At 47.4% G+C, this 144179-nt stretch overlaps 1 protein-coding gene across 1 annotated transcript; it reads right to left on the reverse strand.

Annotated features, from left to right (window-relative positions):
- Nucleotides 1-48281: 48281 nt before the first annotated feature.
- SEC13 (SEC13 homolog, nuclear pore and COPII component) lies at nucleotides 48282-111693 on the reverse strand. The gene is made up of 10 exons (XM_086939234.1): nucleotides 111558-111693; nucleotides 76732-76776; nucleotides 74541-74656; nucleotides 73590-73741; nucleotides 72539-72672; nucleotides 71008-71141; nucleotides 59828-59948; nucleotides 59040-59186; nucleotides 50128-50858; nucleotides 48282-49895 (listed from the first exon to the last, which is right to left on the reverse strand). The coding sequence occupies exons 1-9, from the start codon at nucleotides 111558-111560 to the stop codon at nucleotides 50748-50750; spliced, it is 963 nt and encodes a 320-aa protein (XP_086795360.1). The 5' UTR covers nucleotides 111561-111693; the 3' UTR covers nucleotides 48282-49895; nucleotides 50128-50747.
- Nucleotides 111694-144179: the final 32486 nt, after the last annotated feature.

Here is a 144179-nt window from a genome sequence, read left to right on the forward strand (position 1 = left end):
TGCTTTTAGCAGTGCAAAGAAGGACAAATAAAATAATAATGACTTGACATTATCATCTTTTTATTTGTTCCTTCTGCTTGGTAGCTTTGCGGGCGGCCAGGCTGTGCTGATCTTAGAGTAGGGGGAAGGAGTAGAGGGCACTCGGTAAGGTGTGCAATGACTGTTTGGCTGGTCCCAAACAGTCATGCGCACTTTGCATGTTCTCCACCCAGGCTGCATTACAGCCTGGGTGGAGAAAATGCACAGGCCAGTCCCTGGCTGAGTGCTGAACTGCAGCGCTCAGACCAATCACAACACTGCATTGCAGCGTTGTGATTGGCTATGGGAAGCTTGGGAGTCTGGGAGCTTCCTGCTTGCACAAAAGCCATTAAGAGGATGGAGGAGATTTTTTTTGCAAGGTCGATGCAAATCGTTGATAAATTTGGCACTAGATATTGCAAAACGTTGATAAATTTGGCACTAGATATTTAGCCATAAGACAACGGTGCACGGCTCGAACAAGGGTTCTTTGGAAGTTGGAAGAGGGCAGGACCCGTTTCTCCTCCAGCTTACAATGGTTTACCCTGCATCCTATAGGGCGAGGACAGAGCAGCAGGTAAACTTGCAGGAAATAATTCTGCATACATTTTCCAGCTTGGCTGAGTTCGATTATAGTCAAAATTACCTGGATAAGCAATGGAAACTACCTTGAAATGTGGAAAAGACTTTACTTGGTGAAAGGAAAAATAAACTAGAAAACTCTACAGCTTTTGCACACGGCTAAAATTGAAAATTTTATAAAACTTAGCTGGAATTAAAAAAACATCTTTGCATACCCCAGACCTGCCAACCTTGGAAATCTTTATACCATGTAAGGGGGTGAGTGTGATGGGATGGGGCTTTAGGCCTTTTACTGCCCATCCAGGCATGCAAGGGCCTTGAGGGAGGGGGGAGGGGGCGCCCAGACGCCAAACCATGATACCATCCCCAAAAACTATTAATGGAACCTCTGAAGCTACCACCAGTGTCCCGAGGAGACTGTAGAGCCTGATAAACATTGGCAGGTGCTCAGGGTGGAAACACACTACATGCAGAGGTTTCAGCTCATATTGTGTTCCACCATATATTGACTCTTCACCAGGAGACCGTGTGAAGGGAGCTGATAGCGTGACACACGCTAGCCGTGTTATTTAGCAGGTTTGATAGCCCTACTGTTAATATAATGCACCCACATCCACCCAAGCAGCACTAGGCAAGCCTGGTTATTGCCTAGACTCTAGACTAGAGCAATACCAACTGCGAGGGCATCTGCGCACCTTCTCATGTTGTCGTCTACTGAGCTCGGAGTGGGGGTTGGATGGAGAGAGTGCAAACTCACATCCGTACCTAAGACTACCTGCACTCTTACCTCTCGTGGCCTCTCTGCAGGCAGTACTCACAGGGGCTGCAACAAACGCAAATGTCAGCAGGGAGAAGGCTTAGCATCAGAGGTTGGGGGTGAGGAGGGGGCAGCTTTAGATGAGTGTAGGGTCGCAGGAAAAGATGCAAGGAAGAGATTAAAAGGTGGCGGGCACAAGTGGGGAATGGTGAAGGAAATTTACAGGAAAAGTGAGGGAGAACTTCTAACATGAAGGAGAATTTCAGGAGAGGTCACAGGGCACAAGAAGAACCATAGAGAAGAGAGGAGCAGAAGTGAAGGAAAGAATACATTTTCAGAAGTAGTAGGAAGAGCTGCTGGAAAGAGAGAGACCTACAATTAGAGAGGTGAGATGAGGTTGATAACTGTGTAGCTGTCCGGAGAAGGGAGAGCTGCAGGATGAGAGGTGAAAGAGAGAACCGTGGGGCATATTATCAAGCCTGTGCGCTAAAATTATCGCCGCTTTATCGGCCGAAAACGGCCGATAAAGCGGCGACAATGGGCTTGATAATATGCTCTATGGAATTCCAATCGAAGCACATGTTAGATGTGAAGACATCTAACATGGGCTTCGATTGGAATTCCACAGAGCATATTATCAAGCCCATTATCGCCGCTTTATCGGCCGTTTTCGGCCGATAAAGCGGCGATAATTTTAGCGCACAGGCTTGATAATATGCCCCCGTGTGCGCAGGATGGGAGGTGGAGTAAGTTTCAGGAATGCGAGGTTACCTCCACCCTCCATCATCTCCAACAGGGTCTCAGTGGCAATCCAAGATGGCTTCCACTGAGCTCTTATCCACAAAGTGCAGAGTTCGAACACAAACAGGCATATGGAGCATCCATGCACTATCCAGCAAACAGTTTGTAGCAAAGGACTCGGGCACATGAGATGAGGTTCGACTTTAGACAGTGGCCCCAGTAATCCACCTGCCCATGTACACAGAACAGGAAACCGACACAGGGCAACAAGTGAAAGGCACAGCAGAAAGTTGCATTTAACCCATGGTAGAAGTGCACACTCGCAACAGCATCCTAGGGACTTTCCCACCCCGACAGACAGTCTCTCTGTTCCTCATCCTCCTGGCGCCGCTTCTCGTTTTGGGCTTGTTGCGTCTTCTCGGTTCAGTGGTTTGCATTCTCCGGCTTCTCGCTGCTCACATCTTGCATTTCATTTCTATAGTGTACCCTCTGCTGAATGTACCTTATAAATTCAATAAATAGACGTTTGCACGGACCACTCCTCTGTATTCACCCACGAGATGCTGCTTACACTGTGCAATGTCCTGCACTTGCCAGAACTCCCCTATTTTTGCTATTCGTGAAGTTTGCAGCTTCCCTACTTTACTTTCCTTTTTGTCCGTGCGAAATGTTGTTTCACAGTTGTAATTGTCTGCTAACTACTAGATATTTTCTCCCTAAACCAAGAGAGTGGCCATAAATGAAGCTACCCGCCACTTTGAACCATATGACCAATGACCATGGAAGAGCATGGCCAGCTGCCAAATACTCCTAAGAAAACTCCCCTTCTCCCTTCCACCCATCCTTCCATCAAACAAAATCCAGCCGTCCTTTCCACTTCATACACCCATCCATGCTTTCCTCTCAAATCCACCCATTAATTCATTTCTTCAATCACCTTTTCACCTATCCACAACTCAATTATCCCCTCTTCACCTTTCCATTCACCTACCCGTTTTTCTATCAATCATTTTCTTTTCTATCTAGTCTTTCACCTACTGTCCATCTATTCACTCATTTGTCCTCTCGCCCTTTCCTCCTTCGTGTCATCTATCGACCCTCCCATCCACCCTTTCACTGTTCCATCCATTCACCCATCATTTCTTCCTTCCATTCTCTCATCAACTCATCCATTCACCCAAAACCCTACCGTACACTCTTCATCATTCAAACCATCTTTCCACCCTTGCATCCATCCTTTTGTTCCGCACTCTTCCAGTCATCTTTTCATTCATCTATCGATTCATACATCCTTTCATTCGTCCTTTCATCTTTCCAACCATTCTTTCACTCTTCCTCGTTTTCCTCTTTTCATCCACCCCCCTTCCTCCTGTCCCTAATTTAACTCTCCCTTCAACACTTCCTTCTTTGCACCTTTCCTTTCTTTCACTCCCCTTTCCACCCCTATTACCTTGTTTCCTTCCTTCCATACTTGTATCCTTCCTTTTTCCCTTCCTCCTTTCACCATATTTAGCTATTTTTATTTATTTTCTTTCCTCTCTGCTTTTTCTTTCTTTGTTCCGCAAACCTGAAGACAGAGGAAGCCAACAAAGAACGACAAAACATTTTAGAGCCTTACTCGGGTACTAAATTGGGCTGAGTGTCACACCCACCACCTCTAGCTGCTTGAGTGGAGGGTTCAGGGCGCCTAAACAATCTCAGCCAGTATGGAAAATGTATGCAGACTTCTCTGTAAGGCTACTTTGTGTAGAGTTTCTCTTTGCACAAAAATGTGCGCAAGTTTTATTGGTTTTTTTTGCACGTTTGTCATACTTCTCATGCAATTTTCGAACATACTAAAATAAAATATCAACTTCGTTAAGTTGCCAAATTACGATTGGATTTCATAAATTATGCGAGTTATAAAAAAAACTGCACCCCCTAGTGGTAAATAACATCACTGCATGTAAAATTAAACATATTTCTATTTTGAGAATCCGGGAAAATGCTGTCATAGATGGAGCTTTTCAGGCCTGTAGCTGAAGGCTTCACCCACGGGGTGGGAACACGATTTGTGAACCAGGCCTCCGGTGTCTCGCTAGGAAAGTGCGCCATCCGCTGACAGAACTGTTTCCTATTCTGATTTCTTCCTGTTTCTGTCAGCTAAGTAAATATTACAGAGGTGACGTCTGGATTTTAAAGTATGTTATGTTACAGTGAAGCTGGGCCAGACCCGGTCCCCCCAACGAGAAAGATTCTGGGGGTTATTTACTGAGGGATGCGCGGACGCGCAAGTACCGCGGCGCCGGTTTGCGCGGCTCCCTCAGGCTTCAGTACCGGGAAGTTAATCGGTGCAGTGCTTTGCGACGCTTTGCACCATGCGAGCGCACGAGCACATTCGTAGTATAAATAACCCCTCAGAGGCTCAGACAGTGTTTCTCTTCAGTTCACCCAATGAAAATCTACCAAGTACGCTTGGATGAATAAAGATCGGTCCTTCTTACCTTAAGGCGGCGGCTGGGTGGGTCTTGGTGTGAGCTGCAGGCGCTATTTATGAGTGTTCAAGGTGGCGTCACCTGGTAGAGTCCGAGCGTCAGCGTTTAAAGGCTCCTGTCTCCTTGGATACTCGGGCACTGAGGCTGGCACCAGGGTTCGGGGCACAAGGGCAGGGCAGACATCACCTGGACCAGGTGTGCTGGGAGCGGAGATGCCTCTCTGCCAATAACGCAGCTAGTGTAGAGTGTCTAAAGGGAGGGGGCGCACTTTCCAGTCCTCCATTGCCTGGTTGTCTCTGGGAATGGTATTCATTTACCTGATAATGAAGGTCAGAGGTCACGCATCCAGATGTGCGGCGTGTCTCTGCCTCCTTGGGCACTATAAGGGTTTGTTTGCTGCGTGCATTCGTTGTGCTGCAGCTGAGTGGGCCAGGCGGGTCGGTGGAGGCACGGCGTGGTGCGTCGGTTCCCCGTGCCCTCCGGGGCACTGCTGTGTGAGGGCAGCAGGTGCGCAGGACAAGCTGCCAGCTTGTCTTCTTTCTGTTCATTAACCATCAAGCAAGGTGTAAAACACCGACATTGGGTTGCAGCCTTGCGTTGTGTGTGTGTGTGGGGGGGGGGGGGATAGATTGATACTTTGCTAGTCTAAGAAGCCAAAGACATGGGTGCAATTTACAAGCCTCTTGTGCCACTTTTGCGTCATTTTTAACATTGGGGTAAATGACGCAAAAGTGGTGCAAGGGGCTTGTAAATCTGCCCCATAGTGTTTAATGGAGACACTGCTGGCTGGGGCGTAGGAGACCAGTGATATGTAGTATGAGTGAAACTCTTCGGGTATATGTGGCCGAACATATGGGGTATAAGTGAGACCCTTCTGGGGTGTATGAGGCCAGTGATATGTAGTACGAGACCCTCATGGTATGTATTGGGTATAAGTGAGACCCTTCTGGAGTATATGAGGCCAGTGATATGTAGTATGAGACCCTCCTGGTATATGTGGCCAAGGATATGGGATATAATGGATACCCTGCTAGAGTGTAGGAGGCCATTTATATGTAGTATGAGTGAGACCATGCTGGACTATGAGGCCAAAGATATGGGTTATAAGTGAGACCCTGCTGGAACATATGGGGCCAGTGATATGTAGTATGAGTGGGGCCCTGATGGTATGTATGGGGTATAAGGAGACCCTGCTGAAGTGTAGGAGGCCAGTGATATGTAGTATGAGACCCTCCTGTTATGTGTGGCCAAAGATATATGGATTATAAGTGAGACCCTGTTGGAGGGCATGAGGTCAGTGATGTGTAATGAGACCCTGCTAAAGTGTATAACGCCATCGATATGCAGTATGAGTGGAGCCCTGCTGAAGTGAGACCCTGCTGGTACATGAGGCCAAGGATATGGTGTATACGTGAGACCCTTGTAAAGAGTGACACCACTGATGTGCAGTATGTGAGAAGTCCTGCTGATGTGAGGGCTCCGATACGTAGTATGAGTGAGACCCTGCTGGTTTATAAGGCATAAGATATGTGTTATGAGTGAGACCCTATTGAAGTATGTAGAGCCATTGATATGTGGCATAAGAGAAGCGCTGCTGTAGTGAGGAAAGTGACATGTAGTGCGAGTAAACTATGAAATCAAATTTGGCATATACATACAATTATTGGAAATTAAGGGACAGACATTGTGATGTTACAGCAGAAACAAGCAGAAGTGATTGTAGGGCCCAGGGGAGCAACAGAATGTGCCAACAATTTTCATTGCTGGCAACTTGTACTTACCATATTCTTCGAAGTTACTGTTAGATTTAGTGTTATAAGACTAATTATGAACGGTAGTATCAATCGCAAGGATACATATCAAAAACAATTGAGAAGGTCCTACTCCAAGATGGCGCCACTGTTGATTTATTGAAGTAAAATGCGCAAATACTCCAACGTGTGCCATCCTGGCGCTGACAGAATGGTGTCACAGGGGGTCAGGAAGAAAAAAAGTGAGTTTTGAGAAGCCTAAAGAATGGGAGAAGATACTTTTCTGCACAAATGGGCAAATGAACAGCATTCCTAGCTTGAGGGGCGACCACCGGGAAAGAGCGACCGCCTATATGTACTTTCCTGAATTTGGGAAAATTAGCAAGGTGCTGGAGCTAAGACAGTGCCCAGGGGTGTAAAAAGAGAAAATAAATTCCATGAAACAGTCTGAGGCGGGCTGTATAATGCCTTGTGACAGAAACCAAGGACCTTGAATAGACAATGTGTGCGTATGGGAAGCCAATGGACGGCAGAAAGAGGAGCAGTGACTCTAGTTTTCCCACTTAGTCGTAGGATTACTGGTTCGCCAAAGACATCTTCGGGACATTTAGAAAGTTGACCTAGGAATGCATTCTGCCCGTTGCTTGCCATTGGCTTTGTGGTTTGTAACTCATGTTTTCTTCCTTTCCATTTGTCGGCTTTGTGTGTTTTATGCTGTCCAGCTTGAGTTTGTACCTTCCCTTGCTAAAACCTTATTTACAGTATTCTTTTGAGTGCCCTCTCTCTGTAAACAGGTCTGTAAATCTTGTTCTTATCTCATCAAATTTGCTGTGCATTCAAAGACCGCGATAAACTGTCAGGCGCTGTCTTCCAAGGGTGCTTGTTTACTTTTCTTTCTCTGACTTCAAAGTGAGTGGCTTTATGAGACAACCTTGCTGGATACTGGGGGTAGGAAAGGGTTGTTTTCTAGCACATGACAACATTTAAATGAGCTGTGCAAGTATTTCAGAATATATCAGAATTAGGAACACAAATGAAGCACATTTTTTTAAGTATGTTGGAAACAAATACTTTAATGTGAGCAAAACAAATCATTACACTTGGTGATGCAATTTCTACACATTTTTGTCTGTGCACTGTATAATTTTATTAATAAAACTGTGCAAACGTAATGGTCATTTCAACTGAAAATCTCTTGTCTGTAATGGCAGTGTGCTCCCACACCATGAATACTCTACCCCACTCTACTCCACTCTATGCCACAGCACTCTTTGCCAATACACTCTACGCCAATGCACTTTGCTACTGTAACATTCAACTCTATGCCCCTGCACTCCATGCTGATCCACTTTACACCACTCTAATCTACTCTGCATCACTGCAGTCTATGCCACTGTACTCTACACCACTCTAATCTATGCCATTACACCCAATTCCACTCTACAGCACTCCACTCTATTCTAAAACAATCTACTCTACTTACCTCCACCTTATGCCACTGAACGCCACGCCACGGTACTCTACTCTTAGGCACTGCACACCAATGCACTCCACACAACTGCACTCTACTCTGCATCACTGCACTCTGTGCCACTGCCTCTATGCTACTTAACCCAACACTACTGCACTCTGACACTCTACTTTGCAACACAGCACTCTCTGCCACTGAACTGTACTCCACTCTACCCTGCATTATTCCCCTCTATGCCACTGCACTGTATAGCTCTATACTCTTCTCTGCACCACTCTATCCTCCTCTCCTCTGCACCACTTTATGCAACTGCAGTCTATGCCACTCGACTCTACCCTTTTATTTATTTATTTTATTTAAAGAGTTTTATATAGCGCTGGGTAGACCCGGAGGTATCAGAGCGCTTTACATGAGAATCAACAATATAACTGAAAATCAACAATGTAACAAAAAAAGTTCAACAATGACACAATAAATCCCCAAACAACAGGCAATACAATTAGGAGAGGAGAGAAAGGAGAGAGAAAAGTAGTGGAGGGGGCAGGGGAGGTGAGAAAGGGAGGATAAGGGAAGAGACAACACGGAGAGACAAAAAGAGGTCTGTCTAAAGACCGACTGGGTAGGTGATGACTAAGGAGGGAATCCACGGCCCATATCCCCTATAGCTAAACCAGGTAGCTCCATCAGGCATCAGACAAAAAAGTTCAGTCTCAATACATTGAGAGAGGGGAGAAGTAGAGACATAAATAGAGGGAGGATGCGGGAGGAGACAGGAGGGACGAAAAGAAGTGCAACAATGTGGTTTAACAGTATAACAGAAAAAGATCAACAATTACACATTACATCAAACAATCAGCAGTACATTAGGAGAGGAGGGAGAGGAGAGAAAAAAGAAGTGGGGGTTAGGGAGGTGAGAAAGTGAGGATAAGGGAAGAGACAACCGTAGAGACGAGAGGAAGTCTGTCTAAAGACCGACTGGGTAGGTGACGACCAAGTAGGGAATCCACGGTCCATCTCCCCTATAGCTAAACCAGGTAGCTCCATATGGCATCAGACAAAGTAGTTCGGTCTCAAGTGTTGAGGGAAGAGGTTCGCAGAAAAACAGGATGGGAGGGAGATACGGCATAAAGACGAACGAAAGTCTGCCCGAACACCCGCTGGGTAGGTGACTGTGGAGGGGGAAGTCCCAAAACCCATCTCCTCTATAGCTATCAGGTAGCCTCAACAGACTTTGGCCAAATAGCTAGGTCTCAATGGGAAACATTTAAATAACATGGAGGGCAAAATAAATGGAGCGTAGAGGGGAGGGAACAGGGAAGGTGAGAAAGGGAGGAAAGGGGAAGAGACAACAAGGAGAGATGTGCCACTGCCCCCTGCATCACTCAACTTTAGGCCTCTCCACACTGCACCACTATACTCTATGCCACTTCACTCTATTATACTCTACGCCATGATACTCTACTATGCACCACTCTAATCTATGCCACTGCATTCTACTGTGCTGCATTGTACGCCGCTGAATTAAATGCGCCTGCACTCTACGCCAATATACTCTGCAATACTCTATGCCAATTTACTCTACACCAATCCACTTTGCTCTATGCCAGTTTAGTGTATGCCACTCTACAGAACTCCACACTATGCCACTCCAATACACGGCACTCTCTGCCACTTCACTCTACAACACTCAACTCTACTCTTCGCCATTCCACTCTACCCCACTTCACACCACCCTCCTCTATGCCACTAACATTTAGCCATGCTGGTGTTCAACATGGCTAAAACACATTGGCAAAGTCAAGTGTTCTTGCATAGACAAGACCTATTAGCTTTGCCAGTGCTTATTAATTCTTTAGTCTCTGCTGCATTGCTAAAACCATCATCAAAGCCAATAGCTTCTAAAGCGAGATCCTCTTGATGTAAATTACTTTTTTAGTTAGCTGACTTGTTGTGTTCAGTCTGTACTAGGCAGTTGTTCCAAGAATTCACTGCTGTAGTTACGTGTAAGACACCAGCACTAATGACAGTGCACCACATGGTAGCGCTGTCTGTTTTATTTTGAGATGAGTAGAACAGTTTTTATTAAATTAATACACATTAAAAATGACAATTTAGACTATTCCACATCATTCTTATAACTTTGGGTGACCTGGAATAGTCTGAATTATCACACTTGTAGTAGTACAATGGTTAGTAGTTGTGTTGGTATTGTCATTGGCATCGCTGGCAGAGGCAATAAGTGGTGCAAGTTGCGGTGGCCTCATAAGAAGGGCACTGACACTTTTTTACAAGTTAAGCACTGTTCCAGACTAACCAACAGTGGCTATAATTTCTGTAAAAGTCATGACATATCAGAGCATTCTGTAAGAAGGCGGTAAGTAGGTTATGACAAATTCTGCATTTAATTGGCAAAAAGGGGACCAGCACAGACCACATACTTGCTGTCTTAGTGTATGAAAAAGGTCACTTTATTGAAAACAGGTGCACATCACAAATTTCACCCTGGGCCTTAGCCTTACAAAACTAAACCTCAGTGTACAACAAATCACCTACAGCATTATCCCCTCCCCTAACAATCCCCCTTACACCTTTTAACCTGCAACTTTGTAAATCCTATCCTTTAAATAAACTGTTGACCTTACTCCCTTAGCACTTTAACCTACATCTATTAACATCTAAGTAGCCTAAACCCTAACTTTTAATTTCTTACTTCCTCCTGATGTAACTTCATTGCCACCCCCATTGCCCTGATTCGCCTATGTTCACAATAATCATCTTAATCTAGCAAAATGACAATTTAAACTGGCAGCCACCACTCAGAAAGGCACTGACTTTCTGACCCTCCCCCAGTAATCTCTGTTCCCCCGCCTCACATTGAGTCCCTTCTCCAGCATCTCTTTCACTTGCATCTGGTAGAGCTCCATCCCGTAGTGAGGAAAGTGAACATCGTCCCCTCTAAAAAATTCCAGGGTGTCGTATTTCAATTCTGAGTGCTCTACCTGGCCAAATCCCTTGTCCCTACAGAAAAAAAGCATATCTCGATTAATCTTGCACCAGGCCTTATCAATGGCTGTGGGCCTGTCCCCCTCTTCCATTGCCTCTTTGGGATAAAGACTGTCCATATGACGAAAATGTCCGCCCACCGTCTCCCAAACTTCAAGAGATCCCCTTCAACAAAGCCAGTTCCTCACTCTCCACCATGTTCTTTTCCCCCAAGTGGAGCAGCAAAATATCCGGACATGTGTGCATTCTCAAGAACATACTCAAACAGTGCAATAGTTCGTTCCACAGCATACCACCTTTTCCATGCCATGTAACTTTAAACGGCCAATGATCAAGCCCAAGATTGGCACCCTTTACCTTTCTGGACTTTATACCGCTCCTCCCATTTAACAAAAGAATGTCCTACTATCCAAATGAATATCTCAACTGACTACGGAGCAGCCATTGCACCTGAAATATGAGATACAAAGAAAACGTGCACTATTAACATCCCCCCTGTCTCAACCTCCCATATCAACAAAAGTAATCTGACAACCACCGACCCAGTTGCATGATCCTGCCGCTACCTCATCACTGCTCTGCCACTTCCGTAGCCACTCCGATCCTGAAAGAATGGGTCTCATAATCCCATGGTAGTTCCCCAAATGCTGTCAATGCTTTTCTCACAACCCAAAAGATCTGAAAAGGCATCACCCGTGCCATTCACGTGCTGAAATAAGTTTTGTGACCCACCTCACTGGACATGGGCCCTGAACTAGGAATGGCTGCAACACTAATGTCTTCCCTCTGGCCGTTTTTATCTGCTTAGAATGGCGAATGCACAGCTCTAAGCTGTCCTCCATACCATCAACATCCCCTCAGACTAACCCTGTAACCCCCACCTCGCCCCAACATTTCAGACTCCCTTATAGCCTCAAAAAACATCCATGGCATTACTATTGAGAACAAAATAGTTTCTTCCCTGCTGCTGCATATGGCTGGTAGGACGCCCACCACTTTGCTGAAAAGTTGCCTTGACAAGGACTTCCGCATTAGGGATTGATAAACCCATTCTCTCGCCAACCCCTCAAGTATGCTCTTCCCCAGGTCCCAGGCCAATGGAGCATAGCCCCACAGGAGCTTGCCCATAAACGCAATCCCTGCCAGCTTCCCTGTGATCCTGATTCTAGATAAATCCTTCTCAATCAACGGTAGCATATAATGCACCATGTCCTCTTCCCTGTTCCAAATCTCCAACCTCCGACTCGCCCTGCTGACTGGAAACTCCTGCCAAGTCTGCGCATATGACTTCCTGGTAGATTCTGTCAGAGACCCTACCACCAACTAAAGCATCCTTTCTCACCTATGCTCCACTTTTCTGCTGGCATCGGTGTCTTGACTTTGTCTGCTTCCTTGTTGAGCCCATTGAACCTCATCCACTGTGAACGATAGAGAGCATTTGCAATATCAATGTCCACCCATTGCATGTGTCTAGCCCTGAAAACCACATCATGTCTCAAGCAACCCATCACAAAAACTCTCCACAGTTTGAGCACCTGCTAGGCCCTTGCAGACTGTTTATTGACCACATGCACCACAGCCATATTGTCAATTCGAAACAATATCTTCCTGTGCGTCTGGTCCTTACCCCAGAGCACCACAGCCACTACCAGGGGAACAATTCCAGAAAAGCGATGCTCCTGCCCTACTGATTCCATTCCACCGGCCACTCTTCTGCACACCACCTGTCCTGCCAGTACAAGATGAAAGCCAGACCTCCCATGCAATCGGAGAGTATCTGTACATCCCAGTCACAGTACTGCGGGGCCACAACCGAGATGCCTTTGAAATCAACCAAAAACGTGTGCCACATATGTAGATCCTCTTTCACACATGCCGACAATCTGATGCGGTGATGTGGCAGTGATAGCCCCACTAGTTACAAGCCTAGCCACCTTCAAATATACCTCCATTTCCTCACTACCCTACACGCACAGTTGAGATGGCTGAGCAGAACTTTCACCTCCCTGACAGTTACCTTTTATTTTTCTAGCATGAAGTCTAGCAATAGCTGCATATAGATGTTTTTGTCCACCGGTAGGCACACTTCCATGGATACTGAATCTAGCTCAATGCCCAGAAATGAAAGCCCTGTGTGGGGTCCTACTGTTTTTTCCAGTGCCTGCTGTACCTCAGTGTCCCCCATGAGCTCTTGAAAACTTGCCAACTGTTGCTGACAGTCCACAGAACAGGGTTGACCCACAAAAAATAAATTGTCCAGGTAGTGTGTCACTGTGGCCCACCCCATCTGCCACTTGAAAACCCACTGTAAAAAGGAACTGAAGCGCTCGAAAAGCGCGCAGGATATGTAGCACCCCATGGGGAGAGCCTTGTCCACATACCAGGGCCCTGTGAAACTGTATCACCAGCAACTGGAAATCCTCCGGGTGCACAGGCAACAGCCTAAAACCTGATTTTATATCGCACTTAGCCAACAGGGTCCCATGACTGATGATCCAACAATGCCATTGCCACATCTACTGAGGAGTAAGATACCAATGATACCTCCTCCGATATGGAATCATTGACCAAGCTCCCTTCCGGCCATGGCAAGTGTTCAACTAAGTCGATTGGACCCTTGTGCTTTTTTGGCACCATACCAATGGTTCAAACTATCAACTCATGCATTGGTATTGCGCCAAAGAAGAACAAGGGTCCATTTGGGTTAGTATAACACTTGCCATGTCCGGAAGGAAGCTTCGTCAATGCTCGAAGTGAGGCCTGCCAGCAGGCCTTAGGGTAATCAGGCAGCAGGGAACTGAGGAGGGCGTGGGTCCCTTGTGGACATGGACAAGGGCTCATAGGTCAATTAAGGTGGAGTGCTTGGTTACGGTTGGCCCAATTTTTCAAAAGAGATGACACAGAATTGTTGAGTGCAGATTTTCAGGAGGGTTTCAGGCTGTGTTACGAGGGTCCAAGGTCACATCGGTGGGTGTAGAATTTGAAGTCAGCGCAGTTACATAAACAGGTGGTGCGGGTTCCATGATAAACGCATGCAAAACTCCTCATCGTATTGCACCCAAGCCTGTCCCCTGTATGTGATCTGAGCCCTCCTGATCGTGTACATATATTTCAATATGGACACCCACCGCTCTGGGCACTTTTCAAAGTATACGCTCATGAAAATTAAGAATGCCGCTGTCCAGTTCTCTATGGTTGCTGGCACCTTGGGCACTTGGACAGCTCATACCCTTCCTTCCTGGGACCCTCTCGCTCACTGTTCCCTGTGAAGAAGCTTCAACATCTCCACAAACTCCCCCTTCCAAATGTTCTCCTTAGTACCCAGTATTAAATGAGCACCCAGGGATTTCATCACCCACATAAAAGGGAGCTTCTAAATCTTAAATTCTTTACTCCCCCTGCCACCCGTCCTGGGCTTCCTTCTCATACTGTGCTCCGTTATCTTCAACTTTCTCCTACGGCATAACCAGTGTGGCTTGGGCCTCTTGATCTGACGCCCGCCAGTGTTGCCCCCCTTGCTACAATCCCTTTTTGTACTCACCCACAGTGATTGCTGCTGCTGACAGCTGTGCCTTTGTCCCCACCAAGCATCTTTTACGTGCAAACATTTCCTCAGTCGGACATCCCTTCTGTTCCTGTTATTCCCTGCCTCCCCCCAATGGAAGCCTTCTTCTTGTCCTCCACCCATTCCCCCCTCCTTCACTAGCACCCTTACCTGGCATTAAGGTTTGCCTCCACACCAGATATAGCCACCTAACTAGCTGCAAGGGTTCCACATCCACCTTCACCATGTGCTGGGTCTCCCAATTTGCACAACACTCCTGTAACACACTATGTACAACATTAGTTGAACCCCCTCCGTCCACATGCAAAGCTTTGCCACATCGGCATTCCTCTGCCCCTTAGGGCTCATCCTCCACCATTTTACCTTCTTCAAGGCTCCTCTCATCATAATCCAACTAATAATGAGGGTCAACACCCTCCCACAAGCCAGTGGGTAACCTGACCTTCGCATCCATCTGCATTGAGTCCAAGGCAGTAGGCCCCTTCGCATCAACTGAAGGGCGCCAAGGGGCCATGATATGCCCTTCTAGCTGCCCCCATGCCAGCTGTGGTCCCGCATGGTCGCCCTCCCTCCCAGGGGCCGCAATGACCCTTCCGGGTTGCTAGACTACCGAGGCCACACCAGATCTTCTTATGGAAGTGTTGTCGGCATCCGGCTAGCCATGTTAGACCCTGCCATCTCTTCCTGTTGGGCGATGGAGCCGCATAAAGCTCTCCCAAGTCTGCAAGCCCTCTGTCATGACGAGCCTTTAAAATAACGGTTAGGTCCTGGGTGCAAGGGTTAATGTCCCTGCCTAACTGTTCCATGCCCTGATCTGGGACCCAGAGCTGCCGCCCCCGCCGCCCTCACCCCTGATCTTGTGACGCTACCATCTCCTCGTCATCAGCCTGACGCTCTGCTGCTGAAATCATCCCCCGCCGTGCCACTCTGTTCTCTTGCCCCCCACATGAGTACACCTTGGCAGATACCCTGACCTTCCATCCCTGCCGTTCCATTACCTCACCCCATTGCTCCTTCCTCCCCCTCCTTATTCCATTCCAACATGGCCACCAACAAAGCTGTGGTGGGGCCTACTACCCGACCTCCATCTTCGACCTCAAACTGTCCCCCATCCTCACCCTTCCCTCCTGCTTGGGATCCGCTTCTCCACCTCCTCCCACCTCTGACCAGTGGGACAGTATACCCCATGGGGCCCTGTCTAGCCACCCCACTGCTGCCAACGACACTGAGGGAAACTGCTCCTCAAACCTGGCTCTGGCCTCTCCTCTAACCTCTCGCACTCCCTCTCCACATCGACACTTGTGGCCCCTGACTCCCCCCACCCCCCCAGTGAATCTCCGACCCCCCCCCCCACAAGCAGGGCCGGACTGGCCATAGCAGGCACCGGGCAATCCCCCGGTGCGCCGCATGGGTGGGGGCTGTTTTTGGGCCCCTGGGGGCCGTTTTTGTTACAGGGCCGTTTTTGCAGCAAAATCGACCCTGTACCAAAATCGCCCGAAAACGGCCCCGGCAAAGAGCTCGGCGGCACCTCCAACCCCCACCCCGAGTGGGGAGAGGTGGCCGGCCGAGCACTTTGCCAGAGCCGGTTGTGGTTCCCAGTCCGGCCCTGCCCCCAAGGCCCCCTTTGTCTCCCCCAACCTCCCCATAGCCGACTGACTATTTGCCCTCTCCCACCACCCCTCCCTTGCTTACCTCTGCCTCCTCCAGATCCCCAAAACCTCACATCCTTCGCTATCCCATGATACTTGTGCCTGGGACCTCAAGGCCCGCCCCCTTGAATATTGCCTGCTTCCACTGCTTTGCCCTCCTCTCCCTGCCCCGCGCCGTTCTCCCTGATTGTACCGGTCATGTGAGGACACCACCTCCTGTGCAGCCTCCTCCACATGCTCGTGCTGGGTGCTGGCTGCTGCCTGCCGATTGCAGGCCCCTCCCCTCTGCGGGACTGTAAATTCAAGCGTTGGCTTCTGAGCGGCGCCTCCCTGCCTGAAGGCTACCGCCTCAGCACCAAAACTCATCACTGACAGAAGGCATCTGACAGACAAAGACAAGACTCTGCGATGAAACTTGCTGACATTACTGCAAACCCACTGAGACTGCTACCCGCGGCCCATCACAGCGCTGACCGTGTTCAACTTCAACTGTGACAAAGTGTCACACATCAATAAGAAAACCAAAACAGCGACTAAGACACTCAAAATGAATGTGGAGTAATGAGGCTACTGCCTCAGTATCCAAAAACTCATCACTGTCAGAAGGCATCTGACGGACGAAGTATGACTCTGTCCGAGCCACGCGTCAAACCAGGGGCGGCTCTCCTTGTCCTCGAGCAGCTCCAACGGCACACCATATTTTGCAGCTCAACAGAGCACACGAGGACAGCCGCCGCGACTCCTTCTGCTGCACGCCTTGTCGGGCCTGCTGCTACGCGTTTCATCACAAGATCCATGCATCCTGCCTCCACCAGCAGGTGCATGGCCTCTCTCAGGCACCCATCCGCCAACTTGTTTTCCTCTTTCGAAGAATAGTAGATTTTTGGTAACTAAACACTGGCCATTGTGTCACTTTCCCCGAAATTGTGGCCGGTGCTAGGAAATGGTTGGTTATATCAAGGGTCACCAGTCCAACCTAACCAGCTCAAAAACCGGCCAAAATGCAGCTCAGTTATCCCTTCTGCCAAAAATCCCAGGGCACCCCTCCTAAGGTCGGCTGCCACCCAAAGCCCATTGCCAGAGAATGGGTCTTACTTCTAGAAATGAAGACATTTCTCGAGGCAGACAACAAACGACATTTTTCTGCTGGTTAAGCAAATAGGCTAAGCCTGCCACCACGTGGCCAAGTGGTGAATAGCGGTTCCATTTCTTGAAGCAACAGACTCGTATTGACTATCCGCTAAACCCCCTTCATAATAGTAATATTGGGTACATTTATACTATAGGTTTGGCGCACGTCTATCGTTTTCTTGGGTTGAATCAGAAAAATACAAAGTTTCAATAAGAAAACAACCAGCAAGTAATTCACTACTGTTACAACTAGCACAAACACCCTTTCACAGAAATTATGATCTACAAAAATAGTATGGCCTGGTTTTATGTGAAATGCTGCCGGCCAGACAAATGAAACCAAGGGCATAAGGAATGGCACAAGGTAGCCCCACACGTCAGATCTGCAACTACCTTAAAATTACATAGGGCCCGATTCACATAACTAACTTAAGACAAAATCCTAAACGTACTACTTTTGGTATTCACAGAAGTTAGGAATTTGTCTTAAGACAGACTTAAGACACAATCCTAACTTCTGTGAATACCAAAAGTAGTACGTTTAAGATTTTGTCTTAAATTAGTTCTGTGAATCGGGCCCATAGTGTCTGTGCCTTACCGTTTGCCAGTTGTCATCACATTGACATTCCACTGCCTGAAACTGTACCTCGTGTACGAATCTCATATATGCCCCCATTGGCCGCCATTACAGAGTAACCTTAAACTGTTTATTCTCTGCAGCCAATGGCGTAATCGCCGCAGGACTCTTACTAAATCCAGCACTGCACAGTTGCTTTACTGTCAGCAGTACGCAGCGCTGCATTGTGTGACTGTTTAAAAAACTGGGCTCGTGTATTCTGTTCAAGATGCCATGTGTGTGCCTTGATAAACACGTCACACAAGGCACCACCACTCACTGGCCTTTGTGCTGGGATACAAGGGTTTACCATTTCAGTATACACATTTTAGAAGAAATTGTGTTACTCAATGTTCTCCTGGTGCACACCCAAATTTTTCAGTTGTGTGTCCTGGTTTCTCATAACCAGACAGACAGTCGTTTACATTTCAGCTTCTTTCAAACTGTGTGTGTACCTGATGTTATCCTCTTTTACTTGAGTCACAGAAAATACTGGAAAAAGTAATAAGTACTTTATTTTTAAAAACATATGTTGGAGTAACATTTGAAAACAGATTTACAAAGTAGACTTGAAACCAACTGCAAAAATATCTCTGATGGAGAAATTTCTCCCTACAATATCAATATGCATCTAAAACCCACCTGATCCCAAGTATGCGAACACGGCCCGATTCACAGAATGAACTTAAGACTCAATCCTAAACTTACTTCTATTTTGGTATTCACAGAATGCACTTACTACTTTTGGCATTCACAGAATGAACTTACTACTTTTGGTATTCACAGAAGTTTGGATTTTGTCTTAAGTTTGTCTTAAGTCTGTCTTAAGTTTGTCTTAAGACAAACTTAAGAGAAAATCCTAACTTCTGAGAATACCAAAAGTAGTAAGTGCATTCTGTGAATACCAAACTAGTAGTAAGTTTAGGATTGAGTCTTAAGTTCATTCTGTGAATCAGGCCCACTGAGTTTGAATGATAAATGCACCGTGCATCACAAAAGGTGAAAAGTGAGTTTGATTTGGGTGTATTAAAGAGGTTGACATTTCTTGCAAGGAGATAGTCATGTATGGTCAATGGTTTGCAAGTCTATATTCTCGAGTCTGTTTTTGTAATCTATGTTGTCACATGGGACCCACGTTGCTCCACACATAAAATAACAAGTGTAGAGTAAGTATTGCTCCCGGATGAGATTGAAATCCTCTGTGCAGAAGTCTGCTTCTTAAGCAAGAAAAACTAATGCCAAGGGGAAAAATTAGCTGTTCTGTGTCCATTTGTTTGGGGATGCGCGCTCCGTCATGAGCATAGAACGGGTTAGGTAAAAAACACTAACATTTTATTCAATTGTGCCATTGGCCACACTTGAAAACAATACTGTCCTCAAAGACCCCATATAAAGTACTCCACTACTCTTTGATCTATTTTTGGAAGCGTGTGAATTTCAGGATCAAACCCAGGATTTTTTTTTAACGTGGTTCTAATATCATAGGGTTGATGTTGACGGGCAATTCTTTTTATAGGAATGGTGTTGGGGGACCTTTGCTCCCCAGAAATATTTCAAATAATTCGTGAATTAAGGTGTTTTTGTAAGCTATTATACCAATGAGAGGCAGCCACTGTCTCCCTAATGCGCATCCTAGTCTAATAATGAACACACTGCATGTAGTTATTTTTCCTGTTGAACTGGTGCATAATCCTCACCTCTACAATACCAAAACAGTACAGTTTCCTTTCCAAGTTTCTGAACAAACAGTACAAATCTTTTCCCTTTCCAATACTGGGTATGCCATTGCATGCTCCTTTTAATTACTGAATAAAGCCCACCCCTTTCTAAAAACTCTCCCCAAATATGCCCCTGTATTTTATTTCTGGCTATCACCTTGATTTTACGATTATAATTTGTGGTTGTCTGTGACTGTGTTAAATATGTGGTTGGTGCTATATGGTTGTAGATATTGTCTCAATCTCCCAGAAAATTTGGGTTACTGTGCGTGCAAAAAAGGTTAAATAGATTAGGGCCACATGGTTACAATCAATTGGAAGAGGTACGATCAATCCCTCTTACTGGACAGACCAAACAGTTGCTGTGATTTACAACAGGGGGTATGTCTACAGTAACCTTAGGTTTGTCTCCTTCTAGCAAACATGTCATGAAATCCTAAAGTGCTATCTATTTGATTGCTGAGAATATACATGAAAAGTGTATGAAGATTTAGAACATTGGAATGTTGGGAGCTCCATTGACAACAATGGAGTAGCTCTGGGCTTATAATGGCTGGGATACCCCCGGAGCTCCAACATTCCAATGTTTCTTTGTTCACAGCTCTGGCTGTGAACAAAGGCTTCAGGGAGCCTGAAGGGTTTTCAATCCCCTCACACTCCCTGAAGGCTTCGTTTTATTTGTTAGAACATTCTGCCACTAGAAGGCAGAATGTTCTAATAGCCTTATAGCCCTTAGTAGCAGGGCTATACCAGCTATTAAAGTTCCGCTGCCTTGTTAAAGTCCCTCGCCTTCGGCTCGGGCCTTTAATAGCCAGTATAGCACGCTACGGCGGGCTATAAGGCTATATTAGAACATTGGAAAGTTGGGAGCTCCATTGAAGACAATGGAGTGATCTGGGCTTCTAATGGCAGGTAATACCCGGAGCTCCAACATTCCAATGTTTGTTCACAGCTTTTGCTGTGAACAAAGACCTCGTGGAGCCCGAGGGGATTTAAACGCCCTCAGGCTTACAGAGGCCTTCATTTTATTGGTTATAATATTCTGCTCTCTAGTGGCAAAATGTTCTAGCAGCCTTATAGCCTATGTAACTTGGCTGTACCGGCCATTAAAGGCCCATGTCCCCTGCTAAAGTCCCAAGCCAAAACGCTTGAGCAAGCCTTTAATGGCCGGTTTGACCCACTATATATAGCATACTAGCGGCCCGTCCCGACGTTGTCCGGGTAAAAAAAGGCTAGGCAGCAATGGTTTTAGTATCATTGTACATTCGTCCCACATGATAAGAGACACATTTTGAAGCAGTGTCCCCAAAGGTCCGTTTTTCCGAATAGAGCATATTGAATCCCTTTCAAGGGAAACTGTTAGAAGCAGTTCAAAGGTAGAATGTGCTGTTTTCCCAGCTGTTAGCAAAGTGGCAGCTATTCCAGATGAAGCAACAGCTAGAGCCAAATTCCCAGAAGATCGAACTTTGGCAAGTATGAGGTTGATTAGGTAAGTCTTTCCTGTGCCACCGGGGGCGTCTATGAACAATAGTTTGCCTTGCTTCTTTTCAACACTATCAACTATGGTGTTGTAGGCGAGTTGTTGATCGGGAACTAAGTTAGGCAAGTGTTGAGCAAGGTAGTTATTTAGCTCTGGAATATTGTGTGCGGTAGCGATATTGTGGTATCCAGTTAGGTTAGTTCGGACCGCTAGCGGCAGGCTGAAATCTTGTAAGGACTTCTCGCTTAATAGATACAGTGAGGCTTCAATTTCTATAAGTCCTTGGTTTATGATTTCATTGTTGATAGCAGCCCGTGCCGACGTTGTCCGGGTATGAATTGCTGCCAGCCAGTAGTATATTGTTTTTTAGGATTTCGTTTTGATAGCATTTCTTATCTGTGACAGGCCTGTGAAACGCTCTGATGCACAGTGCACTGCTGATGCACTTAAGAGTGCGCGTTCAGTAGTGTGTGAACTCGAGTTTCCCTACTTTATATTTCTTTGCAATATTATATAGCGCAAACTCGACAACATGGCATGAGCACAATTTACATTACAGAAGAACACATTCATTTGTGGTAGGCACGGGGAGACAAAACGATTTGCCTGGAATCACAGGATGTTGAGCTGATGCCGAGATTCGAACCTAGCTCGCCAGCTCTAAAGTTTGCAATTCTAGAACTTGTGGCGGGAGGTGTGTCTAAAAGTGTATGTTGGTGCTGGCCATCAATGAGAGAGACCTGTGCATTTTTCAAATGGGTGGTGAAAAAATATGAGTATGTTGCTGGAGATGTGGGCCGTCGTGCCACCAATGTACTTACCGGGGGAGGGAAAACACCGATTATTCAGCAACTTTCTTTCCGCATACCATCACTCCGCATACTTTCATTACGAAAGTACCATGACTCCGCAATGCCATTATAACGCATGGCATTACATTTTATATGCTTTTACTACGCATACATTTACAACGAAATTCGTTGTAAATGCATGAATGGTAAAAGCATGTTTTTTTAAAATGTTTGGATAAGGTAAGTATGGATATAGGGGTATATGTTTTGGGGTACTGAGGTATATGTTATGGGGTGTTTGGGTATTTTAAGGGTTCAGATATAGTTTTGGGTTATGGGGTACAGGGGTAGTTTTAGGGTTTAGGGATAGGTATGGGTTTTGGGTTACAGGGGTATTTTTAGGTTTCATGGCTAGGTTTGGGTTTTGGGGTATAGGGGTATTTTTAGGGTTCAGGGTTAGGTTTGAGTGTTGGGGTACAGGGGTATTTAAAGGGTTCAGGGAAAGGTTTGGGTTTTGGGGTATAGGGGTATTTTTAGGGTTCAGGGCTAGGTTTGGGTTTTGGGGTACAGGGGTATTTTAAGGGTTCAGATATAGTTTTGGGTTTTGGGATATAGGGGTATTTTTAGGGTTCAGGGGTAGGTTTGGGTTTTGGGGTACAGGGGTATTTTAAGGGTTCAGGGCTAGGTTTGGGTTTTGGGGTACAGGGGTATTTTTAAGGTTCAGGGCTAGGTTTTGGTTTTGGGGTACAGAGGTCTTTTAGGGTTCAGGGGTAGGTTTGGGTTTTGGGGTACAGGGGTATTTTTAGGGTTCAGGGGTAGGTTTGAGTTTTGGGGTACAGGGGTATTTTAAGGGTTCAGGGCTAGGTTTGTGTTTTGGGGTACAGGGGTATTTTAGGGTTTAGGGGTAGGTTTGGGTTTTGGGGTACAGTGGTATTTTTAGGGTTCAGGACTAGGTTTGATTTTTGGGGTACAGGGGTAGGTTTGGGGGTACAGGAGTATTTTTAGGATTCACGGCTAGGTTTTGGGGTACAGGGGTATTTTAAGGGTTCAGATATAGGTTTGGGTATAGGGGTATTTTTAGGATTCAGGGGTAGGTTTGGGTTTTGGGGTACAGGGGTATTTTAAGGGTTCAGGGCTAGGTTTGGGTTTTGGGGTACAGGGGTATTTTTAGGGTTCAGGGCTAGGTTTGGGTTTTGGGGTACAGAGGTATTTTAGGGTTCAGGGGTAGGTTTGGGTTTTGGGGTACAGGGTTATTTTTAGAGTTCAGGGTTAGGTTTGGGTTTTGGGGTACAGGGGTATTTTTAGGGTTCAGGGGTAGGTTTGGGTTTTGGGGTACAGGTTTATTTTAAGGGTTCAGGGCTAGGTTTGTGTTTTGGGGTACAGGGGTATTTTAGGGTTATGGGGTAGGTTTGGGTTTTGGGGTACAGTGGTATTTTTAGGGTTCAGGGCTAGGTTTGGGTTTTGGGGTACAGGGGTATTTTTAGGGTTCAGGGGTAGGTTTGGGTTTTGGGGTATAGGGGTATTTTAAGGGTTCAGATATAGTTTTGGATTAAGGGATAGGTTTGGGTTTTGGGGTACAGAGGTATTTTAGGGTTCAGGTGTAGGTTTTGGGGTACAGGGGTATTTTTAGGGTTCGGGGCTAGGTTTGGGTTTTGGGGTACAGGGGTATTTTTAGGGTTCAGGGGTAGGTTTGGGTTTTGGGGTACAGGGGTATTTTAAGGGTTCAGGGCTAGGTTTGTGTTTTGGGGTAGAAGGGTATTTTAGGGTTCAGGTGTAGGTTTGGGTTTTGGGGTACAGTGGTATTTTTAGGGTTCAGGGCTAGGTTTGGGTTTTGGGGTACAGGGGTATTTTTAGGGTTCAGTGGTAGGTTTGGGTTTTGAGGTACAGGGGTATTTATAGGGTTCAGGGCTAGGTTTGGGTTTTGGGCTACAGGGGTATTTTTTAGGGTTTAGGGATAGGTTTGGGTTTTGGGGTACAGGGTATATTTATAGGGTTAAGATGGGTTAGTGTTTAAGGGTGTTGGGGTATTTTAAGGAGTACGGGTGGGTTATGATTATGGGGTGCAGGAGTATTTAAAGGGAGCAGGGTGGGATTAGCACACGATAAAAGACATGGCATGAAGGGCGGAACGTACCACACGCCCCCAGCGTTTGTCACGCCCCCAGCACACGCCCACAGCACAACGCAGACACACCCACAAGGGACTACTTTGCTGGCACAGTTCTTTTACCTTTTAAATGTATATGGTGGGCGTCTGCATAGCCTATGTCCTTCTGCTGCAACTGCCCTTTCCAACGATGTATTGGGTGTTGTGATTGGTGCAGTACTTTTTGAGTTTACCCGCCTCAAAGGTTTAGGCTGTCTCTTTATATTATTAGTATGGATTATCTTTATTGGCCCATGCTACTGCTTCAGTGGAAGCATCTTGGATACCTAACTTGGCCTATTGAGTATCACCTTGTTGAAAATAGTGTGTCCTGATGGTGGCCATGGTTGCAGATTTATCATGGGCTGACCGATGTCAAATAGCAGGGCTATTTGACTGCATCTACAAAAGAATAGAAATAATCGAGAAATGTATCTGAGACCACATGACTCCTGTGTATTACGGACCATGATTCCCATTGATTCGGGTTGGATTGTATTTACATATTGCAAATATTGTTGATGATGGAAACATTGTATAAGAAATGATAATGGAATAGCACTCTTCTCACCTATTAAGAATAATATAGGTTTAGCAAACAAACGCTTCTGTCTTATCTTGGTTGAATAGATTTTGTATGTGGAGTTTCATGGGTAGTAGGATCGCAAACAATTGAGCGTTTTTTGATGGGGTTACTGACAATACTGATAATATACTAGTGTCATTGTCTTCTTTGAGATAGTACTTAGCAGGCTTAAGGAAATAAGCAGTCAAGAACGCACAACTGTGCAATGATTGGAATTTTTTTTGGGTGGTCACATTTGTGCTATGCTTCTTTTTCCTTCACCGAGTCAGAGCTGGCCCTATTCCCCAACATTTTCACTGAGATATTTAAGCTGTCAACTAAATAGGATTTTAAATCCCTTGCACTGTGCCATTGGGCAAATGCATTGAAATGCCTTACAGATGAAAATCACGAATTTTCAGAAAACAGCCCAGCTGTAACAATATCACGGTTAACCGGCCATTAGACACCATTCACACAGAGTATGCTGTGCTTTTTTGTTAGCCTAGGTAGTGTCATTAGACAGCATACATTGTGCCCAGTGCGAACGATTAATCCTCGTCCTGCCGTTAATATATTAGCCTTTGGAAACTAATTTTTTTTTTTCCGGCATGGCTATAATGCTGCTAGGATTAGGATTTGAAAAGTGGATTTGGGTAACATCAAATGTCCTTTCAACTCAAAGAGCTGGGTCTAGTAACTCAGATGCATGCCAACAACAACCCAGGGGATCATTTTGTGCTTTAAAAAAAAAACATTGTTGGATGATGAATTCTAATTCCTTGAGGCAAGAAAGACGTGTTGCAGCACTTGCAAAACCTGGTGTCAAGTTCTGGTTCGACAAACGACTCCGGCTGATGCGGAGTAATGATTAAAAGGAAGTGTATTTTATGCTAGCATTCGTGTCGGTAATCAAACCCACATTGTTCATCAGCGATTATAGGAAAAGTGTTATTTTCTAAATCTACCAATAGTTGCAACATCTAAGTGCATATTCAACTAAAGACCCTATTTGTAGAATGAGTGTTCTCAAATTTCCTAGAACATTTTTTTATTGAATGACCAAATCACATTATTTGGAACCAGGAAAGCTGGTTCTAATCGGAGTTTCCCCCTTCGGTTAAAATTGTAGGATCAATGGAAAACATATTTATCTCCTTGTTCCTCATCTGCTTGCATGCCACGATTGATAGAGTTTAGAATGAGACTGGCTCCAGTATGGACAACTACTTATGTATAGAACAATGCCACACAAAGGATGCTTCACTGCACTGGAGGGAAAACAAGGTGCACCTGCCATGATAAAACTGTCCTTTGTTAACAGAGTATAAGATAATGCATAAACTAAAGCAGGTAACAGCTGAGCAGGGGATCTATACACCGTAAGTATACAACCGAGGTATGCTTAACGGTTGAAATATTTCCAAAACACTGTCAATCAAATTTTCTTAACTAAAGTAGTCTTTTGAAAAGTGGATCATTTTATTCCACCCGGAAGTGCAAATATGTGATTCAGATCAGGGTGAGGTCCCATACAAGGTTCTGCATCCAAGCTCCTGCCTCAGTCCTATGTATTAAGTGATAGTTCACAGCAATCTCGTGGGCTTATGCACAGAGGCCTGTAAAAGTATGTGCAAGGTTAATACCCTTATGCATAGTCGTACATGCCTTTGTGATTTGGTCCCAAAATATAAAATTAGATGGAAATGTTCATATACATTTAGTACAAATAGAAGGCACTGCTCCCTGTCTGCACCATTACTAATAGGGAGTTGGACATTTAACATTTCAAGTGTGAATATAGAGGGCATCTGAAAGGGCCTATTAGGAAGGGAGGTATTTACCGTGCCTGGTAAATACAGACAGCCGGGTGCAGCATTTACAGAGTGAGCGAAAAATTCGTTAAATTTCAAGTTTGCCTCGTAAAAATGTGGAATTACCTGTATAATTTGGTGTTTCCTGCACGAATTCTGCTTGTATCCGACTTTACTGTATTGTTTCACCTGTTATATTTCAGCAGCTTTAACCTACTGAAATTCACCAGGGAGAAACAGCAGGAACAATAATTCCGAAACACCGGTGTACAGAGTGGGTGCTGCAATTTTGCTTTCTACACTTCGAGCTACGAAAGGCGCACACGCCTAGAAGGACTGCATCTACCGTGATGCTCTTCGGTCACACCCGCTGGTGAAGTCAGTAGTGAGCGACCCATTGACTATATACTTATATATGGTTCCCTTGAACCATTTGAGCTGACTAGCTCGGATACCGCTCCTACTTGCCTTGAGTGGTACCATACCTGTGAATACTTTGGCAGCCTGCCCAGCAAACCCTGAAGAAACCTACACTCTGCTGATGAGGAACAATAATTCCGAAACACCGGTGTACAGAGTTGGTGCTGCAATTTTGCTTTCTACACTTCCAGAGCTACGAAACGCGCACACGCCTAGAAGGACTCTGCATCTACCGTGATGCTCTTGGGTCACATCCGCTGGTGAGGTCAGTAGTGAGCGACCCATTGAATATATACTTATATATGGTTCCCTTGAACCATTTGAGCCGACGAGCTCGGATACCGCTCCTACGTGCCTTGAGTGGTACCATACCTGTGAATACTTTGGCAGCCTGCCCAGCAAACCCTGAAGAAACCTACACTCTGCTGATGAGGAACAATAATTCCGAAACACCGGTGTACAGAGTTGGTGCTGCAATTTTGCTTTCTACACTTCCAGAGCTACGAAAGGCGCACACGCCTAGAAGGACTGCATCTACCGTGATGCTTTTGGGTCACACCCGCTGGTGAGGTCAGTAGTGAGCGACCCATTGACTATATACTTATATATGGTACCCTTGAACCATTTGAGCTGACGAGCTCGGATACCGCTCCTACGTGCCTTGAGTGGTACCATACTTTGGCAGCCTGCCCAGCAAACCCTGAAGAAACCTACACTCTGCTGATGAGGAACAATAATTCCGAAACACCGGTGTACAGAGTGGGTGCTGCAATTTTGCTTTCTACACTTCCAGAGCTACGAAAGGCGCACACGCCTAGAAGGACTGCATCTACTGTGATGCTCTTGGGTCACACCCGCTGGTGAGGTCAGTAGTGAACGACCCGTTGACTATATATTTATATATGGTTCCCTTGAACCATTTAAGCTGACTAGCTCGGATACTGCTCCTACGTGCCTTGAGTGGTACCATACCTGTGAATACTTTGGCAGCCTGCCAGCAAACGCTGAAGAAACCTACACTCTGCTGATGAGGAACAATAATTCCGAAACACCGGTGTAGAGTTGGTGCTGCAATTTTGCTTTTTACACTTCCAGAGCTACGAAAGGCACACACGCCTAGAAGGACTGCATCTACCATGATGCTCTTGGGTCACACCCGCTGGCGAGGTCAGTAGTTAGCGACCCATTGACTATATAGAAACAGCAGGTGATGCAGTGCTTACCGCACAACTCAGAACCCTGAGCAAAGAAGGGTTTGCGCTGTGATCTGAATGTAATGCCCCCCTCAGAGCTGGGGCCTAAGGGCCTAATTTACAAGCAGTGATGCATCGCTGTGTCAAAATTACTTGCCCTTGCAGCAAAAATCCTTACAACACCATAGATGTGATGTATTTACAAGAAGGGGCTCCATGGCGCAAGGACTTACAGATGCGTCAGAAATACTGACAGATCTGTGGGAAGGATGCTGCAAGATATCATGCCCAAAATTGGTGCAGTGCTGTAGTTGGACATAAGAATGACTCAATGCGTAAAAAAAAAAAAAACCAGAGGCAAAGAGTCAGTGATCAGAATTGACTGATGCAAGTAGCCGACTGTATGGGGACCAATGTGAAAAGGTGAAAAACTCGCTTTTGACTATTACATTGGTCTTGTGTGTCTTGCATACAAGTGGGCATAGTGTACTTCTGTGTACCACTATCCCTACGTATATGTGACATATTGAGCGAGACTACGTGTGTGGATACAAGTCATTAATGTTGAATAATGTGACATTTACTATGTTCCCTACCTTATGTGTGCACTTGCTTGTTGAGGGGACGTGATTTCCTTGCATTTTACATTGTTGGAAGTAACTTCAGCGGATCAGATTCCTATGCCACAGCCAATGTGTCAATCCCACGCCTGGGTTTTAGAGACGTAGGATTATTGATGCTTTTCAAGTGCAGTGGCCAGCTTCCAGACGATGCATCACTTTTCCAAAAAATCATAAATACCACTACGTCCGTTTTACAGGGGATTTTACGTGGGAACACCTCCCTTACATATTAATTTTAATGTGGCGCAGCTGATTCAGACAAAGGTAAAAACCGATGCAGGCTGACGGCAAGTGACGCATCTACCAAGATATGTCACCTTGTACATATGGAGCAAAAAAAGCACTACTGGTGCGTCAAAACAAAATGACGCAACAGCGGCACAAGCTCCTTGTAAATATTCCCCTAAGTGTTCAATCGTCAGCACTGAAGAACACACAGGCAGTTTGGTCTCCTCACTCTCACAGTGAACTTTAATTCAGAAGAAATACCGTTGTAATAATTTACCACTCCACTGCGTGATGAGGTTGAAAATAAAATCATTGGAATAGATTAGTTTGTTCTTTTGAGCAGCTAATTCAGCAGTATTTATTTACAACTGCCTATAACTAGTTATCCCATCTGTAAAAATGAGATGGTGCCACTACAAATAAAAGTGAGACTTATCGTGTGATTCAGAAGAAGCGTGGCAAAAACTATTGTGTCCTTCTTTGAGGAGTATGGTGACCTTGCATAGCCTACGTTTCAAGTAGTGGTATCTGTTAGGCTTCTGATACTTTTAATATCACCTTATTTCCTATAACTGAAGTTACTGCCAGGTGTTTTCAAAATACAGTAGCACTTTGTTCTTTAATAAAATTGGGAGATATTTTAGTGCCAGCAGCATTTTGCATTTACCAATTGTGGTAAAATCCCCACCCCTTCCAGAGTGAGGCCTCTAGTCTGTTCTTGTTTCTAATGATGCAGCAGTGTAAGAGAAGGTTGATTTTAGACCCAGAAGAGGGGGTGGGGCACTTCTGCCACCTGCTTTGTGCTACCCTCTCTTGGACTTGAGCACCTTACTTGGAGCATACGGTTCAACATAACCCATTTTGTGAGGCTTTTCCCTTTCTCTACAGTGGCGACGAGGTGCCAACAATAGTGGGCCCGATTCACAGAACTAACTTAAGACAAAATCCTAAACTTACTACTTTTGGTATTCACCTAAGTTAGGATTTTGTCTTAAGTTTGTCTTAAGACAGACTTAAGACAGGATTTTGTCTTAAGTCTATCTTAAGTCTGTCTTAAGACAAACTTAAGACAAAATCCTAACTTCTGTGCATACCAAAAGTAGTAAGTTTAGGATTTTGTCTTAAGTTAGTTCTGTGAATCAGCCCCAGTGTATTTATATTTATACTTCGACCAGTTATCTGTGTTGAGAAACTTCCCCACCATGTGTCAGATTGTGCCCTGGAAAGTGTTTGGCCTTTGCACTTGACTTGCTGCTGTACTTCTGCATTTTAGCCAAGGAAGTCTGGTTCAGCTTTTGCATGGGGTGAAAAGGGATGAGTTTGCGGTTTCATTTCAAACTTGTATACGACCCTGAATAAGCGGATGGGTGTGTATGTGTTATCAGTCACTGCTGTGTAGATGTTTGCTCTCCTGCACATATGGAGCCCAGTTACCTACCACAGAAGCATCAACAAAGGCCTGACCAAGTCATAGCAACAGTGACTGGTGGCTCGTTGCCAGGTAACCTCTACCAGCAGCATGCTGGGATGCAGGTTGCGGAGGTGCTGTGGGTTTACATTGCCAGATCGGTTTTTGGCGATCGACTAGTGCGCAACAGGATAATGTCCATTATTGTCAAGACTAATTGTTGGGAACCATTGCCATCTTTTATTTAGCGGACTTGGCATTATAGCGATAATGGTGCCGAGAAGAGCTGGGTGAGGACATCGTGGAAGTTCCTTCTTTAGACATTATTAGCATGGTCTACTAATGAAGATCAATCAAAGAGGCTTGCCAAAACCTCAGTACAACTCCATTAGGGAGTGTTGGTTTGGCCTATGTAAAAGGCTAGTGCTCGCTCGCATGTTCGCAGGTGGTGCATGCACCAGTCCAGACTGGATCTTAATGTAGTCTTGTTTTAATAATCTACATTAGGTCATGCACAGCGTACTGTCCCATACAATATTCCTGCAAAGTCCATGGCTCCTTCCTCTACACTGGTGAATTTGAAGAGCGTATTTGTGCTATAAAATGTGAAATTTATGCAGCAAAAAAAAACTAGTGTCAAGAAAAGTTTACATATTTAATGGCACCTACGTCAACAATTGCCCTCACGTGTCTGAATGGAAGATGATGCAGTGTATTGAGACTGGTGGAAAGCTATGTTGAAAGATCAATGCAAGTCACTGAAGAATTATGTATTTAAACTTAATACTTGAACCAGTTATCAAGGGAACCATTGGGAAATTAGGTTACCAATCTGAGAAAGTGTGTTGTGGCTGCAGCTATTGAGATCGTGATGAAATTAATCATAGACCAGCCAGGGGGGTCACAAAGATAGTCAATAGTAGGATCCCACTGACTTATCGTTGTGCAAGGAGAAGAGGTGAACGGCTACAGGTGTGGCTGTAAGAGGCATGCGGTCAGTTCAATATTCTTCCAAGTGATCTCTCGAAAGTGCAATGACCACACGAGAATGCAAAGCCTTGGCTAGAATAGATAAAAACTTGAACAATTCAAGAAATTAGGACATTGGTTCAGGTGATGTTTTTTTCTACAATCAATATGTTTGACCATTTCACAAGGTGACGGTGTAAAGATAAGAAACCATCATACTTGCAGATTCCAAATCAGCTTATTGTATTGTATTCTACTAGTACTTCTAAAGCACTAGTAAATGTTGCACTTTCTGGTGGGTCAGAGTACTTCATAACCCTGGTGAGGGTATGAAATGCTCCGATCTATATCAAAGCTCTTTGAGGTGCATGACTGAAAGGGGGGTCATTTGGCCAATGTTGGACGTTTTGGGCAGGTGGCTTTAAATTCGGCTTTTTCAGCAAGTTTACCCCCAGACTTTTTGCTTCATGACCTCCTGTTTTTGACCTAGTTTGCGTTGGTTTTAGAACTCTGGGCACTTTATCACTGCTATTCAGTGCTAAAGTGCATATGCTTTCCATGTAAATTGTGTTACGATTGGTTTACCATGATTTGGATATTTGGTCTACTAGAAAGTTACTAAGACAGTGCACTGTGTGCACCTAGGGCCTGTGAATCAAATGCTTCTAGTAGGCTTGCAAAATAGGATTGACAACATTCTTTGCAGATCAAACACAACTAGTTAATTCTGAAAATACAGGTCTCAAGAAAAAATCGAAGTTCTGCCCCCCAACTAGCAAGGTACCTAAAGAGGTCCTAACCGTTGAAAAAACAATGCTGTCTGCGATTTCTTTCGAAGAAAAGAAAAAATCTAGCTTCATCAAACAAAATCTTTCAAAGGGACAAAAAGACGCTCTTCAGTCACTTGCAAACAACAAAAACATAATAATTAAACAAGCGGATAAGGGCAGCTCCATTGTCATCGGGGGAGTCAACGCCTATATAATGGAGATTAACAAACAACTATCTGATAATGGATGCTACAGAAAAATAGATAAGGATCCCACTCAGGACCTACAGAGAGAACTATTTTCGATTATTGATCACGCTACCGAACAAGGATTTTTAGGTAAAAAAGAAACGGAGTATCTTAAGAACAAACATCTACGCATACCCCTCTTCTACGCGCTACCTAAGATACATAAAGACGACAAACAACCACCGGGGAGACCTACTGTCTCTGGATGTGAATCACTTTTTGAGCCTGTTTCAAAATTCATAGATTTTTTCCTGAAGTGAGATCCTTCATACAAGACACCACGGACTTCATTAATAAATTGTGTGATCTACCTTTTCAAGAAAACAATGACTATCTAGTGAGTATGGACATCACATCGCTTTATACCCAGATCCCCCAGGAGGAAGGTTTGGAGGTACTCAGATTTTTCCTAAACACGAAAATAAGACCAATGAGGGTTCCAACAGAATTTATCCTTGACTTGGCAAAACTTGCCCTTAAAAAGAATTTTTTTAAATTCCAGGAAGATTTCTACTTCCAGACACGCGGATTGGCGATGGGTTGCCCTTTTGCCCCGGAGCTGGCAGTCCTTTTTATGAGTAAATTTGAAGATAAATTCATCTATGAAAACAATCCCTTTGCCCCATGTATCGGAGGATGGCTCAGATACATAGATGACGTCTTTTTCATCTGGTCAGGAACAGAGGCACAGTTGGTGGCATTCCACCAATGGCTCAATAATAGGACTGAAAACATCAAATTCAGCATACAGTATTCAAAACATCGACTATCCTTCTTAGATGTGGAAATATACTGTACAGATGGAGTCTTGGTTACTACTCTATTCAGAAAAGAAACAGACAGAAACAAAGCATTACACTTCTCAAGTTACCACCCGAGAAGCCTAAAAGAAAATCTTCCACTGGGCCAATTTCTGCGGATATGCAGGAATTGCACATTCAAGGACGAATACATGTTCCACGCCAATGCTCTAAGAGAAAGGTTACTATCTAGAGGATATCCATCTAAACTATTGAAACGCGCTTTAAAAAGAGCGTGGTGGACACCAAGGGAGACTCTTTTGACGAAAAAAATCAAGAGTGATCAAAACAGAATAGTGTATGTATCTACATTCTGTCCAACTTCCAACTGGCTCAAAAGAGAAATTCAGAAAAATTGGCATCTAGTCAAAGACCTGGACGAACGCTTGGCAGAAACCCCACTCTTTGCTTTCAAAAAAAGACACGTGCGTGGCAAATCACATTGTTAGAGCGGCAATGCCCAAACACAAACCCCAATCACTGAGGGATTACATGAATCTTCCACCTATTACAGGACACCACCAATGTGGGACTTGTATATCATGTGCATCAACGATTGAAGGAGATTTGTTTCGACATAATGGGATCAGCTGGAGACACTCAAAGTTCACGAATTGCAAAACCAAATTTGTGATCTATGGAATTTTGTGTCCATGCAATAGGCCAGGGGTACTCATAGTACGGCCCGCGGGTCAGTGGCGGCCCAGCAAGCCTTCCCTGGCGGCCCGCGGACCTTCCAGACATCGTACCCGAGCTTTTTTTTTTTTTTTTTTAGAGAGTGTCTGCAAACAGAGCGCGGCTCAGACTCTGCTGCTCTGTGGGGGCCGGGCGATTCTCACTATAGTCAGGGTGGAGCTGCAGGGGCGCTGAGAGGTGAACAAAACCTCATTAACATGCCAATGGTCGTTTAAAAAGCTGTCAAGTGCTTTTGGGTGCGGCTGTGTTTGGAGATTGTGCCCGGTAAAGAAATGTTCTCAAATCGCTGCACTTCTTCGCAGGAGGGCAGCAGCACTTTGAAGCTGAACAGCATAGGAGACACGCCGTTTCCAAGACTGTTTTTAGGACTAAATGAAGCGAGGCTTTTTCATTTGCATCTGCTTGGATAGTTGGTGTTTACTTTGCAAGCGCCGGAACGCCTCAGCGACTTGCTTATTGATTTGATGCACCTTATTCCGTGTCAACGCGCAGGTTTTGGAGTCTCTCTGGGGTCACTGAGCGAACGGGTGGCAGTGGTGCCCGCCAGTCATGGCAGCAAATGGTGATGGCTCACAGAGGTTCCCGCCTCGAGGGGCACAGGGGGCGGCGGTCCGTGGCACAGGCTGATGCTTACAGCACAGGTACAGAGACTCCTGTATCGCACGCTGTGATCACCAGGGGCGCTGCCTAGAACCTCATCGGCTCTACCCTGTTCTGGGAGCACCAGGGACAGAGCAGACGCTCTTTAGAGGTCCAGCCCTTCATCGCTGGTGCACAGTGGCAGAGGTGACGTGGTCCAACAATGTCTGGGAACACCAGGGGCGTTGCGGAGTGTCCTGTGGTGCCCGCCTCTGCGTGCTCCAGGGACAGAGCCGAGGCTCTTGCAGCGCCCTGCCCTCTTCGTGAGTTTCACTGGTTTTAGGGACGCAGCGCCCGGTTTTGGGCAGCCGTGGCTCTCAAAGAGTCCTTCAGCTCAGGGGTACGGCCCGGTAGGGAACACAGGTGGTGGACGAGCCATAAGGCCTCCAGACACGATGCCGAGCCTCTCCGAGCGTCCTGGTGTCTGCACCAGAGGTCTGCACCAGAGGTCTGGGGGTAGCGACATAGGGTCGGGCAGTGCCTGGGGTTTGGGACGCTAGAGCGCGAGAGAGGGAGAGCGAGGGAGGGTGGGAGAGCGAAGGAGAGCGAGAGGGAGCGAGGGAGGGAGGGAGAGCAAGCAAGGGAGGGAGAGCGAGGGAGGGAGGGAGAGCAATGAGCGAGGGAGAGCAAAAGGGAGGGAGGGAGAGCGAGGGAGGGAGAGCAAGTGAGGGAGCGAGAGGGAGCGAGGGAGGGAGAGGGAGCACGAGGGAGGGAGAGCAAGGGAGGGAGAGCGAGGGAGAGCAAGTGAGGGAGCAAAGGAGAGCGAGAGGGAGCGAGGGAGAGGGAGCGCGAGGGAGGGAGAGCAAGCGAGGGAAAGCAAGTGAGGGAGCAAAGGAGAGCGAGAGGGAGCGAGAGAGGGAGCGAGGGAGAGCGAGGAGCGAGAGAGCGAGGGAGAGCGAGGGAGGGAGGGAAAGCGAGAGAGGGAGCGAGAGAGGGAGCGAGGGAGAGCGAGGGAGAGCGAGGAGCGAGGGAGAGGGAGGGAGGGAAAGCGAGGGAGGGAGAGCGAAGGAGGGAGAGTGAGGGAGGGAGAGAGAGAGAGCGAGGGAGACAGAGCAAGGGAGACAGAAGGAGGGAGACAGAAGGAGGGAGAGGGAGACCTCAGAGAGAGGGAGACCTCAGAGTGGGGGGGCGGGAAAGAGAGAGAGGGAGACCTCAGAGGGAAGGAGACAGAGGGAAGGAGACAGAGGGAAGGAGACCTCAGAGCGAGGGAGAGGGAAGGAGAGAGAGGGAGACCTCAAAGAGGGAGAGCTCAGAGTGAGGGGGAGAGAAGGAGAGGAGAGAGAGGGAGAACTCAGAGTGAGGGAGAGGGAAGGAGAGAGAGGGAGACCTCAGAATGAGGGAGACCTCAACGTGAGGGAGAGGGAAGGAGAGAGAGGGAGGCAGAGGGAAGGAGAGAGAGGGAGGCAGAGGGAATGAGGGAGAGGGAAGGAGAGAGAGGGAGACAGAGGGAAGGAGGGAGAGGGAAGGAGAGAGAGGGAGACAGAGGGAAGGAGAGAGAGGGAGACAGAGGGAAGGAGAGAGAGGGATAGGGGAGAAAAGGAAATAGAGTGAGGGAGAGGGAAACAGAGAGGCAGACGGGGAGAGAGAGAGAGAGTGAGACAGTCAGGGTGAGTGAGACAGATGAAGAGAGGGAGGGAGACAGTCAGAGTGAATGAGACAGAGGGAGAGAGGGAGTGAGAGAGTCAGAGTGAGTGAGTCAGAGGGAGACAGAGGGAGAGAGGGAGGGAGGGAGAGAGAGGGAGGGAGGGAGAGGGAGGGAGGGAGGGAGAGCGAGAGAGAGTTGTGTGTATGCTGGGTCTGGTGGCTCAGTGGACGAAGGCGTCCACTGCAGGGACCTGTGATCAACCTCATGGTCACAGGTTTTCTTTCCTCTAGCCACGCCCCCTTCCCCACTGACCCCGCCCCCACCGGTGCGGCCCTCGGACACAAACCACACTGTAAATTTGGCCCCCCGAGAGAAAGTTTGTGAGTACCCATGCAATAGGCTATACATCGGAAAAACTAGCCAAGAAATCAGACAAAGAATAAACCAACACAGATGCCGGATAAAAAGAACTGTTCTAACTGCACCTTTGGTACAACATTGGATTGACCATACACATGCGGAAACAGATTTGAAATGGACAGTTATCTCCAAGGTGGAACCCGATCCAAGAGGAGGTGACCTGGAGGCCAAATTATCATCACGAGAAGCGACCCTGATTTTAAAATTCCAATTCATCAGTCACAGGACTGAATGAAATGTCTGAATTATATCACTTGTAAATTCACAGTTGCCGAATTGTTTCTTACACGCTGAACTGGACATATACACATTAGACAGATTACACCACAGATCCCACCGCTTAGACAAAAGATTGCGGGGAGTTTTCATACACATGTTTTCCTGCTTAGTCAAATCTGACAGTACCGGCATTTTTTTCCCTCCACGAGCTTCACCTAAAACAAGAACCATGCTAGATTTCTCCTTCATGGACAATTTTTGCGTATAACACCAACCCCACGCATGAGGGACTACATTTCCCGACATTAAGCGGGCGCCAACTACGTCACAATGTAAAGAGCTGACACTGACGTACTCCGACAAGCGACGGCTGATCGGAAGACGCCACGCAGCGGAGAGGAGACCCGGTCTGAGTAAGGTATGCACAAGCGCATGCAGAACCCCGTTCTAAACCTGTTTAATTGGCGAATAAGATACGTTACTTGTCCAACAGGGACATTGACATACATCCACCTCTGTTTTTACATACAGATTCCGGGCGCGAATTCACATTCGACATATACTGATTGTCATCCATCAAGCTCACGATACCCAGACCTGCGACCAAGGTAAACACCCAAACGAGCAAGTCAACCTTCATGCTCGTGTTGATTACCAAGTCCTTTTTGGTCCCAACAGCCATCTGGTACAGCATTGTGTAGGACTTCGCTATCTATAATGCATGGGACGTTGGATTTAAATATTTCCCCGCTCTTTCCTTGAAGAGGATAAGGTAACATTATTCAGCTAGTGCTGGTCTTTTCTGAAGTTGAAGGTTGTCTCTAGGAGTCTTTGATAGTAAGGATTGCTATTTATTATTTTTCCGCAGGACTCATCCCCTAAAGGTCCTGAGGAGATCCCCGGAGTTAAGGGGCATAGAAACGCGTCGACCCTTTCTTGTTGATCAGGCCAATCAAACGAGTAGACCGCTTGCGATGGTCTATAAATGGTCAAAAAAGGTTGATGGCCTGTGATTGTATTTGTATTTGAGCTTATATAGCGCACAGCTACCCGCAGTGGGTTTCCCGGCGCTTGCTTAGAGAACCCGTCCTGGTATTCCCCTGTGAGATAACCCCGGCAGGGTATCCACAAGGTGAAAGCCAGGCATCCCGCCGCGAAGGGCCGTTGTGGAGATTAAGCAAGCTATTGCCCAGAGTCGCAGAGTGTGAACCCGTGAGTCGAGAAGGCACCGGAGCGAGAATTATCGAGTCCGTGGAATTTTTAGCCCAAGACCCGCCGAGGCGGGGAATTGAACCCTGGTCCAGGGCCGATCTCAGCTTCCGGGTCTGCCGCCTCTAACCCCTGAGCCACACTTCTCCACTGATTTTGATTGATATGTCTTTTCAAAAACTGTTGAAATAATCCCACCAATACCCCACCCCTCAAATCAATAATAGATTCTTTTTATTATAGGTGAGGGATTAAAAAAGGCTCTCGTCCTTCCTTGCTTTTCTTTTTCCCGTATTTCATTTCACTTGTTTGTGTGACACAGTGTGAAAGGATTCCAGTGTGATTGTTGGTTTTTGATTGATTGATTTTTGATTCTATTACAGGACCGGAGGCTTCAGATTATGCTTCTCAAACTTTACTGCATCAACACAGCAGCCAATGAAAATATATTATTTTCTCAAGTAAACAATAAAATTACTACATTTCCCATGAACACCATGGTTATAGGCACGCCCCCACAGTCCATAAGAACCCCTTGCGTGCACATCACTTCCTCTTTCTTTGCTGCTCAAGCCAGAGTTAAGTGCACCTCCCCTTGGGTCCCCTCACTCTGTTTGTGCTTGGGTTCTTCCCTGTGGGGCTATTCTTGTTGACTGCTGTCCTATTTATGGGCTTTTGCTTGCTGGGGCGAGTCGCTCCGTATACTGTCTATACTGTTTGAATTTTGGCTTAAATATCTCTTTATTGCATGCGCGCTAGTGACGAGGTCAGCGAGCGCTGCAGCACTTAGCTCCGTTTTGTTGTTGTTTGTTTCTTACGAACCACTTTCCTCCGATCGGGTTCTGCCCGCTTGAGCTCGCGCTTCGAGGGCGCTAAATTTCACGGTCTTTGGCCGGCGGGGGGCCCGCCGCGTAATCACTGAGCCCGGTACCGGCAGCCTGTGAGGCGCGCAGAGGCTTCCCTTGTCGGCCCTGACGCACGCGCCGGGTGGCTCTCGGTCGACGCGCGCGCCCCAAAACGCTGCCAAATTGGGCTTGTTTTTAGTAGGTTTTTGGCAGCGTTTGGGCGGCGCGCCTCGATCCGTCTCCTCGGCTTACACGGAACGCATTTTCGCGCGTTCTGCATGCCGGCGGACCCCCTGTGTGAGCGCCTGCCTAATTGATCGGCTGGCTGTATAAACCATTGGCCCAGAGTGTGCACACGCTCCAGGGACTTGAGGGGCCAGGATCTTTGATCCTTCTGACTACAGCGTTGCTGAGGGGGTTTGGGAAACGTTGCCAGTTACTTGTGTGTGTGCTTGGGCTGACCCCCCCCCCATTACCCCCATTCACCCAGTGCTTTGTTCTGGACTGCTCTGCAGTGTGTGTGCCTTCACAATGGAAGGTTGGGTGCGCTATCCTGATGAGGAGTACAATGATGGGGAGGAACTTATGGATGGACAGCCGGAGGCTGTACTTGAGGACAAGATTGTCGATGCTTTGGATGCCTCGGTCCAAGCTTCAGTAAATAAGGCAATGGAGACGAAAGTCCCTCAGACGGTGCAGCAGGCACTTGCGGAGGCACTACGACCCATTAGAAAACAACTGAAGGGTTTTGCGAAACGACACGGTTATGAAGATAAAAAGAAGAAGCAGGCAGCCACTTCTTCAGCGGCGGACTCAGCTGACATCATTCAATGGCCGCACGCTCAATCATTGGCCTCTTTGCCGCCAAGAGAGTCATATAGTTCGCAGTATGTGGGTGGCAAGGCCAAGGCTAAACGTCCTATCCCCGTGGACACTGACACTTCCGCTACTAACACGGACACGGGGACCGATACTGATACATCGGAGGAATTCCCTCCTCACCCGAAAAAGGCCAAAGTGGATCCTAAGCCGGCTGAGGACAGGATCAAGACATTCGATTTTGACCCTACGGAGATAGTCCATCCCCGATCTTCGGATTGGATCCCGCCGGCGGCGGTCTGTGAGTACTTGCACGAAAATCTCCGGAAGGGCTTCAGTAGAGAAGTTCGGACCCGCTTGCGGTCGGAATGCCCACGCCCTGAACTTCCAGACGGCGTGGCAGACACTCCCGAAATCGACGCAAGTATGCTTACTTTCTTGCGGAAATTCTCCAAGGACCCCAAAAGGGGACTAGACAGGGCTTGGCGGGGCTGCCAGGACAAGATGCTGGACGTCGTGGGGCCCCTGGCAAAAATCTTGGAGATGGCCCTGAAGGCTAAGGAGGGTCAAGGGACAGTGAACCCGGATATCCTGGCGGGCTGGGCTCAGCGCGCCATTTGTCTTCTTGGCAACGCCAACTGCGCGATCTCCTCGGAGAGACGCAAATCACTATTGCTCCGGATGGACAGCAATTTGACGGAGCTGGCTGATGCGGAGCCGGGACCTCTGGCAGGAGGTTTCCTCTTTGGAGACAGGTTTGTCAAAGACGTCTCAAAGTACGTCGGTACTTTTACCGCACTGGACAAGGCCCAGAGTGGGATAAAGAGAGCCCTTACACAGGGGGTTTTCACCAGGGCCGGACGAGGCGGGGGTCGCTCGTCAGGCCGAGGATACCAACAAGGATCCCAACGCGGTGACTTTGGCCGCGGACGTGGAGAGTGGGACTCCACCCGTGGCGGCACCTTCTATCCGTCCAAGAGGAAGTTCAACCGCGGACGTTTCCAGTCGGGAAACAATAGAGCCAACTTCAAATCATACCAGAATACCGGTGAGTGCCTCAGATGTTTCCCTTCTTCCATTGGGGGGGGCGCACGCAGCATTGCATGGCGCAGTGGCGAACTTTGACGCAGGATGCGTGGGTGCTACAGACGGTTCAGGGCTTTCGCCTAGAGTTCTATTCCAGCCCAGCGCAGGCGTTTCCCCCTCCACCTCTCCATTTTTCCCTACAAGAGCGCAGTTTTATAAGCGAGCAGGTGGAAGATTTACTGAAGAAAGGGGCGATATCTCGTTGCAGACAGGGTCCCCGTACTTTCCTCAGCAACGTAAGAGAGTTCAACCAATATTTGACGTACAACCATTTCAAGATGGAGGGTATTCACCTCCTGGCAGACTTGCTGCAAGAAAGGGATTGGTTCGTACGCCTAGACCTAAAGGATGCATATCTATCTATACCGATTTTTCCACCTCATCGCAGGTTTCTACAATTCATGTGGGAGAACCAGTGTTACGAGTACTCGGCTCTTCCCTTCGGTCTTTCCTCGGCTCCATGGTGCTTTACAAAGGTGATGAAGCCAGTGGTAGCGTACCTCAGGGAACGAGGTGTGAGACTAATTATTTATCTCGACGACATCTTGATCATGGCGCAGGACCAGATCACTCTTTCACGACATCTGAACAGGACTACAGCCTTGCTGCAAAGTTTAGGGTTTGTGATCAATCTGAAGAAATCTGTGATGTCTCCGACACAGATGGTAGACTTCTTGGGATTCATGATCGATTCCCAGACCTCGCAACTACGTCTACCTCAGGCCAAGTTGCGGGACTTGAAACAGGAAATAAGGAAGTTGCTAGACAGACAAGTGGTGACCCTCAGGACGCTGGCCAGAGTTGTGGGTATACTGGCATCGTCCATCCAGGCCATATTTCCGGGGCCGTTGCATTACAGGGCACTACAACGCCTCAAGATCCAACATCTACAAAGAGGCCTTTCTTATACCGATTCGGTCCCTCTGTCGGAAGAAGTTCGGACAGAACTACAGTGGTGGCTCAGTCACGTAGATGCATGGAACGGCAGGGCGATCTTTGGATCCCAACCGGAGGTAATAATCGAGTCCGACGCCAGCCGGTGGGGCTGGGGCGCGCGCTGTGGAGAGGTTTCTACAGGCGGCAGATGGTCGGCTCAAGAGCTCGAAATGCACATCAACTGTTTGGAACTGCTGGCGGGGTCGTTCGCGATTCGCACGTTATCCCCGAAGCGGACATCTTGCTGCATCCTCCTCCGCCTGGACAATGTGTCGGCGGTGAGGTATATCAACAAGTTGGGCGGCACGAGGTCATCTATGCTTGTTCAGATAGCCAAAGATTTTTGGCACTATTGTCTGCAGAATCAAATATCAGTGATAGCGGAGTATATCCCGGGCCAAGCCAATCAGGTGGCGGACTGGAATTCCAGGCACTTGAGGGATTACAGCGATTGGAAGCTGTGCCCTCGTGTCTTCCATTGGCTACAGGAAATCTGGGGTCCGTTTCAGACGGACCTGTTTGCCTCCAGACTGACTTTTCAGATTCCCCGGTTCTTCAGCTGGAGGCCGGACCCATTGGCAGCGGCGACGGACGCTTTTCTTCAGGACTGGTCTCGGGGGACCCACTATGCCTTTCCCCCGTTCTTATTGATCCCCAGGGTGATGACGCAAGTGATCAGACAGGAGGCGGAAATTGTCATGGTGACGCCGTGGTGGTCGTCACAAGCGTGGTTTCCCAAGCTCCTTCAGTGGAGCTGCGACAGTCCGAGGATGCTCCCGGACTCGAGTTGGTTATTGCAGGGCCCTCAACAGGAACAACACCCGTTACTGGTAGAGGGCAGGATGTCGCTGATGGCATGGAGGCTTTCCGGCAACAGTGGCACTTGCCAGGCATTTCGGGACAGGCTGCCGAGCTCATCAAGCAGGCATGGGCACCTTCCACCAGGAAGCGTTATTCCTCGGCCTGGAAAGGCTGGGTGGATTGGTGCATGGGACGACACCTGGATCCCGTGGGGGCAGAGTTGTCCCACGTTTTGAATTTTCTTACCGAAAAGGCGGGAGTCGGCCTGGCGTACAGGTCGGTGAACAACTTCCGTTCCGCGATTTCTGCGGGCCATAGTCAGATTGATGGCAAACCGGTGGGTATGCATCCACTGGTATGCAAACTCCTAAAGGGAGTCAGGGTAGCCAACCCGCCCAAACCCAAGTATACTGGGTTATGGGATGTGTCATTGGTTCTGGATTTATTCAACAAATGGCCGGTCAATAATCTTCTCTCTAGGAAGCAATTGTCGGCAAAGCTAGCTATGTTGCTGTGCTTATCATCTTGCAGGCGGACTTCTGATGTGAGAGCGCTCGACGTTACAGGTAGAGTGTTTTCCCCGGAAGGGGTTTCTTTTCATATTACAGGTCGCACAAAAACTTTATCTAGACATATTTCATACAATGCTTTTCCTGCAAATGAAAAATTGTGTGTGGTTCAATGCTTAAAATGCTACGAGGAATGTACTAAGGCCTTGCGGCCGCAGGGTTGTAATCAGTTATTGATTGGTGTTAAAAAACCCTTTAAACCGGTGGTAGCAGCCACTATAGCGAGATGGCTTTGTGATGTGATGAAAGAAGCTGGTGTAGATACGCAACTTTTTGGTGCTCATTCTGTGAGAGGCGCTATGGCGTCCAAATCATATGGTTTAGGTTCCAGTATTCAAGATATCATGCGTTGTGCAGATTGGTCGTCTGAATCGACATTTAAAACCTTTTATTATAAGCCGGTGGGTGATATTACTTCTGTTGTGTTTACTCAGCGTTGAACCAAGCATAATCTGAAGCCTCCGGTCCTGTAATAGAATCAAAAATTTGCTAGCATTCGCGACAAGAATTTTCAATTCTATTAAGGACACGGAGGCGAGGATTATCCCACCCGGCGTAATGTATTGTATATCGAACGCTTACCCACCCAATTATTTCAGTGATTACGGTGGTGTTATTTCCTTTATTTCAGGAGCTGAGAAAAAGTCGGATTGACTGACGACTGACGTCGAGATGACAACCTGAAGTTCTTCTTCCACGTTGGAGGATTTGTTTGGTTCATGTTATGGACTGTTTTGTTTGGTTCACGTTATGGACTTATCGCCTCAAAGAAAGAGGAAGTGATGTGCACGCAAGGGGTTCTTATGGACTGTGGGGGCGTGCCTATAACCATGGTGTTCATGGGAAATGTAGTAATTTTATTGTTTACTTGAGAAAATAATATATTTTCATTGGCTGCTGTGTTGATGCAGTAAAGTTTGAGAAGCATAATCCTCGCCTCCGTGTCCTTAATAGAATTGAAAATTCTTGTCGCGAATGCTAGCAAATTTTTGATTGTTTTCACTGATTGCTGGATGACTGACGAGTTTGTATGATTGAAATATTGATGTTCAGGCACTATTAACTCGCCGCACCTACAATTCTTTGTGTTTCTTCATTCTATTCATAAAAGAATTTTAATTCCTGTTCTCTCCCTGTATGTATTCGAATATTGACAATTCTGTCATAAAATATAAATAATAATTTTCCATTGCAAAAAACAAAAATTAAAATTGATTTAATCTGACATCTGTTTGTCCTTTGTATATGCCAACAGTTTAATATTGTTGCATTTAAAAGATAGGTGTACTGATTTAGCAGTATTGGCACTTTGTTTTGTTTGTATCTAGTAGGCTTGCAACACTGGTTGCGCCACCCGCACAAGCCACTGCAGTGGCTCTGCACAGATTTTACTGCCATGTCGACCTGGAAAGTGTACCCACTTGCCAGGCCCAAACGTCCCTTTTCTCACATCATCAACACCAGATCGTCTGCCTGCACTGCGACCTGTGGGCCCTGCACACTGCATTGCCTCGTCTGGCACTGCAGTCTTGGGTCTACCAACGACACTATTGCGGCAACAAAGACGCCTCTGTTTGCACCGGGAACGGTCAGCACCGCAACGAGCATAGCCCTGCTTCGCACCACAGCCCCGGTCTCACTGCCGCTGCTAGACGACTGGCACCGGGCCGCTGCCTGCACACGACATGAGTGCACATCATGTAGCATCGCCAAGTTTCTCACTGCAGCCCCGACGCCAGCACTTCAAACTCACTGAGTTTAACATACAACACGTGCGACATCAAGCGCATGACGATTCCTGCACCCACTTCTGGAACGGGCGCCGCTTCCCCTGAGCTCACCCCAAGGTCAGAGGCCCTGCGTCTCCAAAGGTACTATTTTATGGGTCCCCCCCCGACACCATAGCTGGCCTGCGACCACATGACTGGCTGAAACTGTTGGGAGTTGTTTGTTCACGACACAGTGATAGTCCCGGAGAAAAACTATTGACTTCAAGGAACTGTATATAAAGTCTATATTTGCTTTATTGTTATTTGGATCACTGTATAATGAATCTTTATCATTTTGGGTCTTGCTTTATGCAGATAAATATTGGATATTTTTCTAAAACTAGTCTGGTGCCCTTTTGTAGTGTTTTCACTGTATTACTGGCCCCCGCAGACCCCTGCCCTCCCCACATATACCACAGAGCCACCACCATCTCACCAGTTTTACAACACTCCATCAATACCACCTTTGAGACTGGCTCCTTCCCAGACCACTGGAAACGCGCAGAAGTCCGGCCCAAAGCCCTCTGCAGACCCGACAGTCCTCAAGAACTTTTGGCGCATATCTTTTCTCCCGTTTTCAGCAAAAGTCACTGAGAAGACAGTCAAGACAGAACTGACTAAATTCATCGAAGACCACGCCATCCTCTACCCGGATTCCGAAGCAACCACAGCACCGAGACCGCCCTACTCGCAGCCACAGACTACATTTGCACACTCCTTGACCAATGCCCTGTGCAGCCCTATTATTACTGAACCTGTCAGGAGCTTTCAACGCTGTCTCCCACCGCACACTTGCAGCCAGACTACACAACGCCGGCATACAAGGCACCGCCCTCGACTGGATCAGATCATTCCTCACCGGCAGGAGCCAAAGGATCAGACTGCCACCCTTCCTCACCGAACCTATGGAAATCAACTGCGGAGTCCCACAGGGATCATCACTGAGCACAACCCTCTTCAACATCTACATGGCTCCCCTCACCGCCATCGTCCAACAGCACGGCCTCAGCATAGTCTCCTACGCTGACGACACCCAGCTCATCCTCTCCCTCACCAAGGACCCCACCACCACCAAACTCAACTTCCAGGAAGGAATGCAGGCCATCGCAGCCAGGATGAGCAATAGCTGCCTAAAACCCAACTCTGAGAAGACAGAAATGATCGTCCTCTGAACCACACCCTCGGCATAGAACAACACCTGGTAGCCCACCGCCCTCGGCAACCCACAGACCACACCAAGAACCTCGGCTCCTCCCTTTCCATGAATCGACAGGTCAACGCTATCATCTCTAGCTGTTTCAACACCATCCGCAAGACCATCAGATGGATCCCCCGCGAGGCAATGAAAGAAAGTCACCCACGCACTCATCACTAGCAGGCTGGACTACAGAAACGCCCTCTACACCGGCATCAACAAGTCCCTACTCCGCAAGCTCTAGACAATACAGAACACCGAAGCGAGACTTGTCCACTGGATCCCACAACACGAACACATCAGCCAACACCTACGCAAGCGCCACTGGCTCCCCGTCAAGAAGAGAGTGACCTTCAAGATACTCACCTACGCCTACAAATGCCTACACAACACAGGACCCCAATACCTCATCAACAATGACCCTCCACGTACCCAAACGAAACCTCCGCTCCACCAACCTCCTCCTCGCCAAAACCCTGCGCATCTGCAGAGCCAGAGCAGGGGGAAGATCCTTCTCCTACATCGTGGCCAAGACCTGGAACGAGCTCCTCACCGACATCAGATGTGCCACCTCCCTGAGCACCTTCAGGAAGGCTCTGAAGGCCTGGCTCTTTGAATAAAACAGAACTGCTGACCCCCCCCCCCCCCCCCCTCCCCCCCCATGCACGCCTTGAAACCCTCACGGATGAGTAGTTCGCTTATAATTCCATTGATCGATTACTGTTAGTTATATGCAAATACTTTACACATTGCCTCTAGGATAAGCCTGACTGCTCGTGCCGAGCTTCCAAGGGGGTGAGCAGAGGTTATTTCATATGTGTAATCCCATTATCCAGACTAGAGTGGTGGATTTTGCCTGGCATAGGTGCATACCCTAGCCAACCAGAAAACCCATTTCTAACAGGTGGGTTATGTTTGAGTTATGGAGTGGAAGCACAATGCACCTAATGATGCATCCCAAAGGGAGTGTAGATGAGTGTTCAAGCAGAAACTGTTGCACATGCAAGTGCTCATCAGTTTTTTGGGTGGGCAGTCAAATACAAAAAATGTTGTGGATGTGCATCAGTTGAGTGTACTAGGATATATGGAGTCCACGTAGTAGCATTAAAGACCCAACCCATTGGAAGCATTGTATAGATACTACAAAAGTGCTATATAGAGTCCACTCCGGAGCGCCTGAGAGTCCACCCGTCGTCCATTCACGAGCGACCGAGGGCCAGTCCTCTGGAGGCACAGTTAAACCACTAAAGGAGTGCTTTATGGGATACACTCAGAAGTGACAAAGGGCCAGTTTACTGATGGCATTGTTAAACCACCAAGGAAGCCTTATGTGGAATCCTACATGTAGTCATAAGATGTTCGACCCATTGATGTGATGCAATAACACAGAACTATATACAATTCACCCAGGGGTGACAGGACCTCATTTGAGCTATTGTTGAACCACCAAGAAAGTGCTACGTGAGCCAGGAGTGAAATGGACAGCCCTCATGATGTGTTGTTAAGGAAGCAGGTATTATATGGAATCAACATATGCATATGAAGCAACCAAGAAAGAGTGGGGTGAGGACATAAAACCGAAATTTGGGACCAAGGTTCTTAGTAAGCAACAGCCCCAAACAGGTAAGATGCCATTGGAAGACTCCCTTTACCTCTCTCCCCGCACAGGCTGGGCACCCTGAGATTGAAGTTTATGAAGAGTGAAGACATGAAGAGGATACACAACAAACAATGGTGGAAGTGGAAGGAGGAAGAGGAACAAGTAGTAATGGTCAGATCACATATAGATTAGAGATTGCTGGGGGAATTTAAACAGCGCCAAGCCTTCTGTTAAACATAAATATAAACAGCAAAAAAATACACCAACGTTAAAAATACAGTCCATGGAGGGCCTTTAAGTAAAAAACAAAAGCTTGTATGGAGCTCATAAGATACAGTGTCCAAATTTCTTCAAGTGGTTTTATATGAGGCCAATATTAATCCTGATGGGTATGAACTCAAAAAATAAAACGTTTCGAGTCAGAGACTAAATTCAATAAACAATGTTGCAAAAAGGGAATATTCTTAGTAGATCGAGCCCAAAAGCAAGGTTTAACGGTTAGATTAGACTTAAATCATCCTAAACAGCTATTATGCACTGTTAAAACAGGAGGCGAGAGTCAATATCCAAAGATGTTCCTAGAAGAGTTGGAAATGTTAGTGGAATAAGATTGGCCTCAAGATGAATGCCATCCCTCGGGTATATAAGGTGCAAGGGTCTAGTGCTGCCAAGATCAAGTTCAAGAAAGAGTTGGAATGACTGAACGGATAGGATCATCGAGTGAACACTCTTAAGAGCGGTTAACTGCAGTAGTTATTGTCAGATAAACCCAATGACACCTTTAGGACATGTATGGATGTAAGGGACTTGAATACTGGCTTGTGAGTGGACCGTCATGACACCCAGTATTCGGGGGGATGCGTGCTGGGTTCAGCAAACGTGTTCACCACCATGGATGAATCTTATCAGATTGCATAGTTTTAATAGGGACAATTAAAACATTTCACACAATGAGCAACATATGGATTTAGACAGATGCCTTCTGCATTTTCATCATCAGCAGCGGTCTTTCAAAGGGCAATGCACCAGCTGTTCAGTGGCAGCCAGAATGTTACTAGCAAAACAATATATTGATGTATGATGCAAGTGTGGAGAAGCATGATCAACTGTTGCATGCTGCACTCAATATTACAGAAAAGCATGTTGACGAAAAGTTTGACTAAAAGAAGGGACAAGCGACACAGGAGTGGCGATTATGTGTGGTATCATAACCAAGTGTTTTCTAAGTCGCTTTTGGTAGAGGCTACAAGCATGGTTTCCACTTCTAACAACAAAGGGCGACATTCCTTCCTGGGGGTGGCACAGTATTATGCAAACTGTATTTCTGAGTTTGCGGCTAAGCCAATGTAAGTTCAGATTTGTTAAAAAGTTTGCTTTAGACAATGAACATGCAAAGAACATTGAGGGTATTACATGTGAAGACGCCAGAGCTTCAAGGATGAAATCATATGGTACATGAGACCGGTCCTTAACTGTAACAGTTGGCATTAGTTATGTCCTAAAGTCATACCAAAGCAACAAGCAGCTCTGTACATGTAATAAATGTGGGGTCAAACTAAAATATTCAGTAATTGGAAGAAGAAGAAAATTTTTTGAATGTTGTGGGTTGGGATTTAGTGTAGGTAACAAACCAGATTCCCTACTTCACATGGTTAAAAAAATAAAGCTCTGCGAATTTGTTTACTACCAGGGGTTGGGAAAAGCCGCAACAAGATCTGCTAAAGGGCAGTATACACAATAAAAATGTTCTATCAGGATGGAATATGCTCCAGGCAGAGACTATAAGCAGAGGCCGCTTTACACAGTTGTTGTTTAAGGGTGAAGGAGTGGAAATGCCATGGTTTTAAAGGTTGTGGAAGGAGCCATCCCCAAGAATGAGAAGGATGGTGGTAAGAAGAATTATATTGTAATGGTACTGGTAATGCAAAAGATTGTCAAAGGCCGACCTAGCAAGAATAATATTGATAATGATTTGTTGATTTACCCTAATGTGGCAGAGGATTTGATAGACTATGACTGAGATCTGGGTGTTGATTCTTGGTGGTCTATTAGAAAGCAACAGAACACGTTTCATTATTCGCTCATGGAAACGGATGGTCTGAATAAGGGCAAAGAAAAGAACGGTGGATGGTGTTTTGGTGGCCATGACTCAATCTGCCAGGGGAGCACAGGGGGCCCAATTGTGTAGTGTGTGTCCCACCAGTGACAGGTCCCAAAGAATGGCAACTTACAGTGTTTAGTCCATTGAGATGCCTGACAGATTGTGAGAAGGGGAGAGAAAGAATGAGAGGAACAGGATGAAAGTATGGCAAGGTGTGTATGAGGTAAGATCAGAGAAATTTGGAAAATTAAAATGCAGGCTGGCTTGGATGTCATACTATGCACTACACTCGCCACTAAATGTTTGTTTTTATGGAAGAGGATGAGATCATGGAATTATTGCTGTAGTGTTAGAAAGAGGGAGGTTCTGATGAGTTTCCCAGTTTCTGGCAAGATAATATTGTTATTGACAGTGCATGGAGTAACCTGTTCTACTAAAACTAGTTTCTGTGATGTCTTCACTTAGCAATACTTATCTAGATTGTCTGCCTCAGCTTTGTTAGGAAGGAATATTTGTGTGCTTAAAATAGACATTTAAGCGCAAAGAGCAAGATCAGACCAGACCTATTCAGTAAATTGAAAACTAAATGGTGGTGTCAATGATAAAGGAACTAGAGCTTAGCTGTACCAGTAAACATATTTGTACAGAACTGTAGGTGTCACCTCTGCGTGATGATGGCTTTCTGTGTTGTACATCATATGGCTAACCTATGGTTTTACATCAATGCTGGGAGTATGTATGAAGACGTTGGTTGAACAGGAGAGTAAAGGGACTCTGGCTCACTTCTTGACCAAACATCACTTTAGGTTTCCTATCACTTAACAATTCAGACTGATACGCTATGACTGCCCTGATCTATGGAAATACAGTCTTAAACCCTGTGAAGTCATAAAAGGTCCCATCAATCCAGCCCTTGTTCCAAATGCTCAAAACCATGCTGCATAATTAATCTTTTTATTTAAATTTGAGTGCTCTCTCCATTTTGTTTTTAGATTTTAAACAAAAGGGCTAGAGGCACAGGACATAACGTAGATGTTAAAATCAACAGCTCTTGGCAATGGTTTTTGGGGAAGTGTTCTTTGTGGTTCAGTTTCTGAATCCAGCCAGATTGGTCAGACGCCAACATATGCAGAGGATCACGATAACGCAGGTGGGTATAATGAACCGCCTGGGTAGTTTCGACATCTTTGCATGTTTTTTGCCGTTTAATCAGTCCTGCTGCTGTACTGCAGTAAAAGGACCAGCAGCATAACAGGCACAAGTTCTCAGGTAGGGAGAGCGAATCCAACGCTGCATCCTGAACAGCAGCAGCCGGATAGTCTACTGGTCACTGCTCATTCTGCTGTCCTTCTGTAACTGTAGACACAGCTCCTTGGCCCTTGTTGACATCACTGATGCACACCCATTGTCCATCCACGGATTCCTTCCACAGAGTCACCTGGAATAAAAACCGAAAGTTTGAGGCAGACATAAAATAGCGTATAGTGCCCCCAAGTATCAGAACATATAGACAACAAGAGCAAAAGAACTACATGTCATCAGTGCGAATAGGTGGTCTCTGAACGATCTGATCAGGACCAGAAGGCACCATGCATGGAATATTCTACTCTCTTTACCTGCAGCCCCTAAAGAACAGCCAAACACTTCTCATTGGATATTGTGGACTACATACTGTGAAATGGACTCCTTTGAATGGTGGCTTCTGCATAGCGGATCAGAGGCCCCAGGAACCGGACTACAAATTGACACAACTCCACAGAAGCACAGATGAGAATGGTAAACTGCTGAAGTGGTATTCGGACAAAATAGAGGAAATATATTGCGTGGACAAAATAGCACATCAAGATTATCGGGGGACAAAAATATCAGGACGGTAAGTTTCTGTGGGAAAGGGCAGTTTATATACACACACACACACCATAAACAATTATATATATATATATATATATATATATACACATACATATATACATACACACATGTTTCCTAGTTGTGGCTTTGTTAGCAGCTGGTGCGGCTCAGAAGCGAATACCACGTACGCCTCTTTAAAATATTCAAAAGCTCCTCTCTGAATTAAGGTGCAGCCCACGTTCAAAAAGAAAATCTTGTTATAATAACATGCAGTACTTGTAAAGATAACCGGCGTTAAAAAGTGTAGGAGCGCGTTTCGGCTGTCAGACAAGCCTTTTTCGACCTAAAATACACCATATTACTTCAGAATTTAAAGGCTCCCCACAGGTGATGCTAATAACATTAAAATGGAAGTTACTGGAGACTGTTGTAGTACCTTAGCCTATGATGGTTGTACACGTGTAATACTATACTGCGCAATTGTATGCCTTTGAAATACCTGCCGATGTTTGACTCATTGTGCTGTAAAAGCAATTAAATTTTTTTTTTTTAAATGGAAGTTACTACAGTTTCTTCATACTGGCAACATTTAAAGGCACATTTCAGTCTGTTTGCATACACCAGTGGTAAATCAAAAACTCAGAGCATGGCGCTGTAGTATGTTCATGACAATCAGCGCGTTCAAAGGGATCACGGCAGCAAAACGACACTACTTGTTTTTTTAATTCCAATTCAAGCCGTTCTATTTCAGAGAAAGGAGGAGAGCGCTGCAGCTGCCATAAGATTGAACAAACATTGCTGAAAATCATGCTGCGAAGTGCGGGCCGGTAATGGACATGTGACATTTTGAAGTAAACTTATCTGGTAATGTGAAATTAAAAATTCGATAAAAATGTTTTTTTAATGTTATTAGCATCACCTGTAGGAAATCTTTGAATTCAGAACTAATATGGTGTATTTTAAGGTCGAAAAAGGCTGCTCTGAGAGCCGAAACGCGTTCCTGCATTTTTTTAACACCTGTTATCTTTACAAGTACTGCATGTTATTAAAAAAAGATTTTCCTTTTGAACAGGAGTGCGAGCTTCGTCTTAATTCAGAGGAGCTTTTGAATATATACACACACACACATATATATATATATATATATATATATATATATATATATATATATATATATACACACACACACACACATATATACATATACACACACACACATCCAACTACCCACCCTCCCTAAAGGTATGTAGATGTGGACTTAAGAATAGTAAATCTATACATACCTATTTGCTCTTACATTCTCAATATAGTGGACACAATATGTTGTCCACACGATATTTATCATTGCTAATCTACCAGACATCCGCTGGAGTACATCACGTGAGGCAAGTCTAATAGGGTATGCTTGTCAACAGGAAGGAGGAATGTAGGAATTAGGACCGCTCCTCACCACTAAAACAACAATACCAGCCCCTCCTATGTACGTTCAAGCAGATCATAGTGAACGCAGGGACCTTCCTGAACCAAAGCTTTGAAGTAAATCGGCTCTTTTAAGAAAAATGTCACTACAATCACGGTGTGGGTTAACAGAACAGACCACTGCTAGTGGCTAAACTCTGGCATAGAGCTCAATTGATTTTAAAGCTCAGTATCTATTTGTTTATATTTTTACATATTGAAAATAAAGTCCCAGGACCTACGATTTGATAAATTGGTGGGTGAATGATGGAGGTGTGTTGTCTAACTGTGTACTCAATTTAGGTAGAGCAAGTCCTTCAACATTCCATTCAGACTGTGCAACAGAAAGGCCTGCTTTGGCGTTCCACGTCGTGTACGTTGTGTTACTGTACAGGTCAATCTCTTGTACAAAGTACAAAGCCCATAGCTACCGTAAGGCATCCCAGCGCTCCTAACATCAGCTGACGGAGTAGACACAGATGCTTATGCAGATTTTTGGAACAGGCAAGTTTTAAGAAATTTTCGGAAGGTCAGGTGATTAGATTCCGGACGTAGATGGAAAGGCAGGACATTCCAAAGCTTAGCGGCGTCATAATTAGAGAAGGAATGCCCACCAATTTGTGCTTTTTAAATTTTTGGGACTGATGCAAGAAGGAGGTTGGTTGAGCTGAGGTTTCTGTTACGGCAATACAGTGAAACAATATTTTGAATAATTGTTGGTCCTTTGCCCCGAAAGGACTTGTGAGCGATGCATAAGGCATTACATGGGATTCTCTCGGATACAGGCAAGCAATGGAGCGCCCTCACTGCAGGTTTGGCGGATTGCCAATACGGGGTCTGCAGTAGAAATGAAAAAGTGCCCATCCTTGCAGACTTTTTTTACTTTAACTTTATTCGTGTGCAGTATTAACATAGGCCACAAATAAAGAGTTTCTCATAGATCAGACGACACTTCATGGAGAACAGAAATCAGAAAACGTCACAGACTACAAGGGAAATGGGTGAAAGGTAAATTGTGGGAAAAGTGCCCATGCCACACCTTGTAGCACAAAGCCACTCCGATGATCCACCTTTGAGCTTTGCAGCCAGCAGTGCAGTGCGGACTTTGGAATCGGAGGACACTGATTTCACGTCTGAACACACACAAGTCCCTAATCGAACTCATATTGAAAGTGCACCAAGACCAGAAAGCAGCTGAGCCTTCTTCCTCAAACCATGCAAAGTCTGAACACATCCGAACGGCAATGGGCACTTGGCCCTGAGCGCTTTCATAGAAAGTCGCGTGTACAGGGCAACACACTTCTTGCCTGCATTTGTCACCACTGTAATTGTTGTGCTTAAAAAAATCTAAGAAGTGTAGAAAGAAACCTCAAATGTGAGAGAATTCCCAAATCAAAGTACAGTGACACGCAAGCCCGTGTCTTCAGTCTTCCATTGAATGATGGTCGTACTGTATTCCGACAGTTACCCCTTCAAAATCGTGAGATACACTTTGTGAATACCACAAGCACATATATTTGCGAGTGCTCCCAAACTTTCAGGGAATTTGCAACCTAGAAGACCGAAATTTACTTGCATGAAAAAGATGGGAGTAAATCTTTATGTAACTGTAAAACCACGTTTTGGGCACTGCAAAAGTGTCTTGATACTTGTAAAAAAAACTTCTGTGCGTGTAGGATGTATAGAAAATAGATTTTTCAGTCGGGCCATACAGGGTTGTGGTAGAGTAGCAATATGTAAAAAACAGGCATTAATGTAAAGTGTGTGAAACTGCTGGATATTGCTCTCAATTTATAGGCAGACTGCAGTTTGAATGTTAAAGACAGGTATGTTTTGATCTTCGCATGCCAACTCACTCAACCACGCAACCCTTACCGACCCGTTTTCCAGCCCCTACCCGCATCCACCGCCTAAGATTTTTCATTGAGGGGGTTATCATTCTATCCCCCCCAATCCCATCTCACTACTTTCTTTGCTTTTATATTACCTGATGTTGCCGGTTACGTTCTTGCCCTTCCACCCATTTTTTCTTAATGTGCCTGACAACCCCTTACAAACATTTTCCCCTCCTTTTGTGTACTTATTTTCTTTTTACCATTGGCCTCCTGAAGTGGTTATCTTTTTAGATGCCCTTCCATTTTTGTTCTTGCATTTCTTTTCCAGGTCATGGTCAACATAAAAAATAAGACTACAACAACATTAAACATAACTTTTGTATTTGTAAAGCGCACGTTCACCTGTGGGCACCTTTGCGGTGAGTAACAGATGTTTATTGCTACCCAACTCAATGGTATTCATTTTATCGACCACAGAAGGATAAAAAGGCCAGCCGGGATTTAACGTGTGACATGAGGTCAAACACAGGCCCCTTACAGTGGATGCATTAGTCTGCTAAGCCACCAGATCCAGCATCATTTATTGTTATTCTTCCAAATACTTTGCAAATTGTAAGGAGTTTTAAGTTTGATTATAAAGGATCGGAGATTCACAGCCAGGTCGGGTATACTTTTTCAAAACTTCTTTGGATTTTATGGTAAAGAAATTTCCTCAATCTGACATTGCCCCAAAATGGAATTCAGTCAGCCCACTTTTGGTAGGCTGGTGTTTTGTTATGATGATTGAATCCCACCTATAGGGGGCTAAGCGACACGAGCCGCTAGAAGTCACACTAAAAACATGAGTAAATAAAAAAACTAGACCTGTTAAACTATGAAACTATACTTGTTTTTCTACAGAATACATGTGACAAAGGCTTTGTCATTGTGTCAATCTCTAGCATAATTCTGTCTTTTCAATTTAGGTAGAAAAGGCGGATCTGCTTTCATGGTTACCCCCGCTTTTTGCTGGTGTCTGTTTGTTTGACTAGTCTGACTGGGATACTGCCAATTATGACCCGCAGTCACTGTGCTTCCTCCATAAATTTGACATGGTAAGAACTTCTGTACCTCTACAATTGGTTAGTGGTGTACCTCTACAAGCCATAGTATATTGTACTGAGGTACCCAGGGCATAGGTACACCAGGGATCTCCCAAGGGCTGCTGCATGCATTATGTCATTCATAAGAGACCACTCAAACTGTGACTACAGCCCTGCTATTGCACTCTTTGTAATCTGGTCCTACCACCACTTACAATATAGATTTCCTTATATCTGTGTCACTACACTTAAAACCTATATGTCCCCCCTAAGGCAGGCCTTTCAATCCTGGAGGCAGGGTGCTGGGATATAAGTGTGCCCCTGCATTAGCAGGACACCCCATACAAACCCTGAAGTAGATTCTCCAGGCTTTGTAAGTGCGGCCAGCCATTTTAATACATATAGTAGCTATCCGTCATTACGCAACGGCTAACTATATAGTGGCTGTACTGAACCTGGGCATGTTTGGAATTAAACATGTTAGAATTATACACCAACACGTTACAGGTGTTGGAGGTATGATTCCATGCACTGGGGGGCTTCTTCGGGAAGCCCCTTGTACTCCCGGTAACAGCCTTCCAGAGTCTGCCTGCAAGCTAGTGCTGCTGCCAACCCCCATACCAGATTCTGCCCTCCTGCTGCGGAGCTTGAGCAGGGGAAGGCAGAACAATAGGTTTCCTGTCACAGGAAGGTGAGACCACCTCCTACACATGACTTATTGTATTGGGCTGGGGTGGGGGTGCTTGCCAGCACCCTCAGACTGCTTTGAAGGGCATATTTGGTGCCCTCCTTGCATACTCCAGTTGAAACCAGTTCTGGGATCCCTTGGCTCTTGCTCTGGTGCGAAACTGGACAAAGAACAAGAGACTATCCTCCCCTCTATCCAGCCCCTCCTCTGGGAGGGACCCCTGAGTAATCCTAACACCTTTCTTAGGGTATAAAAGGCTTACCTGTGGGTGGGTGCTCAGATTCATCGCGAGACAAGACTTGAGCCTTAAACCACATCACTCTTCGACCGCCTGGACACTTAGACTTCGCCTAGAACCGAGACTCCAGAAAAGAAGACTCCTGCTGCTCCTGGTCTCGCTGTTCTGCATGTCGTCTGGGTCTGTGCTTCCATGATCAACAGACCTGTGGGCATCAAGGACACCCAAAGTAATCTCCCTTAGAGTGAAGAAGTTACTGCCATGCATCTGCAGGTACGCAAAGAAGCTAAATCGGTCTGCTGCTCCAGACGTCCCACAGGCTTCGAAAGGCTCAGCAATGCAAGTGGTGGTTCTGCAACTCCCTCGAGGCCTGAGCTGTTTTCTCTGCAATTTTGAGGTCAGAATCTCTAGTCTGCACCGCTTGGACCGAACCCCTGTGCACCGCATCGACTTGCCGTTGCCAAGGCTTGTTGGCTCTGCACTCCAGAGATCTACGGGCTACAAGAAGTTCCAGCATCCCGTCCTGCCAAGTACAGCGTCTTCACTGCGCCATGGGCCTTCCTTCTTGGTGAGCTGCTCGAGGTCCACCTGTGACTTCTGTGCTTTCGGCCTTTGGGTCCTCGTGAGGATCTTCACTCGCTTCAGAGGGCTCCCCTGATTTCTTGGGGCCTACTCCAACTCCCATGCTTGTGGCTTGTCCCTTGGACCTTGCTGGTCCATATGCTGCTCCTTCTTTGCTTTCCGTACCGGTTGCAGCTACCAAGGCTTGTTGGTGCACCCGCCAGACACAGACCCCTTGATTCTTGAATTCCGATGAGACAGCTTGTGCACAGCTTCTGGTCTTCCTCAGAGTTGTCTGGTCCTCACAGCTGCAGCGACAAGGTAACCGTCAACTCCTTTGAACCGTCTGTCATCATGAGCATTGATCTTCCCTACCTTACGGTCACCTGAGTGGCATAGACACTGCCCCTTCTGCTTACAGGTTCTCCTCTTCAAGAATCCACCCTTTGATTCCACCGGACTCTTCAATAGTAGCATCTTTCCTGAACTCCTCTAATTGTGGTCTGCGGCGGTTTCAGACATCACTTTGCACCTATGCACCCGGCTTCCCTAGAATAGGTATCCTAGGGGTGGGGTGACTCTCCAACCCTCTGTCCTCCACAGAGTTATTTGAGGGTCCACTGGGACAGGTCCTTCTTCTTTAAAACAGCAACTGCGACTTCCCCGTTGGCTTCCATTGGACATGCAGCCGTGTTTCCACTCTGCACACAGCCTCTGTGGGGTTCCTGAGTTCTTACCATGGGTGCTTCCTCCGAGTCTCCTGGTCCAAGTCCCAACTTTGGTCGCAGTTGCCTTCCACTTTCCTAATATAGGGTGTCGTCTCCCCTGGACACCACTGTATTTTGTGCTTACTTTCCTGTTACAGTTGAAGTGTTCGTGTTTACATCTCCGGGTAGGAGGTATACTAATGCGTTTGTGAGTGTAATAAATAGAACTATTTTGATATATAAACTTGTGCGGTTCTTTTTCATTTAACCTACACTACATGATTAGATCTGGTAAAATAAGCTGCTTATTGCTCCTTCAAGATAAGCTGATGGCTGCTCTCCACAGCTACCACTTAAGAGAGCTTTCTGAGGTTGTCTAAGACCAGTAAAATCACCATAAGGGTTGTCTGGATTAGTGCAAGGAGCTTCACTTAAATAAGTGTGCACCATATACTAAGCCAGCCTCCTACAGTTTATTAAAGTTCACCACAGTGAGCAACACGGAGCACACCCACGCCAATATAAAGGGAGCACAACTTAATTGGCTGATACAGGCTTCTATGGTGGGCCAAAAGGCGGGACGTCCTAATAAAGAAAACGCCTCCTAGACGATACAGAAGATATAAACTGCCAGAAGCTCTTGCCCCCCTCCTTCCTCACTGGTCCCACAGACTTGGCTCTCCATGAATTCAAGTTTCAGCATGACTGTGAGCACAGCACTTGCAAAACCATTTCATGGATAGTGGCTGGTAAAGGGATGAAGCCTCCTTGGACCCGGTCTCTCCATCTGCTTTGCCACACTCCTCTTGCCCTCTTGTTTGGGACGGTAGGGGCAATGGCAGCTGTCCCATCCTTTGGGTCACTGAATATGAAGGACAGCGATACCCAAGGGACCTCAGTGTCTGGCCACATCACTCTCCTGGAAAACTTCATATAGCACCAGGAGAAGCAAAAGAGATGAAATAACAGTGGATGTGGCTAGACTTGCTGCATTGCAGTGCTGACAACATCAAGCATTGCCCAGTGCTACTCCACTGCCTTAAATGAGCTCAACATGCTAGAATGGTTTCCCGACAGTAATAATGTTGGTTCCAAGAACGTACAAAATCTAACTGATCAACAAGCCTGCTGGCACAGCAGCTCGATCACATCATACTTCAGCCAGCTCTAGCCTTCTTTGCACAGACAGTTGCACCCACCTTATTATCTCCGCCAGACACAGCCAGGATGTTGGCTGTAATGGACCAGCTCACATGCCACACCACATCATTGAACTTGTGTAGCAAACGAGGAGTCCAGGAGTTACCAGCTGCATCGTCACACGTCCAGATGAACACTCTGCCATCCTGGAGAAGAAAGGAGCACAAGGTATCACAAGAGGTACACTAGGAAAGGTAGCAAATACAGGGGCTGTGCCTCAGCAGCAATTAGTGTCGCTTTAACTGAACTGTCCAATGTAAACCAAATGTAGCAGCATTTCATCGTGGATTTCCAGCAGTATCCTGTAATACTAGGGAACTACATTACTTATCCCAGTAAGTTATCACCTTGTATCGCTTCCATTGGTTCAGTGGAATGGTCTAAGTGAGATATCCACTAAGCAGACACAAACTTTTAGCAGGGACAAATGATTGAGTGGACAGCTTTTTTAGGCACCACATCTTTGAGACAAACTCATGTTGTATCTCTAGCAGCGCACAGCTACTGAAGCAGCTAAGATTACTTAGGGATACCAATCACTCCGCATCTTTACGAGAGTTACTGAGACTCACAACCAATGCTTCCTTACGATTAGCTTAATTCTTCCTCAGATGATCAAACAAGGAATGAAATTGCTCACTGCCTCCCTCCTAAGACTGAAAAGTAGGAAAGCTAGGAAGACAACAATGTGGCAGTGAGAACAATATAAAGATGGTTGAATTGTGATGGTAAATATAATTCACAAGCATACATAAAAGCCCACTCTCTGGGCATTCTTAAGCCTCACCTGTGAGCAGCTGGCAATAGCACTAGTGGGCAGGCCAATCGAAGGTGCCCAGGCCACATCCCGAACCCAGTCACTGTGTGCCTCTAGCTTCTGATCTTCTTTCCATTGCCCATCTTCCTCTCTGAAATAAAATAAAAGGGTGATCAAATCCATCATGAAGAGGAGAGGCATCCAACAGAAATTTCAACATTAAGAAAAATCAATGGCACTTTAAGATTCTTCCACATAGAAGAACAAGTTACTTACCTTCGGTAACGCTTTTTCTGGTAGATACTATATCTGCCTGTGGATTCCTCAGCTTGTGAATATCCCCCTTGCGTCAGCAACATTCGGAAATTCTTTTTTTCGTAGCCTCGCGCCGACGTGGATAGGACGTCACAGAGACACGGCTCCGCTCGCGACTCCGCTGACGTCACCGACGCCTATAACAGGCCCACGCCGGCGTGATGACATCAGTTCCGCCTTTTTTCCGTGCCATCGAGGCACACGGACGGACCAATGACAGTAGATATATACAAAGCATACACAGTATACAATAGTCAAGGCAAAACACACAGTGTAAAGCAAATGCAGGAAGCAAATGAAACATTTCCTTGACATCAAAACAAATATACATTACAGTACAAAAACTCTGGCATAGAAGAGTGGACAACGGGGAGGCGGGTGGGTCAGTGAGGAATCCACAGGCAGATATAGTATCTACCAGAAAAAGCGTTACCGAAGGTAAGTAACTTGTTCTTCTGATAGATACATCTGCCGTGTGGATTCCTCACCTTGTGAATAGAGTCCCACAGCAGTCCCCACTCCCGGAGGAGGGTGTCCACTCTTCTAAACCAGGAAATCCTGAAGGACAGAGCGCGCAAAGCGGCCGTCCCTCCTGACTTCCGTATCCAAGCAGTAATGCTTCGCGAAAGTATGGAGGGAAGACCAGGTTGCCGCCCTACAAATGTCCTCCACAGGAACACCTCTAGCCAAAGCAGAGGTAGATGACTCAGCTCTAGTGGAATGAGCTCTAATACCCTCCGGAGGCTCCTTACCGGCCAAAGAGTAGCAGATCTTTATGCACAGAACGATCCATCTTGATAAAGTCCTTTTATGGACCGCTCTTCCCTTCTTGCAGCCAGCAAAGCCAATGAAGAGTTGATCGTCCAAGCGACAGTCTCTAGTTCTGTCCAAATAAAAAGACACCGCCCTCTTAGGGTCCAGACGGTGCAACCTCTCCTCCTCTTTGGAAGGGTGTGGGGGAGGATAAAAGGTAGGGAGGGTAATGGATTGACCAAGGTGGAAAGGAGTCACCACCTTAGGAAGAAAAGCAGCCCTGGTCCTTAGAACCATCCCATCAGCATGTATGGTCAGGAACGGGGGCTTGGAACTAAGAGCTTGAAGCTCACTCACCCTCCTTGCCGAGGTAATTGCAACTAGGAAAACTGCCTTAAAGGTTAAAAGCCTCATAGGACATTTATGAAGAGGCTCAAAAGGAGAGCCCATCAGAAAAGACAGAACAAGATTCAAGTCCCACTGAGGTACAATAAAAGGGGTAGGAGGAAACTTATTTACAAGACCCTTCAAAAATCTCAAGACAACAGGTGACTTAAAAAGAGAGGGCTGATCAGGCAAACAAATAAAAGCTGACAGTGCCGAAAGATAGCCCTTAACTGTGGCAACTGCCAGCCCCTGTTGAGCCAAAGAGAGAGCAAACCGGAGCACATCTGATAAATGGGCTCTCAACGGGTCAATATCATTCTCACCACACCAAACAACAAACCTAGACCATCTATAAGAATAGACAGTCTTAGTGGAGTCACGTCTAGCAGACAAAATGACATCCACTACATCAGGTGTGAGAGAATAGGAAATCAGGTTGCCCCGTTCAATCTCCAGGCATGAAGGTGCAATGTCTGGAGGTGGGGGTGTAGAACCTGCCCCTCCATCTGAGAGAGGAGGTCTGCCCTGAGAGGGAGACGGAGCGGCGGGTGAGAGGAGAGGTGGAGTAGATCTGTATACCACACCCTTCTTGGCCAATCCGGGGCGACCAATATAACTTGGGCCCGGTCTTAGCGAATTTTCCTCAGAACCCGAGGAATCAAGGGTATGGGAGGAAACGCGTAAAGGAGTTGACTTCCCCAACTCAACTGAAACGCATCCCCCAAGGCTCCTTGCATCGGATACTGGAGACTGCAGAATAACGGGCAGTGGGCATTCTCGCGAGTGGCAAACAGGTCCACCCGAGGGGTCCCCCACGTCCGAAAGACGTGACGAACCACCTCTGGATGAAGCCTCCACTCGTGGTCGGCAGAGAACTGACGGCTGAGACTGTCCGCACGTACGTTCAGAACTCCGGCCAGATGATTTGCCATCAGGCAAATCTGGTGGTCCTGAACCCAGGACCAGAGACGCAGAGCCTCTCTGCAGAGACACTGCGACCCCACTCCTCCCTGCTTGTTGATGTACCACATCGCGGTCGTGTTGTCAGTCAGGACTTGGATCGACCGACCGCGAAGGGAAGGGAGGAAGGCCTTGAGCGCCAAACGTATCGCCCGCAACTCTAGAAGGTTGATGTGAAGCAACCTTTCCTCTGGAGACCAAAGACCCTTGACCTCCAGATCCCCCAGATGAGCACCCCACCCTAGAGTGGATGCATCCGAAATCACTGTGGCCACCGATGGAGGTAGATGGAAAGGCTTCCCCTGCGACAGGTTGCCTTCCACGCTCCACCAAGACAGATCCGCTGCAGTTTCTCTGGAGATCTTCACCGACTCCCCGAGATCTCCGTTGTGCTGATACCACTGCCTGCGGAGACACCACTGGAGTGCCCTCATGTGCCAGCGTGCATGGTTGACCAGGAGAATGCAAGAAGCCATCAGACCGAGCAGGCGAAGAACCTTCAGGACTGGAACGACCGCTCCAGGGTAAAACAAAGGAATCATTTCCTGTATGTCGCGAATCCTTTGAGGAGGAGGGAATGCGCGACAAACAGTAGTGTCCAGTACAGCACCTATGAACAGGTTGCGCTGAGAGGGCACCAGGTGAGACTTGGGTACATTTATCGAAAAACCCAACCTGAACAACAACTGAGTTGTCTCCTGCAGATGATGGAGCACCTTCTCCGACGACTCCGCTTTGATCAGCCAGTCGTCTAGATACGGAAACACAGGTATCCCCGATCTCCTGAGATGTGCTGCCACCACCGCCATCACCTTGGTGAAGACTCGAGGCGCAGTAGTAAGACCAAACGGAAGGACCGCAAACTGGTAGTGCTGCGACCCAACCGTGAAACGGAGATACTTCCTGTGCGACTTCAGGATTGGGATGTGGAAATACGCATCCTGCAAGTCGAGCGACACCATCCAGTCTCCTTCCATCAACGCTTGAAGAACCTGAACAAGGGTGAGCATCTTCAATTTCTCCTGCTTCAGATAGAGATTCAAGATCCTGAGGTCCAGGATAGGACGAAGCCTGCCATCCTTCTTGGGGATCAGGAAATACCGGGAGTAGCATCCCTGACCCCTTTCCTGCTCTGGGACCACCTCTATCGCACCCTTTCGTAACAGAGTTAGAACTTCCTCCTGCAGAAGAGACAGATGTTCCTGGGTGCAAAAACCTTGACAAGGAGGGTAAACAGGGGGGAATTCCCGAAAGGGAAGGGCATACCCATTTTCTACAAGATTGAGAACCCAAAGATCTGACGTAACCGATTCCCAATCCTGTAGAAAATGGGTAAGCCGACCCCCAACCGGACCCACATGATCCTGAATAGCGGATCTAGGGCTGCTTTTCTGCGGCAGGGGGGTTGGAAGAGGTGGAGGAAGAGGAGGGCTGACGTCCACGAGGACGCGCTCTTTGCTTTCCCCTGTACGATCTGTACATAGAATTTTGCTGCTGCTGCTGCTGCTGCTGCTGCTGCTGCTGCTGCTGCTGCTGTTGGCCTTGCCGGAAATTCAGAAAGGAGCGACCAAAGCCCCTGAACCTTCTGCCGGAAGAAGCGCCCCTGATCTGGAGGCCCAAGGACTTCGCTGTTGCCCTGCAATCCTTGAACCGCTCAAGAGCAGCATCCGCCTTTTTACCAAAGAGACCTGAGCCATCAAAAGGGAGATCAAGCAGAGTCGCCTGAACATCAGCCGAAAAGTCCGATGACTTCAACCAGGCAGATCTCCTTGTCGCAACAGCAGTGCCCATAATTCGAGCCACAGAGTCAGCAGTGTCCAGACCACTTTGAATTACCTGGCGGGCAGCCGCCTGAGTGTCATTAATCACCTCCTCAAAATCCTTTCGGTTTGCGTCAGGAATTTTAGGGGCCAGGATACGTAAGGAGTCCATCAGAGCATGAACATACCTCCCCATTAGGCATGTGGCATTAGTTGACTTTAAGGCCATACTAGCCGATGAAAAGGTCTTTTTTGCCACCTGGTCCTGTTTTTTTGCCTCCTTCTCACAAGGAACCTGCGGAAAGGCACTAAGACTCTTCTTTGAACAGGCAGCCTGAATGACCAGGCTCTCCGGCGAAGGATGTGAAGAGAGAAAAGCCGGGTCCTCAGGGGCAGCCCTGTACCTCCTTGCAACACTCTTTGATACCGCAGGAGCAGACAAAGGTTTCTTCCAAACTTCCATAATAGGATCAGTCAAGGCATCATTGAATGGAAGTAAAGGCTCAACCACCGAATCTGGAGAATGCAAGACTTCTGTGAGGAGGTTAGACTTGAACTCCACTGTAGGCAGAGTCAATTGAAGGAGCTCAGCAGCTTTTCTCATAACCAGATGGTAAGGCTGGATATCCTTAGATGGAGCACCTGAGCCTGAGGGCAACTCCCACTCTGGAGAGAAATCAAGGGTCCCAGAATCCGCCAATTCCTCAAAACAGCTCTCCTCTAGCTCACCTTCTTCAACGTCAGACTGAGAGCCCATATAACTCTGCTCCTCCAGAAGGCGTTGTGCCTCTCTTCTGGATCTCTCCTTAACACGCCTCGCAGCCGGATCCACCAGCGGCTTCGACGAATTCGGGGCCGGCGCCGGTACAGAAACCGACGGCACAGAAGAATGCCCCCGAGGATGATCAGGAGCAGGCGACGCCGGAATCGGCGTCGACGACTTCGGCGGAGCCGGGAAATGCCAATGCGGCGTCGGAGCCGGCATGTAGGGCATAAACGGAGCCGGAGGATAGGAGTGAGGAACTCCCAGGCTGAATGCCAATGGACCCGTGGGACCCGAAGGCGCACCAGAGGGGTACCATGCCCTTGAGAAGACACCATACATTGCGTTAAGAAACGCAGAAGGGTCCTGGCCTGGAGCAGGAAAGGGCAGCTGAAAACCATCAGGCCGGTCCTGAAGAGGGATCGGATTCGGCTCTTCGACAGGCGCGGAATCCACATCGTCCCGGGCCTCTTCCTCTTCACGGGCCGGGGACGGCGCCGGAGACGGATTCGAAGCCGGAGAGGGTACCGGAGCCGGAGACGGAGATCGCCCACGCGACTCAGAAGGCGAGGCCCCACCTTCATGCTCGGAGACTTCGAGGGTAACCACCTTCGAACGTACCTTCTTCGGTGACCTCGACCCCGAGCCCGACTCCTTACCGGACCGACGCCGGGACTCATGTCTCCTCTTCTTGTGCCTTTTCTTCGACTTCGAAACATGATCCGCCGACTTCGAAGATGACCTCTCTCGAGAAGCAGATCTCGACCTCGCCCTGGACTTCGACCTCGCCCTTCGAGAACGAGACCTCGACGACTTCTCCTTTCCAGCTTTCACCTTCGCAACCAGAAGTTTGGCTTCTCTCTCCCTCAGGGCCTTCGGATTCATCTTCCGACATGAAGAACAATCCTCCACATCATGGTCGGAACTTAAGCACCAGATGCAGTCTTCATGGGGGTCGGTAATGGACATCATTTTACCGCACTCCCTGCAGGGCTTGAAGCCGGTCTTCTTAGATGACATTATCGAAGAAACAGGATACAGAGAAGCAGAAATAACCACCAAAATGGCAACAATGTACCAGTAGGCTACAGAGATTCCCGATAACCGTTAGCGTCGACGACGCGGAAAAAAGGGAACTGATGTCATCACGCCGGCGTGGGCCTGTTATAGGCGTCGGTGACGTCAGCGGAGTCGCGAGCGGAGCCGTGTCTCTGTGACGTCCTATCCACGTCGGCGCGAGGCTACGAAAAAAAGAATTTCCGAATGTTGCTGACGCAAGGGGGATATTCACAAGGTGAGGAATCCACACGGCAGATGTATCTATCAGAATGATATTGTACTCAAAACAGAAGAAAATTCTAGAAAGAAACCACTGCAAACACTTCAGCAGCTCTTACAATCCATATTTATCATGCTGCTTATATGAGGATCAACAAGTTCTGCACCATCCACTTGGGAGTATGGGGAAGATGTAAACATCACCTGCACGAACACTTTTAAAAAGGGCTTGCCGGGGACAGAAATGTACCACACATATGCTGGCACAGGTGCTTATTATCCTGACTCAAACTGTTTTACTACCCTCCAACCCATTTGCAATGAATCAGAGCAGACTATCTTTAAACTGTGGCTGTATAGATATAAATTTAATTTACAGATGCAAGTACCAGTCAGAGCAATAGTATGACATTTATTTTATTTGACAAGAGTGCATCTATTTGCAGTTCACAGTATAACATGTAGTTGTGGTAGGGAAATAAATCATACAGATGGCTGAAGCATGTGTAATTAGATGATGATCTCCGAGAGATAATCAGTAAAACAATAGGTTTTATGTTATCCAATGTTTGCAAATGTAGATTTCATGCATAAATATATTAAACAAAGTGTATTGTATTTATATGTACATTTTCAAACCTTCACAAATGCAAACACTTCTAAGCGCTGTTTCTGTAACCATGCATAACCTAATCACTTTGAGCTCTCCCTACAAAGAAACCATTCCACAATAAAAAATAAATGTTTTAATGTATTGGTGTTACTCTGTCCCCTATGTTGCCATGAGCTATAAAGGGCACACCCATGTCGACAAACAAGACCAGATATGAGAAGTTAACTTCAAGAAGGCCAAAGGCAAGCCCGTCTACGCCCGTCCGCGACTGGACCGCACCTGGAACCCTGGATCTCGACGATGCCAACGCACAAGACGTAGCTACGACACCGCCTCCCTCCGCACACTCAACACCGGCCGGAACCCCGACTGCCACCTGGCCACCCCGAAACGCACCCACGGACCCTTTACCTGCCAAGAGTGCAAATTCACCTGCATCCGTCCCGGGCCAGCTCCCACCAAGCCAACCACCAGCAAGAATCACCTCAAGTGCATCCGTCCCGGACCAGCTCCCACCAAGCCAACCACCAGCAAGAATCACCTCAAGTGCATCCTGCTCAACACCCGCTCCGTCCACAGGCACGCAGTCGAACTCTGGAACCTCCTAGACACAATAGCACCGGACGTCGCCTTCCTCGCGGAAACCTTGATGAACGCCTCCTCAGCCCCAGATATCACCATAGCCATCCCGGGCGGACCGCGCCAACCAAACCGGAGGAGGCATTGCCATCGTACACAGAAACACCATCCGCATCACGACCAACTCGGATGACACCATCACAGCCGCCGAACACCTGCACGTCCAGATACACACCGACCCCAAGCCTACCCTCAGAGGCACCCTAATCTACAGACCCCCGGGACCACGCACTCAATTCAGCGAAGCCATTGCAGAATTCGTAAGCCTGCACGCCCTCACCTCCCCAGACTACATCCTCCAAGGAGACCTCAACTTCCACCTGGAGAACAACAATGACAGCAAAACTACCACCCTGCTGGACAACCTCGCCAACCTCGGACTCCAACAACTAGTGAACACCCCCACCCACTACGCCGGACACACACTTGACCCCGTGCTCTCCTCCAGCAAGCACATCTCCTTCAGCCACTCAACCGGCCTCCACTAGACAGACCACAGCTGCGTCCACTTCACCTTCAAGAAAACCACGACCCACCACCACCCGCAACAGGCCCTCCACAGAACCTGGAGCAAGATCACCGCCGACCAACTCACCACCTCCCTCAGCCAGAACCTGCCCACCACCACGACGAACCCCAACGAAGCAGCAAAACAACCTCGCACAATGGATCACCAACTGCGCCGACGAACTTGCACCACTGAAGAAACCACTCAGTAGACCCCACAGCAAGAAAACCTCGTGGTTCACGGACGACCTCATCAACTCAAAGAAAACCTGCCGCTCCCTGGAGAAAACCTGGCGCCAGAACCAGACAACAGAGAACATGACAGCCCTCAAGAACGCCACCCGGAAGCACCACCAATTGATCCGCACCACCAAGAGAACTACTTACAAACAGCGCCTGGACAACAACACCCACAACAGCAAGGAACTCTTCAGCATCGTTGAAGAGCTCTCCAACCCCAGCAACAACGACATCACACCATCCCAAGACCTCTGCGACTCCCTCGTCTCGTTCTTTCACCGCAAGATCGGCGACATACACAACAGCTTCAACGCACAGATCAACCACCCAACCAGCGGACCCAACTGCCACCCTCTGCACCTGGAACCAGGTCAACACCGAAGACACCGCCCGCACCATGAGCACCATCCACTCCGGCTCCCCCACCGACCCATGCCCACACCACATCTTTAACAAAGCCGTCTCCATCATTGCACCTCAACTCCGCGATGTCAAACAGCTCCCTCGCATCAGCCACCTTACTGATAGCTGGAAGCACACCAAACTCAGCGCCCTCCTGAAAAACCCACCGCGGACCCCACGGACCTCAAGAACTTTCGACTCATCTCGCTCCTCCGGTGTCCTGCCAAAGTCATCGAGAAGACGATCAACAATCATCTCTCCCCCTTCCTCGAGACAAACTGATCCCTCGACCCATCACAGTCCGGTTTCCGAGCCAACCACAGCACTGAGACCGCCCTCATCGCAGCTACCGACGACATCAGGTCTATGCTCGACAACGGAGAAACCACCGCACTCATCCTCCTGGACCTCTCAGCAGCCTTCGACACGGTATGCCACCGCACCCTGATACAACGCCTCAGCAACACCGGTATTCAAGGCGCACCCCTAAAATGGATCATCTTGTTCCTCGCCGGTAGAACCCAGAGAGTCCGCCTCCCCTCGTTCCGATCCGCGGCCAAGGAAGTCATTTGCGGCGTCCCACATGGATCATCACTCAGCCTCACCCTCTTCAACGTCTACATGAGCCCCCTCGCGGCCATCGCACGCAAACACAGCCTCAACATCATCTCCTACGCCGACGACACACAGCTGATCCTCTTCCTCACCAATGACCCCGCCAGAGCCAGCCTCCAGGAAGGAATGAAGGACGTCGCGAACGGATGAAGCTCAGCCGGCTGAAGCTGAACTCAGACAAGACGGAAGTCCTCATCCTGGGACCCTCCCCCTCGGCGTGGAACGACTCCTGGTGGCCACCTGCCCTGGGCATTGCCCCCAAACCCACAGACCACGCACGCAACCTGGGATTCATCCTGGACTCCTCGCTCACGATGACCAAGCAAGTCAACGCCGTCTCATCGTCCTGTTTCAACACCCTGCGCATGCTCCGAAAAATCTTCCGATGGACCCCCACCACAACCAGGAAAACAGTCACCCAGGCCCTCGTCACCAGCCGCCTAGACTACGGAAACACCCTCTACGCCGGAACCGCAGCCAAGCTCCAAAAAAAGACTACAGCGCATTCAGAACGCCTTGGCAAGACTCATCCTGGACATCCCCCGCCACAGCCACATCTCTGCCCACCTGAAGAATCTGCACTGGCTCCCTGTCAACAAGAGAATCACATTCCGACTCCTCACCCACGCACACAAGGCTCTCCACGACGAAGGCCCCATGTACCTCAACAACCACCTCGCATTCTACACGCCAACCCGCCAGCTCCGCTCCGCCAGCCTCGCCATTGCCACCGTCCCTCGCATCCGCAAAGCCACCGCCGGAGGAAGATCCTTCTCCTACCTGGCAGCCAAGACATGGAACTCCCTCCCAACCCACCTCCGGCGGACACAGAACCATCTCGCCTTCAGAAAGCAACTCAAGACCTGGCTATTCGAGCAGTAGCGACCCCTCCACCCCCAGCACCTTGAGACCCTTACGGGTGAGTAGCGCGCTTTACAAATTCCTTGATTGATTGATTGATTGTTACTTGTGGGAGATCTAAGGGAAAACAGATATTTATTCAAAAAGGCAGACCCTTGAGATAATAGTAATATCCTCTTGAAATTATGTTTGAAGTAGGGTAAGAGGCTTGCACAGGACCAGGGCTCAAATCAACAGCCAAAACCATACTCTAAATGTGGGTACAGGCATACGTCCATGGAAGACTAAAGTCACAACAGCATTTTGAGGAATTTGTTTATAGCTAACCATTACTTTGGCCAGTGATAATGAGGGGTAATCTAGTATTCTCTTCAGTCAGGACCATAGTGTTTGATTAACTACAGAGAAGAACTTGTTATTAATATGTAAAGTTAGAACACTAAGATATACTGCTTGGAACACAGTTCACCTGATAAAACAAGTATTGCATATTTGATTTTCAAGCATCAGGAATGCAGATCATAGAAGCCTTTAACTTTTAGGTATTAAAACAGTGAGATAAAAAAATGATTTTTTTTTTTAAAAATGGGTGTGGCAAAAGGACAGAAACAACAACCTGAATTCTGGGTATTTGGAAAAGAGAACTCCGTGACAAGGAATGTGACCTGGACACCCTCAGAAGACTGCGAAGTGAAACAGTAGTCAGCTTCCCTTCTATTCGTTTTTAATTTCTGACTAACAAATACGTGTTTACTTTAACCAACACAAGCCACCTTTCACTTATTTGGAGAGTAGAATGAATTAAACCCATCATGGCAAACCTCTGATGGTACAATTTACAGATGTTTTATGTCAAGGCTTAAATTGGTGGCACTAACAATCTAAGGAGTGCACATTTTCATGGGATATGGACATGGACAAACATGTGAACTGGTATTAAGAGAGATTAATCCAACATTCGCTGAGTTTGTAAAGCTCATTGATTGTCCCTTTAGGAGCAAAGGAAATATTCTATAAATAAAGTCGACGGATTGACAATACTGTATATTTTCTACCACCCTGTTCAAACCTGTAACAGACCCTTACTACTGAGAAAGATAATAGCGATAAGACTTACTTCCAGATTTTAACTAGGTTATCACAACCGCCAGATGCAAATCTCTTGATGTAATTTGGTTTCTGACCAGACGGCTGATCTACGAGGCTACCGGGGACAACGGCAGGTGCCCAGCTGACAGCATTGCATCCGATCTGCGTGGGAAAAGAAAGCAAACTAAAAATATGTCATACTATGCACTTCAACGCTAGTCTACATAGAAAACACGTATTGGTTCCAGTCCTTTTGGCTTTTCAATGCTTGTTTTGGCTCTTGAGGGAACTGCTAGGCCCACGGCAAGATCGTTAATAATAGAGAAAAATAAACAAAGAAATGGAAATTGCCATAGTAGTCCTGGCGCTGGAGGTAACTACTTGGTGTGCTCTTTGTGAACCAGCAGAATGCCGTCACTCATGGTGAAGTTAGCCAACCGCTGAAGTGTGTTGACGCATTGCTGTATACTGTACAGGGTGACATAAAAATCTAAATGACACAATAACTGACAAATGAAATAGGGCTGGCTAAAAGTCCTTATTAGTAAGTATATTACATATGTAATTTTACTAAACATTACACATTCCGAAAGCAAACAAATTTCTTATTGCAGAAAGTTAATGTTTATTTTATCTTCATTTAGGGTACCAAATGAGGCAGAAATGCTGCTCACAATACTTCCTACTCCTATAGAAACACTCTAATTGTCAGTGTGAGAGTTAGTACAATTTGCAGCATGCATTTTATCAACTTCTGCATTAGAGTCCAAATGTGAGAAAGCACTGGGGTTTGCAATTTATTTTCTCCGAAGGAAAAAGCTGAGAAGGAAGAAGGTGAGAACGTTTTTTTTATTTTTTAAGATTAGGAATATGTGAAAGATGGATACGCAGCCCGCCCCCTTCTCTTGCATTTAAACTGTACTTCTTTGAGCTTTATGAAGCCAATACAGCACGCTTTCTACTAAGTACAGCTTTCACAATTCTAACCCTTGGTACAGTCCCACAAGAGGATTGGCCATGAATTCTCACTATTGGAACTAATATCCTTCCAGCTATGAACCATTGGGCACACTGTTCAGAGAACCACCAATGCTTGCAAATAAGGATCATTGACGAACAGTCCCCATTTGGAGACTGAACCCCACAATGTTTATGTTTGTGACAAAGTTCTTCAAACAACATTACTATATTTCCTAAGCTTTTGTAAAGCGTCAAGAGGACACTGTCAAAAAACAGCTTTTTTTTCGCTCCAGCACTGGCCAACATATCTATTCCCTATTCCCAGTTCTATCTAGGATACGTTGGCCAGTGCTGGACCTGTAATGGCTGGAAATAGGATGGGAAGGCCCAGCCCTTATGTGGCAAATCTGCCCCATCCACATTCTTCCATAGCATCCATCTCTCCTTCAGCAATGGAGTAATCTGCTATTTCTGCACAGGTGCACACACCGTGACCACCAAGCTCAATGTCCAGTTCAGTCTATCCAGCTCATCACTGTAGATCGGAACACCACAATGTATGGTAGTCAAGGATAAAAGGCCAGGAATATCAATCCTACCGTATGTGCATTGCTTATCTTTTTCACTTCCCATGGCCCATCGCCTGTGTAGGTGAGCATGGAGATTGCACCGTCTGAGCTGCCACAGGCCAGCATCAATCCGTAGTCATGCGGGGCCCAGCACACAGAGTTTACTGTTGATAGAAGAATGGGTTAAGCTTCATAGTACCATGAACAACACTTGCAACCAATTTATGTCAATACCAACTCACACAAGCAGTATTCTTCTGCAGACGCTTGGCTTGCACAAAGCATGTAGTGTGTAAATTTACTTCAACAATGAAATCACGAATATAGCAATAGCCAAATACACAGCACACTTCAGATAACACTGGTGATCCCCCAAAGTCAAAATACAATTCGGATGTATTACATATTTACCCAGTAATGCAGGCAACTGTCTCCCTTACAAGAATAGCCAGCAAAAAGTCCACTCATGTAAGACACAAAGCAGCAACAATAAAGTTGTACCAGTGTAAGAAAGCACCTTTAACAAGTTATCCAAAACTTCCATTAGCCTCAAGTAGCTTTTGGTTCTGTTCCAGTTTACAAATGTATCAAAAGCCAAACACATGACCAGATATCGTCACGTGCTTTTCCTCCATTCCCGAACGTTTTGTCTCCTGATGAAGTTGGTCTGTGTCACATCGGACATTTCAGAAAACTCTATATATTATTGGAATGGGCCTAATCATCCAACAGCTCTCTTGTTAACTATGGCAAAATAAAATATGTCTGTGGCAGACCTTAGCCCATTTAAAGCTTTAGATCAAAGCGAAAACAATTGGAGAAATAAATATTAATACATATTAGGAGATGTGCATGAGCTTGTAATGCGTAATGACGAAAACACATAATAGTTATTTCTCTTGATCAATTTTACCCTAATAATTGAGTAGTAATGGCAAGGCCCTCGAGAGTACCAGACAGAATGGAGTATTTTTGCATCATAAGATAGCGCCTCTGACAGATGTCGCATTCTGTAGAACAGATTATTCCGAGATTTGTTTACCAGTTGGTTAGGGCGTCCTAACCATTAGTAATGTCATACCTGAAGAGTCGTGCCCAGTGTACTCGTAGCTCTTTTCCCAGGTACCATTCTCTTCTTTCCACACTATCACCTTCCGGTCGTAGGAGCAGGAGGCCAGCATATTTCCATACATGGGGTGAGCCCAGGCGACCTGCCATACTGGCCCCTCGTGACTGAAGAAGGCATAAATAAATTTTTACTTCACACATTCTAATATATTACACAAGCAAAACGAACACTAATTGATCAATAGAATTATTCCTCCATTTGGCATAAATAAATTGAATGGCATCTACTTTTAGATGTGACTAACAGTATAGTCCAGCTTCAACACTAGACAAATTCCAAACTACCATGGATGGTTTTAGAAGTTTCCTGTATTTAGCTGGTAAGTGATGGGTTTTCTGAATCCAGTTACAGAATGTCTACTTATAGGGGGAGTTCAAATCTTTTACTGTGACATGGAAATGTGAAGGGAATTAAGAGACATGGAAAATAAATAACCGCAGTTAGTCAAAAATAGTTTTTTTTTTCTTGGCAGGAGGAGCATGCATGGAACCAACAACAGAAGTGGGAAATCAGTCGCTCAATACCAGAGCCAGACATCTTAGGAGCCGAGGCCCGAAAGACAAAACATGTACATGAAACATGATGATAAATGAGGGTTCTGACATTGATGAAGGCCACAGAGGTAGCATTAGATGCGAAAACTCAACAAATTAATAAACAGGGGAACTGAAAACAAGTAGGTGAGAGTAGTGTATGTGAGCAGGATGATGAAGATTTGACGGTGTGACTTCAATTTCACAGAAAACTTCAACTAGATCCCACGCCCTGTCTTCTTTTAATAAAAAAAGTTACCTTATTAAATTAGGGTCTCTAGAAATATAGTAACTGCAAATTTTCTGCTGTTCGGTTTTGGGAAGGAGGAGGAACAAGTGCAGTTATGTATTTGGCAAAGCAGTTACTCACCCACGGAGATCAGCGATGAGGATCTGTCCTCCATTTTTAACATCAAAGATCTTCACAGAGCGGTCAGAGGAGCATGTGGCCAGCCGCGTGCCATAATAATCCATCTGGGCATCATGCTGTGAAGACAGAACAAAGTCAAACAACACTAAATTTGCCAGGGCATAAGTAGGACATCATCTTCTAAAATTTGAGGTCACTATCATGTCACTCGAAGCATGTTTTGCTATGCAGTAACAATCAGACACCCGCTCATCAATACACTTCTGGACTTGTGAAGACACTGTTAGGAAGGTCTGCCACTCTGAAGGACTGCTGCCTGTTGGGTTGCTACCCTGCTGCCTGAGTCAGAGGGATTTGCACCTGCACTTGGCCCAGGACTCCCACAGTGACTCCGAAGGATAGTCTGCTGGCCTCCTGTTCAGAGCCACAGGGACATAACAGGCTCAAAACCATCTGAACCAGCACCTAGATCCAGTTGGAGCAAGCCCCTGACCGTCAAGTGGTGGCCTGCAGATCCTGGACCTTTGGTTTGGTCAAAGAAAGGCTGAACTGAAGTTTTTCGGCTCTTCACAACTAGGCCCAAAAACCATGTCACACGCACAGCCCACCGACCAGACTCTTTGTACCACAGCATCAACCACTCGTGAAGCATGTCACAGCAATGCTCCGGCCAGCCCACTAACGACAACAGGATCTTAGTGCTACAACTATACGTGATGCCAGGCTTGCTCTTAGCATACATCGACCACCATCAGTGACAATTCTCTAATCATCAAGGCACCCTACACCGCGAACTGGACAGAGAAGGAAACTTTTAAGTGGACTATCCTGGTCCATGTAGTCGACTTGATCGGTGTTGATAGTGAAGTAGTGTGGCTCACTGGTTAGAGGCGGCAGACCCGAGAGCAGAGGACGGCCCGGGACCAGGGTTCGATTCCCGGCGCGGCAGGTTTCTGGACCAGGGTCAGCGGACTCGATAATTCTCTCGCCTCGGTGCCCACTCTGATCAGCGATCACACTCGGCAACTCTGGGCATTAGCTTGCCTCATCTTCACTAACGGCCCCACCAGACCGCCGGGGATGCCTGGTCTCACCCTGGAGATACCCATTAAGGGACCATCTCTCAGGGAAGCCAGGAAGGGTTTCGCAGCGGTCGAAGCGCCTTGGGACCCTACGGGTAAGTAGTGCGCTATATAAATGCCTATACATACATACATACATACATGTTGGCCTGAACTTGTGACTTTTCCCAGTCTCGCATGACCAGATAGCCGCGAGTGGTGCTTTGTGCTTTTTGGTGTTATGTTTACTTAAATTGTTTTTTTAATGCATATCTCCATTTCTTCTGGTTGGGTTTTTTTTTGTCTTGCTTTATTTATTAACCATTGCTCTATTTTTCTGAATTGGTGTGGTATTTTTCTTGTGTTGGGTTATCACTTTATTACAGTTTGAAGTGCTGCATAAATACTTTACACACTGCCTCTAAGTTAAGCCTGACTGCTCTGTGCCAAGCTACCGGAGGGTTGAGCATGGGTTAATTTGGAGTTTGCTTGTGCTGCACTCTAACAAGGATTGTGGTTGCTGCTCGAATAGTTTCACCGCCACCCCCCAGCCAGTAACCCAATTTCTCATAATAGTGTTCTGCCTCAATGAACACAACAACACTTAGCGCGGAGCACTCATTATTTTTAAAGTAATCTTCTTTACATGGCTAATTGCCAGTGGGAGTCACCATTTTAGTTTGAAACAGGGGCCTCAAATAAGCCCAGACATTAAATTTTCCATTCACATGTTAAGAAATATTAAGTATATACAGACTTAAATAGTGTTCTTTGTCATTTATATGAAGCATTTCATGGTCACGATATTAGTAGAATAATAGGAGGACTTTAATAATAACACCTACTACGTGTTTCCATTCTGTGATGATTATAGAGTCACAATTGGCATTGGCTTGATTTGCTAGAGAATGACCAGCTGGCAACTTAAGAAAGCAATTTATGTTTCAAATAAAATGTTTTGACAAACTCACCGTCCCTTTTAGTGTGAAACACTGGTGCTACAGTATACTTGCGTTGTGCATATGTTCATAAGTTCAACAGAAACATACAATGCCAGACATAAAATGTCCATACATACATGCACATTTATATAAATTGTACGTGTGTAATGGTTGAGAAAAATTACTTACAATCATATCCTCGTGGGACGTATCCACTGTGTTAATTACAGACACCTGTAAGCACAAGAAAAACAGTGTTTATAATAGGCCTCAACTATAGAGGTGGACATAAACTTTCACGTGTAATTCTTGTGACCATTTAATACATGTAAAGTGGAATTAATATGCGTGGACTATCAATATGAGGTACAGAAAAGTATTAACAGCCCAAATTGTTTTGAGGAAAAGGTTATTGAATAGCGAGGGAAGGACCACTTTTAGAATTTTCTTATAAGAAGGTCAGTAATGCTACAGTCAGTGGAGTTAACTGGGATGAAACTCTTAGCCTCAAGCACACGCTTGTATATAATGTGTGTAGTCTATTTAGATGTATTCAAAATTTCACACTTTTGAGCGCACTCGAAATCATATCACCACATCACTGGAAATACTTTGAGACCGACCAAAGATAATTATAAGGAGCACTGCCAAAGCGTACTACAGGGGACGCTTAATGAAAGGGAATATTGTTGAAGGGTGCAAAACATTGACTTGACCAGGGCGGAAATATAGCCAGCGATAAGATGCAAGAATTCTTTAGAAACAGACGGCCCTGAGGAAGTCGCTGGTTAATCCTCATGGGCGACAAAACACGTGCGGGCTTTGTTGCTAGAAACTAAGAATTGGACAACAGACTGAACGATTAAAAATACAACTGTGAAACACCGTGTGTGAAATTTTGAGTACATCTTAAAGGACTATCCACATTATATACAAGCGTGTCCTTGAGGTTAAGAATTGTTTTTTACAAGTGATCCTTTGATCACACATAGGGGAGTGGGGTGATTCTCCCTCCCTTATGAGCACCGCACTCGTACTAATACTGTGACAAATACTGTGTATAATTACTTGTTGAGCACCGGATTCCTTTTTTTGATCACCCATACCCAACTGGAATTCAGGTAATATGCACTGCGTATTTGTGAACAACATACATTTCAATGACTTATATCTCTCATTCTTAAATATTGTGTTACCTCAGATAATTTATACAGCCATTGTGTAGTTATTTGTGAGGTGGTTTAAAAGGTACACATCAGCTAAGCAAACAGGCTAGTGATGGCATTACCACACTCATATTATGCGATTGCATTAGGATAGCATTCTGGCTCAAATTAGCACAAATGCAAACAATTTGGGCAAGCAGGAAAAGGTGGGCTGGAAACATACTGGTAAGCAAGACTTCTATCTTGAACATAAAACGATATCGCTGCTCATGAAAAGTAGGGTCAGTGGAGCACATTATTCATTCAGCCTTTGGTGTTTACACGATCATTCTAGTGAATGCATTTTATTTTTTAGACCAGTGTATCGGCGAAGAATTTAGGGGCCGATCCACAGAACTAACTTAAGACAAAATCCTAAACTTACTCCTTTTGGTATTCACAGAAGCTAGGATTTTGTCTTATGTTGGTCTTAAGACAAAATCCTAACCTAAGTCGGTCTTAAGACAAACTTAAGACAAAATCCTAACTTCTGTGAATACCAAAAGGAGTAAGTTTAGGATTTTGTCTTAAGTTAGTTCTGTGAATCGGGCCCTAAGATTGCTGGTTGTTAGGGACCTGGTGTCTTAAAACTAAACTGTGATGTGTACATGTGGGGTACCTTCGACCCAAACAAAAGATATTGTGACCCTGCGATAACCATGAAACTATAATAGCACACTATAAGATGTCAATGTTTATATATTCTTAAAGAATAACCATTCAATGTCAAAAGAAATCAGTTTTGTTTACATTCTACGTAATCTTTTAAAACTCACTGTATGTTTGCTTTTCAAGAACACCAGCGCTCTACATTACTTTTTAGATACAAATCCATTGGAAGACAAAGGAGAAAAATCAGGGCGCGAGCAAGCAAATACTTGCAGCCATTGGAAAAATAGTAACCATTCGGAAATAAACCAATACAGATAAAATACTTTGTCCATTCCTGCATTTTGCTTCTGTACTGAACTACCATATGCATGTTAACATCAGCCGAAATAAAATAATGTATTCCTTGTCCTGTGCAAGCTAGACACACTCCGTGCAAAATTGAATTTCACTTCTGTCCAAACATTGATCAGACCTGTTGCTTCCCGACTGGCACAAAATAAAGAAGAACCCCTAAAATACACAACCGTACCCTGAGCTATGCAGCTCTTATTGGCCAAGCGAGATCAGAACTCACAGTTTGCACACAGGCGAGATGATATGGTGTTGATATTTTCTCAGGCCACCTTTCTTGTGATTAGAATGAAGCAAAACTATGTTGTGCTTCTTTCAAATGCAAAAAAAAACGAATTCATTGTGGCTTGTTTAGATAGCACCCACTGCAATACAGACTAAAACACTTAATTTCTAGGAAAATTAAGCATATACGGATTACAGAGACGCAACAAAATACATTCTCTTATGGGTGTATAGTTTTAAATATCAATGTCTGATCAAATAGTCCTCACAGGTCCTAACACTAGATAAATCTACCCTGGTATGACAAGTATTTTTATAATTTTTTTTATTTAAGAAGTTTTATATAGCGCTAGCCTGACGGGGGCGGGGGGGGGGGGGGGGGTAATCGGAGCGCTTCACATCAGTTACAGAGCAGATTAAAAGAGAGCAGAACATAGTACAATAACGCAAGAATCGTAATGACAATGACAAAGAGTTCCATTTCGAGGACTTGTTAACACCGCATCCGAGAGGGGTGAGGTGTCAATCTCAAGGCTCCAGCTGCCTCTATCTGTTCGCTGGGGCTCGATCGAGGAAGAGGGTTTTGAGCTGATTTTTGAATTTAGCAAAAGAAGGAATAGTTCTGATGTGAGGGGGGAATAGAGTTCCAGATTTTGGGCGCGTTACCAGCGAAGGACCTGGCTGCAGTTTTTTGTTTTCGTGATTTTAGCAGGATGAGAAGTAGGTTGTTTGAGCTTCTGAGAGTTCTGTTCTGGCCAGCTTTTTTAATTTTGGCCGCCAGATATTCAGATTTGCCTGTGTGAAGGACTATGTGGATGAGGCAGGCTGCTCTGAAGTTCGCCCGCAATTCTATTGGTAGCCACTTGAGATCTTAGAGTGCAGGAGAGAGATGATCAAATTTCTTTATTCCCGTGACCATTCTGGCAGCCGCGCTGAGAGTTGTTTTCAGAGGAGCAAGATGTGTTTTCGCTATTCCAGAGAGGACTGCGTTTCCATAGTCCAGTCTTGACAGCACCAATGCCTGGGTGGCTTGTTTAAGATCTTTGGGCGGGATAAAAGGTTTTATTTCGTTCAGTAGCTTCAGGTTGAGGAAGGCGCTCTTCGCCGAGATCTTAATGTGTTTAGTCATGTCGAGTTTTGAGTCTAGGGTAATGCCTAACGATTTAACAGAAATAGCCAGGGTGAGGTTCCCATTGAGCGCATCGATAGCTTTTAACCACTCTACCATTTGTGGGTTATTTTCTTTGTTCGAAATGAGGAGTAGTTCGGTTTTGTCCGGGTTCAGTTTTAAGTGGTTACTTGTCAGCCAAAGTTGCACTTCTCTTAGTGTTTCATTGAGTCTTTGAATGTGTTTGGCCGAGGAGATTTCCAAGTAAATTTGAGTATCGTCAGTGTAACGGTGAAAAGGGATGTTGGCTTTTCTGAGTAGGGAGGTGAGGGATTCCATGTAAATATTGGAGAATTGAGGAGAGAACACTGATCCTTGGGGTACTCCCCTATTGACGGGGTGGAGATCGGACTCAAAGGTTTTGATTTTGATTCTCTGGAAGAGGTTGTGGAGTAAAGAGGCGAACCATTGGAGGACCACCTCGTCTAGGCCGGCCCTGTCTTCGAGAGCCTTGAGGAGAAGTTTGTGGTCTACTGTGTCGAATGCGGACGATAGGTCTAAGAGAATGAGGACGTAACATTGATCAGAGTCCAATGATCTGTGGATGTCATCAATTATGTTGAGGATCGTGGTTTCAGTGCTGCAACCTTTTCTGAATCCCGACTGATGGAAGTCGAGAAGGTTGGTGTTGTCCAGGTGTTGGGTTAGTTGTTGGAGTACACATTTTTCAGAGAAGAGGAAGGTTAGAGACAGGTCTGAAGTTGTTTAAGTCATTGATGTCTAGGCCTGTTTTTTTCAGCAGTGGGGTTACTTGTCCCACTTTCAGACAATCCGGAATGACTCCGGTTTTTAGGGAGCTATTAATAATCCTGCATCAGAGTGGGGCTAGGTGGAGTTTCAGCTTTTTGGTGAGTTGAACAGGAGGGTCCAGGGCATAAGATGAAGGTTTAGAGGCGGAGATAAGTTTGGCTATCTCTTCTTCGGGGTGGGCTGGAAGAGTGACCAGGGTTTAGTCGTGAGAGAGGGAGCGTTACCAAACACCCCACCCAGGCTGCTATCGGAAAGGGGGCGCAATTGGTGTCGAGAGATCGCTCGATCTTGGAGATCTTATCATTGAAGAAGTTGGCAAAGTTGTTGCATCGTTCTTTGGATGCTGGCCCTAGAGACGTATCAGGTTTGGAGGTTTGGCGTCTGATGATATCAAAGAGCTCCTTGAGTCTGTTCTTAGCACTATCCAGTGCGGAGCGCAAGTACATGGATTTTTTGTTTTGATATAACTGTTGTATTTCTTCCAGAAAGTTCTAAGTTGCTCGCGAATAATGGTAGTGGGCATGGTCCTCCAGCGTCTTTCTGTGGCTCTTAGTTGTCACCTTTCGTCATTGATTTCAGAGTCGAACCATGATCTAGACGGAATAGGATGATTTTTTTTTTTAGTTTCAGGGGTGCAAGTTGGTCAAGTAAGGTTACCATATTCGAGTTATAGAGCGAGGCAAGATCAGTTGTGGAGAGCTCGTTGTCGCTAGGGAGGAGCAAATTTAGCCTCTCTTCCATGACATGGGATCTGGGTGATATTTCTGGACCATTTGGTGGGGGGGGGGGGGTCATGAACAGGAGTAAGGATTAAGACTTTTTGGTTGATGTGGAATAAGATCCTGTGGTGATCAGACCAGTCAACTGGAAGAATGTTGTTGATCGTGATTGCGTCCCGGTGGGCAATGATGGCATCTAAGGTTGCTCCTTTGTTGTTTCTTCGGAACAGTGTTGGGAAAGATTATTGTCACAGAGAAGGTTATTGAGAGATTGAATTAGAGTTATTGGTTTCATTCCAGCGTAGGTGGAGATCACCCAGGATTAGGAAGTTAGTGTCTTTTAGAGCGCAATGTGCAATCGGGTCGGATAAGTGTTCCCCAAAAGTGGGGGTGTTGCCTGGAGGGTGATAGAGAAGGTGACAGGCTAAAGGTCTGTTGTCCTTAAGTCTTAATGATGACAGAAAGACATTCAAAGGAGCTGTACTTGCAGGAGTCAGTTACAGTGATGTCTATGTCATCCTTGTGGATGATGGCTACACCTCCACCATGTTGATCTTTTCTATCTTTGTTGACGATGGTGAAACCTGGGGGTACAAGCATATCTAGACAGGGAGGGGAGATCTCATTTTGCCATGTCTCCGTGATGAAAGCAATGTCTTGACCATGTCTCAAGTCTCACACACATTTCACTTTGCCATCATTAACTAAACAAACATTCAGACGCCTTGTGTGAAAATGTAACATCACCCATAATGGTTCCCAATATAAACAGGTAATTACAATCAGGGCCTACTGTAAAAGTACATCTCATTACATGAACTTCATAAAGTGCTAGTACCAGTATATAAAATCAGGAACATGGACAATTTCCTGGAGCATTTATGTTTGTCCTAACGTATTACTCCTAGGTAAGAGGATATCCGTACAGATCTCAGAGGGATATTCATTGCTGCTCATCTGTCTGGAAAGGGTTATAAAGCAATTGTCAAACAGTATGAATCCCATCGCTCTACAGTGGGAAAGATTATTTGCAAATGCAGAAAGTTAAAGAGGATTGAAAATCTTCCCAGAAGTCTACACCCCAGCAAATGTACGCTGTGATCAGAATGTCCGATACTCAAAGATAGTAAAGAGCTTCCAAGCTACATCCTGAGATTTGCAGACCTCCCTCACTATGGTGAACAATAGTGTTCACGATTCTACCATCAGGAAAAGACTTAACAAGTGCAGCTCTATTGGTAGGGTAGGCAGAATAAAACCCATTCTCTCAAAAAAAGAACACTGCTGCGTAGCTTAAGTTTGCAAAACAGCACCTAATTGAAACAAAGACGCTTGAAACAATGTCCTCTGGGGTGATGAAAACAAGATGCAGTTGACTGGCAGTTATGCACAACAAAATATAAGCAAAAAGCAAAGACAGCATATGAACACAAGAACATCAGAACAAGCATGGTGGTGTAAGAGGTGATTGGGTCTAACGTTGCAGCAGCAAGACCTGGACTCCTCACAATCATTGCATATCCTCCATAAATTATTTTCCATACTAGTATATTCTATAGGAAAATGCGACACCATCTGCCAAAGAACTAAAGCTGAGCCACAAATGGATTATGCAACAGGGCAACATTACAAAACAAACAGCAAATCTAGGACTGAAAGGCTGAAAAGAAAAGTCAGCCAAGTCAAAGTCCAGACTTTAAATCTACTAAGATATGGCGGCGGACCTAAGGACAGCAGAGCACCAACAAAAGCCCTCAAATATCATTGAGCTTAAGCAGTTTTACAAGGAGCAGTGGGTCATATTTCCTTATAGGCGATGTTAGAGGCTGAAATTCTTATAGGAAATGTTTACTTCAAGTTACTTTTGAAATGGGAAATCCAAACAGAGGATACTACAGAATGTCAGCTGATTTTGTTGTGTAATGAATATCGACAAAGAGAAATGTGTGTCTCATTTGTCACAAAGTGGCTTATTGCACCAATGCACTCACTGCAGGCAGCGGTGTTTGATCTCATGATCATAGGTCTGAATCCCAGAGGGTGAGCCAAACCGCTTAGCCTTCTGAGACAGGTCAAATGAGTATCAATGAGTTAGGTAACATTATCATATGTAATTCAGTGTCAAGATGCCCGTCATAACTCAATATGCACTTTAAATAATAAGCGTTATGTTGTTATCTACTACTAGGACTTGACGAGGAACAATACATCAAGATTACGTATATATGAATTTTCCAATTAAGATTGTGTACTTTCTTTTTCCGTCACTGTAATTCCATTGGTAGTATCTGCTAGTACGAGAAACAAAGGTCTGAAGTTTGAATCCGACCAAGAGCATCAATCCTTTTATTCATCTGCAATGGATTAAATTAGTACTATTATATTGAGCTACAATAAGATCAGCTTTTAGTCCTGTTAGAACTGAAATCTATGATCTGACCATTATCCAGTGCCCTGCAGTTTTCCTCAGCTATCAGAACCCTCAAATAAACTTTAGTTCCTTAAAAAAGGGTTTCATTATTTTGAATCAGCCCATTACTTATCCAGCAACAAAAAATGTTTCTATTCATTTATTATTTTTAGAAAAAGCGTTTGGTCTTTTTTTTGTGAGATGTAACTGCCTAATTATTTATACACTATGGGGAGGGGAAAGTTACAGTTGAATGAGTAATGCATGTGTGGATTTACCCCAACCCAATAATATTTAACGGCATGGAGCTAAATTGTAAGCGTGGAGGAAGAATTCCATCTTGGTGCTTTGACTGAAGAACATGTAGTTCGGTTCTGCCCTCAGGACTGGATCAACACAAGCCACAACCTGCCTCTGTATTTAATCAGCTGCAAGGCTCCTTGGTGACTATATGTGGAGTGGCTGACCACAGTACCCAATGAGGAGTGGGTATGCTGAAGTCCTGGTTTCCACAGCTAATCTGCACCAGTGCTACAGCAGGCTTTATGCACAGTGCAAAGAACCTTGAGCACCATCCCCAAAAAGTAAAGTACTTATAATTCTTACAAAAAGGGGGGTGGGGTCGCACACTACTCACACACCGGCAGAAGTTGCCCCTAAGGACTCTGGTCATTGTAGTAGAGTGTTCGCGATGCATCATCTTTCGATCTTGCTATCTTCGCTGTCTTCGCCATCCCTGGACACGTGTTTCGGGTTTTCAACCCTCGTCAGCAGGGATAGGCAGTGTTCTGGGGTCGCCGATGGCTGCCAATATCTGCCAGGTATAGTACCACTCCGGCGCGTAGGTGCGGGATCCCAGGCTCGTCAGCCCGCTGCTCAAGGGAGCTTTAAGTTACAAAAAGGGGGGTGGGGTCGCACACTACTCACACACCGGCGGAAGTTGCCCCTAAGGACTCTGGTCATTGTAGTAGAGTGTTCGCGATGCATCATCTTTCGATTTTGCTATCTTCGCTGTCTTCGCCATCCCTGGACACGTGTTTCGGGTTTTCAACCCTCGTCAGCAGGGATAGGCAGTGTTCTGGGGTCGCCGATGGCTGCCAATATCTGCCAGGTATAGTACCACTCCGGCGCGTAGGTGCGGGATCCCAGGCTCGTCAGCCCGCTGCTCAAGGGAGCTTTAAGTTACAAAAAGGGGGGTGGGGTCGCACACTACTCACACACCGGCGGAAGTTGCCCCTAAGGACTCTGGTCATTGTAGTAGAGTGTTCGCGATGCATCATCTTTCGATTTTGCTATCTTCGCTGTCTTCGCCATCCCTGGACACGTGTTTCGGGTTTTCAACCCTCGTCAGCAGGGATAGGCAGTGTTCTGGGGTCGCCGATGGCTGCCAATATCTGCCAGGTATAGTACCACTCCGGCGCGTAGGTGCGGGATCCCAGGCTCGTCAGCACGCTGCTCCAGGGATGGCGACCCCACCCCCTTTTTGTAACTTAAAGCTCCCTTGAGCAGCGGGCTGACGAGCCTGGGATCCTGCACCTACGCGCCGGAATGGTACTATACCTGGCAGATATTGACAGCCATCGGCGACCCCAGAACACCGCCTATCCCTGCTGACGAGGGTTGAAAACCCGAAACACGTGTCCAGGGATGGCGAAGACAGCAAGATCGAAAGATGATGCATCGCGAACACTACTACAATGACCAGAGTCCTTAGGGGCAACTTCCGCCGGTGTGTGAGTAGTGTGCGACCCCACCCCCTTTTTGTTACTTATAATTCTTGTTTTATCTGAGTTCACTTTCATAAGTTCAGAAACAGTCACGTACCCTGGCTTTGAGCCACTGTAACTCATCTGTGACTTTCTTTGGGAGACCAGTGTAAATAATCTTACAGCAGTCTAAGTTTCATCATCAGAGCTCTTGTCTATTCCATCCTTTGGTCAATTGGGGAATTTGTCAGGGCAGATAAATGTTGCTAGTTAATACCCAGGACCACCATATTTTCTTGGCCATCCAGGGAGAGGTCAAAATGGGCTCACTTCCAGGATTTCTTTCATCACTGTGGATGGAGAATCTTCTAGGTCAGATGGTCACTCATAAGGTAGTGTCCAGATTCCACTGCGCCTAGCACACAGGAATATTTTATCAATGGGAGGCACTACATGTGGTGTCGTTGGGCTGGCTCAATGGCAAATTTTCAATTTGGAAGTGGATTTGGGTGTGATCCACTTATATCGGTATGCTGGTCTGATACTGGTTTAGGAGCTGTCCAATGCTCACGTGTAGCTATTGAGAAACAGGCGGCATGAGAAACTCACAGTTGTTTCCCAAGGAAGGAAAAAGAAAAGCAAATTATCTTTTCACTCACTTGTTGCCAAACGTCTGAGAAAGGTGGGGTTTCAGCGAGGCATTGGAATTTTGTCCACATGAAAATCTATTTCCAAACATTTTCACTAATATTTTTGAAATAAAGTTGGGGGAACAGATATTGGTTTCCTTCTGATTCCTACTCCTCGGTTCTCAAATAATGTCAAACTGAGCACGGCCAAGGTGAGGAAACTTAATGCAGACTTGAGAAAAGGTTTCTTAGCTTATCCTGTAGTGTGAGGATGGAATAGGGGTGAAGTCAGAGAGGAGGAACTAATGCCCAATGCTCAAAGGGGAAAAAATAAAAATCATACCAATGAATGTCTCAATCATAAAAAAAGCATTTGCAATGCAATAGGTCTCGCATTATTAAAGTTTGAGCTATTGGTGTTGCATTATTTACCAATGCCTATAGCTCAAATGTTAATAATGCGAGACCTATTGCATTGCAAATGCTTGTTATTATATGTGGAAAATAGTTGAGAGGAGCTTGTTTGCGCTTGGGGCTGCTAATGCGTGGCCATACACCTGTGTGGGGTTTTGCCCAGATGTGGGGGTGGACACCGTTGGCAGTGGGTGTTGATGTGTGCTATGGTAGGGTGGGGAAATGGTTGGGGAGAGCTTGCTTGGACTTGGGGACCTCCTGGGTTTGACCTCGCACAGATGTAGGTGCTTGTTGGGGTGATGCTCAGACATAGGGTGGTCTTCATTAGCTGTGAGCGTAGAAAAGTTTTATTTTGTTTTTATGCAATGAGTAGCTTGGGAAGAGCGGGGGCGTGGCTTGGACGCCGATCGGGATGGCGGCGTGAGCTCGCAGCTCCGCACGGAATCCCGCTAATTCTCCAGTTTTCGGTACCCTGGGCGACCCGGAGACAACGCTCCGGCCCTCTGAAGTGTAAGGGGACAGCCGGGCACGATCGGAGAGTCGCTGGGGGACTGCTGGCCCCGAGGAGATCGAGCCGAAAAGACAACCGAGGTGTTGCCGAGAGTGCGAAGAAAATGGCGGCGAGGAGGCCGGGCGACCCCGTACTTTCGCTTTGAGCCGAGTTGTCGCCGACGGGCAAGAGATCCTGCAATCGGCTGTTCGAAGTACTGGGATCGGCGGTGCGGTGTCCAGAGACCAGGGGACGCTGACCTGCCTTGCCCGGACCTTGGGGACTCTCGCTGGCCGCCGTCCCGAGACCCATCCTTCCCCGCTCAGGCTACCGAGGGGGTCGGCTGAACGGAGTTCGTCAAGCTGGTCATTGCTCCCGAGGGCATCGGTGGCGACATTGAACACTGCCCGGGACCAGGGGGCTGGCACTGAACTAAGAGAGCGGACGCCAAACGGGTTCCTGGGCCTGTGACGCAGTACCCTGGCATGGCGGCGATCGGAGGGTCGATGGCCGAGGAGCGTGCTGAGGGGGACCCGGCGACATCAACCCGGCTGGGCGAGACTCCCTCCCCGGAGCTGGGACAGGAACAGCGGCTGAACCGGCGTTTGGATGCCATACTCGAAGCGATCACCTCGACTAAGGAGGCGCTGCACCAAGACATCGCCCAAGTGGCCACGGGCCTGGGGCTGCTACGGGCGGACCATGCGAAGCTAGCGGACAGGGTCAAGGACCATGACCAACTGTTGCTGGACCAGAAGCCATCGGTGGTGACCGCGGAACACAGGATCACGGATATATTGGCCCGGTTGGACTCGCTGGAGCGACGGGCGGAGGATGCCGAAGGCCGCAATAGACGGAACAACGTGCGGGTCGTAGGCCTGCCGGAAAGGATTGAGGGGGAGGATGCGGTGGCCTATATGGAGAACTGGTTCCGCACTGTGGTAGCGCCGGAGGGGCTTACTCCTTTTTTCACTCTGGAGCGAGCTCACCGGGTACCTGCTCGCCCGCCGGGGCGTGGCCGACCCCCCCCGACCGATGGTGGTGCGGCTCCTCCACTACAAGGACCGGGATCTCCTCATCCAGCGGGCCAGGATGTCGGGCCCATATGAGGTGGAGAACAGTAAGGTCACGATATTCCCGGACTACACCCAAGCGGTCCAGAAAAATAGGGCATTGTTCCTAGCGGTGAAGAAGGAGCTCAGGGAGGAAGGCATCCAGTACTCCTTGCTCTACCCGGCCAAGCTGCGGATCATAATGGATGGCACTACGCACTTTTTTCAGACTCCGGATGAAGTTTGGCAATGGCTGGAGTTGTATAGAGCGGGGACAGACAGATCGCATAAAAGTAGGCGAGATCAACCTAAGCCGCCCCGGGTGAGGCAATCGCAGCGCATCAGGTCCCGCAACAGGCGCCAGCGGGAGAAACGGGAGGCTCAAATGGCGTCGGAGAAGAGGGATGCACTCGCAGCGACGGCGGCCATTACGGGGTCACAACAGACCAGTGAACTGGCAGAATCGGACTCAGGCGGGGAAGGCAGCAGGACGGGGGAAGAACTCTCAGAGGCCGAAAGCTCGAAGGGGCCGATAGTGACCCCCACAGACATCGGATGGCATATGTTGCGGCTGAGACTGCCTTGGGACTTGATCGAGACTTCATGGTAGGGTGGTATCCTGTTGGTGGTGGGCGGGTTGCCGGGTGGGGGGCTGAGTGATTAGTAGGGGATGAAGACGCGGGGCGCGGGCTCCGCTAGCTGGGGTCGGCGGTGACTCACCCCCCTTGGGCCCTTAAGGCCGACTGTGGTGGAGACCACAGGGTAGGAGTGTGGGAAGTTGGATCAAGGTTTGGATGGGGGCTGACATTGGGTTCGTGTGCTCTGTCCTGGGGAGTGGGGTTTGGGGAGTTTTTCTGTTCTGGGTGTGTTCGGGGGGGGGGCAACTGCATTGGGGGGGCTATGAACCTTCGTTATTTGAATCGGACTGTTCGAAGTTGGAATGGGGACATTACCTAATTTGAAATGCCTGACGTGGAATGTCCGGGGGCTGCGGACTATGATAAAACGCCACAAAGTTCATGCATACCTAGTGCGTAGGGGGGTTCAGATAGCTATGCTACAAGAGACTCATCTCACCAAAAAAGAGTGCACTGCTTTGCAGAAAAGATGGCGGGCCAGGTGTTTGGCACCACTTACTCGGCGTATGCCAGGGGGGTGTTGATCTGGGTGAGGGCGGGAATACCCTTTCAAGTGTTGCATCAAGTGGTGGATCCAGATGGCCGGTTTGTGGCGGTGGAGGGGAGGTTATAGTGAAGGGATGTGGTTCTCTGCTGTGTGTATGCACCGAACACTGATCAAGCTCGATATTTTGATGGCCTCTCGGGGTCCTTGGCCTCTTTCCTGGCGGGCCCGATAGTGTTAGGGGGGGGACTTCAACTCGATCACGGATGTGGCTCTGGATAGGTCCCATCCCCCCCTGGTGGACTCCCCGGTGCGCAGGTTGGCCGCGCACAGGAAGGACTGGCAGGATAGATGGGGGTTGCTGGATGTCTGGCGGGAGCGGCACAGGGACGCCAGGGATTACTCCTTTTATTCTGCTCTCCATGATCTACATGTCAGGATCGATTCGGTGCTCTGTGGTGGGTCCCTAGCCCCATTGATCTCTCATACGGAGTACCTGGCTAGGACCATCTCAGACCATAACCCACTATTGGCACACATTCAGTGGCAGCGGGAGCGCTCAGCGATACCAACATGGCGGCTTCGGCCGGAGACGCTTGAGGATTCTGTGTTCAGCGATGCGGTCCAGCAAGGCATTGATAGCTATTTCGGAGTGAATGAGGGCACGGCCACGAGTAGGTCCACTGAATGGGATGCAATGAAAGTGGTGGTGAGAGGGGTGTGTTTGGGTAGGTTTTCGAATGCTCGAACGACTGTGTTGAATGCACTCATGAAAGCGGAAGAGACTTTGAGGGACCTGGAGCGCCGCAGACCGGCTAGGCCGGATTTGCAGACCCAGTTATTGGAAGCAAAGGAAGTGGTTGCCGCCGAGACAGAACGTTTACGGTGCTACGACTACAGGCAGTATATCATCAGAGCACATGCGGAAAGGGACAAGGTGGGCACCCTCTTGGCCAGACTAGCTAACCCGGAACTTAGGGGCTGCCCGGTCCTCAGCATTAGTAATGCGCGGGGGGAGATGGTGTACTCCCAGGCAGCGGTATTGGAATGTTTTAGGGGGTACTATGAGGAATTGTACCAGAGTCAGCTGGGGGTGGGGGTTCAGGACATTGCGGAATACCTAGGGGAGAGGCAGCTTCCGGTCCTGGACGAGGAAGACGCGAGGGAGCTGGGCGGCCCGATCACGCTTGCAGAAATACGGGTGGCCATCAAACGTATGGCCCGTAACAAAACGCCTGGGGTGGACGGACTGCCGATTGAATTTTACCAACAGTATGTGGACAGCTTGGCTCCCAGGCTTCTGGTGGTATATACGGAAGCTTTTGAGGCTGGGGTATTGCCTGGGGCCATGCGAGAGGCCTTGATTGTACCGCTCCTAAAGCCTGGCCGGGATGCAACGGATGTAAGGTCCTATCGCCCGCTATCCATGTTGACGGTGGATTACAAGATTCTGAGCCGAATTCTAGCCACCAGGCTGGCCCCACACACGACGGGCTTGGTACACAGGGACCAGGCTGGGTTTATATCCACGAGGAGCACGGCGCTGAATATTCGCCGCCTAGTGGGAATAATGGACGCCATCTTGGACGGGGAGGGAGCTCCGGCGGCCCTGTCCGTGGACATCGAGAAGGCCTTTGATAGTTTAGAGTGGTCTTTCCTGGATGGAGTGTTGGAGAGGTTTGGCATGGGCGAGGGGTTCCGCAGGTGGACGAGGGTCTTATATACCTCGGCGACGGCGAGGGTGCGTTTGGGCGGTCTGGTGTCTGCGGCGTACCCGGTGGGCAGGGGCACGCGACAGGGGTGTTCCCTATCCCCCCTATTGTTTGCTCTGGCGATGGAACCTTTGGCGGTCCATGCGAGGTCGGGTGACAGGTACGCGGGGATAGCCAGCGGCGGGCAGTGGCACTATATATCGCTATATGCGGACGACCTGCTCCTGTACCTCGCTGACACGGCGCGGGCACTGGACGGAGCGATGGACCTGTTGTCGGAGTTTGGCCGGCTATCGGGCCTTAAGGTCAATTGGATGAAGACTTGTGTGTTTCCACTGAGAGCAGGATCGCCCGACCCCGGCGGCGATTTAGGCGTTGTCTGGGAGCCATCTTGTTTCACCTATCTGGGAGTCCGCATCTACCACGCGACTGCGGACCTATTGGAGGGCAACATTGGTCGATGTGTCCGGGCACTGAGGGGCAGCTTGTTCTTCTGGTCGACCCTCCCGCTGACGGTGCTGGGTAGGATCGCACTTCTCAAAATGGTGGCGCTCCCCCGCTTCCTCTACTATTTCCGGACGCTGCCTGTCTGGATTCCTCAGGGGGTCTTTAGAGAACTGAGGTCAATGATTATTGGCTTCCTGTGGGGGCAAGGCCGCCGAAGAGTGGCCCTGAGCACGCTACTTCGCCCCAAGATAGAAGGGGGCATGGCTGTGCCCGATTTCGAGCTGTACTATCTGGCGGCGCAGTTGCAGGTCCTTACGCAGAACGTGGCTAGGGTGTTTCGGGGTCCAGAGGAGGACCGGGATCGGGGGATACAACGCCACGTACTGTCCTATATTATCATGCAACAGAGGCTTGAGTTGCGGGGCCTCACTATGGAGGAACGGACACTCCGGCTGTGCTGGCAGAGGAGCCTTCGGAGAGCGAAGGCCTCGCGGCCCTATGCTCCAGAGATCCCGCTCGGCATGCTGACGGCCTTGCCGCACGGGGGAGATTGGTCCCCATTGCTGGATTGGGAAGAGGCGGGACTGCAGGTAATAGGCGACCTATACATAGACGGGGCTTTGGCACCGTTCGAAGCGCTCCGGGACCAGTTTGGGCTGCCCGACGGGGGGTTCCTCCTGCACGCGGCGGTGGTGGCTGCCATACAGAAGCACTGGAAAGGGGGACTCATGGAACCGACGACGACTATGGCGTGCCAGTATGTGGTAATGGCGGCAGGTACGTTCAAAGCTGTGACGTGCCTCCATAATAGGATGCTGAATGAGGGACTGGAACCGCTCCAGGGGCTCAAGTCTAAATGGGAGGAGAGTGTGGGCCGGCCCATACCGGACACGGCGTGGGGCCATATCCTGCGGCGCATGTGGAAGGGCACGAGAAATGCGCGCTTTCAGCAAGTACACTTCTATGTGCTTCATAGGGCCTACTTAACCCCTGAGAAATTACAGCGGTACTTTCAGGTACCGGATGCCCGGTGCCCACGGTGTTCGTCTCTGGGAGCGGACATGGACCATTTGTTCTGGGGGTGCTCGCACTTGGAGGCCTACTGGGCGGAGGTAGGGGATCTCCTGAACGAAGTGACTGATAGGGAGGTGGAATTCGATATGGCGGCATGCCTGCTGCTCTGGTTCCCGCACACCAAACACACCAAGGTGACGAGCAAATTCATTGATCTGGGCCTGATATTGGCGCAAAGGGAAATATCGTGGCATTGGAAGTCCAGGGGGGGACCCTCACTGCGTAGATGGAAGAATGAATTGCTGCGGTGGTCCGACTGCGAGAGTGTGCTCCGGATGAAGCAGGCCGTCAAGATAGGGAATGAGAAGGCATTGGATGCGGCACGTGCATGGGAGTTAGTGGTGCAGGGCTTGCGTGATTCTATGGTGGAAGATGAGGACGGTGAGACTTAGGCCGGTGGACACCGCGGGGCGAACACAAACAGTATCATAACCCGCACTGTAGTGGATCCATCCAACTTGTCGGGACGAAGCATACACCTTAGCAGTTGCCAGGGGGGGGGGGGGTTGGTTAATGGGAGTTTGGGGTGGGTCGGAAGCCACATGGATGGTGGCCCGCCAGGGCACCTTGGAATTAATAGGATGGTGGGGTACTGCGTGGAGTGAGGAATGGCTGGGGGGAGCGGCCAGGCAGGATAGATATGCAGCACCTGGGGCAGGTCCCGACAGGGGCGGTACCACTGATTACCACTGGGATGGCTGACGGGATCAATGTTGAGGGTGGGGGGGTAAAAGCGGATACGTAAAACGACATATCAACCATGGTCCCTATGGGACGTGCACCGTGATGTTTTCCTCTTGAGTAGAGTATTATGCCGCCCGGCCTCCGGGATGCGGGCTGACTGGCTGTGTACGATCTGTGTTTTACTACTGAACGGGGGGATGTCACGAGTGAACTGGCTGACTAATTGTATCCTGTGGTTTATAACTCTGCAATAAAAATATATTTAAAAAAAAAAAAGAGTAGCTTGGGAAGAGCTTGCCTCTATGTCAGTCCGTTTGGTGGTTTGATCTTGTTTGAACGTGGAGTCACTATGGGATATTGCTTGGGCAAGGGGGCAATTGCGGAAGAGAGTTCAGGCCGTTGGGGTTGGTGTACCTTGAAACTGAGTTTTGGTTGGTATTGCTTTGGTTGCATGTGGTGAATGGCTATGAGGGAATCTGTGCTGATAGTAAGGTTTGTTTGTGAGAGGGTGGGTAGATATGGGGGTTGGGTTTACTCAGCCACAGGGGTTGTTGGAAAGTAGGTGTTAATGGGTCTTATTTTGGTTGGATGTGGGGACTGCTTAGATCGACTTAGATGACTGGAGAGTGGGGCTGGTTCCATGTGGCATGCACGGGCGCGGGGGCTGGTTGGGAGTTGACCTTACTGGCGTCTCCGTCGGATCATGTGGGTGTTTATGGCACTTACTTTGTTTCTCTGCTGCCAGCACTTGTTGGTGGTCCTGCTCGAAGGAGGGGTGTACACCGTGTATTGAAGTGGTTTTGCTCGTATTTGAGAACTTACCAGCCTGTGCCCTCGGCAAACACTGCCAGGGAGTGATGAGCAGACGAGAGGGGAGCGGGGACCGGAGCGGTGGTAGGGACAGGGAGGAGACTGGGGAGCAGAGGGCAGAGACCGGAGCAGAGGGGGCTTCTCTCCCAGCACACCCTCGTCCCTCGGCTGCCGCGTCGCATCCCAGGTAAGGGCTTAGCCGAACATTCATTTCATTTGAAGCCTTTGTCAGGGTGATGTTTCCCCCTCTTTCCGCCGGTGCAGTGCTCGCTGCTGCTGCTCGCGGATTTTCGGATGATTTAGGGACGCGACAGAAGAGAGCGACGGAGCGAGGGGTCATCTGAGGTAGAAAGGAGCGTGGCTAGAAGAAGGGAAGAGGGCTCATGTGGATGATGGGGTTAGAAAAGAAGGAAGGGGTAAAAGAGGGAGCAGAGGGAAGATATAAAAGGAGAAAAGGAGACGGAAAGGGCGATATGGGAGGAATGAAGGAAGGAGTCTGAGAGAATGAACGAGAAAGGAAAGCGCGGGGACGAATGAAAATAAGCAGAAAGAGGGAGAGGAAGAAAAGATGCGGGGACATAAGGGGTCATAGCGCCGAGAAAGGAGTTTGGTGAAGATGAAAGAAGAGGAAAGAATCAGAGAAAGGAGGTAAAAAGGTACAAAAAGAGCTAAAGAAGGGAGTACAGAGAGAGAAGAAGCATGATGAACTAAAGATATAAGACACTGGATGGGAGAGGAGCAAAGGCAGGCGAGCACTAAAGAGAGGCAAAGTGGGACCGGAAAAGAAGAGATAGCTCACGCGACATGCGTGAGTACTGCTACGCAGTGCACTGCAGGTCGCGAGACCTAAAAAAAAGCCTGTAATTGGTAAAACGCACTCTCGCGCGCCACAGCAAGGCGTGTCATTTCTATTAGCATGCCTGTTGCTGTGTTGCTCCTCCCACGGCCTATTGGTGTCTGTTACGAGCTTCATGCGTGTAATAGACACCAACAGGCCATGGGAGGAGCAATGCTCGCGCCAATAGTGTGAAGTCTTTTATTATGGAAAGAATGCCAAGGCCAATGAGGTAACACTAAACAAAAATGCACACGCACAAGGGTCTTAGAGTCCAAGGTGACTGCTGAAACCCCGTTTTTCGATTACAAAATGCCTCGCGCAGTGCATCGCTAGGCGCGAGACCTAAAAATGTACGGTGCTGCACATGTCTGCGCCGGCTGACTAATTCTTGAGAGCTCACTATGCAAATAATGGAAATGGGATGAGTAAAAGCAAATACATTAACTCTCAATGTTCAATTTTAGCTTAAGAAAACTTAGCCACAAGAAAAGCTGATTCCTAAAAGTGGTATAAACGCTTTCAGAAACTGGGCCCTTTAATCGCTCTCTACCAGGTAGTGAGCCTTCTTTCTGTGTGCCGACCCTAATCATCTGTCTGTCTCACCTAATATTGGCCCTTGCTCTCAGTTTCTCCACCTGATGGCTGCACCTAAAACAGGGTTCTCCAAGGAGTAACTCCGGGAGCTACTAGTAGCTCTTCAGCTGCCTGGAAGAAACTCTACTGTGTGTAACCCAGCCTCTTAAATTAGAAGCTTTTGTTTGGTTAAAATAACATACCGTATTTTCCGGCGTATAGGACGACCCGGCGTATAAGACGACCCCCTACTTTCATTGACAGACTGTAGGTTTAATGCTATATTCGCCGTATAAGACGACCCCCACTTCCTAACGTCCTACAGTCCACTTTCTATCTCCATGGACTGAGATCATGTGGTACTGACGCTCCTCTCCTTCCGATGAGCGTAAGAATTACGGAAGGAGAGAGAGATCAGCACACGTGGAGGAGCGCCTCGTCTGCCTGGGGGATGTGCAGCTGCAGTCTAGGTAGGGCTCACGGCGCCATTTGTTCATTTGTTTTAGTTTAAAAGTTGGGGGGATGTGCAGCTGCAGTCTAGGTAGGGCTCACGGCGCCATTTGTTTTACCGTACTTTAAACCTTGCGCAGCGTTTGAGTTGCCTCTGGCTGGCGACGGGCTGTAACTGTACAAGTACGGTACCGGTAATTTATTTTCAAGACCGCCGACGGGCTGATTTTGTGTTGTTGCACAGTGCAACCATCGCCTACGTTCTTTGTTGTTGTGCTGGAGTTCCCTAAGCGCCACCATTTTCAACTGAGGAGCGGTCTGACACCTTCGGGTGAAGTCCGCGCTATGTGAAATAAACCGCCAATTTTTGTATCCGGCGTATAAGACGACCCCCGACTTCCCAGAAAATTTTAAGGGGTTAAAAGGTCGTCTTATACGCCGGAAAATACGGTATGTATGCCAACATGGAAATATGTGCATATGAGATGAAAATATGTCTGTGTCAGAACTCAAGTGCTGATGTTATTAGAAAAACAGATTTTCAAAATATATTTAAGCATATATTTGAGTGAATCATGCAATACTACTAATGTCACCTTAGTGACAAGGGCATTTCAGCTATGGTTGTTACCCATGTTACCCCAGTTGCTGATCCATCCCTTAATTAGCGCCGAGACGCCCACGGGTATTCGCCGCGCTCTACAAATGTCAATAAATAAATAAATAAATAAATAAATGTACAGACATTCCAAATTGAAAAATCCTTTTAACATTACTGCTGGCAATCCTGCTTGCTGCACAGAGGTAATCACTGCTGGTAATCTTACGTGGGTGGCCACTAATGTAATCTTTTCTAACGCGGTCACTAATAGGACACTTAATATTAGTAGCTTGGGATGCTTTTCATTCAATACAAGCAGCTTTCATCACGGAAAAGGTTGGACACCCCTGACCTAAAGACAACTGCGCATGTAGTCTAAATATTAGAAAAAAACATTAGAATATTCCAAAAACTAAGCTGGATCATGTAACTTTACAGGTATGCAAATGCAAAAGACACATAATAGTCCAATCCGTCTTGAGCAAAAAGTCTAGAATGCAGTGATTCTTGGCATGTGAGCACAAACTTTACGTTCATGCAATGCAACGTTCATCCAACCAGTCACAACAATGTTAAGTCACTGCATTGATAGGGTGGATGTGTTTTTTGGCCTATAACTCTGGAATGCCCCTGAAGGCTTTGCCCATAGTCTACATACGCTACAAACAGAAGAGTTCCTCATTTTTTTTTTTTTGAAAATAATTTTTATTGTAGACACACCTGTACAGGCCAATAAACGGATAGCAGCAGCAACCTAAGTGTCAGCAGATATACAGTACATTTCGTTAATCATTACACAGCCTTCCGGCCCACAACCCGGGGGTCGGGCGGCGGTAAAGTATCTGCACTGCCATGCCTGACGTTCCGTAGAGAGGAGTGGTTAATGTCCGGATTAAGTGTATGCCTACTTTTAGTACCCTACCAAACTACGCGCTGAACCCCAACTCCCCCCTTCCCCGCGCTAGCCCCTAAACACCCCCCCCCCTCTCACCCCAACCCGCACACCATCCCCCGCCTAAGGCTTCATTAAAACTACCTCTGGGAAGCTAGCCTCATGTTCCCCGTGTTCCTGCTGTTCCTGGGGCCTCAACTCTCTCCCTCTATGCCCTCCCCTCCGGGAGTTTCCTCCTGTGCGTCAGCCTCGCTGTCCCTGAGCGCCTGCACCATTACTTCCCATGCTGTCGCGGTGTCAGCTGCTGTCTGGCTAGGGGTCCTGCGCGCTGCCTGGTATCTATGCGTGCTGTCAGCCGAGGCCCATTTCAGAAACTCCTGCCGCCACCTCCGTGGAGTAGGCCCCAGCCGCGCCTTCCAATTCCTGGTAATCTCTCTCTTCGCTATCATCAACCCCATGTCGATGAACTTACTCGTGAGCTTATTTTTGGGAGTGTGGGGGAACCAGTGCAACAGGCATTCGGCCGGTCCATACTCTAGCGATCGTTCCGTCACCTCATTCAGTACTTCCCCCACTTCTTGCCAAAAGTCCTGCAGGAGCGGGCACGCCCATAGCATGTGTACTAACTCAGCTCCTTCTTCCGGGCACCGGGGGCAGGCTGCTGTGTCGTCTCCAAAATACCGCCGTATTCTACCTGGTGTCATATACGCCCTGTGCAACACATAGTAGTGTATCAGCTGGAACCTGGCGTTCCTTGTGCTGTTACGGGCCCTGCGGACAAGTTGCGCCCAGGTCGTGTCCGGAATGTCCTTGTGCAGATCCGCCTCCCATTTGGCTTTCAGGGATGCGAGAGGAGGGATATTCTCCCTAACCATTCGGTTATACAGGCATGTAACTGCCTTAACCGTGCCCGCCGCCATCATGGCGTATTGGCAAGCCGCTGCCGTCTCGGGCTCTCCAAGTCCCGTGCCCCAATGGGCATGCATCGCCCGGGTCACCGCTGCGTGCAGCAGGAATCCCCCTCTCGAAATATCGAAGCGGTCTGCTAGCTCCCGGAACGGGAGCAGTGTTCCACTCTCAAAGAGGTCCCCAACCACCTGAATTCCCGCTTCTTCCCACTCCTGCAGGCACGACCAATCGCCGCCATGTGGCAGTGCCGTCAGCATGGCCAGTGGTATCTCAGGCGCATAGGGGCGTCGGGAGCCCGCTCTCCTCTGGGTCCGATTCCAGCATTGCCGGTATGTGCGCTGTTCCAGCGATAAGTCCCGACTGTCCAGCCGCTGCTGGAGGGTTATGTACGCTAGGACGTGCCTGGGCGTTCCCCTCAAGTTTTCCTCCTCTGGGCCCCGGAAAACCCTCGCAACCTCCTGCGTGAATATCTGCAATTGGGCCGCTAGGTAATAGAGCTCGAAGTCCGGCACCGCCAGCCCCCCCTCATCCTTCGGGCGAGAGAGCGTGGCCAGCGCTACTCTGCATCGTCCCGCTCCCCAGATGAACGACGTGATCTGAGATTTGAGGAGCTTAAAAAAGGAACCAGGTATCCAAATTGGGAGCGTCCGGAAATAGTACAGTAATCTCGGCAGGGCTACCATCTTTAGCAGGGAAATCCGGCCCGCTACTGATAGCGGTAATGTGGACCAGAAGGACATACAGCCCTTCAGTCCGCGCACGCACCGTCCCAGGTTGCCCTCGAGTAAGTCTTCCGGCTTGTGGTAGATATGAACCCCCAGGTATTTCATGCAGGTAGGGTTCCAGGTCGCCTCCGACTGGTGCTGCGGCTGGGCAGTGCCCTCCAGCAGCGGGAACAAGCTTGTCTTGGGCCAATTGACCCGCAGGCCCGACATCTCTCCGAATCTCTCAAGTAGAGCTTCCGCCTTCCTCAGGTCCTCCCCTCCGTCGCGGAGGAAAAGCAATAAGTCGTCAGCATACAGCGAAATGAAATGATGTCCGTCACGGGTCTGCACTCCGTGGATGTGCCGCCCCGTCCGGGCCGCGGCCGCCAGCGGTTCAATGGCCAGCGCAAAAAGGAGCGGTGATAGGGAGCAGCCCTGTCGAGTGCCCCGCTCCACCGGGTATCGCAGGGATACCGCCGGACCTACCCTCACTCTCGCAATCGCTTCCGCGTAAAGGACCTTAGTCCAGTGGATATAGCCAGCTCCCAGGCCGAAGCGCTCCATGACAGCGTAGAGGTAGTCCCACTCGAGGCTGTCGAAGGCCTTTTCAATATCAACCGACAGGACCAGCTCCGTCCCTGTCCTCTCGGTGAGCCCGTCCATGATGCGGATGAGCCGCCTGATATTAGCCGTGGTGTTGCGGGTCGGTATAAAACCGTTTTGGTCGTCATGCACCAGCCCCGTCATGTGCGGTAGGAGTCTCGCCGCCAAAATGGAGCTCAGGATTTTATAATCTGCGGTGAGCATAGATAGGGGCCTATATGACGTGGGGTCAGTGCTCTCCCTGCCGGGCTTCAGCAGTGGGACCACCAGCGCCTCCCTCATCGATTGCGGTAGTCGACCCGTTGCCTTTGCCTCCTTGTAAACAGTCTGGAGACGGGGGGCCAGTATGTCCAGGTTTTTGGCGTAAAACTCTATGGGGAGTCCGTCTATCCCCGGCGATTTGTTCCTCGCCATCCGCCTCACCGCTAGTCGTATCTCACCCGCGTCAATGTCCGTCCCCAAGTCCTTCGCCTGCTCCGCCTCTAGCTGACCTAGGGGCAAGTCAGCCAGGAAGGGACCCACCAGTTCCGCCCTGCCGCCCGGGTCACTCTTGTACAGGCCCTCATAGTATTGCTGGAACACGTTGACTATGCCCAGTTGGGTCTGCTGTACCACTCCCGTCGCATCCCGCAGCTGGAGTATGGGAGCGCATCTTCTGGAGGGGTTCGACAGCCATGCCAGGAGGGTGCCAACCTTATCGCCTTCTACATGGGAGCGTAGCACGTACCGCTTGTGGTCAAAAGCCCGAAGCCTTTCCACCTCAACGGCTACCGCCTCCTTGGCCGAGCATAGGGAGTCCTGGAGTTCCGGCCTCCCAGGCCTCTTCCTCTCCGTCTCCCTCAGGTCCTCGTCTACCTTCGTCAAATCCCTCAGCAGTACCTTCCGCACGCCCACATAGTCTCGGATGCAGATGCCCCTTACCACTACCTTAAAGGCATCCCACTCCATCGCCCTTGAGGTTGCCGTCCCTGCGTTCTCCGCGAAATACGAGGTCACGCCCTCCGCAAGGGCCTCCCCGAAGAGGGGGTCCTCCAGTGTCTCAGGCCTCAGTTTCCAGAGCGGAACCCTGGGCTTCCCCATAACCCACGCCAGTCGGACCAAGAGCGGGTTATGGTCTGAGATTGTCCTCGTTAAGTATTCCGAGCTGGTGACGCACGGCAGCACCTCCCGGGAGCAAAGTATGGCGTCTAGTCGGACGTGCAGGTCATGGAGCCCTGAGAAAAACGAGTAATCCCGATCAGTCGGGTGCTGCCCTCTCCAGACATCTACGAGTCCCCAGTTCTCCTGCCAGTCCCTCCTTCCCTTAGAGAGTCTGTGTACCGGGGAGTCACGAAGGGGGGGGTGAGACCTGTCCAGCAGGGGGTCGGCAATGGAGTTAAAGTCACCCCCCAGCAGGACCGGGCCCGCAAGGGGGTGGGCCAGCGTTCCCGACAGTGCAGCTAAGAAAGCCAATTGGTCCGTGTTCGGGGCATAGATGCTAGCCAACACTACATCTCTACCTTCGAGTTTCCCCTCCACCACCACATACCTCCCTTCCTGGTCAATCCAATGCCGTGAGAGTTGGAAAGGTGTGCCCGCCCTAATCCATATGAGCACCCCTCGCGCATAAGCCGAATAGTTGGTGTGGTAAACCTGGCCCCGCCATCTCCTTTGTAAGGCCTCCCCCTCCCGTTGTGTGAGGTGCGTCTCCTGCAGCAGCGCGATGTGTACTCCCCTCCGTACTAAGAAGGCATGCACTTTGTGTCTGCGTTGCATAGTGTGAAGGCCCCGGACATTCCAGGTCATACAAGTCAAAACATTTGCATTAGCCATTATCCCAGTGATCCGGTCGAAACCCTCCTCCCAGGTCTAGCCCGCCGGCGGTGATGGTGCCCCCTGTGTGAAAAACAAAACTCCCCAACAGCCCTGTCAATGGTGTACCCAGGGTCAACAGTGTCAAACAAACAAACCAACAATCCCCAACTGTGGAGCCCCCCCCCTCCCCCAGAACAGGCCCCAATATCGAAATACCAGTCCCCATCCAAACTCCCGCACCTGGTAGCCCAGGTCTCAACTACACAGCCGCAGCTGTGGGTGCCTTAAGGGCCTACGGAGTGCGGCCTTGTCCAAAGGGAGGCCGCGTCGCCCAACTCCGTCCCTCCCCCCAGTTCCTCATGGATCAACTGCCCCGAGTCCCGCCGTGCACCCCGGCCCCCATTGTGTGCGAGGGCAGCTACCCCCTCTCCCGTACATCCCCAACTTTACCTGATCAGCATCGACAGTAGTTCATATATTGTGGACCTCATCAGCCGTTTTCGGTGTCACCAGCGGTCCCTCCATGCGATGTAGTCCCGACAAGTCCGATTCCGAGCCAGAGGCCGAAACATGAGTGTCCGAGTCTGAGGCCCCTCTGGACTCGGAGCCCTCTGCTCGGCCGAGCTTCCCCACCTCCAACAGCGCCGCCTTCCTCTCCGCCTCCGTTTGTGAGGCCGTTGGGCCCAGCTGCCCCTGGCCTCTTTTCCAGAGTCTTTTCGATTTCCGCTGCCGCTTGGGCGAGCGCTCCCGCTCTTTCTCCCGCTCTTCTCTTATTCTGGCTCCATCAGTCCCGGCCTTGTACGTCTCCCACCAGTCCCAAGCGTCCGCCGATGTCGTGAAGAAAAGCGCCCTGTCGTCCACCACCACTCGTAGTCTGGTTGGGAAGAGCAAGGAGTAGGGGATGCCCTCGGTCCGCAATTCCCTCTTGATCGTGAGGAAGGAGGCACGCTGTTTCTGCGTCTCAAAGGTGAAATCCGGAAAGAGGGTGACTCTACTGTTTGCAATCTGGAAGTGGCCGTCCTCACGGGCCCTACGCAAGAGCAGATCCCTGTCCTTGTGATGTAGCAGCTTGGCAATGATCGGTCTGGGTGGGAGTCCAGGTTTGGGTGGTCCTGAGGGGACTCTATGGGCCCGCTCCAGAGTGAAGAATGGCGATAGTCCTTCTGGCGCCACCACCGTCTTCAGCCATTCCTCCATGTAGGCAATCATGTCTCCCGTCCCCTCCGTTTCCGGCACACCTACGACCCGAATGTTGCTGCGTCGGTTTCTATTTTCGGCGTCCTCCGCCCGTCTCTCCAGGGTGCTTATGCGGTCCAGGGCCTCCGTCAGCTTACTCTCCATCGCCTTGTGAGCTGGCGCCATGTCCCCGATCGCCACCTCCGCCTCCTTAACTCTGTCTTTCAGTTTATCATGGTCAGCCCGGAGTAGGCCCAGCCCCGACGCCACCTGCGCTATGTCGTTGTGGAGCGCATCCCTGGTGGCCGTTATGGCGTCCAATATTCGGTCCTGCAGCCGCTGTAGGTCCGTCTGTTCCGCAGGGCCCCCTTCTCCTGCCTTTGATGCTGCCGCCTCCTCCGCCTTAGTCCTCGGCTTTCCCATCGTGGCCGGCCCGCTGCTCTCGTCCACCCCGACTGCCCACTGGCTCCGGCGTCGTGTGTCGCCCCTTTGCTCCTCGGGGCTTCGTTGGACGGCCACTGCGCCCCGGGATGGGCGTCTCAGTTTGTGCGTTCGTCGCTATGTCCAGCCCCCAGGTGCTGTGGGGTAGCGTGCACTTCGTTACCGAGGCGGTGTAACAGGCCGTATGCCAGGGGCCCTTTTACCGCCCGTTGCAGCCTCCGTGGGATCACCCAGCGCCTCCACGAGACGCGTGTGTCACTGCCGTGGGGGAGGGGGGGGGGGGGCCAGAATGCGCTGCAGCGCTCACCGTCTCCCTCAGTTCCCCTGCTCCCCAGGAGGTCCTCACTCGCTCACCGGGCCGGCCGATGCCTAAGTCCGGGTCGGGCCGCCAGATCTCTGCCGTACGGGGCCACCAGGAGGCCACGCCCACCTCGCTTTCCACCGGTGGCGCTGCTCGCCGCGGCCGATTGCCGAGGAAACAATCCTTTCTGTGCGGGGCACGGCACCCTCAGCTTTCGCGCCCTCACCCTGCACGCCGGCAGTGCGAGTCTCAGCGAGCCGCCGCTCTCCAGGGTTTCGCTGCGGCCGCCATCTTGCGCGGCGCTAGTCCCTCAGCCGCTCCAGAGGCCGCCGCGATCGGCGGTCGTTCCCAGGTTCGCGGAGTCGCCGGCTGCCCAAATCACGCCCAGGTGGTCACCGCTGGGCCACCGTCTGGCGCCGGGGTACACACGGGCTCCACGGACCCTGTATCAGGATTCTTGCGGGGGAAGAGGCGCGGAGCTCCGGGCTCACGCCGCCATTCCCTTCGGCGCTCAAGCCACGCCCCTCTGAAGAGTTCCTCATGGTCAACACTTTTGTAACATAAGCATGGTTATGTTATACATTGCATCATAAACTGAGTAAGCCTTATATCCCGAAAGGGAAATCAATTAATATGTGCCCTGAATTAATCTTTCCACATCCAATTATAGCAATAAAGAAGAAACTACTCCTAGTCACACAGTCCACATATCTTTGAATATATGCCGATGAGAACAGTCTTCCAAAAAGATGATCACTCACAAAAGCCTCTCCAAACAGGTCCTATACCCTACAGACCACACCAGCTGATACGCAAACTGGATAAGCAAACTGAACACGCAAACTGAACACACCAGGTCACTAGCAAACGAAAAAACAATTGTCTAAGAAAACAGCAGCAAAATGAGTGTCCTGGATTTCAAGTATTTAATACAGCTAGGACATAACTCCAAAGAGCAGCCAAATGCTGGGCACAGAATAATTCAAACCGTCCACCCACCACTATTCTTTCACACACCACTTCTATTCCCAAAAGAAATGTATGTAACCAGTAACCATATTTCGTGGAGCATGTGACCTTGGATACACGTTTCTCAAAAGCATTTTCGAAAAAACAATGAAATGTGTCTGAGAGTAGACACATCAGCAACGTCAATCTCACTCTAAACCTTCAAACACCAGGGAAAAAAATAAGACAACCATCTCTGCCATTTTCAGGACCAGGAATATTAAAATCTATATCTTTCTACTTCTCGGTTTTGTTTATAGGCTATCCTTCCTTTGTTACTTCCCATGAGTTATCACAAAGTTGTTGACATACTACTCTCTTTTTTCACACCCCATGAAGTATCTATCGCCATAGTTAAGTTCGTTACGCTTTATAACTGCGGTCATACGCCCTACAAAAAACATAAAACAGAGGGTGTGGGTTCTATTGATTACACATCTGATCGTCACTTAAAGATTAAAAATCGCAGGCAAGAAAAACTGGGGACTTCAATAATAGAGAAAGGGGCAGTCTCAGGTGGAGAAGACAAGAGAGCTTCTCCCTTGATCGAGGCAAGCGGGACAGCTCCGCTGAGTGGGAAACTGAGGGCGTGGATGAGTATCATTAAGATGAGCGACTATTAGCCCGATTAAACAGGAAATGTCATGTATAAAACACGGTGAATTGGTCGACCGGTGCGTTAAATGGGCTAGTACTGAGTGCCCAATCAAACAAGCATTTGCAATGCAATAGGTCTCGCATTAGGAAAGTTTGAGGTATTGGTATTGTAAATGACAATTTTTTTTTATCAATGTGTTGGTTTTGAAAATAGCGAAATTAATAGTTTGTCATTTACAATGCCAATAGTTTTAACTTTTGCAAATGTGACACCTATAGCATTTGTACTGCAATATGTGTTGTATTTACGTGACTTAGATGTATTGATATTACAAATAACAATGGCTTTACATTTTTTTAAATAATTAATATTGCAGGTTTTAAAAACAAATTAATAAAAGGCATTGCCATTTACAATGCCAATAGCTCTAACTTTAATAATGCGAGACCTATTGCATTGCAAATGCTTGGTATTAAAGTTGGTAATGCTGTTTGGGCATTAGTTGCACTTCATTAGTACCAGTTTAATGACTAAAAATAGAAATAAGGAACAGAAAGGTGACCAGTTCAACTTTGCAAAGGGTCTTCCAATGCGCGGCAACATGAATCACTGCATTTTTAGTAACTTGTGAACTGTTTGGGCTAGAAGAAAATTTAGTTTTTCTTAAAATATGCATATTATGTAGCAAATTGTGGAATATGTGGCACATCTATAATTATGCAAAAATCTATTGGCTTTGTAAATGTTCATATGCTGAATATACAATTCAGCAGGCGGCTTCTATTGCCTAAGTCACTAACTGTGTTATTATTGAGGTTGGTGTGTGGCATGTAGGAGAGTCAGTTTTCCAGACAATAAATTATTTCTTTCCAGCAGGTTGGCTGTTTTACACAACTCGGGGTGACGGTTGCGGTCCTTGCTAGATAAAATATTTATTTTTACTACAGTGCAGAGTGCATTGTGTTCTCTGTTCCGGGGCTTAAAAGCTTCCCGTGCTGGCGCTCCGCTTTCCTAGTTTCCTGAAGTTCTGCTGAGGAGTCTGCGGCCAGAGCAATAAATGCAACAAGCATTGGCATAGACACTAGGTTTCACCTTTGGGACCTTATAAGTATTAAGTCATGCAGCACATTATCCTGGGTGCTACAACAACTACTACAGATGCAGTATGTTTCCAATCTTGGTTGCTGTAGTCCCCATTAATAGTGGATCTGGGAGAGGATGCTAGTGGGTGACTGCGCTTAAAATAATGTTTATACAAATGTGCTCCTGGACAGAGACAGATGCAAGTGTATACACAGACAGACATAGCGACAGAAGAAAGCGTGCACAGACAATGCGATAGACGCAAATGTTGACACAGACAGGGCGACAGCTGCAAGCACGCAACCGTACAGATTCAAGTGTGCACACACACTGACACAATGACACCATGACAGTCGTAAATGTACACAAAAAGCAAACCGCCTGACTACTTTAAAGCAAAGGAATGTAAAGAGCATCACACATATGGAAACATGCCCACAACCACAGATAGTCACAGAGTAAAAAGGACAAACCAATATGGACAGACTGATAGTCACAGTGAAATATTTTTCATTAACCATCACACAGACAAGTTAAGGTTAACACATCTAGACATGCACACATAGACGCCAGGTTGTAGGCAAACAAAGGATGCTAGAAACACACACTGGTTTGCGAACAGAGGTACTCACAGACATACATGCACAAAGACATGCCGAAGCAAACATACACGCCGTGCAGACTGCTACGAGGATAAGGGGATATGCACTCAAAACATAATGGTAATGCAAAGCACATGAGACATACCGACAAGTACACACATATGCAAAGAAGCAAATCCGCAGGTAAACAATGAGAGAAATTGTCAACATGCAGACACATAGAAGCAGGGGGCTTTGTTAAACAAATCCTATACAAAAAGAGCGGTAGAGATTCCTACTCAAAAACATGTGCACAAGCACAACACAGTCGAGTTTGTATGTCCTGCACTGCTCAGTGGTTTTTGGTGACGCTGATGCTAACTTGCGGGGCTGCAGGCAGAAGAAACATAGGGAAAACAACCAACAGATGAGCATGCATATCGGTTGTAAGAAAAAGTAGGGGTGAAGAAGAGGGACTGCAGAGACATGCAGTAAAGAAAAGTGCATGTCAAAAATGAAACAAATGTAAATGTAAATGTACATGTATTTATATAGCGCAAATCGCCCACATCGCAGGCATCTATGCGCTTGCTTAGGGAACCAGTCCTGGTATTCCCCTGTGAGATACCACGGCAGGATATTCACAAGGTGAAAGCCAGGCATCCCGCCGCGAGGGGCCGTTGTGGAGATTAAGCAAGCTATTGCCCAGAGTCGCATAGTGTGAACCCGTGAGTCGAGAAGGCACCGGAGCGAGAATTAACGAGTCCGTGGAATTATTGAGCCCAACCCACCGTCGGGGCGGGGAATTGAACCCTGGTCCAGGGCCGATCTCAGCTTCCGGGTCTGCCGCCTCCAACCCCTGAGCCACACTTCTCCACTGTGGGATTCCTCTTTGTTGCAACTCACTCGCCCCGATCCCTCTTTACTAATTCTCTCCAGAGTGGCTCTGCCAGCCAGCCAGCCCAACCCTTGGGAAATCAGTAGATGGCATGATGCAGGTGCAGGGGCAGCCTTTTCTAGCTCACAGTCAAATGCACACTCAATGTTCACTCTTACCCCCTTGCAGTACTAAGACTGCACGTTCAAGTCCTTGAAGGCTTGGGCGTCTCTTCTCCAAGTTTACGGCAGGGGATGCATGTCACAGCAGTTGCAGTTCTGACTGGGCCTGAGTAGGGGAGGTCCTAACTGGACCTAAGATGATCACGGTCCTTGCTGCCCCATCTGATCTTATGATGGAGCTGGAGTTCCAAACCCACGCTGATGGAATATAATATTTGCAGTTTAAACTGCTGCTCTCTGGTCAAACACTACGCAGAGGTATCAGACCTCCTACAAGAGGGCTCCCCTGATGTGTTATTCCTTACAGAGACGTGGTTCTCCAAGGACTTCGTAGCTATACAGGCTCTGACCCTTCCTGCAGGCTATGCTGTGAACAATGTGAACAGAGTGGTTGGGAGACGGGGGCATAGCAATTTTATATAAAACTACCGGCAGTTTAATCCCGAAGGATATTTCCGCCTATGAAAATGCACTTTTTAAAACTGCACTGACAGACAATTTTAAATTCTTTGGGCTACTCCTCTACAACCCGCCGGGCCCATCGAAAGCTTAGCTTAGCTAACGCTGTCTCTACGGTTCTACAGACAGCCAATTTTAACATAATAGGCAACCTTAACCTACACTAGGAGCTACAAGATGCCCCTGACATCACTAACTTCCTTAAGGATATGGCAGCCTGCCAACTGTTGCAACTAGTCCCGGGGCAGATACATTTAGCTGGCCATCTCCTTGATCCCGTTTTTTCGAATCTCCAGTCTTTGGAGGCACGGGCCCACCTTCCTATGCCTTGGACCGATCATTCCCTCATCTCTCTGCGGTTACCTTTGGCTGGCCCCAAGCCGCAACCCCATCGCAATCCTTCGATGAAGCGTCCGTGGCACAAACTGGACCCGGCCGCCTTTCAACCTGTCTTATGCACCAAGTGTCCAGAATGGCCCCTAAACATTGAGGCAGCTAACAATGCCTTCTTGGGATGGGTCAATAAAGCACTGGATAGCTGCAATCCCGCTAAACTAACTAATTCTAAACGTGCACAGACCAATGCCTGGTTTGATGAATCAGTAATTTTGGCAAAGAAGAATTGTAAGACTCTAGAACAGGCCTGGAGATGGTCTTATGACCTCATAGCTAAAGCACACCATAGGAACACAAAGCATACCATAAACTAGTCCGTAAGAGTAAGGCCGCACACTAGGCCAAAAATGATTATCACAAATAGCAACCCTACTAAAACCATTTTCGCACTCCTGAAAGATATGGTAAAATCCCCGTCTGCCTCGGACAGCACCACATTTTCCAATTTGCAGCGTGAGGTATTGGCTACATTTTTCGTTAATAAGGTGGAGCGTATCTACAGTAGCAAAAGCTCATTTCTCCTTTCTTCGAAAAACATGCCATGAAGAATATGGGGGTGGTAAAGATATTGGAGGGCGGTGGGGTGCTGAGTTAAATCACAGGGAGTGGGAGGTGGGTGCGGGGGTGCTAAGCGCAGCTTGTTCTGAAACTTCGAACAGAATATAAACACGAACAGAGGCAGATTAGCGAGGCCACGAGTGTAACAGAGCCTGTGCCTGTGCATGTGCATGTGCATGTAAAAACAGCAAATAATCCATTTGACAATAAAGACTCAAGTTGCCGTGGACATTTTACCTGGCCGGAGTATGTCTGTCCTTTTCTGACGTGACGCAATACGCACATGCAGTTTAGCTCATGTTGATGTTTTTGTTGATTGCGTGCTTTATAACTGAAGTTAACCAAACGACATGAAATAAATCTTAACGAGAACAGAGTAGCATGTGCTTTTAAAGAGAAGAAGAGCATCATGGCTGATATGTTTAACAGTTCAAATAATGAGGAATAAAAAGCAGATTTACAGGGCCGTCAAACAGTATTGACGTGCGGGAGGTGGGGACTGCACAGGGAGATGTGGTGATTTACGCCAAATATGAAGCAATCCGGCCGGCAAAATAAACGAGCGGCAAAGAACAAAAAGAAAGTGGACACACAATGTCAACAGATATATTCCTTCATAGCACGTCTCTGTGGGCTAAAACATTTCTTTAAAAGAATTCAGACTTTACTACGAATTGACGGAATGGAAGTTCATGTCCCCAAATCAATGACTTTGCTCAAAACACTTCCGTATGTCTGGATTTGTACACAAAATCCCAAACTATTTAGACTTTCAGAGAGTTGTCTGCGAACACACAACGCCTAGCTTTAAACAAGCAAACTCACCGCCGCAGCCCGGCTTCAAAAGGAAGCCAGGCAACCTTTGTTGGGACGGGGGCGGGGCCGGACAAAAACAGGAAGCAGGCGCTCCTGTGCCCGCCGGAGGATTTCCGTGTTAGCTAGCGGGGCTCCCGTGCTCGTGGAGAGCCCCGCGGCCCCCGCCTGCTAACCTGAATGACCCGCTGGCTGCCGAGGAACACGCAAGAAGAACATGGTGAGTGGGGTGTGAGGGGGATGTGTGCGCGGGCGTGTGTGCGCGCACGTGTGTGTGTGTCTCTGGTGAGGTAAGGGGGGGGGAGCGTGTGTGTATGCAGTGTGTGTGTGCGCGCGTGTGTGTGTGTATGCGACGGCAGGGGTGGATTGTCTGTATGTATGGGTGCGTGCATGGGCGCTTGTGTGTCTCTGTGTATGCGCATGCGTGTGTGGTGCCGTGCGCGCCCTCGCGGAGGAATCTGAGACAGCGACGCTCGTGTGTGAGCTCTGTCTTCACATTCCTCCTAACACGCCAGCAAAAGATGTCTCGCAGACAGCAGGCTTACGCCAGCTTTTTACGTCTGCGAGACCTAAAAAGGATGGATTTAGGCCAGATCTCTGTACTGGGGTGAATGTATGACATTGTTCTGCATTCTGTCCATCAATTGTTCTTTTTGTATTTGTCACCCCGAGTAGGACGGGTATGCCTAGACGTGGGTCCCATGCTCTTCATGCCACTGGAGTCAAGCTATCGTGACTGATAAGGGCTGAAAACGAGAAACCGGTCCTGGAATGCTGGTATCCAGTCTATAAAGGACCTGGCTTGGCAGTTCGGGCTGGACTGTTCCAATTGGGCGCAGGGTCAAGACTGGTTTGCATATGGCTGGGTCCAAACTTGAATGGCATGGTGAGCAAAAAAAACGATGGATTTAGCCCCAGATCTCTGTACTGGGGTGAATGTATGACATTGTTCTGCATTCTGCCCATCAATTGTTCTTTTCCCATTGTACTGAGTGCGAGCACTTTTTTTATTTCGAGAGGGAGAGTATCTGCACTATTCAGAAACAAGCAGGTACTCTGGTACAGAGTAGCTGCACTTCTATTTTTCGATTTCCTGCCCTGGGGGAAACTCTTCCTCCCCTCGGTCCGAGACTGCCCCTTTGAATATCATTGGGCTCCACAGTATTTCTTCACTGCAACTCCTTAAAGATCTTTACGTGACGACGCGGTTCTATAGTCAATAGAACCACCAGCCCCATTATGAAGAACCGCCTACGACAAACTGTTGCAGTCACTGTCAAATACAACCGCTCAACTGAGGAAAAGGTTGGATGAAGGAACATAATGAACCAAACTGAGAGCAGGGGGTAAAAGGAGGTGTCCGGTCAAGATCGTACCACTGAGGGTCTCCAACGAATGACGCATAGGGGCAATTCAGGGAAGGTTTGTAATGAAGAGGGTTGGAAGGCACCCTGTGGCACTCGTATCCAAAGAGAGGAGCTAAAATGTGGAATACATATGTGGACTCAGGTAAGGAGGCATCAGAGAACTCCAATGGGGGAATCTAAGACGGTGTCCCAACCGACGGCTTTCCTCTTTCCCTTCCCCCCGGCGCTCACCATGTTGCAGGCTCGGGCAGCGGCTCTGTCCCACGCTCTCCCCAGTCAGCCCAACTTTGCTCCTGCCGCTCTCAGACGTGGCAGCTCACGGCGGCGCCCGCTGTCTCTTCCAGGATCACTTCCGGCTTAGCTTTCCGGAAGTGCAGCTTCAACCACCAGCCGGTGCCCAAACTGTGATGACTGACCATTCCTATGCGACCTCATGGAAATAAGCTGGGGTCGTGGGTATTTTGTTTATACGGGGACTTTTAATACCACTCTGAGCATTATGTAGACAAACAGTACGCAAAAAGCATGTCGCAACAGTTTAACTTTCCTTCGCTTACGATTTACTTATTTATTTTTGACAATTCAAAAGCTTGGACAAAAAGATTCATGTTTCTCTCTCCAGGACAACATTTGTATTTAAGTGTCCCCTCCCTTAAACCAAACGGTATCACTAAATATATTTCGCCACTTTAGTCCGCTCTCTATGTTTCTCGTTTTTCACTTGAGGCATTTGTTCGGAGCATGCTGTAGTCAACGTCTAAGGGGTACGAATATAGCAGCCATCTTGAAAAAGTCTTCAAAGTACCAAATACCATGGTTTAAGAGTAATCGGGCCCAGGATGTTCTTCTAGTGACTTTCTTGCTAAGGTTTTCCTAGACCAGTGCTAAGCCTTTTTTTGGATGTTTTGATTTATTTTATTGAATGCGATTTTATATAGCCCGAACATTACGCGAAGGTGTCAGAGCGTTTTACAAAATAACCAGTTGTGTTACATAGGGACTTTGGATTACATGAGTTACATAAGAGATACAAACAGAAAAAAATTGCAAATGTACAAGGTGTAAAGTGACTCAAGAGATGTAAACAGGGAAACAATGCACATGTACAAGTTGTAAAGTCACTCAGGAAGAGATACAAACAGATAAACCCTAAAATCACATAGGAATTAGGAGTAAGTACAAAGGTCTACTACATATACTAGTTGTTAGAGTGCTATATATATATATAAATAGTACATTCAAATTCAGGCAGGATTACATTTTAACAGCGATTAGGCTTGGACAATTATATTGTATTTATATATATATATATATCCTGAACACTCGAACCACTTCCAAATACCACACACAGCGGTTTTAGGCGAGGAAAGAGACACAGACCTCTGAAGTTTCTTCTGGGCAGTAAATCTTCTTTATTAGAGAGACCCAAACACACAACGCGTTTCAAGCCCTAAAGCCCTTGTTCACGTGTGTATATGCAGTCCAGCAAAAAGAGAAAAACAATCAAGGGTCATCAGGAGGAGTCGGAAGGGAATAAGGAACGGAAGAAAGGTCTAACAAAATGCCGGGTCCGGGTCGTGGGTATAGACGGAGACCATCTTCAAAAATGGCGGGATCACAAAAGTCACCAAAGTCAAGAATCCAGAAGAGTAACCCAGAGAGCAGGATTCCATTGAGTAGAGTCAGAGGGAGGGCGCAGCCACAAAACCAAAGGCAAACGGAAGACTGTAAGATGGGTGCACATGCTCTTGACCACTTGGGCATCGGTGTCGACGATCCGCAAGAAGACGGTCCAGGGAAATCAGCATGGGAGTTAGAGAGTAGTCTTGGCAAAAAGGGAGGCAGCAGCATGGTCCGGGGGGGGGGGGGGGGGGGGGGGAATCCCAGGCTCAGAATGGTAGGAAAAGCCTGGGAGCGTCGCACCGCAGTGCAGAGTAGATTCACCACCAAAACACCCCCATACCTGGAGAGGACTCACAGGTCCCAGATGTCCTATCGGAGGCGAAGCTGGAGGGCAGTTTGGGGTAGTTCGCCATTAAATGTTCAAAACTTTTTTTCACAAAACGTGTTGACGCCAAATTTGCATTCTTTTTTTCCAACAGCCCAAGTGTTCTAACAGCCCTGCAAGTACCACGAATCAGGAGTTAAACTAACGCATTTTAGTGCTGGTATACGCAGCACCGCCCCAAAATGTATTAGTTACGCATTTAAAGCAGACCCTGAAACATTCAATGTGTGTTACGAGGAGCTGCAAAGAGTGCCCTGGCAATAAGCGCATTATCAGCATACATGTGTACTGTCCTAACAAAAATATAAATGCATATCATAAATTAACTCTGGGCGACCCAGGGTCCGTAAATCTTTGACTCACCCAAGCATGAATCAAGTTGAGCCCGGCTTGCAACCATGTAATGTCATCTATCAGTGGCATGTCACAGCGCAATGGTCTTAATTATTCTGGACAACACCTCGTGGATCCGGGCAAAGGGCGTTGCATTGCGTGAATTGCAGGAATTAACTCAGCCCGGGTGCCACACAGCCAAATCATCACCAAAATCTAGTTCAGCCTATGTTACAGCAGCCATCAGCACCAAATATTCATTTTTAAAAGAGAGAAAAACTATTTGGAGCCTTGATAATGCTAGGCCCCCTTGGGCCATATAGAGCCGGCTCCGGCCATGGGGCAATCACTAAAATAAAGAGCAAGCGCGCTGGACTCAGCTTCATGTGGATTCGTCAGCGCATTTTGTTGTTTATATTAGGCACATAGGTGCCGCAGTTAATTTGGCCTAACCTGCAGACAGCTTGTTTTCCAGTGCAGTCCATGCCTGCTGAGACTCCCTTAACACAGTATAGCGCTGTGTACTGCAGGATGATTTCATGTCCAACGCCACTGGAGTAGAGCAATCTCACATGGCTCTCACCTTGCTCCTTCCACCCTTTCCTCTGACACCAGGCCATGACTGATTGCTAGCGATCATGTCACACAGCAATCTTGGCGCCAGACACCTTTGTGCGACACCTCAGTGTCAACAACGTGTACATTTTTAGTAGCCCGACACCTCAGTGCACGGTTGCGGCACAATATTCCCTGTCCTACAGGTGCACACAGAAGCGCCAGGATTCCCATGCAATAGTCAGAAAACAGAGCTCGAGGTGAGAACGAGGACCCGACCAAAGGTGTGATGGTGAGACTGAGCAACCAAAGAGTGCAGTCCAGTGCGGTGCCAGTGAGTGGCAATGCAGCAATGAGGCAACATCACCAAGCCTTTCTCAGCACAACCCATAGCAATTCCTAAAGCTCACTGTTTGACCCTCCCTTGGCTGTCCAAGCACCCATTAAATACACTCTCTAACTCAGACTGGCACTGCAGTGAGGACGACAACCAGAGGCACAGATGAGAGTCCAGCAGAGCACCAAAGAAGTGCAATATGGCAATGGCTGTTAGTGTGTGGGAGCGAGGTCAAAAACATAAGCATAAAGTACAAAGTAATTTTGACTTTCATCTTAAGGTACACCTTAAATGAACAATACATCATCCAAGTTAAAGAAATTGACAGGAAAAGGCACTCTTTTTCCTTTTACATTTACCTGATGAAAACTCACTTGTTAAATGCAATCACAGCAGAGAGAGTGAGAGAGAGACACAGATATAGATAGTGTGTTTTTTCTGTATAGTGGTACTCCAAGGTCCAAGCTAGCAACTGGAAGCACTGTGAATATGCAAATCATTATTTTAAAATGGTATTGTCTATCAAAAACGATAAACATTTGTCACCATGAAGCTTGACATTACTCCAAAGGCAAACTCAACTTATTCATGGGTGGCTGTAAGACTTCCCATACTTCTCAAGCCCTCATGCCAGTCAACTATTCACGTTTGAGATTCTGAAAAAGGTACTAGGTTAGTAATAGAGCATTTACAACATAATTTTGAATTCATATGGATTTAATGAATGTGCAGAAGTTAAAAGGCATAAAATAAAATTAAAATAAAATAAATGTTAAGAAAAACAAAAAATGCACACCTTTGTTACACTTTCACACACTAGACCTTAAACTCTTTGAATTCAATATTGAATGCTGCTTACTTAGAAAATGCAAACATAGAGACTTTGTTAAAATGAGATCATGAAGAAAGATGTAACAAGTGCATGTACTCTTGACCCTGACTAAAAACTGCTATTCATAATAAGTTTAACATTATTCACATATTTTCTAGAAATGTTTAAAATAAGCAATGTATTGTTAATGTTTGATTAAAAGTTTAGTTTAAATGGAAACTGGTCAACCATATATAAAGAGTCAGCACTATTTTTAGGTCTTGCCTATTATATCCCGTTAGGGGTAAGTAGGCGAGATTATAGTAAGCGGTTAAAAAAGTCTACCAAACTGCGGATCGCGTACAGTTCATGTGAGGCAGGCGTGTGAGGCAGGCGCGTGCACATCAAACACCATCAGCCTGTTCATCACACTTCAAAGGAACCCGCTCCTCAGCCGCTCCCCTGCCCCCCAACAGAATGATTTCCCGCTCCCCGCCCCCGGCCACAGCAATGTGGAGAGCTTGTTTATTTTTGCATCCATTTCGCGGGGAAGCCAAAAGTGAAAGCCTACCATGCTTGTTTACAGTAGCCTTGCACCTCAACTGCTATTGCTGTGTTTACATCTCTCTAGGGATACTCAGCTTGAAAACACTCGACTTGCTAGCTGCAATGCTACATCCACTATGCTTTGCCTCTAGACACATTGATCCCTCGCAGACTGTGCTGACTCTGCCCCTCCTGATTCTGAAACTGACCAACGCAGTCACCACGCAGTCTCTTCTCTCTGTCTTATGATGTCTGCCCTGCCACCATTTACTTCGAACCCTCACCCTCACACCTCCTCACCCTCACACCCTCTCACCCTCAAACACCCTCAATCACCCTCACACCCTCACCCTCCCTCACACACCCTCACCCACCGTCACTAACCCTCACCCACTCTCACTCATCCTCACCCTCACACCCTCACCCTCACATCCTCACACCCCTCACCCCCTCACCCTCACAACCCTCTCACCCTCACTCACCCTCACCCCCTCACACCCTCAATAATCCCTCACCCTCACACCCCCTCACCCTCACACTCCCTCACCCTCACACACCCCTCAACCTCACTCATCCTCTCACCCACCCTCTCACCCTCACACACCCCCTCACACCTCTCACCCTCACCCTCACACCCCCTCACACCGCCTCACCCACACACACCCTCACCCTCACACCCCCTCACCCTCATTCACCCTCACACACCCTCCCACCCTCACACACCCTCTCACCCTCACCCTCACACACCCTCACCCCTCACCCCCCCCACCCCCTCACCCTCCCACACCCTCAAAAAGTCTACCAAACTGCAGATCGCGTACAGTTCATGTGAGGCAGGCGTGTGAGGCAGGCGCGTGCACATCAAACGCCATCAGCCTCGGCATCAGACTTCAAAGGAAGCCGCTCGCACACCACCATTTGTCTGAGCCTGTGCATCAGACTTCAAAGGAATCCGCTCCTAAGCCGCTCCCCTGCCCCCCCCATCAGACTTCAAAGGAATGCACTCCCGCTCCCCCGCCCCCGCCACAGCAATGCAGAGAGCTTGGTTTTTTTTGCATCCATTTCGTGGGAAAGTCAAAAGTGAAAGCCTACCATGCTTGTTTACAGTAGCCTTGCTCCTCAAATGCTGTTACTGTGTTGCCATCTCGCTAGGGATACTCAGCTTGAAAACACTCGACTTGCTAGCTGCAATGCTACATCCGCTATGCTTTGCCTCTAGACACGTTGATCCCTCGCACACTGTGCTGACTCTGCCCCTCCTGATTCTGAAACTGACCAACGCAGTCACCACGCAGTCTCTTCTCTCTGTCTTATGATGTCTGCCCTGCCACCATTTACTTCGAACCCTCACACCTCCTCACCCTCACACCCTCTCACCCTCAAACACTCTCACTCACCCTCACACCCTCACCCTCCCTCACACACCCTCACTCACCGTCACTCACCCTCACCCACCCTCACTCACCCTCACTCACCCTCACACCCTCACCCTCACCCTCACAACCCTCTCACCCTCACCCCCTCACACCCCCACACCTTCACACCCCTCACCCTGACACTCCCTCACCCTCACACACACCCTCAACCTCACTCATCCTCTCACCCACCCTCTCACCCTCACACACCATCTCACCCTCACACACACTCTCACACACCCTCACCCTCACACACCCTCACACCCTCACCCTCACCCCACTCACCCTCACACACCCTCACCCTCACCCCCTCACCCCCCACACACCCTCAGACCCCCACACCCTCTCACCCTCACAGCCTCACCCTCACACACCCCCTCACACCCCTTCACCCTCACGCCTTCTCACCCTCACACCCCCTCACACACCCTCACCCTCACACACCCTCACCCTCACACACCCTCACCCTCACACACCCTCACCCTCACTCACCCTCTCACCCTCACACACCCTCTCACCCACACACACCCTCACACCCCCTCATCCTCACACACCCTCACCCCTCACCCCCCACACCCTCACCCTCACACACCCTCACTCACCCTCACACCCTCACACACCATCTCACCCTCACACACCCTCTCACCCTCAAACACCCTCTCACCCTCACACCCTCTCACCCTTACACCCCCCACCTCACGCCTCACACTGCTGCACGCCACACACTGCTGCACGCCTCACACTGCTGCATGCTGCACACTGCTGCATTGTCATACTACTGCATGCTGCACACTGCCACACGCCACACACTGCTGCACGCCACACACTGCTGCACGCCTCACACTGCTGCCCGCCTCACACTGCTGTCCGCCTCACACTGCTGCACACTGCTGCATTACTCACACTGCTGCATGCTGCACACTGCTGCACACCACACACTGCTGCACGCCACACACTCCTGCACGCCACACACTGCTGCGCGCCACACACTGCTGCTCACCTCACACTGCTGCACGCCTCACACTGCTGCACGCCTCACACTGCTGCACGCTGCACACTGCTGCATGCTGCACACTGCTGCATTACTTACACTGCTGCATGCTGCACACTACCGCACGACTCACACTGCTGCACGCCTTACACTGCTGCACGCCTCACATTGCTGCCTGCTTCACACTGCTGCATTACTCACACTGCTGCACGCCACACACTGCTGCACGCCACACACTGCTGCATGCCTCACACTGCTGCACACTGCTGCATTACTCACACTGCTGTATGCTGCACACTGCTGCACACTGCTACACGCCTCACACTGCTGCATTACTCACACTGCTGCATGCTGCACACTGCTGCACGACACACTGCTGCATGCCACACACTGCTGCACGCCTCACACTGCTGCACGCCTCACACTGCTGCACGCCTCACACTGCTGCATGTCTCATACTTCTGCATGCCTCACACTGCTGCACGCCACACCGGGTGCACGCTGCACACTGCTGCATGTCTCACACTGCTACACGCCTCACACTGCTGCACACCTCACACTGCTGCACGCCTCACAATGTTGCACGCATCACACTGCTGCACGCATCACACTGCTGCACGCTGCACACTGCTGCATGCTGCACACTGCACATTGCTGCACGACACACTGCTGCACGCCACACACTGCTGCACGCCACACACTGCTGCACACCTCACACTGCTGCATGTCTCACACTGCTGCACTCCTCACAATGCTGCACGCCACACACCGCTGCACGCTGCACACTGCTGCATGCTGCACACTGCTGCACGCCACACACTGCTGCACGCCTCAAACTGCTGCACGCAGCACACTGCTGCATTACTCACACTGCTGCATGCTGCACACTGCTGCACACCTCAAACTGCTACACCCTGCTGCATTACTCACACTGCTGCAAGCCACACACTGCTGCATGCCACACACTGCTGCACGCCACAAACTGCTGCACGCCACACACTGCTGCACGCCACAAACTGCTGCAGGCCACATACTGCTGTACGCCTCACACTGCTGCACGCCTCATACTGCTGAACGCCACACAACACCACCATTTCTCTCAAAGACACCACCATATCACTCTAGGACACCACCATATCACTATAGGACACCACCACATCACTATAGGACACCACCACATCACTCTGGGACACCACCACATCACTCAAGGACACCACCACATCACTCAGGGACACCACCACATCACTCAGGGACACTACCACATCACTCAGTGGCACCACCACATCACTCAGGGGCATCACTCAGGGGCACCACCACATCACTCAGGGACACCACCACATCACTCACAGACACCACCACATCACTCAGGAACACCACCACATCACTCAGGAACACCACCACATCACTCAGGAACACCACCACATCACTCAAGGACTCCACCACATCACTCTGGGACACCACCACATCACTCTGGGACACCACCACATCACTCTGGGACACCACTACATCACTCTGGGACACCACCACACCACTCCAATACACCACCACATCACTCAGCCCAACCACATCATCACTCAGCACCACAACAGAATCACTCAGCACCACAACAGCACTGTCCTTGCTTGCTACCAACAAGCATTGCCATAGCCAATAGGACTCACATTAGGAAAGTGTAAGCTATTGGCTTTGTGAATAACAATGCTATTACTTTATATATTTTCAAAGCCAACACATATTAAAATAATTGTCATTTACAATACCAATAAGCTCACACTTTCCTAATGCGAGACATATTGCATTGCAAATGCTTGTTTCAATACAGACCCCTAGAACTAACTCATAATTCCTTTTTAGGTTATGTCAATGTGAATTGTTTATATTTTCCTGAGGAGTGTTTTATTTTCTGCATAACTTGTGTTGGTTTGAATGATATCCCATTATAAGTATACATTGGAAAGATCCGCCTTGAGCCGATCTGGACAGTGTTCAATATTAGTTGCAACAATTTGTTAACAAAATGTAGAGGTTTACAGATCAGCTTTGGGCAATGATTGGACTAGAGAAGACATCGGACACAGAAGGTTGCAGATACTAACAAAATGTGTTGTTTATATTAGTGTGTGTTCCTAGGCTAGTTCAGAACGGATCCTGCTGATGCTGCTGACCGACTCTTCCTATCTTACCTCTCTCCTGTTGGCTTACTTTTTGCAGATTTTGGCCGGCAGAGCTGATCGAGACTATTTTCTGATACCCTAGACCCTGCTCTTATTTGAGACTCTAATGTGTTTCTCAAACTTCTCTTTATGAGCTATTCTTTTCATTTCTCTTATAGCTTTGAACAGATTAACTGAAGCTTTAGGCTTGCTCTCACACTATCATCCCAGAGCTCATTATGAGTTCTAATTGACTCTCTGCTCATTTATTTAGAATAGGGATCTTTCCTTTATGGAACACGCTTGATATTGATTTATGCTTAAACAATTGTTACTAATCTTATTCCTGCTTATGATTAATACAATTGCAGAATAGAGAACATACTAAAGATTTTTCTTCATTAAAACCCTTTAAAACTCTATTAAATCTCTTCATTTACTCAAAGCCAATATTGATTATTGCTAATAAATAATTGTATTAATTGATGATTAGAATCTCGACCCTCACAACAATGGCCAAGGTCCATCGGCCTGAGTGAGAGAGGATTAACAGAAATGTATTGTAAACCATAAGCCTGATTCTCGCTCCAACATTAGTCACCTTCCATTTTGGGTGTTTTGCAGCAAGATCATTCCAGACCTTCTCAGTGCTCTAAAGTGATCATTTCATTGCTTGATTTTACTCGAGGAAGTGTCACTCCAAATGTCACCAATTTGGTCATTAAATGTAACTCATAAGTACAGTGAAACCATGGAAATGTTACACACAAGCTTCTGAAACCCTGGCAACTATGTTCTAAAGGTACCCAGGATTTGTAGATTCCCATGGAGAGAACTGAGAAAATAGCCAAAATATAGAAACATTTTAGAATTTTGGGGGAAATGGGAACAATGTGCTCAACTAGATAGCATGTTTTTTCTCCTAAGAAAGTCATCATCGAAAGGTTTGCTCTGCCAGTATCACCATCTTCACAGCTTTCAGGAATAAGGAGAGTTGTATCAAAAAACAATTTCTTTGCCAAAGCTTTTCCAGTATTCATAAAAGTGGTTCATGTTTTCCCAATTTTTTGGTTTTCAAACTACTTACAGTTTGTAGTGGAAAGAGGTGTGAAACCCCTCAGTGATCATGGAAAGATACGCATTTTTAAAAACTAGACAACATTATGAATTTAGCAAGGGGTAATTTCTGTAGTTCCCTCAATATTTTCCCAGAGAAACTAATTGTTAAAATAAATAAAATAAGGGAAATGAGTAGGAAAAGATCGCCATTAGTGGCAATGTTTTAATCTGTACTTTTTTGTTGTGATGGGTGATTTGCAAAAGCAATACATTGTTATTTCCCACGGACCATTCTGACCACCCTGGGATATCTGGGGGTTGTAGTTGCTCTAAAAACACTTGGTAGCAAGAGTCAACAACTGAGCTGCAGCTTATAATGATTTTTCATTGTATACCAACCATTCTGCAATTTATATGGAAAAGTATAATCATGGCCACTGGAATTATGCAGCAGGGGAGGACCAAATTAGGTTGCATGGTTGATTAAATTAAGCATAAAGAAAAGGCTAATTATGCGGCGTAATGCAGCACATTTTGTGATGGTATTACTTCATTATTTTGTAATTTTTACACATGGAAACACTGTCTGGGAAAAGATGACACCTCAGTAGTACTAGTTTAAAAAACAAATTGAGAAGTAATTAAGTAAACTATGACCAGTCAACTTTTGTAAAGGGCCTTCCACTGCTTGGGAACATATGTCGCCACATTTGAAGTTATTCTGATCTATTTGAGCTGGAAAGATTTTGTTTGTCAGCAGATTATGCAGCAGAAGATGGATTATGTGGCAAAAGCGGCAAGCCATCATTATTCAGTAAACGCTGTGGCCGCAGAATTGAACAATTACAGCAGCTCTGAATATAATGAATGAAAAATGGATATGAAGAAATCGTATGTATTTCTGAAATGTGCACAGGATACTGAGTTTGAGAACAGCAGTTATTTGTACACCTCTGGATTTAGGGCTCCCCAGACTATCATGCAGGGCAGACTCTAGACATGGGCAGTGTGGGCAGCTGCCCAGAGCCCAGCACTTTCTTCACAACCATGTGGCCAGCAAATGCACCATAAATTGTTATTTTTGTTTCTCTTTCCTCGCTGGGTCATAACTGTGAAACCCAAACGCCTTCCCTGGGTCTCACAGCTGTAACCCAACACTCTGAGGCCCAACAATGTGAGAGAGTTAAATGGCCTCTCCCTTGGACTTGACAGTGCTAGATCATGGCTGCAAGGCCCAAGGAAGGGGATCTCTCTCCCTTGGGCCTTACAGCGATAAACCATGGCCCTCCTTGGTTTGACAGCACTGGGTCATAAGTGGGGGCAGACAAACCCTTTTGAATTGCTTGAATGGCTCCCATACCCAATTAAACTGTAATTTTGTAAAATGTATGGATCATAGCATCACGTTTGCTAAATGCTTGATGGCTGTCTGGATGTTTTTTGGTACCACACCCGAAGCTTTTTTGCACAAATCTATATTTTTTGTAAGTATTACTGTACATTATTTAGTACTTGCAATGTAAAACATTTCCCATTTTTACATCGTATTTTTCAACATTTATTTTTAGTGGTGTGTCACTTCTCATTTAACTGTATCATGCAAACTATGAAAATAATTGTAATGGTTGTTATTAATCTCACTGTAAAACTTCTCACAGTGGCACTGTGAGGTCCAGGGAAAGAGCCTATGACTGTTTGGGCTTGGTCCCTCCCCTGGTTTGCAGCGCTAGATCATGTTCTGTAAGGGCCAGGGTAGATGGTCCCCCTCCAGTGGACCTTGCCGCACTAGACCTTGGCTGGGAGATCTCTCCTTTGGGCTGCACAGAACTAGACCTTGGCTAAGAAGCCCAGGGCAGAGGGCCCCCTTCACTTGACCTCACAGCACTAGACTCTGGCTGGAAAGGCTTTGCTTCACTTGGCCATGGCTGCGGGTCCCTACTCTGGGCCTTGCAGTGCTGGAACATAGCTACAAGGCCCAGAGAAGGTATTTTCTCTTCCGGGGGCCTCACAGCACTAGACCATAGCTTCGAGGCACATGGTAGGGCAGCCTGCTCGCCTTATAATCGCAATGCTAGACCAATGCTGTGATGCCAGCGGGAAAGGGTAGCGAAGCCCAGGTGAGAGGGCCTCCCTCTCCCCTAACCCTCACAGCTCTAACCCATGAGGCCCCGGAAAGAGGGTTCCCCTCCCCTGGGCCTCACTGTGGTAGACCATGGTTGCAAACATTAGGGGGGTGGAGACTTTTCCCCTGGGCCTCACAGCACTTTGCCAAGGCTATGAGTTGTTCAGCTAAGAGGTAGGGTTATTTGTTTAAAAAGTCTACATCACTTAGACAGGGGTGTATTGATAACCTACATTTAACCTATTGGTAGCTTATACTCCTAAAAACTGACAATACAAATAAAAACATGAACTGAAGCTTTAAGTTAGGTGTGATTGTGACTTTAGGTTGCGAATCGAAGTAAGATTTTAAGTTATTCATTGTACATTTGGATGCAAGTCAAAATTATTTTTTAATGTACTTTTTAAAATTTGCTTTGTTATTGTTTAGTATTTTTCCAATATAGTTATTTTGACATAACGATTCATAGATTAGGACCAGCCGACGCGTGTTTCCCCCCATTTGCATGCAGGCCTGGAGCTTTTTCAAAGGTGTGTATGATCAATATACATATATAAACAAACCCATATGTGTATTAGATTAAGAGTTTTTCTGCATGAATGTGTACGAAAGACCCAATAAACGTACAGAAATATGAACATCAGTACATTTTGTATACATATACATCAGTTATGTTGATTTAAATGGAGGAAAATAAATAACATTTATGTCAAACATTACATTGAGAAAAAACATGTAGGACAAACAGAGAGAGTAAACCAAACACAAATCTAAATTTGTTGTACATCAATAAGACCATTGTTGTTTCAGAATATTATGTGGTCACTGCAAATGTATGAAACGGTAGGACACAGCACACTTGTGTTTGATCATGCTGGAATTCAGGATATAGGGCAATAGTCCAATGCTAGCGCAGGTGTGCGATCATGTAAAGTGTTTGCTAACGGACTGATTGAGATCTCGGTGGATGGGTTACTCAGTCACAGTGGTGATGGATATACTGTCCGCCGAAATCTAAGGCCCATTATATAGTATGGTGTTTAGATTTTGGCAGACAGGATATCCGTCAACGTTGAGACGGAATAACCTATCCACCGAGATCTAAATCATGCCCTAAGTAATAGAAGCAAGATGATAGTAAACTCTAACAGAGGCCTCACACTATGGAAAACGCAGACGAGGCTGAAAGTGCTACAGGAAACTTGGGTTACTCAACTAAAGACCCTATATCAGACTCTACATCAGACTCTATTAATGCCCCTATAATAGATAAAACTCGAGGAAATCAAGATACCAGACCCAAGAGTCACGCTGCAACAGTTATACTTACACAGCGCAGTTCTAAGGAGACAGAAGAAGGGACTAGGAAATTACATGCGAGAAAAGACAACCATTCAGACTCAAGCGAGCAGGAAAGTGATCGCCTAGGGGATCTTTTTCGATCCCTGAGAGGCGACATGATGTCGAAATTTGAGATATCGGAAGCCAATCAAAAAACAATACAGGACAGATTCGACATGCTAGAATCTAAGCTAGAGGAGGTCACTCTGCGTACAGGGAGACTTGAATCTGAGACTGCTGCACTGGACAAAACTGTGCATGAAAACAAAAAGGATATAGAACATCTCAAAGCCCAGAACAGATTATTGGTTATGGACATTGAAAGGATGGAGACACATGCTAGGAGGAATAATTTAAGGATTTTGAAAATACCTGAAGGGGAAGAATTGGAGGATTTAAAGGGATTTGTTTGTAAACTTTTGAGAGATGGCGTTTTAAATGATCGCCCAGATATAAACTTGGAGGAAGAAATCCAGAGGGTGCACAGAGATCCCTACAAGAGGCGTACAGACAGGAAAACTCCCAGGAAAATACTTATAAATTTTCAGACATACAGTGTAAAAGAGCTTATCCTAGGACGATCCCTCACGAGAACAGACTTACGGTATAACTCCAGTCCCTATCTTATAAGGTCGGACATTGGTGCAAAAACCGCGCAAAGACAATGGGAGCTGGGCACTAGAATGCCGGATTTAAGGTCAGTGGGAGCACACGTCCAGATGAGATTTCCAGCTATGCTTAGGATCATGTGGAAAAACAAGTCATATAGCTTTACACAGCCAGAAGAGGTTGATAATCTTTTAGACCGAATAAGAAATGAGCAGGAGGAACAGGAGCAGGAATAGGCCCGGATAGATAAGCTGAGTAATTAAATAAAAGTAATAAATAAAAAGAAGGATATAAGAAAAGAAGAAAGGGGGAGGGGAGAATAAGAAAAAGGGAAGAAAGAAAAAGATGGAAAAGAAAAAAAAAATAAAAAAATAAAATAAAAAAAAATAAAAAATAAAAAATAAAAAAAAAAAGGGAAAAAAAAAAAATATATAAAGGAAGAATGTAATAAATGGAAGGAAAAAAAAAAAAAAAAAAAAAAAAAATCATAAATAAAGAGAGGACAAAAAAAAAAAAAAAAAAAAAAAAAAACTTTAAAGGAAAGGAAAAAAAAAAATTTTTTTTTTTTTTTTTTGATAAAATATAAAAGGAGAAATGGTGGTGGGAGAATCTGCAAAAGAAAAAAGGGAAAGAAAAAGGAAAGGAAAGAGAAAGGGAAAAAAAAAAAAAAAAAGGGGATTGTTTGAGTTGGCTGAACGATGAATAGGGGGACTGAAGGTTTAGTAGCAATTTAATTGGTTTCATAAAGTAAATGAATGTATAAGTAAGCTGTATGATTGAAAAGGGGGACATGAGGATCTATTTGTAATTTTACATGTCTCACTCGAATACAGTAATACAGTAAATCGGTCAAGGGCACCACATAGGAGCACCGAAAGGCGAAGTCATCGCCAGGTATGTTGGGGGGGTTCCTCAGGGGGGGGTTCAGTGGGCGGGGGGACTCGGGGGGGGAAAAATAAAAAAATCCTCATATATAAATAATTGTTTGATGTATAAAAAAATAGATGGGTGCGTGAGTACACTAGAACTATGACTAATACATATAAGCTTAAGGTCCTGTCATGGAATATCAATGGTATTGGGGAAAGAATAAAACAGAATAGAATTTGTGAATTCTTGAGAAACTCGGAAGCCCAAATTATAATGCTTCAAGAAACACATTTGGAGGCAACAATTTGTGATTCTCTTTTTAAAAAGAGTAGGTGGGTTCAGGATATAATTAGCTCCAGGCAGGTAGGCGTTACCAGGGGTGTTTCCATTATAATTCGATCTAACAGCGGGATAAGTTTGAGAAGTTTTGAGACGGACCAATCAGGGAGGTGGCTAGTTGCACAAGTATACATTCATACTACCCCTTATACATTTGCAGTGTATTATGGTCCAAATGAGGATAATCCTGCTCCGCTTTCCAAATTAGAACTAGCTTTATTTACGACAACTGGTCCACTAATTCTTGGCGGGGATTTTAATCTGGTCTTTGACCAAAAATTAGACAGAACCTCAAAGGCTAAATACCATGCTCCCTTAAAATCACTCGCTGTCCTGCATGCTTTAATGAATGACTTCATTCTAGTGGATGTATGGAGAAAAAAGTACAAATTTCAACCAGGTTTTACTTTTTATAGTAAAAAATATAAGAATTATTCCAGAATAGACCATTTTTTGGTCGATCAACACCTTCTCAAAGACATTAGTTATCTCTCTTTCACGCCCTCTGGACTATCGGACCACGCTGTACTAGAACTAGAAATTAAACTGAATATAACTTCACCAAAACCAAGGTGGACTCTGGAAAGATCTTTTTTATTGGATAACCAGATAAAAGCAGCTGTTAAAGATAACACATCAGAATTTTTCTTAATTAATTCAGGATCCTCCTCTCCTCAGATAGTATGGGAAACCTATAAGGCTTATTTGAGGGGTGTTTTAAGTTCTTTAATGTACCATAAGAGAAAAAGTATAAAAATAAAAAGAAAGGAAGACCTAGCAACTATAACTAGAAAAGATATTGAACTACAAAATGCAATAATAACAAACTCCAGAGAAATACATGCGTTAGAGAAGGAACTTGTTGACTTGCAGCTTAAGTTAAAAATTTCAGACGAAAGAATCCTTAAAGAAAAATGGGAGTCCAGTAGATTAAAATTTTTTGAGTATGGAGAGAAGTGTGGAGCACTCCTTGCTTGGAAAGCTAGAGAAGAGAGAACGAGAAACAACATAAAAGCGTTGGTACTTACACAGTCAGGTAATCTGATAGAAACAGATGCAGAAATAAGAGAAGAAGCTAGGTCCTTTATGAGAAGTCTCTACACGGAAGATAAAGATCCCACAGGGATGGACTTAGAATCCTGGTTGAATATAAAACATCTGCCGCAAATGTCCGAATCAGAAAAAACATACTTGGAATCTGAGATAACAGATGGGGAAATTCTAAATCAGTTGAAGAAAATGAAAAAGGGGAAAGCTGCAGGCTCAGATGGGTTGCCAGTAGAGATTTATTTGGACAACAAAGATCAATTAATAACTCCATTAAGAGAACTTTTCAACTTTTTATTGATCCAAGGCCACTCTACACCTTCTTCGTGGGGAGAAGCTATCATAACGCTTATACCCAAGCCTAATAAAGATCCAAAAAAAATAGAGTCCTACAGACCTATTTCATTACTGAACTCGGATATGAAGATTTACTCAGGAATCTTAGCCACCAGATTATCAAAGGTTATAAAATCCATAATCCACCCTGACCAGAGAGGCTTTATCCCTGGGAGACAGTTAAACGAACTAACGTTACAAGCTATAGGGGCTATAGATTATTCTATTGCTAAAAACCTCCCATTAGCGCTGGTGGCCATAGATGCGGCTAAGGCCTTCGATCAGGTCAATTGGAACTATCTCTGGGCCACAATGGCGGCTTTCGGGTTCCCTAAAATCTTCACAGAGGCAGTTAGATCCCTATACCACTGCCCTAAGGCTAAGGTTTTAGTCAATGGAATCTTATCAGAGTGGTTTGACATATCTCGAGGCACTAGGCAGGGTTGTCCTCTGTCCCCCCTATTGTTTGATGTTTATATGGAGCCTTTTGTGTGTGGGATTAGAGAGGACAATATTATTCAACCATTCCAGCTTGGAAATCTGCCGTTGAAGGTGGCGTTGTACGCCGATGACCTCCTTTTATATACCTCTGATCACACGGCAGCAATCCCAAGGTTATTTTTCTTATCTGAGGAATTTGGGAAACTGTCCGGGTACCAGATTAATAAAGAAAAAACAGAAATTATGGGGTGGAATAACAACACACACATAGTAGGTGCAAAACAGAATATGAGATACCTGGGAATTCACCTAACTCAATCTTTAAACGATACCACTTCACTCAGTTGGCAAAAGGTGGTTAAAGATATTAATAAAACTTTAACAAGATGGGGTAGCCTGCCTTTAAACATATACGGACGGGTCAACCTTATCAAGATGACAATTCTTCCCAAACTGACCTTTTTATTCAACTGCATTCCCCTTACATTTTCACTAAAAGACATTAATATTTTACAGGGCAAAATCGGATCCTTTATATGGGCTTGCAAGTCAACAAGAATTGCATGGAAGAAATTGAGGAGGGGTTTAAAAATAGGAGGGCTTGCCCTCCCTGACATTTTGTCATACTGTCATGCATTTCACTTTAAAAATTTTAGGCTTCTTGCAAATAAGCTGGATGCATCATCACAGGGCCGCCTATTTCAAGCATTGTTAACTGATTTATCCTATGACCATGATTACTTTATTTTTAAGTTTGGAGACCAGAAATTCTTTAAAAAAATTCGCTTTAAAATTTTACAGACTGCGCTAAAAAATTGGGGGTTCATGAGGAAGACATTTAATATCCCTTATTATCACACACACTCCCCAATATGGGACTCTCCTGGTACACCTCAATGCCTCCAGGATCAATTATCTCAACCCCTAATAACAGCGGGCTTCAAAATATGGGGGGTCTCTGGGCAGACTCGGGCCTAATGAGCTGGAATACGTTGGCACAGCTAACGGAGGGACAGCTGACTAGGTTTAAATATTACCAGCTGTCCGCTTGGTGGTCCAGTCAAAGCATGCAAAGCGAGGAAGATACAGATATTCTGGATGCAATTGGTAGAAGGGGGAAATGGGCAAAAGAGTTATCTTTCTGGTACAATTCAATTGTTAAAGAAAAGGAGAGTGAACTACACTCGGAGATAATAAAGCTATGGGGAAACTGTATAGCAGAGCCCCCTGACGAAGTTTGTAAGGCATGGTTAGACTCTTTTTCCCTTTTACAGTGGTTAATTAAACCCGCCAATTTAAGGCGTAATCACTTGTTTACGGCTCACAGAGTTTATTGGACTCCGGCCAAATTACATAAGATAACACGAAACAACTATTATTGTCCTCGTTGTAATCAGAACGCCGCTGATGATATCCACATCTTTCTAGAGTGTCCAGCCATTCAAAACTTCTGGAGAGCGATAACTGATTTTTTGGGAGATGTACTTTCAATAACTATTACATGCTCTCGTAGATTAGTCTTCTTTGGTTTTCTGAAAGAATATAATATTAAGAATCTGGATACTCAATTCATCTTTTACACAATAGTTATCGCAAGGAGACAAATCTGTATGGAGTGGAAGTCAGCGGCTCCTCCTAGATTCGCAGTGTGTTTGAAGTACCTAATGGAAGTGTGTAAAATGGATCAGGCTGGTCGCAGTGAGAGCCTGGAAAATGTCTGGTCTAAACTGATGGTCTGGATAGATAAATGAGCAGTCCTGTGATTATGCCAGAGGTTGTGTCGGTCCTGTCCTCCACCAGGCCTAGGGCGTCCAAAATAGGTCTGGAGGAGTAGGATAAGGAAAGCAGCCTACCTCTGGGAACCCCTGTTTGCTATGATACTGTTCTCCATGGTGGACCCGTAAGAAAAACAACAGTATAAGAGGCAACAGCGAGACCCATCTAGAGCATACATATTCTGGTGGCATATATGAGGACAAAAAAAAAAATAAAAAAAAAAAAAAAAAACAGAGGCCTCACTTTTAAGTTTTCTAAACCTACTTGTATAAAATCAAGGTACTCATGATTGGGTACCAAAGACTGTTTGGTCATTTAGCTGGTGGAAAGTGGAGCAGGTGGTACCCCCAATTCCTAGTACAACAGTAACAAATGCGGGTGTTCTCTCATGTTTTACCCCAAGGTAAAAAGTAAAAAAGAATTGCCCATGTGTTTACTTTAGAGTGTCATAACACGTTTTTTATGCTTTAATAATCTCCAAACTCGACTGCTGCTGGTAGTACTACATGGGAGTCACCAAGAAATTAATTGCAAACCTACAATTAATGCCGAACATTAGTATTTGCCTAAATTGTGAATTACACTGACATGCATATGTCACTTATTACAGACATCTCCATCATGGGCTACCAGTTGATGCACCAATTTTATTTCTAACTCTTTGGCTTGCTTACTGTTCTGCATCTGGACCAAGCCCTAAATATTTTCAAATGTATTCCATCTTGTAAATGTCCAGTATTCATCTAATCACAATATGGTTACCCTTCATTTGTAAAAGTTGACAGTGGAAAGCCCTACCTTTAGTTGGATTGTTGCCAAGCATTGGAACAGCATTCCTTTTCCAAACAAAACAATTGGATTTTTTCTTATGTTCAGGAAAGCTTTAAAAGCATTTCGTTTTTATTTATTTATTTATTTTATTTTATTTTATGCAATTTATAAAGCGCCCAAATTCCCATGGGTGTCTCGGCGCTATGGACTGGACCGAGGGGGCTGACACGACTGATTATTGATTAAAGAGCCATGTAGGCGATGCATAGAGCCTTGAACTTGGATCTGCTTCTGATAGGTAGGCAGCCAGTGCAGTTGACGAACCACGTTAGAGATAGGTTTAAATTTGGGACTACCTGTCATCAGTCTGGCAGCTGCATTTTGCACCAGTTTGAATTTCTTAAGAACTCTTTCTTGAGCATTAATGAATAGGCCATTATAATAGTCTACTTTGGATGTGACTAGTGTGCTGATTAGGGTCTTAGCGGCGGTAGTTGGAAGGTATGGGAGAAGTTTCTTTATCATTTTGAGGGTGTAGAAGGATGCGGAAACAACTGCATTTGTGTGGTGCATAAATAACAGCTTGGTGTCGAAGATGACTTACTAGATTTCTCACCTTTGAGACTGGTGACGGAGGTGATACTAAATTCGTTGGCCACCAGAGAGGGCACAAGGCGGGGGAAAGTTTGCCAAAGAATATCACCTCCGTCTTTTTGGAGTTTAATTTGAGGCAGTTGTTTGCCATCCATGTGCTGATGGCAAGCATTCCCTGCTGGAAGTTGGCTGCCACCTTAGCCCCGTCGTTATGAACCGCCAACACCAGTTGTGTATCATCGGCGTACGACGTTAGGCCCAGGTTGTAGGATTTGATGACCCTCGCTAGGTCCGACACGTAGATATTAAACAAGGTCGGGCTAAGCGAGGATCCCTGTGGCACACCGCAAAGGAGGGTGAAAGGGTGGGAGTTGAAGTTGCCAAGCGTGACGGATTGTGATCGATTGTCTAGGAAGGATGCGAGGAGGGCCCTGGCCATATGAGAAATGCCCAAGGCAGTGACACGGTCGATCAGAGTTGCATGGTGAACCGTGTCGAACGCCGCAGAGAGATCCAACAGGACGAGAACCGCAGCCCCTCCTCCATCAGGAATCTCTCTAATTTTGTCCGATGCTTTCATGTTTCCATGCCGTATCCCTTTCTGAAGCCAAACTGGGTGTCATCTAATAGGTGGTTTTCATCGATGAAGTGTGCTAATTGGGTGTTCATAACTTTCTCTGCAATTTTTGCTGGTAGAAGCAGACATGCGATAGGTCTGTAGCTTGTGGTGTCAGTGGGGTCAAGGTTGATCTTTTTTATAAGGGGCTTGATGACCGCCTTTTTTCCAAATAGAGGGGTATATGCCTGTTTTGAACATTGAGTTAAATATGTTGGCTAAATTGGAGCCTATGATATCAGGGATAAGTTTTACAGGAGGCCGGGGTACATGGGTCGTCAGGGGATCCTGATTTAATTGAGGAGAAAAGATGAGAGATATGATCAGGGGAGATTTGACTAAATTCCTCAAGTGAGGAGGAGTGGTGTGTGTTAATGGGGATAGCTTCCCGGGGGACAGGGGGGCTTGTGGATTCGCTGGGTGCTGCTGTGCTTCAGGGACCTAACAAACGCCCCTGTAGCCCCCGCGGTGCGGGGTGCCCCACTCTGTGGTCTGAAGCAGGAGCAGCCTGCTCTGACCACCTCGCCCCCTCCCTCTGACTGAAGAGAAACAAAGTATCAACATTGTTTCTCTTCAGTCAGAGCTGAGGCAGGCCCGGGAAAAGGGTGGGGGTGGGGGCCCCAGAGACAGCAGTCTCCACTGCTCCTCGGAGGCAGCACAGACCCCGGCCCCCACTCTCTCCTCTAAATAAGCAAAGCCCACCCCACAACAGATGAGAAGAGACAGGGACATGGGTGGGGGCCCAGAGACAGCAGTCTCCACTGCTCCGCTGAGGCAGTACAGAGCCCGCCACCCACTCTCTCCTCTCCATAAGCAAAGCCCACCCCACAGGAGAAGAGACAGGGACAAGGGTGGGGGTGGGGGCCCAGAGACAGCAGTCTCCACTGCTCCTCTGAGGCAGCACAGAGCCCAGCCCCCACTCTCTCCTCTCCATAAGCAAAGCCCATCCCAGAAGAGAAGAGACAGGAACAAGGGTGGGGGGGGGTGGAGCCCCAGAGAGCAAGAGCAGGAGACAGCACAGAGCACTGCTCCGGACCTTGACAAGGGTGGGAGTGGGGGCCCCCAGAGAGAGCATTCTCCAGGGCAAAGCTCACATGAGAAGGGATGAGGCAGCAAAATGGTGCCCTCCGGTAAGCACTCTTCTTAGAACACACCATGCGGGCGTCCGCAGGGGGGGGGGGGCAAGAGGGACCAAGAAGGGTGCAAGGCAGAGGGGAGAAGGGTGCAAAGCAGAGAGGAGAAGGGTGCAAGGTAGGGAAGGGTGCAAGGCGGAGGGGAAAAGGGTGCAAGGTAGAGACAGGTGCAAGGCGGAGGGGAGAAGGGTGCAAGGTAGAGAAGGGTGCAAGGCGGAGGGGAGAAGGGTGCAAGGTAGAGAAGGGTTCAAGGCGGAGGGGGAGAAGGGTGCAAGGCAGAGGGGAGAAGGGTGCAAGGCAGATAAGAGAAGGGTGCAAGGCAGAGAGGAGAAGGGTGCAAGGAAGAAAGGAGAAGGGTGCAAGGTAGAGAAGGGTGCACGGTGGAGGGGGAGAAGGTTGCAAGGCAGAGGGGAGAAGGGTGCAAGGCAGAGGGGAGAAGGGTGCAAGGCAGAGGGGAGAAGGGTGGAAGGCAGAGGGGAGAAGGGTGCAAGGCAGAGAAGAGAAGGGTGCAAGGCAGAGAGGAGAAGGGTGCAAGGCAGAGAGGAGAACGGTGCAAGGCAGAGGGGAGAAGGGTACAAGGCAGAGAAGAGAAGGGTGCAAGGCAGAGAGGTGAAGGGTGCAAGGCAGAGGGGAGAAGGGTGCAAACGCAGAGGGTAGAAGGGTGCAAGGTAGAGAAGGGTGCAAGGCGGACGGGGAGAAGGGTGCAAGGCAGAGGGGAAAAGCGTGCAAGGTAGAGAAGAGAAGGGTGCAAGGCAGAGGAGAGAAGGGTGCAAGGCAGAGAGGAGAAGGGTGCAAGGCGGAGGGGAAAAGGGTGCAAGGTAGAGAAGAGAAGGGTGCAAGGCAAAGGAGAGAAGGGTGCAAGGCAGAGGGGAGAAGGGTGCAAGGCAGAGGGGAGAAGGGTGCAAGGCAGGGGGGAGAAGGGTGCACGACAGATGGGAGAAGGGTGCAAGGCAGAGAGGAGAAGAGTGCAAGGCGGAGGGGAGAAGGGTGCAAGGTAGAGAAGGGTGCAAGGCGGAGGGCAGAAGGGTACAAGGCAGAGGGGAAGCGTGTAAGGCAGAGGGGAGAATGGCGCAAGGTAGAAAAGGGTGCAAGGCGGAGGTGGAGTGGGGTGCAAGGCAGAGAGGAGAGTAGGGTTCAAGGGGGAGGGGGAGAAGCGTGCACGGGGGAGGGGGAGAAGGGTGCAAGAGGGAGGGCAAGAAGGGTCCAAGGCAGAGGGGAGAAGGGTGCAAGGGGGATGGTGATGTGCCCCCGCCCCCCCTGGAAACATTTCTGCGGACGCCCATGGAACGCACACTACTTTGTGAGGGAGAGTAGGAGAGAGTGGAGAGAGAGAGTGGAGAGAGAGAGAGAGAGTGAAGAGAGAGAGAGAGAGTGGAGAGAGAGTGGAGAGAGACAGTGGAGAGAAGGAGAGAGACAGAGGGGAGAGAGAGTGGAGAAAGAGAGAGAGTGGAAAGAGAGAGAGAGTGGAGAGAAAGTAATGAGAGAGTGGAGAAAGAGTGGAGAGAGAGTGGAGAGAGAGTGGAGATAGACAGTGGGGAGAGAGAGTGGAGAGAGCGTGGAGAGAGTGAGTGAGAGAGAGTGGAGAGAGAGAGTGGAGAGAGAGTGAAGAGAGAGTGGAGAGATTGGAGAGAGAGTGGAGAGAGAGTAGAGAGAGAGAGAGAGTGGAGAGAGAGAGAGAGAGAGAGAGTAGAGAGAGAGTGAAGGGAGACAGTGGAGAGAGAGAAAGTGGAGAGAGAGCAAGTGGAGAGAGAGTTGAGACAGAGTGGAGAGAGTCTGACAGAGAGACTGGCTGACTGCGAGAGAGAGAGAATGATTGACTGAGAGAGACTTACAGAGGGAGAGAGAGACTGTTTGGAAGACTGACTGACTGAGAGAAAGAGACTGAGAGAGAGAGGCTGAGAGAGATTGACTGATTGACTGCGAGAGAGACTGACTGAGAGAGAGAGAGAGAGGGAGACTGACTGAGAGAGGCTGACTGACTGACAGAGACTGACTGACAGAGAGAGACTGACTGACTGAGGTAGAGAGAGAATGACTGTCTGAGAGAGACTGACTGACTGGGAGAGAGAGAGACTGACTGGGAGAGAGAGAGACTGACTGACAGAGAGAGAGACTAAGAGAGAGAGAGAGAGACTGACTGACGGAGATTGACAGAGAGAGAGAGACTGACAGACTGACAGAGAAAGAGAGACTGACTGACAGAGAGAGAGACTGACTGACAGAGAGAGACTGACTGACAGAGAGAGTCACTGACAGAGAGAGAGAGAGACTGACTGACTGAGAGAGACTTACAGAGGGAGAGAGAGACTGTCTGGAAGACTGACTGACTGAGAGAAAGAGACTGAGAGACAGAGGTTGAGAGAGAGAGCCTGACAGAGAGACTGACAGAGAGAGGGACTGACAGGGAGAGGGACTGACAGAGAGACTGACTGGGAGAGAGACTGACTGACTAAGAGAGAGAGACTGACTGACTAAGAGAGAGAGACTGACTGACTAAGAGAGAGAGACTGACTGACTGAGAGAGACTGACTGAGAGAGAGAGAGACTGACTGACTGACAGAGAGAGGGATAGAGACTGACTGATAGAGAGAGACTGGCTGACTGAAAGAGAGACACTAACTGACTGAGAAAAACTGACGGAGAGAGACTGCGAGAGACTGACTGACAGAAAGTGAGAGACTAACTAACAGAAAGAGAGAGACTGACTGACAGAGGGACTGACAGACAGAGGAACTGACAGAGAGAGAGAGCGACTGAGAGAGAGACTGACAGAGAGACTGACAGAGAGAGAGAGACCGACTGACAGAGAGAGAAACTGACTGACTGACTGACTGACTGACTTACTGAGAGAGAGAGAGGCTGACTGACAGAGAGAGAGAGACCGACTGACTGACTGACAGACTGGTAGAGAGAGAGAGAGACTGACTGACTGAGAAAGACTGAATGAGAGAGAAATGGACTGACTGATTAAAAGAGAGACTAAGAGAGAGAGAGAGAGAGAGACTGACTGAGAGAGAGACTGACTGACAGAGACTGACAGAGAGAGAGAGACTGACTGACTGACTGAAAGAGAGACACTGACTGACAGAGAGAGAGAGAGACTGTGATGGATTTGGAGTCAAAGTGTGTATGAAGCTATGCAATGCCTCTTAGGATTGCTATTGTCTACTAATAAAAATGTATTATCAAAATGTGCTCTTTGTAATTACATCTGCTTTTGAAATACTGCATTGTCGCATTGTCTAATGTTTTAAAATGGAAACGAGAAGGAGCAGTGGATGCACTTTTGTCAAAACTGAACGATGAGTGTTCCCGATGTTGTATATCATGACAGGAGTCTGCATCAGGAAACCCACCTAAAATTGGGCATATCCTGACAGGAGTCTGCATCAGGAAACCCACCTAACATTGGGCAAACATCCCCGGTCTACCGATGGCAGGGACCCTGTAATGAATGGACCACCACCTATGATAGCTGCTGCTGGCAGACTAAGCCCAACATTTAACTCCACCATCCAGTGTTACTTATAACGGCTGTATTGGTGACAGTGGCGTAACAATAGCCCCGCATCCCCTGCAGTATGGTGGGTTGCTGGCCTGAGAGCTCCAGAATGGCACGGAGAATTGGGGGGGCCCCCTCAAGTTTCGTTCCGCCACTGCTGTGCTTGTGTTAGTTGAGTTTTGGGAAGTAAAATTATCGTAGATGTACTGACTTTTTCCTGGAAGAAGATAGCCAGCGAGTTGCAGAGTGACTGGGAAGCGGTAATGGGAGGAGTGGACCTTTGCCCAGATAGTTTAGAGACTAGCTGGAACAATTGCTTGTCAGAGTCTTGTGCAGATTCGATTTGATTAAGGTAAAAATTGCTTTTCGCTGTGATCAGGAGGTGTTTGTATACGGCTAGGGTCTGTTTGTAGAGGGGTTTTTGGACAGGATCATAATTTAAATGCCAGCGCGTTCTTGGTGTCTGCATTTTTGTTTCTCGAGCCTGAGGGTCTCGCTGAACCAGGTTGCGGAGACAGAATTCCTATTATTTGACCTTTTTTTGAAGAACTTTATCTGCATAGCTATTAGTCATACCAGGTCTAGTGCCAGGACACACTACAAGGTAGAAGTTGTGTTATACAAATTGGAATAATACAACAAACCAGACACTTTGTCACTTGCAGTACGAGTGATAGAGTGGTATTTAGATGGATTCCCAGATTGAGAATGTCTGTAGGGGGGATACACGGGGTTGGCCGCCCAGCCCCTCACCCACTTCATCTTGTGTTTTTTCAGGATGGAATTATTTGTCTTACTACGGGCTGCTGACATCTAAAACTGGCAATGCCCTGACATCTCCAATATCGACCAGGTGTCGAAGGTCATCCAAAGCCAATAGGATCATCAGCTCTGTACTGAGTCATGGGCAGAATACAGCTTAGAATGAATTCAAAACATTGTCTTCGACAAATTGCTGGAGCTGTTTGGAACCCAGTTTTTCCAACATTTTCCAAAGAATGCTGGAAGAGAGATTGGACGAAAGTTGTTCACATGATGTCAGTCAAAGGTGTTCTTTAAAAAAAAATGGATTTAACAATGGCAGATTTCCCTCCAATGGGAAAAATACTGTGTCCATTAGACCAGTTATACAAGTCCAGCAGTTGCACGTTTAAGAAAAGGGAAAAGAAGCTTCATAAATTTAGCTGGGCATAAGCTGGTAGGATGACAGCTTGTAACAGCGACATTAAGATCAGCCCCATTGGTGCAAAAGAGTTCAAAGCAGTCCTTATTTGAATTGTGCTAGCTGTCATAGGAAAATGAGCAGGCGTAGGAATTGTTTTCTGCCTTGGTGTTATTTTAGTTTGCTCTTGTTGAAGAAATGTTGAGCAATATCAATATAGATTTAAAGGGCATTTTGCAAAATGTCTTATTTCTTGCATACTGGCTAACATTTGGAAGCCAAAAATAGAGAGAAATCCAATTGGTAAAAACATGTTCTGCTATTCTTTGTTCCCACATGTCTCTCATAAAAACTGTACCCCACTTGTGTGACTGGGTCTAGCGACTGTGACTCAAAACTACCCAAAATGTGACCTGGAGATATCAAATTTCACCATTTCACCAAGCAAAATCAATGCTTTTTTTACCAAGTAGGTAGCTCTGGAATTTTGGTCCTAGCTCAGATGCCATCCATGGAACCCTGCCAAACCCAGATATTTCGGAAGACTAGACACCCTGGAGAGGTGTGTCTCATATGGAGCCTCTGAATTATTTTACTCAGAAGGCAATGCAAAACTCAATCTCTGGCTAAAAACAGTTGCGAGAAAATGTCAGAATGCTACACGAATCCCCAAAAAATCCTACCACCCAGCATTCCCACACTTTTCGAGATAAAAACGGTACCCCACTTGTGTGGCTGGGTCTAGCGCCCATGAGACAACGCTTGAAAACAAAACGTGTGATATCATTTTATATGGAGAAGTGTGGGGATGATGAGTGGTAGGAAATTTGTAAATCCCCACTGATTTCAAAATTTTCAGTCACAGAAAAGTTTAGAAAATGTATGGTTTTTGCCAAAGTTTTAGGGTTGAACAGCATTGTGGGTAATAAAACATAATATTAATGGAAGGCACACCACTCTGGAGTCTGGACTCATCTAGAAGGCTAGTTGCAGAAATGTCTGCGTTTGGTAGGCACATTGCACAAAAATGGGCGCTTATGAGTGGAAAAATGTGATCTCTTTATGATGCGATTAGGAGCCTTCCCTGTAATGAGTGCTAGACCCACCTACACAAGTGGGGTACACATTTTATGAGGCGGTGTGTGGGAATGCTGTGAGGTAGTCATTTTGTTGATCACCACAGTTTACAGAACTTTCCCTTCCAGAAAATATGTGTTTTTAGCCAAAGATTGAGGTTTTTCAAGGAACCTGGGTAAAAAGACATTGAGGGGGTCACGCAAGTCCCACCAGCCTCAACTCTCTGGGGCGTCTACTTTAAGGAATGTCTGTGTCTGGTAGGTTTCCCTTAGTGGAAGGCGAGCCAGGGCCACATCACCAAACTGTTTAATTTATTTCTTTGATTTTTTGATGTTTTAACATTGTATTTTGGGAGCTTACTGTGCCGCAGGCACTAGGCTAGCTACCCATGTGATGAGATGACCTGCACATTGTTTACCATCCTGAAGGCTTAACTGGCCTTATTCAGTCTGCTCTTGATGTCACTGCCTGCCCCTCTATTATGTCTGATAGTACTTTCTAGACAGGTGAACTCTTCAGTCATGGCTCGGCTCCAGTGATTAATTTGTAAAAGAATGAGAGTCAGTGCGCAGATCTCTGCTCAGATGCTCGCAGGTGATGCTATTAAATGTCGACATGCCAAATGCTAGTCTTGAATCTATATCATGCCTCTTGAATCCACTACAGAAGCACACCGCCCCAATGTCTCACCTTTGTAGGTTCCTGATTTCTCCCACTGTGAAGGTTGATCTGGCTTTTTCTTTATCCTTAATGCCCCTTTGTTCTTTGTGGGTTTTCTCTTCTCTTGCTCGCTGTCAAAGTCTGATGAGGAAAAATAACTTCCAGACCACAAAATGAGTGCCTTTGGGCCGTACAAATTGTAAATTGATACTTGTATAGCGCACTACTCACCCGCAAGGGTCTCAAGGCGCTTGTACGAATACCGCTGTGGAACCCATCCTGGCTTTCCCTGTGAGGCGTCCACTCCTGCGCACCCCCAAGGTAGAGGCCAGGCATCCTTAGCGTTGTGGGGGCCGTTGTGGAGATTAAGCAAGCTATTGCCCAGAGTTGCAGAGTGGGACTCCATGATTGAATAGGCACCGAGGCGAGAATTATCAGGTCCTTGGAATTTTCAGCCCAAGTGAAGTAGTAGTGAAGTAGTATGGCTCACTGGTTAGAGGCGGCAGACCCGAGAGCAGAGGACGGCCCGGGACCAGGGTTCGATTCCCGGCGCGGCAGGTTTCTGGACCAGGGTCAGCGGACTCGATAATTCTCTCGCCTCGGTGCCCACTCTGATCAGCGATCACACTCGGCAACTCTGGGCATTAGCTTGCCTCATCTTCACTAACGGCCCCACCAGACCGCCGGGGATGCCTGGTCTCACCCTGGAGATACCCATTAAGGGACCATCTCTCAGGGAAGCCAGGAAGGGTTTTGCAGCGGTCGAAGTGCCTTGGGACCCTACGGGTAAGTAGTGCGCTATATAAATGCCAATACATACATACATACATACAAGTCCGGCCGAGGCGGGGAATTGAACCCTGGTCCCGGGCTAGAACTCTGCATCAGGGTCTGCCGCTCTAATCATTGAGCCACACTTCTCCACTGTGATGGCCGTACCAGCAATCACTGACTTAAATTAAGAACCTCTAGGTCCTCTCCATTACCTTGATTGGTAAAGGGTTTGGTATGCTGAGTGGCATGACTTCTGATTTCTTCCTGTTGTTCTTCATGCCCACTTGCTGTGCATTGATGTTGAGGTGAGACGTCTCTTCCTGCATATGCCGGTGTGTGTGAGAGAGCGAGGCTAGGTCATTCGCATTGTCAAGGTCTTCTAGAGCAGATAATAAGGTCCATCTAATGCTTCTGGCTCTTGTGTTCAATCAGTCAATCAGTATTTGTAAAGCCCTGTTCTTCACCACCGAAGGTATCCGGGTGCTGAGGTTTTGCTAGTCTCAGTCGAAAAGTCTGGACTTGAGTCCCATTCTGAATTCCGTCAGTGTGGGCGATGTTTGTCGGTGGAACGGTGGGTCGTTCCAGGCCTTGATGGCGAGGTAGGAGAAAGAGCGACGTCCACTATCACTTTGCCGGATGCGGGGTGAAAGAGCTAGGGACGTGGAGCGCATGAGTTCAGGCGGTGTTTGATGTCTGCTGGTCCCTGGTTGTGTAGGGCTTTGTAGGAGAGTGTCAGGATCTTGAACCAGCCTCTCCTTTGGATTGGGAGCTAATGGAGGTCCCTGAGGTTGGGGGTGATGCGGGTATGCTTGGGGAGGTTGAGGATGAGTCTAGCTGCTGTGTTCTGCATGGTCTGCAGTCTTTTGAGGAGTTGGGTAGTAATACTCGTATGAAAGTTTTCCATAGTCTAGCCAGCTGGTGACAAGTGCCTGGGTGACGGTCTTTCTGGAGTTGACCAAGATCCATCTGAAGATTTGTTGGAGCAAGCGGTGGGTTTGGAAGCAGGTGGAGGCAACTGCATTGATTTGGTGCTTCATGGTGCGTTTTCTGTCAATGTTGAAGTAGAGGTTGCGGTTAGGGTCTGTTGGTGTGGGTCCGAGCTCGGGGGACCACCAGGTGTTGTACCACGAAGATGTGTTCTTCCCAAAGATCAGCACTTCTGTCTTGTCCGTATTGAGCTTGCTTCAGGCAGTTGGTCCTCATCCTGTTGGATGCACTGGCCATGACATTGTGGAAGATTGTTCTAGTGGTGAAGGGGCCTTCAGTGAGCGAGAGGACGAGTTAGGTGTCATCTGCATGGGATGTGATGTTGAGTCGGTAGGCTCTGACTATGTTGGCGAGGGGTGTCATGTAGGCGTTAAACAGGGTGGGGATGAGCGATGATCTACTGGGTACACTGCAGATGATGCTCTTGGGCATCGAGGTGAAGGATGGTAGACGGATTCTCTGTGTTCGTCCTGTGAGGAAGAATGCAATCCATTTGAGGGCGTCCCACTGGACGCCGATGCGGTTAAGTCTGTTGATGAGGGTGTGGTGGGCTACGGTGTTGAGAATATCTGAGAGGTCAAGAGGGATCAGGGCGGCTGTTTCGCCCCAGTCGAGGGTGGATCTAATGTCTTCAGTGGCGGCTATAATGACGGTTTCTGTGCCGTGGTTGGTGCGGAAGTCGGATTGTGAGCCGACCTGCAGATTGTTTTTTTCAAGGTGTTCGGTGAGTTGGTGGTTGAGGCCTTCTCGAGGACTTTGGTGGGGAACAGAAGCAGTGATGAGGCAGTGATTTTTTAATTTGCTGGGATCCAGGGAAGGTTTCTTAAGGAGGGGCCTGACTTCGGCATGTTTCCATCTATCAAGGAAGGCCGCTATGATGATGGAGGCGTTGAGGATGTTGGTGAGTTCTGCTCTGATTTCTTTGGTTCCGAGGTTGAAGAAGTGGTGGGGGCAGGGGTCTGTGGGTGCTCCGGATTAAAAGGAGGACATGATGGCTATAGTGGTCTGTGTGGTGAGGGGTTCCAAGTGGTGATTGAGTGGCAGCTGTCCGTAGGTGAGAGGATGTTGTTAAAGTCAAAGACGGTGGGTTGGGGTTCAAAATTCTTGTAGATGCTGGCTATCTTGCTTTGTCCGACAGGGTATCGCAGAGTCCTTGGGAGGGGTAGATCGTGTCCTCTGTGGGTAATGGGCAGAAAATTCTCTAACAATGGTGAAGAGTTCCTTGGTGTGGTTGGCGCTTGTGTTGATGCGGTCTGTGAGGGCATTTTTTTTGTGTCCATGATGCGTTGGCAGGTACTTGTTGAGGGCTGATTTAAAGGTGGTCCGGCCGGAAGGAATCTTTGGTAGTGCGCCATTGGAACGTTGGAAGTTGAGGTTGCAGAGTAGGATGTAATGCTTGGAGTTGATAGCTAGAGGAGCGAAAAATTCGGAAATGGTGTCGCAAGATCCAGGTCGAGGTCTTGGGGGTCTGCAGGTGGGGTGCCTCTGTTGGTTGTCACGGCGTCAGTTTGGACAAACAAACAATTTTGTGCATTGCATCACCCCTTCAATGACCAGATGGAAGAGCAACGCTGACATTACACATCCCTGTCTCACACCACCCTGACTTCGAAGCTACACTCACTATCACCCACCTTGCTGGTAAAATGATCATAGAAGCTCTTGATGAGGACAACTATCTGCTGCAGTTTGCCATTGGCTCATAGGCTCAAGCAGCAGCAGCAACAGGTGGTATTCCCATCACCATATTATTCCCATGGTAAAGGATTTGATTCTCCGCCAGATTAGCAACTCATTCAGCAATCAGAGTAAAGGATTCTCTGTTACCACTTACCTCTAAATCAGGCTCTTAGACTCCTGAACCTCAAAGAAACCAAGCATGAATGAGGGGCACTTCCAGTAGAATATCAAGGATGCCATGAACCCTAGTGCAAGCAATAAAAATTGACCGTTAGGCTGCCGTGGGGTAGTGAAATACAGCAATTATCAGGATTCGCTGGGCTTCTCAGATCTCTGCACTGCACTTGCTGCACAATGATAGCTAGGCCCCTGCATCCTTCCTCTATATTTATAGACCAGAAAACAATTTGACTCCTTCTCTCCTTCCTCTCCATCAGTTGCCTCGTCATTCAACTTTTCTCTCTCTTTGATGTCTCCCTTCTCTCCACTTTCTCTTACAACTGTTTGCTGTCCATCTCTCTCCCATTACCAGTCTCTCCACTAACTGTAGCTTTTTTCACTTAATCTTTTCCCTCCTCTCTAGCCCCCTCTCTTTCATCTTTCTTTGTATGTCCTTTATCTTCCTCTCATCTCACTGGCAGAAGGCACAAGTGGCTCGCTAGTCAGATTGTTACTGTCTGTTGCTTGAGGGACTTGGGACAAAAGTAGCACTTTTAGGACACCCCATCGCGCAGGACCAATCACCCCACAGCCCTTTACTCTGCACACCGACAAAGCATTAACTTTGCTGAGGAAGAGAGCTAATCCC

Source organism: Lissotriton vulgaris, chromosome 9 (genome assembly GCF_964263255.1).
Source record: "Lissotriton vulgaris chromosome 9, aLisVul1.2, whole genome shotgun sequence".
NCBI lineage: Eukaryota > Metazoa > Chordata > Amphibia > Caudata > Salamandridae > Lissotriton > Lissotriton vulgaris.

Coding starts and splice junctions, on each gene's coding strand:
- SEC13 (XM_086939234.1), bottom strand. Junction 73,742..74,540: donor CTCATCGCTGATCTCCGTGG/GTGAGTAACTGC, acceptor TGCCTTCTTCAG/TCACGAGGGGCCAGTATGGC. Junction 50,859..59,039: donor TGTCTGGCGGAGATAATAAG/GTGGGTGCAACT, acceptor TTTTTATTCCAG/GTGACTCTGTGGAAGGAATC.